Genomic DNA, 139,045 nt, shown 5'->3' with positions numbered 1-139,045 from the left:
GAATTCTGTCCTCTGGCCGCACAGTTGACTCCGTCCCGTGGGAAAAGCCATTCTGGGCCTGTCGGAGATCATTCCAGTATATTCCTTTACTCCACGTAATGTTTTACGGAGCTGAGATTCACATAACATAAAATGGGCCACGCTGCCGTGAACCACCCAGGGGCATCCAGGACATTCACAGCGTGGGGCGACCTCCACCTGGGTCTGGTTCCGGGACACTTGTCACCCCAGGGGAGCCCCGTCCCCATTAGGCAGTCACCCCCCCTGCCCTCCCCCACCCAGTTCTCCACTTCTCCTTCGAAGAGAAGTAACACCTCGTTGGTTCCTCATGAATAATGAGTCAAATAACATTCTTCACATGTCATTTTTTTTACAACGACCTTTTAACAACCGTCCTGCCCTTGGCTGAGCCTCAGTGCCCTCCATGGGGTGCGGGGGCTGAGAATCTGGTCATGGTGGGGGGGAGGGTGTTGGTGAGCTTCCCACGTGGGCTTTCCCCATCTTGTCACCTGGGCGAAACTGAGTCACCGTCCTGGCTGGGGCTCTGCCCCCCCCGGCGAGTGCGCACTGGTTCATCTTCCTGTGACCAGTGGCGTGTAGTGTGTGAGAGGTTCACAGCTGTGGAGAGGGCTCAGTGCCAAGAACAGAAATATATCTGAAAAAAAGAAAGAAATCCCATAGCGTTCGGAGCCCACGGGCGTGCACTGTAGCCATAGGCGGCCGCTGAGCAGGGCAGAACCTCGCCGCAGGACGGTCTTGGCCCCCGTGGTGGTGGCCGGGACGTGGCCTGGCCTGTCCCCAGAAGGCTGCGGGCCGCCTGCACCCCCTGCTCCTGGCAGACTCAACATGAAGTGTGATTTTATTTAAAGCCTCCACTTGGTGAGGGCTGAACCTGTAAGTGGCCCGAGTCACGATTAGTCTGACTCGTGGGCCCTCGCCCTAGCGGGACCGGCAGGTTTTGAACTCTGTCATCCGCGACCCTGGCTTTTCCCGCTCCTGCAGCCGTGTGGGGACGTGGGGACGGGCCTGTCCCAGCTCTGCAAAACCGGCAGCTCCGGGCGGGGGGTGCCGACTTGGAGCAGGAAGAGAAAGCCCCCGGGGAGCCCCACGGGGCAGATTCAGCGTTCCGGGAGATGGAGCCTGGTTCGGAGGACAGACGGCTGGCGTGAGCTTCAGGCACATCCTCCGCTCAGCGCGGGCTGTGGCTGCGTCGTGGGCGGCCGTGGAGGGCGGCGTTGGTCTGCGGCCCTGAGTGACCCGCGTCGCCGTTAGCCAAAGCCCCGGGATCTTAGGACGTGTTCGTTTCTTCAGGTTTCAAAGAGAAAAAGTTTATTTATTTTGAGAGAGAGAGAGAGAGCGGGGGAGGAGCAAAGAGAGAGAGGGAGCGAGAATCCCAAGCAGGCTCCGTGCTGTCAGTTCAGAGCCCGATGCAGGGCTCGAACCCACGAACTATGAGATCATAACCTGAGCCGAAAGCAAGTGTTGGACGCTCAACCACCTGAGCCGCCCAGGCGCCCCGTTCCTTCACTTTTCACACATTCTGTCATCTTGTAAAAACCTGTTTTGTAGGGAAAACAGGGCTCACGTTATGCGGGTGTGCCCCAGAGAAAGGCATCTCCAGGCCGCGTGACTGCTCCTGCTAGCTTAAGGGGAGACCGTGGGTGTCCACTTCCCGGCTTTGCGGGAGACACAAGGACCACAGGGCTCGTGACCCTCCCTCTGGGAGTTAGGAAGGCACCCTGTCGGAGTCATGGAGTGGAGTTCCCCACGCGTCCCGGCGTCTACACCGGCGAGAAGCTGAGTTTCCGGGATTTGCGACACAGCGTGGCCGAGCCGTTTCTAGGCTTGTCCGGACCAAACCGAGTCCGGCCAACTGCTGGGAGAGGCGGGTTGCTGAAACTCACCCCACCCTCTCTTAAATCCAACCCGCTAATCCACGGCTGCTGCAGAAACACACGTCAGCCCCAGGGCCAGCGGGACTCCCGGGTCAGAGGCTGAGGACAAGTGGTTTCTGTGCACAGGCCACTCCCCACGGGAGGAGGCAGATGGGGGCGGGGCAGCTTTTCCAGGTTTGTTTTGACAGCTTTCTTGTGTGGACACGTCTCGTGGAGGCTGGCGGGCGTCCCCGTTGTCCCCTTGGCTACTGGACGAGGTACGGTGGCCCGAAGGACACACACCCACAATTTGGTGGCACTGTGGTCTTTATGTCCCCTTATATACTTAATTTTTGGGGGACGTTGTTAGTTTAAGCTGCCGAGGGTCTACTGGGAAGGGAGTTTCGCTGTGAACACCTGCCCGTGTCCCATCCTCATCCATAGCTAACACAGGCCTCTGGAAGGTCCCGGATGGTCGTTGGCCATGTTCCTTCTAGAAAATGCTTCCCACTGACAGCGGGGAGCCCTGGGTTAGAGGCTCGTGCACATGTGTCTGCCTGAGCGGGAGCCCCAGAAGTTTTCCATCTGTGGGATATTTAAGTCACCCACCACGTCCTCCTCAGAAAGCCTGTCATGTGGACTGCACCACGTTCGGGGAGAGAGCGTTCTGCGGTCCCAGGGATCCTGGCCAGGCCTTCCCTGCCTCCGGGGGCCCAGGGAGCTCAGGAAACCCCCACCGTTGTTACCTTTCACGCTGTACGTAGTCTGCTTGCAAAAGGCAAATTAAAAGGAAATGCTTAAGAAGACTTAAAAGCATATTCTAGAATGTGTGTCGAGGTGGAAAATCAGCTCATTTAAGGGATCGGCTTTTCCAGTTTGGAGCGGTTCGTGAGTTCCTTGCGCGGACGCAGAGCGGTTGTGCTCTTCTGTTCCCTCTGCGGCCCATCCGTGGTGAGGGTCCGGGGGACGCGGCCTGAACCCAGGAGGCCTCTGTGAGTCGCTGACCGCTGGCTGGGGTGTCCTCCCCGTGACAGCAGGGACCGGGCCGTCCGCGAGGCTGGCTTCGAGGCTCGGATGGTCGGGGTCACTCACTCGTGCTTCAGACCTGTGCCCTCTGGCGCTGTGTCGACACCCCCCGGGCGCGGGCGGTCCACGTGTGGCTGGTCAGAGCCGCGGGTGTGGACATGCGCCGCAGGCTGGGAAGACCTGGGCTCAGGAGGGGCTGTTCACTACCCTGTTCGTGGCTGTGAGTTGCTTGTGATTGTCTTCGGATTTGCGTTGGGCTGAGTGAAAGATACTGTAAGAACTAATTTCAGCTGTTTGTTTTTACTCTTTCCACATGACTTCTGGAAACATCTGAAACCGCACACTTGGCTTGAATGTGGCTCACCGGGCGTCTCGGTCGGCAGCACGGATCCAGCAAGGGGGACCCTGTTTCTTTCGGTTTCTGCATCCGCCAGGCCCGGCCCGGGGGGCTGGGAGGCCCTGACTAGAAACAGACACTCAGGCTTTGAGAAAACCGCTAGACCCGCGTTAAGCGCCACCGTTTCCCCATTTCCGTGGACATTTACGGACAGATGGCCGGCCCTTATCAGACAAGTGGGTTCGGCGCTCGTTTGTGTTTCTCCACGCGGGGGACCCAGCACCCTGCTTGGCGAGCGCGCTTGGGCCCCGAAAGGCCCCCCAGGCTCCCTGTTCTCCAAGCCTCCGTATCCCTGTTTTCCGTGGACGCAGAAACGTGCGGCGTGGTGGCCCGACGCCCCCCGCCAGCTGTATCCTGCACGCAGCTGTTGGTGAGCCGAGCCCACGCGGCGGTGACGGAGGGACCGCCGTTTAACCCCGTCCTGCCCCCGGATGTGCGGCTGCATGGGCTTCCCTGGGTCCTGCTGACGGGGGCCACCGTGGGGGCCGCTGTGGGCCCGCGGGAGTCCCGGGAAGAGGCCCGTGGGCGTTCCCACATCTGGCTGGGCTATTTATATCCCACAAAGGCCCGTTTTCCTCTGAAAGCGTGGGCATGTGGCAATGCTGTCATGCACGCGGGCAGAGCCAGTGAAACGAGCCTTTCATTAAGTGACTAGCTGGTGCGTCCAACACGTTCTCATCCACGTGCCCCGGCCTCGGGGCGTCACATCTGCCCTGCTGCGTGCTGCCGGCACGTGTACTGGGCGTGGGCGGAGTGCGGCCCCCGGGGGGCCCCACTCCCAGTGTCCTGTGTCCCGATGGCATGCCCACGCCCCCCCCCGGGGGGAGGACAGGCCCCTGCAGACCCCCTGTCTGCACCGCAGTCCCGTGCAGGGCAGCGAGATGGTCCGGGGTGCACGGGAGGGAAATCCAGTGGGGAGGGGTGCGGAGAGGAAGAGCCTCATTGAGAAGGGCGGCTGAGGAAGGGAAGACAGCACCATGCCTGGGTTGGGGAGGAGCGCTCCAGGCAGAGGGGACAGCAGCTGCAAAGGCCCTGAGGCAGCAGTGCGCCTCCTGCGTTCAGAGGACGTGGGGAGCCTGGGGGCTTCTTGGCGCTGGGGGTCCTGAGATGGGAGCCGTGGAGCCAAGAGTTTGGAAAGGCCCGCAGGCTTCCGGGGAGAAGGGAGCACCTGGGGTGCAGGGTGCCCGCATAGGAGGCCGTAAGGTGGTCTGGAGAGAGGATGGAGACACAGGCGAGGGTGCAGCAGCCGGGCTGGGACGATGGCCCGGTTGCCTCTTGCTGAAAGGTGGAGCCTGGGGTGGGTGGGGGTCAAGGATGCCCTTAGGTCTGGCCGATCGACTAGAGAGTGGAGGCCAGCCCCCCGCTCCCCAGGAGGTGTCGGCGGACCAGCCGGGGCAGAGGGCCAGTCTCCCGGAGGGTGGGCAGCCTGCCTGGGTAAAAGCCTCATTCGTTCGTCCGTCAGCTGAGGTTGGCTGTGCGGGACGCGGGACGGGCCAGCCCCCGGGGAGCCCCCGCCACAACTGGAGAGACGGGTCAGGTGCACGAAGGTACGAAGGTGGGGCGTGGCAGGGTTCCCAGGGGTCTCAGCAGGTGGCTGTGCGCCGGGTGGGGGCGGGGGGAGCGGCAGAGGTCCTAAAGGGCACCCACTGAGCTCTGCGGGGTGCTGGCCGCCGAGGCATCTGGAAGCAGGGCTGGGAGTGTGGGAGAGGCAGAGGCCACCCATGGGGAGCCCTGGCCTGGTTTTCGGAGTCTGTGCAGCCTGTGTGGTTGGGGACAGGAGTGGCTTTAGGAAGGAGGCGCCTCCCTCCTCCAGCGCAGACCTCCTACCCTACCCTCCTCATGCCTGTCCCCCCCAGGAAGGACAAGTCACCACCCAGGGGCATGGACGGCCCCACCTCTGGGTCAAGCGGGGCCCTCATTTCTGCAGGCACATCTGCCTGCTGCCTCACTGTAAACCCGGAGGGGCCAGGTTGTGTTCATCACAGAGGAGAGTTCGTGTGTCTTGTGGTCTCGGCCGTATTTGGGGGAGGGGATGATTACTGACCGGCCCGGGCTCCCTCGTGAACTTGGACCGGGTCCCACTTGGAGCCACCCGCCCAGGCTCCGGGATTGGTGTTGTGGTCCCTTGTAGCATGCTGAAGAGTGGCCCCCAAAGAAGTCACGTCCCAGGCCCTGGAACTTGAGTGCCACCTTGTCTAGAAACAGGCTCTATGCCGATGTGATTCAGTTATGGATGTTGTGGGGAGGTCACCCTCGGTTGCCGGGTGGGCCTGAAATGCCATCACAGTGGCCTTCTGCGAGGAGGTGGCAGGGGCGGGCAGGGAGGCTGAAACACAAGAGAGGGTGACGTGAACACAGGAGCTGAGATTAGAGTGGTTTGGGCACGAAGGCTGGTTTTAGGTGGCAGCTTGACGGGCCGCCGGTGCCCACGTACTTGGTCTGGCAGCCTTCTGGGCATGACTGTGAGGGTGTTTCTGGATGAGATTAGCGCTTGAATCAGAGGGCCCAGGAAAGCAGACTCCTCCTCAGTGGGGGTGGGCCTTGTCCAATCAGGTGAGGGCCTGCATGGAGCAGAGAGGCAGAGTAAGGGAGAACGCCCTCTCTGCTAGGCTGCTTTGGGCTGGGTTGTGGTTCTGTCCCGCGTTCAGGGCTGGCCTGGACACACCATCTGTCCTCCTGGGTCTCCAGCTTCAGCCTGCATGACTGCGTGATCTGATTTATTATACTAAATCTCTTTACGTGTACACGTCCTGTCGATGCTTTTCCCCTGGGGACCCCGACTAACCCAGTGGCCACAGATTAAGGGATGCGGGCAGCCACCAGAAGCTGGCAGGGGCAAGGGAGGGTCCCGTCCGGAGCCTGTGGAGGGGCCGCGGCCCTGCTGACACCATCATCTCAGCCCGGTGAAACCGATTGCAGACTCGTGGCCTCCAGAACAGCAAGAGAATAGATTTCTGTTGTTCTGAGCCACCCGGTTTGCGGTCCTCCGTTCGAGCTGCCGCAGGAAAAGAAGCCAGTGTACACAGCCAGTATAAACAGTGCTCCCCTAAATACCCTGGCCACACGCACAGGCTGTTATTCAGTGCGTGGATTTCAGGGAGCGGGACCACTGGGTCAGGGCGTGTGTCTCTTTGTTTTGTAGGTCTTGCCAGAGGGGTTTGCCAGCGTATCTAACGGCTGGTCTTCTCCCCGTGAGGACGTGCGCCTGCCCTGAGCCCGGCCTGCGTTCTCAGCAGCGGGCGTGCGGGGTCTGTCCGACTGTCAGTGCGCAGGGGACGCGGCCGCGGCTTTGCTACGTGACGCGTGTGTCCCTGCGTGCTGGTGAGGTAGGGTCTCTGCGTTCTTGTTCCTCCCGGGCTGTGTCTGTGTCGCCCATTTGTAGGGCTGTTTGTTACGGAGACTGGTGATCCCTTGCCGCCTTGAATGTGCTTGTTCCTTGCCCTGCTGTTCTCTGCTCACTGTCGTCGGTGTGTCCTTTATCATCAGGATCAAGTCCTTTTACGCTCGACTGTGTCTGTGTGTCTTCTACGACTTCTGGCTCCGGCGTCTGGGAGGCAGATATCACGGCTGTCCCTTGATTGCCTGGCTCGCACCGTATCGTCTTGTGTACTTGGGTCCAGCCCTCGAGCGTGTCTAGGGTGCTTCTGTACAACGTGGAATGAGGTTTTCGAGGGAGGGGAGTCCGCGTTTATGTCCTTCCAGTGTCCCCGCACAAATCGATAATCCACCCTTCCACCTGTGAATCGAGCTTCCGCTCTGCTCTGCGTCACTCCCCCGTCAGCGGGGCCCCTCTGGGGACTGTCCATCCCCCCCCCCCCGCCCCCGAGCCGTGCGCCAGCACCTGACAGGTAGCAGCTGTACCGGGTGTTTCCGTGCTGGTGAAGGAACCCCCTTCCCTGCGCTCCGTGACACGAGGGGGCGTCGCATGAGTGCGCGTGCACGTTGACGCGTTTCTCGTGGCCTCTGGGCGGAGGGCGGTCCGGGTGGACGTACGATAGTGCGGCCAGGGGCAGCAAGGAGGACGGCGGGGTGGTGATGGGAGGGAGAGCCAGGCAGAAAGGGACACGGAAACTGTCGCGTCGTGTACGATTACCCCTCTGTGCACACAGGTGATTGAGCAAGTGAAACAGTATCTGAGGAACGAGGCATCAGACAGGCAGCAGGGTTACCCTGGGGGAGAGACAAGACCGCACATCACACTGGCTCCGCCACTGTATCGGGATGTGCCGTGGCGTGGGTTTCCTCTGGGTGTGGGTGTTCTTACTTTGTACACGGTGAGGTGTGCGTGTGGATGGTGCGGGTGTGGGGGGGGGTCAGTGCACGTGCACCATGAGGGTGTGTGTGCGGGAGCGTGCGTGCATGGTGCGAGGGGAGAGTGCACGTGCACGGTGGAGGAGTGCGCATGCACGTGAGGGTGCGTGTGCAGGAGCGTGCATGAATGGTGGGGGTGCGTATGCGGGAGCCTGCATGCATGGTGCGAGGGGGGGAGTGCGCATGCACATGAGGGTGTGTGTGCGGGAGCATGTGTGCATGGTGTGGGGTGCGTGTGTGGGAGCGTGCATGCATGGTGCGAGGGGGGAGTGCACGCACGGTGGAGGAGTGCGCATGCACGTGAGGGTGCGTGTGCGGGTGCATGGTGGGGGGTGTGGGGGGAGTGCGTGTGCACGGTGAGGGTGGGGGGGGACTGCGCGTGCACCATGGGGGTGTGTGTGCATAGTGGAGGGCTGACGTGCACGGTGGGGCGTGTGCGTGCACGTTGTGTGTGCAGATGTCATACCATGTTGTACACAGGTACCACGTGTGTGACTTTGGCTGCCCTCGCAAACTCATACCCAGGCACTGACTCAGACCCTGTGAACAACGGTTCCTTGCTTCTCCAGATGCCCTCTGTGCCCTGCTGTACTGCCCGAGCTGGGATGGCCCCACCCCTGCTGGGAGCCCGGTGAGGTCAAGGCCGGCACTTACCCGCCCGTGACCCCGGCCCCACCCACAGCACAGGGGCAGGGGTGCCTTGAGCATCATGCCCGGCACCCACAAGGCTGAAAGCTGGCCGGTCCGCAGGAAGACACCGGCCTGAGCAGGTGTGGGGCGGGGTGGGTACGGGTGCCGCAGGCCAGGGCTGTCCAGTCCCGCTCTGCCCCCGCAGGCCCTCCTTTGGTGGCTGCTGGTGGCCCAGCCTGCCCCACAGGTGGCAGGCATGGGTGGGTGGGGACCAGGGTACACATGCCAGGCAGGCTTATTTCTTTCCCAAGTACCCGTGTGACAGAGTCTCCGCAGGAGCAGATTGTGGTACATCTGCTCCAAGGTCAGTGGCAGATGAACTGGGAGCCTCCCTAGGGAGAAAGATGGGGGAGCAGGCCCCGTGGGCAGGAGAGGAGGATGGGGGGCGGACCCCATGGGCAGGAGGGGAGGATGGAGAGCAGGCTTCCCAGGGAGCAGGCCCTCTGGGGAGGATGGAGAGCAGGACCCCGTGGTCAGGAAGGGAGGGTGGAGAGCAGACCCTCTGGGCAGAAGGGGAGGACGAGGAGTAGGCTCTCTGGGAGGAGGAGAGGATGGGGAGGACAGAGAGCAGGCCCTCTGGGGAGGAGGGGAGGACGAGGAGTAGGCTCTCTGGGAGGAGGAGAGGATGGGGAGGACAGAGAGCAGGCCCTCTGGGGAGGAGGGGAGGACGAGGAGTAGGCTCTCTGGGAGGAGGAGAGGATGGGGAGGACAGAGAGCAGGCCCTCTGGGGAGGAGGGGAGAACGAGGAGTAGGCTCTCTGGGAGGAGGAGAGGATGGGGAGGACGTTCTCGGGGGGGGAGGACGTTCTCGGGGGGGGGAGGACGGAGAGCAGGACCCCGTGGTCAGGAAGGGAGGGTGGAGAGCAGACCCTCTGGGCAGAAGGGGAGGACGAGAGGACAGGGCGGAGGCCCTCTGGGGAGGAGGGGAGGACGAGGAGTAGGCTCTCTGGGAGGAGGAGAGGCTGGGGAGGACAGAGAGCAGGCCCTCTGGGGAGGAGGGGAGGACGAGGAGTAGGCTCTCTGGGAGGAGGAGAGGATGGGGAGGACGTTCTCGGGGGGGGAGGACGGAGAGCAGGACCCCGTGGTCAGGAAGGGAGGGTGGAGAGCAGACCCTCTGGGCAGAAGGGGAGGACGAGAGGACAGGGAGGAGGCCCTCTGGGGAGGAGGGGAGGACAAGGAGTAGGCTCTCTGGGAGGAGGAGAGGATGGGGAGGACGTTCTCTGAGGAAGAGGGGAGGACAGGGAGCTAAGGAGGGTTTTGTGCAGGCCCAGGAGGGAAAGCCAGGAGCAGGAATCACTAGACTGGAGTCTGCGATGAGAAGGGCCGTGATCAGTGTCAGGAAGCAGCCGCGAACACAGGGGGTGCCTCGGGAGCCGGCATTCGGGACCCTACGGCCCTGAGGAGGAGCCCCCAGGCCTGAGGGGTTGGTACCATTTCCTCTGTCCTCTGGGTTCCCCTTACCCCCTTCTCCAGCCAGAGAGCTGTCCAGGCTGTGCCCAGAGCCCGGGGTCCCCCTGGAGATCAGTACCCCGGCCACGTGGTCCCCGGCCCTGCTGTGCTGGGCTCTCTCACCTCAGGGCCTCTGGGTTCCGTGCCTGGGAACTCACGTTCTGGCACGTGACTGGACGATGGCCCACCCACCACACAGACCCCCTGGAACATCCCCCGCGATGGCCTCTCCATCGAGGCCTTGGATTTCCTGGGGGGTCAGGGGCACGTCACTCGGAAGGGCCTGGGCTGTGTTTGAAGGGTGTGGAGCATGGCTTGCGTGGCTGATGTGTGGAGGGTGCCCCAGCAGAGGGCAGGGACGAGGGGGAGGGGGGTCCACGTGGCCGAGAACGGCAGTGGCGCTGCATGGGCTTTGTGCAGGGGAGGGGTCTCCGGGAGAGAAGCCTGTGCCCTGGGTGGGCCCCGCGAAGGTCAGGTTCAGAGAGAGGGTGATGGTCCATTGTCTGTCTGAACTGTTCTTGGGGACGCTGAGGCAGGATGTGCTCTGGGGCCGTGACTAAGACCAGAATTATATATGGTGTGTTGATGGGCCAAGTAGGTTGAATTAACGTTTAAAATTGGTACTGAGATGTGGCGAACCCGAACACAAGTCTGTGTTCATTTGGCCAAAATTTGTGCAGTGAGTTCTTTGCTACTTTTTTTTGTAAAGGAAAGTCAGTACAGTACCTGGCCTGCAAATAGGGTTTTAAACAGTAGACACTTATGGGGCGCCTGGGTGGCTCAGTCGGTTGAGCGTCCAACTTTGGCTCAGGGCATGATCTCGCGGGCGGTGGGTTCGAGCCCCGAGTCGGGCTCTGTGCTGACAGCTCGGAGCCTGGAGCCTGTCTTCGGATTCTGCGTCTCCCTCTCTCCCTGCCCCTCCTCCATTCATGCTCTGTTTGTCTCTCAAAACATAAATAAACATTAAAAAAAGTTAATAGTAGACACTTCTCTTGCTTCTTACTGAGCTCCGGGTGAACTCCGGGGCCGGCAGTCGTCCTGAGATGTGCCTGCTGAGCTAGCCTGGAGTCAAGTGCACTTTTTCGATGGAAATGGGATCCAGTTCAAAACATCCTGTTCTTTAATTAGCCAGCGCAGGACTGTAAGTCTGAAAACATCCTCAAATTGCAACGCGTACTGCAGACTTCATAAACGTCTCAAGATAGGTAAATTGTATGCAATTGCAGTCAAAGAACATAATTCTGGAGTTCGTTGTCTCAAAATAGCTTTGAGGCCAGAAACATTCTTGGTCTGTCACAAATGACAGGATAAAGCATGTTCTTAACGCAGGTGTCCCTGGGGCCACTGTCAGCCTGCGATGCGGGGGTTTGCGTCTGGTTTCCTTGCGTCTGGTTTCCAGACCTGCTCAGCGCCCCCGGCTCCCCGGGCACCCGCCGTGGAGTGCGCCTTCTTGGACTTCCCACGCGTGCCGTCATGAGACCGGGGAGGCCCTGAAAGTTGCCCCAAACCCACGGGAGCCCGTGTAAGCTGCACCTGCTGTGGCCACCCTGCCTTTCCTTCTTCTCCTCCCCCTCCCCCTCCCCCTCCTCCTCCTCCTTCTCTTCCTCCTCCTTCTTCCCCTAGTGCTGGGGGTGTGGTCACCCAGGCTCTGGGAGGGCGGTGGAGGAGGGAGAGGTCCCGGGGACAGGGGCCTGGAATCAGGTGGCCTGTTCTGTGCAGGGCCTGCCTCCTTCTTCTCATCACCATCTTACTGCGTCTCCTGCCCCGGCTGCCTCGTGAGTTCCTAGGCGCCCAGTTAGAAGGGGCAAGGGCTGTGCGCTTCCCGGCTGGGAGGGACCTCATCTTCGTGTGCTGGGCGCAGGGATCTTAGACCCGGAGGTGGGGACCCAGCACGTGTCTGTCCTGCCAGGCTGCACCCTGCACCTGTAGCACAGCGTCCGTCCATCGCGCAGACGTGGCCAATCCGTTTCTTGCTCATAACCAAGGCTCGAGCACTCGGCGTGTTGTGACGGTCACCTGTGCCCGCCCAGGTCACATTTCTGCTTCCTTCCGTGCTGGACGCGTCAGCCAGACCTCCGTCCTGGTGACCGCTGTGACGGGAGTCAGCACAGGCTGTAGGGGGCACACGTAGGTCAGTGTCCAATGTCACCGAGCACCGCTGTGTCCCAGGCCCGCGTCCTCCTCTTGTGGAGGGTGGGGTCGCCCGCGGCTTCTGTGGGAGCCTGCCCGCCCACCGCCCATGTCCTTGGGCTTGTTCGAGACCAGGGTGGGTGCCACCGTCTCCTCTGGGTGCCTATCTCCAGGCCTGCAGGGTCACACAGGTGCCAGTGCTGTGGGTGAGGTGCACCCACAGGGGCCAGGAGGCGGCGCTGGTCCCTCGCCAGCACTTAGTTTGGTTCCCCGGGTGAGTCGCTCTCTGCCCAGCTGTGCCGTGGCCCGCAATGTGCAGGTGCTCTGCCTACGTCCCTGCCTCATCTGCCCTGACTGCAAACCCAGGCGCCCCGACCCTCCGCGTTTCCAAGGCCGGATGCTCAGAGGGGCCGAGGGGCTCCCTCAGGGCCCCTCAGAGCCTGCATGCTCGCCTGTCCTCGTCCCGGAGCCCCAAGCCCTCGGTAACCGCGGTGGCCTGGCCTGCAGGACCCTCGGGCACTTACTGTGTGTCCTCACGTGGCTCTAAGTGGCCTTTCTCCTGGGGGAGCACACCCCTTCTCCTTCCTCGGCTGGGCCCTGAATGGGCCCACACACAAGAACAATCGAGCCCACATCGTGCACAGCCCGCCATTGATAGGGACGAGAATGGGGCAAGCGTGTTCCACGGCCCCGAGGGAGGCTCACCGCACCGCCTTGTCCCGCTGCTGAAGGGCGCCTTGTGGTCCCCGAGGCTGGTCCCAGCGGCCCCGCCCAGGCTCGTCCCCGAGACTCCCCCTCCCCCGCGTCAGGACCCACGCCCCTGCAGCAGAGGTTCCCGGAGGCGCCCGAGGGCTGGGCCGGCGGGGTCCTGAGCGCCGTCCTCCCGTGGCCAGTGCGGGAGCGCAGCCCCGGGAGAGGTGAGGCTGGCCGGGCGGGCGGCAGGGGTTTGGCGGGCGGCCAGACGTCCAGTGTGTTTCCTTTTTTCCTGTTTTACAGAGGACATGACTTGTCACGTTCCAGTAGAAAACCCAGAGCTCGCTCAAAGCCCTGGGTACGAGAATGTGTGAAAATCCGAGCTCGATCTTGCTGAGTGTTTGCCGCGTGTGGTGGTGTTTGACCCCTCCCCGAGGAACGGGGGTGCTAGCGGCCAGCCCCGCCTGGCTGGCCGGGGACTGTGCACAGGGCGGCTGGGTCCCTGGCGCACCTGTGTGTGTCATCAGCCCTGCGGACGGACGGACGACGGGCTGTCGTTTTCCCGGCTGTCGTGGCTCAGGGGAGGAGGAGGAGACAGCTGAGTTAAGGAGGCCGGCATCCTTCTGGCCCCCGTGACCGAGGCACGAATGGCCAGCCACCCTTCCCGAGGACCGGAGGAGCCTGTCCGTGAGAAGTCTGTCTGTCTGTCCCACTGGCCAGCAGGCGTGATTCTGGGCGGGCGCTCTGCTGGCCTGGGCGTTGTCCCGTGTCCCCGCCTGGGGGGCTGATTCAGGTCCCCGTGGACGCATCTCGTGCATACTCTTCAAGGAAGCTGGTGAAGGCCGTGGGCGCCGTGGGAGTGGCCGGGGGCAGGGGACACCAGGCCTGGCTGTCCGGGGACGGCGCTGGGGAGGGCCGGTGTGGGTGGGATGTGTAGGCCAGGCTCCCGACGCTGGCAGCTCTGTGCAGGGGAGCGGTGCGGCTGCCGTGCAGGGTCTGGGCTGGGTCGTGGTGGGCACAGCCACGTGCACGCCAGGCGCCCTGTCCCGTCTGGCCTGGAGACCTGGGGCAGGTGCAGTCCCTGGGGGGGCGGGGCTGTGGGACAGGGCCAGAAGCACCAGGAAACCCGCAGCGCCTGCTTGAAGAGGCCGCCGGTGTTTAGGGGCCTCCTGAAAAGATGCTGTGCGGGGAGAGCCCGGGGTCTGGGAGCTGCTGGGGCTTGTTCTGAGCTTGGAATTCAGGCTGGAGGGGCTCTCCACAGGGTGCTTGTTAGCCTTCTAGAATTGGGGTAAAATTTGCATTTGAATGACCCGCTCTGGCCAAGATTGCCTTGGAATGTGTCGGTTTCCTGGTTGTTTTGCATTTCGAGTGAAGAGTCTCTTAGATCTTTATCCTACCAGCAGTTCTTAAAGCTAACAAACCCTACCTGAAGGTTGCCCTTCTGCTGATTTCCCTGCGTGCCCATCTGTGTTGGCACCTCCCACGCAGTGCAGGAACCCCTCCCCACCGTCCTGCAGGGAGCCCCCGGGGGGCTCAGAGCTCTCAGAAGGCAGACCGGTTATGTTCGGACTTCCCGGAGTGAAAAATCACGTGTTGATTACTTCTCAGCATCAAGAAATCAGAAGTCCACCAAAAAAAGTAATTTGTCTTCTAGAAACAGAACCCAGGAGGTGTGCCCGTACGGGGCCACATGACCAAAGAGCAGGAGGGGTCTGTAGGGGCCCATCCATGTCCAAATCCCTGGAACCTGTGACTAGAGTTCACCCTTGAACAACGTGGGGGTTGGGGCACCGACCCCCGCACGGTTGGGAATCTGTGTGGAACGTTCGTCTCTGCAAAGGCTTAACCGCTAATACACTGAGTGTTGACCAGAAACCTGACTGATAACCATCAACAGCCAATTAACACTCATGTTGCGTGTTGCTTGTATCCTGTGCTGTAAAGGAAGCTGGAGAAAAGGAACCGTCATTAAGGGAATGGTAAGGAAGAGAAAAGACATTTGCAGGAGGAGACTGTATCTATCGAAAAAAATGCACGTGTAGGTGGACGGTGCGATTCAAACCCGTGTTGTTGAAGGGTCAACTGTACGTCACCAGTGGAGGGACTTCACAGGTGTGATTAAGTTCAGGCTCTTGAGATGGGGAGATTATCCTGGATTCTCTGGGCGGGGCCTAAATGTAATCACGAGGTTCCTAAATGAGAGAGAGTCAGGAGGGCAGAGAGGAGAGGGGGTGCTGCTGGTGAAGGGAGAGAAAAGCTTTTCCTGTACTCTCTTAGATGCTGTCAGTGGGGCCTGTGAATTAAACTGACAAATGACAGATTAACAGGAAAAAAAGGCACCTACGTTTTAATACCGTCACGTGCGCAGGAGCTTTTCAGAAAAGAAGTAAAAACCCAAGGAAGCAGTTAGACTTGGGGTTTGCGTAGCGTTGTAACCAAGGGCAATAAATTGGTAAGCGACGAGATAAAGGGAAGGCGGTTTGGGCTCCTAGGGGCCGTAAATTGTGGGCAGGTGACTAGGAAACTGGTAAGTAAGGGATGTTTCGCAAGGTCCGGTCTGCAGAGTCATCTTGGTGCCTTCTCAGGGACACTTTTACGAAGGGAAATCTGTGTCCGGCTTTTATGCAGGACGCTATTTTCTCAGTTGCCTTCAGCTGAAAATAATCCTTCTGCCAAAGTGGCCTGCCTGGGCGTGGCCTGTTCTGACCCTCTTCACTGGCTCCTGAAGACAGAGGAAGGGACGAGATGAGCCCAGGGAGGTGGTGGCCTCAGGAAGCTGGAAAGGCAAGGGAATGGATTCCCCCCGGAGCCTCCAGAAGGACCCAGCCGATTCGTGGGTGCTGGCCCAGCAAGCCCCACGTCAGGCTTGTGAGCTCGGAACTGCTGTGTAACAGATTTATGTCGTGTGAAGCCACTGAGTTGGTGGTGATTTTCAGCCGTAGGAAACCAACGAGGCCCCTCGGGGTGCGGTCTTGCGCTCAGAGAAGCTTCGCGTCCATTTACAGGGACACAGCCACGAACGTGGCCACGCAGCGGAGAAGACGTGAAGGCCAGCGTGCAAGTGCATCCTGCGGGCCGGTGGTGCTCAGACCGTAGCGTGTCTCAGGATCACCTGGAGGGCTTGTGCAGACGGGGGCCGTGGGGGGCGACCCACGTGCATGTGCCCCCAGGACCCCGCTCGCTCCTGCTGCTGGTCTGGGACGGAGCTCTGAGCCACTCCCTGTAGGCGTGGGCGCAGCTGGTGCGTAGAGCGGCGGCAGCAGCTCGGGAGGAGCCGACGTCCCGCGGGTGGAGGACTGTACCCCGGGAGGGGACGGCGTGTGTCTTGGGACGTGTGTGGGGCTCGGCTTCTCTGAGAGGGATGGGGCGGGAGGGCGGGCCGTCGCTGGGCCAGGCCGGCCAGACCCCTTCCTGCCCCAGGGACCGGCCAGCGCTGTCGTGCCGTCAGGGTCAGTTGGACGGGCAGGCCCCCGCGTGCACGCGCAGGGGAGGTGTGAGCGGGGCCTGGGAGAGCGCTTCCCCGGGGCCACACGGGCAGCGGCCGATCCGGGCAGACGCAGCCAGCAGCCAGCAGCCCCCGGTGCGCGTGAGGGCGGCTGCGGGTTCCAGATGCAAGAGCCCGCGGCCGACCCTGGGCGCCCCGCTGCTGCCACACTGCCCTGGTCGGATTGTGCCCCGTCACGGGTCCCCGTGTGTCCTCGCCCGTGAGGCCGGCTGGCTTGTACGTCCGTCAGCGCATCCTGACTTTTCAGTTCCACACGCAGCCCCGGTCGGACCCCAGATGTCGGACCCCCTCCTTCCTCGGCCACGGTTCACGACTTGGGGTGCCTGTTTTCCAGCTCCGTGTTTGCGGGGGACACGTGGGGGCTGCCATCCTTGCGGCTGAGGACTAGCTCTGTGTCAGCAAGGCCAGCGGATTTATTTCCTTTATGGTTGCTTCCGGCTTCTTCTGGAACGTCCTGAAAGCCAGATGGTTGGAGCCTTTCTCCAGCACCCGGCCCCCGACCCCCTCCTGCGGGCCCAATCGCAGGACGCGGGACCCCCACTGTCCCCGAACTCGGGTCTGGGGGGAAGTGCCATGCGTAGGGTACGATCTGAACCTCGAGTTTGGGGGAGGTGGCATCATACAGGAGCGAGAAGCGTGACACTTCCTGCCAGTCACTGTTGATGTCCCCACGGGGGCCTTCGGGGGAAGCCCACGTCAGCTGCCTCTCCCAGACCCGTGGAGAACCACGGCTCAGCTGTCCCCCAGCTCTGACCCTGGACTCCCCTTGCTTGTCAGCTCCCGCCCGGTTCCAGAACACGCACACACAGAGGCACAGAGCCATGCCACACACACACCCCACACACCTCCCACACGGCCACCACGCACATGCACACCAAGCACACATATAGTGGCCGACCTCACCTCAGGGCTCTTCTGGACCTCAGCCTGGAGAGTGTGGCCGGGAATCTTGGTGGGAAGAGGGGTTCTTGTTCCAGAAAGCAGCCAGCACCCTCCTGACGGCCTCACTTCCTGGAGTCCGGCCTACACGGGGGCGGAGACCCTGACCCGCCCTCCACTGGGCGTCCCTGGGGGTGGTGGGGTGGTGGGGTGGTGGGAGGGGGCAGCCACGGGGCAGGAACCAGGTGGACGAGGCTGACTGTGACTGACCAGGCGGGCAGCCCGAGCGATTTTTCAGAAGTCTTACTGTGTCTCCCGGCCAGGGTCTGCCAGTCCGGAAACTCAAAAGGCTGGCGACAGGTGTCAGCCCTGGCCCCCGAGGGCAGTGCTGTGTGCGTTCTCCACTCACAGAGTTGGCCCTGGCGGAAGGGCAGAGTCACCGGGGGCGGAAGGTTCTAGAAGGGAGCAGACCCTGCTGGACCCTGCCCCTCGCTCCACGTGCAAGGAGCCGTGTGACCTTCCTGCCACCCCTGTGTCCCCTCGAGACAAGTCATGGAGAGGCCAAGGGCTGAGTGCTGGGCCCTGGGTGCCTGGTGCAGGCTGTGGAGCCCGGTCACCTTGGAGGGCACGGGAGGCACCTCTGACGCGGCTGACGGGGTGCCCGTCCCTGCGGGAGGGGACACGATGCTCCAGTGATCTAGAATCGGCAGAAGACGTGTCAACAGGAGGAAAGCAAGTGGAATTTCGTGAACAGGGGAGCCCCACAGATCTGAGACGCTAAGAAGTGACCGAAGCAGCCTGGACAAAGAAACGGGGGGCTTGGGCTCCGGGAGCGCCGTCCCGCTCTGCAGCCTTCTCGGCCCCGTTCCCGGTCTCCGGCGACGCGGGTGCCTTCCGCCTCCTGGAGGAGGGGCGGGGTCCTTCGCACGGGGAGTGCATTTCCCGCTTCAGAGGACAAGGGGCCAGAGTGTCTTTCTCGCGAGGGCGGTTTCTCAAGCCCCTTGAATTCAACGTGTGCGGACGCCGTCACCTTGTGTTTCTGCCTCCCGGAACGTGGGAGTGCCAGCCCCCGTCTGAGCCCCTGTGTCCGCTTCTTCCGGCGGGCTCTCCACCTGTCTCGACTTGGGCGCCGAACCCCGAATGGGGGCAGGAGCTGCGGGGAGGAAGCACTGACGGCCGCGGTCTCAGGGCTGCACCTGCTGTGGTCGGGCGTGTATTTCTGTCTACACGGCCGGGCTCACCTGTCACGGGGTACGCGGTCAGCCCGGCTGGCTTTTTGTTTGCTCGCGGTGCTGTCATTAGGAAAGGCCCCCACCGCGTGTGCCTTAGTGTTTTGGGCTCTCACTGAGGCGGCTGTGATTGTGCCCCCTGTTAACAGCACCCCCTCAGATCTGGGCCCCCAGGTCCCCCTTAGGGTCCCCTCCTGGCTCTCCTCCGGGTGTGCGAAGCAGCGGCCCAGAGCATCACGGAGAGGCCACCCGGTCTGCTCTGACCACAGTCTGCCGGCCTGACCCCTGATTCGGTCTTGTTTGCAAAGGCCAGTGTGTACCCGGGTCCTCCCGTGACGGCCATTCAGGGCTCCCTCCCCCGACTGCAAGTGTTGGGGGCGGGGGGGTCAAGCCTGCCTCAGGTGGGTAGGCCGGCGTGGGCCTCGGCAGATGTGGGTGGAGGGATGGAGAAACCAAGGCAGGGCAGGAGCTGTGCCTGGCCAGCCTGGGGCAGCCCTGGGCCTGGCTGTTGGGGGTGGCTCTGTGCCAGCCCGCTGGCTGCGTGGGTGCTGGTGACACTTTCTCTCTTCCGAGGCTCACGGTCCAACCACTGACCAATTCCGAGATCCCGTGGCAGCCACGCCTGAGAGTGGGGAGGGCCCTTTGCTTCATATCCCCCGAGAGACTGCCACGTCCCGGGGAGCCGGCCGGCTCGTGCCCGTTACTAGACGTCTCAGGAACGTGCCTTCTGGGGAGTGCAGTGTCCGAGGCAGCCGGCTGTGCTCCCGCAGGCCTCACTTCCCGGGCCCCGGGGCCTGTGCAGGGTGCGCCCACGGGGGACCTCCCTCCTGGCCTCGGCCTCCACTTGGCTTCCTGTGTGACCCTGACCACCCGCCCCACCCCACCCCCGGGTCTTCTCCCTCTTTCTGCCTTAGGGTGTGAATGTCAGGTCCCTGCCCGGGTCAGTATTCACGCCAGCAGCTCCGGCTGTCAGGGCCCCCGAGTGAGCAGGTGCCGCTCTGCCCGGTGACATCCCTTAGGACTGGACTGAGGGTCAGAGGCGGAGACAGGAGCACACAGAAGCGCGATGACGAGGTGGCTTTCCTTGGCACTGAGGGCAAGCTCTCTCCCGCTCTGAGCTCTTTCCTGGGGGGGGAGGGCAGGGAGGTGTACAAAGAGCTCAACCTGAAACCTGGCAGGTGGTCATTTTGCAGCTCTGCTGCGATGGGACCCTCTCCCCAGAGGCTCAGCAGACCCCGTTTTGTGCTGGGTCTGAATCACGTCATCACGGACAGCAGCAGTTCCGTCCTCTGTGCCAAGTGAGGGGTCTTATAAGAACCCGCGCGTGCGTGAGGCCAGCTCTGTCTTACAGCTCAGAACCTGAGGGCCAGAGCACGTAGGTGGCCCGGGTCCCACGGCTCGAACCTGGGCGGCGGCCAGGCCCTGATGCCCTCGCTCCTGTTCATCCCTCTTGGCGGGTAAATGGGTGGCCAGCCCTCGGCGGGCGGGGCAGGGCACACGGACGTGGAGGAGGAGGAGGCTTTGACCACGGAGAGATGAAGCCGTGAATGGCCCCTCCCGGCAGAGGGGGCCACGGGGACAGAGGTGTCCCTGAATGTGGCGGGAGTGCGCTCCTGGGAGCTCAGGCCACCTCCCCATTCACTGCAGGGTAGCCTGAGAGGCTGAGAGACAGAATCTGGGGACACTGCAGTGACATCTGCAGTGATGTTTGCAAACAGCGTGGTGGTTCTGGAGGAGAAACGCTGAAAAGTGCATTTTCGAATATAAGAGAAATCAGGAGATAGAGTCCGAAGAAGGTATCTAGAAATGCCCCTGAGGTCGCTGGCCCACAACTAGGTGCTGCTTGCAGCTGGCACCCATCCCCCCCCCATCCCCGTGACAGGTGGTCACGGCCTGGCGCCGGGCCCGGAGATCGGGTGCACCTGGCCGCGGCGGGCTCACCTGAAAAGCAGGTAGCGCCGCCCCGGCGGGATCGCGGAGTCTGCGTGCGTGGGTGCTGGGTGCTTGGGGCGGGGGCCAGCCCGGGCCGCGCAGGGCGTGAGCCTCCCCGACCGCTTTTGACGTGAGTAAGGGGACGTTCGGTGCTGTTGTATCCTGTCCTCCGTGTGTTTAATGATACATTATGTCCATCCGTCCTCGTCCGTAAGCGTTGACCGGATGGTTTGTGTCGCCTGCATAGCGTGCTATGATGTTACTTACTTAGCCGGGTCCTGACGGCTACGCATTTAGACGATAAGTCTTCGCTGATGAGGCCGCGTGGACGTCAGCGTTCCCGGCTGGCGTCCTTCTGAACTGCTGAGGCCGAGGACACAGGCCTCCGGCGCTTGTCGGAGTCCTCGGGAGAGCCTGGCCGCCGCTCCGCCCTCACCGGGTGGGTTTTGCAGCCTGGAGGCAGGCACCCCCAGACAGGCAGTAACTTGTTTCCCACTCAAGACTGAGGGGCCCTTGGGGCGCCTGGGTGGCTCAGTCGGTTAAGCGTCTGACTGCGGCTCAGGTCACGAACTCCAGGTTTGTGGGTTCGAGCCCCGCTTCGGGCTCTGTGCTGACGGCTCGGAGCCTGGAACCTGCTTCAGATCCTGTCTGTCTCTCTCTCTCTCCCCACCTCTCTCTGCCCCTCCCTTGCTCACGCTCTGTCTCTGTCTCTCTCTCAAACATAAATATTTAAAAAAAAAAAAAAAGATTGAGGGGCCCCAGTTCGCTGACACAGGGTCCATGCAGGTGTGTGTGTGAGGGGCCGCCCAGCGTGCCTCTCCTCTGGCTTTTCAGGGTAGAGGAGATGTGGCCCCAGGGACTGGATTGGGGGAGGGGTGGACAGGGGGGTCGGGCAAGCTCGGGCACGTGCTTCACATTTGTCTGTAAGGTGACAGACTATTGTGGAAAAATCCATCCGGCTCTGAAATTTTGTGACGAGTGCCCTCTCTGTGGCTGGGATTGCCATCCCAAGCCTGGGGCCTTTCCTGGGCAGCAAGGCGTGCCCACCTCCCTCAGGGCCACCCTCTCGGCCGCCCCCCGCCACCACCACCAGGCCGTCAGGGAGGAGCGGCAGCCTTGGAGGTGCTGATACAGCGTTTGTTTTAATGAGGGTTTATTGTCACCTGAGCGTACGTCCCCGTCTTGAGACAGCTTGACATTGAACACACACCTGGGGACCTCGTTCTGAGCACGAGACTTGTTGCCCTTCATTCCCTGTGCGGTCATCTATTGGGGTCAGTTATTTGGTCGTGCGGTGCCTGGTGTTTATTTGGAAAGGCACGCTTCCCAGACTCCCAGGGGGGGCCCCGGTGCGCCGGCCGTGTTCAGGCGGTCCTTTATTTATTTATTTGTCATTATTTTTTTAATCTTTATTTTTGAGAAACAGCATGAGTGGGGGAGGGGCAGAGAGAGCGGGAGACACAGCGTCCGAAGCAGGCTCCAGGTTCTGAGCTGTCAGCACAGAGCCTGACACGGGGCTCGAACTCAAGAACCCTGAGATCATGACCTGAGCTGAAGTCAGGCGCTTGACTGACCGAGCCACCCAGGCGCCCCCTCAGACCTTCCTTTATGACGCACCCGCTGTGCCCCTAATTTGAAGCACGTTTAAGATGTTGGCGAGAAGCTGGATTTAAAAGTGCCCGGTTAGGCCAGGTGTGTTTCCTAACTCGGGTCAGGGTCTCCTGCATAGGAGGGGCGTTTGCTCTCCGGCCCTGGGGAGTCCTAAGGTGGTGCTGGGGACAGTCTGGGGGCAAAGGCCAGGTTTCAGGCTCTGAGTCCACTGTTGGCTGCTGGCATGACCTCCGGAAGTGTCCAGGGCTTGGTTTTCTTATGAAACAGGGATGGCGATGAGGACAGTGGTCCCTGGTTCATCGGTGTGGATGGAAGAGCCCCCAGAAGCAGTCGGCACGTCCCTGGTGTCATTCGGTGACCTGACCGGCTCTTTTTCCCACCCGAGGAGGCTCGTGCTGGGAAGATGGGGAGGTCCGGCCCCCAGCTGTGTCTCCTTGGCATCTCACAGGCTGAGGGTAAAGGCACCGGGAGGGTGGGGGGCGGCTGCCTCCTGCGGAAGCTCGGGGGGCGGGGGTGTGGGGAGGCGAGGACGGGGGCTGCCTCCCCGCCGGGGCCTGGTGGTCAGGGGCCTGGTGGGTGGATGTGCTGTGTGCTCTGCGGGCCTCTCCCCGCCCCTCCCCCACACACAGTGCATCAGCTTCCGGGCCCAGAGCTTCCGGGACTAGAGGGTCCTTGAGGGACCCGGAGGCAGGTGGGGCGGGGCCACGACAGCCCCTGGGGAAGCCGCAGGCTGCTGACCAGGCCCAAAGACCAGAGGAGCCGTCTGCTTTTCCTGGTCGCCCCAGGGCCAGCCCGGCTGGGGTCTGGTTCTCTCTCCAGGGGTGCCCAGCACCCCGTGCCTGGAGGTAGGGCTGGACGCGCTGTGGGGTCCCTGTACAGGTGGAGGGCTGGGCGGGGGGCCGGGGGCTGTGTCTCAGTTTCCCCCCCGTCTGGAGCGAGGTTCGGGGTTCTCCTGCACCTGCTCGCGTTTGAGCCCTGTTGGGAGCCGTGCCTGGTGCCCGGTTGAGGTCCGCCTCCCTCTCTGCTGCCCAGCGGCTCCCCTGGGGCGGCCCTGCCTGCACTCGGCCTTCGGTGGGCAGTTGCAGGCCTGGCCCACGTCCCTTGCTGTGTCCGGCACGCGGCTGCGCAGGTGTCCTCGCAGGGGCGTGACTGGGAGGCACTGAGCGTGAGCCCAGAGGGACTCCCGGGGAGCAGTGGTGGCGCCTTTGTGTCTCGACTGCGTCCGCGTGTATGTGGTCACGGGAAGGGAGAAGTGCCCGGGTGAGGCCTGGCAGCGGGTGCTACAGCCAGGAGGGGCCGTTCACGAAGGGGGACACGGCCGCGTTAGTCTGTGGTCAGCCCCCAGGCGTCCCCAAGTCCACAGGGCCGCAGCCCTCCCCCCAGGGGGCCCTGCACAGGCCGACCTGGTCCCACGGGCCAGGCCCCCGTGCCCTCCACCCTGTACCTGCTGTGAGGACGGCGGGCTGGACGCAGGCTCCCCGGCAGAGCTCTTCCTGGGCGGTGGCCGTCAGGGACCCGCGAGGCCCGAGCCGCAGCGCTCACGGCCCCGCGTGTCCCCGGGGCCCACCCCTGGCCGGTCCGCATGTGTGCTGGGAAATCTGTACCGCGCTCGCAGAGAGGGTGCCCAGGGCCGGGAGTGGGGGGCCCCGTGGGCGGCACGGCCAGCTGGCTAGGCTCCAGGGCCGAGGCCCCCCCAGTCGCCAGGCCCGCAGATGTGCACGCGCGCGCACACACACACCACTTCCTGAGTCCCTGGCAGAAAGCAGGAGAGCAGCGAGGAGGGTCACATTTCCTCAGCCCTCACCAGCCCACGTGTCTCACCAACAAGGGGCCCAAAAGATGGGAAACAGAGGCCTCTCCTCGGGCTGGTGCTGTTCTGGACCCACGTTTGGGGTCCCCTCTGTTGTGTCCCCGAGTCCCTATCCCTGGATGAGGGTGCCCAGCCTGCGTGGCCCTGCTAAGGGGCCACCACAAGCGGGAGGCGACCGGTCCGGGCCAAGACCGTCCTCCAGGGATGCCCCGGCGGGGCCATAGTGGGGGGGAGGGGGCAGCCCCTGGTGTGAGAGTGTTCTAGAGGCTCTTCTAGATTTTTCCGTTGATTTTGGTTCCCGTGGATCATGCCTCCGTGCTGCTGGCTCCTGCCTGCTCCCTGGCACTGGTCCCGGGGGGGAGGGGAAGGCGCCTCCATGGGTCGGTGGGTCAATGAGAGACCATGAGGCCAGGTCACCCCTCAGCTGGGGTTGTCCCACCTGGAGCTGATGCGTGACGGTGACACAGCTTTGGCTACATTTCCCTGTCTCGTGCGTTCTGAAGCACCTGGGAGGTGACACGGGGCTCAGAAAGGGGACGCCCCGCCTGCCGTGGGGGTCCATGCCGTGGGAAGGACTGTGGGGCCAGGCTCCAGGGCACGTGATGGGGGATGGGACCGGGGTCCAGCGAGCCTGACCCGGGATATGAGGGGTAGACAGACCTCCTTCCTGTGCGGAGGCCGCAGAGTGGATTCCTGGAATCTGGGGTCTGGGCTTCACTTGACCTTCAGCAGAGGTCCCTCGCAGGCACCTTCCTGCCATCTGGAGGGACGCGGGCACTCGATGTTTCCAGCATTTCCAGTACTGTTGTCTCAACTGCCCCCCCTGCATCATTTGATGTGGCCCTCTCCTATCCCTGACACTGAAGCTGGGCCTGGAAACATCTGGAAGCTGAGAAGAACCGCAAGGGAGGGTCGACTGGAGGAGCGAAGCGGGCCCAGCATGGGGGCTCCTAGCGCTCCCCTCCAAGGTCACTCCGTGGTCATGCTTACACTGGGGTGTGCGTCTGCTGGTTGCTCGGAAAATAGAAGTATGATGGAGATCCTGGGTGTAGACCGTACGCGGGTGGCCGGATGGTGGGCGTCTGAGCGGCCGTGGAGAGGCCGGGACCATCCCAGGCGCCCACAGTATTCGTGTCCTTCTCCTCAGGCTGGGGGAGTGGCAGTTGGCTCGTCTCGTTCCGTGTGCCAGTCCACCTGCCCACAGTGGCCGCGTGACCCACCGTCGCTGGGGTGTGGGTGGGTGTGGTTTGAATGTGGGTCGGAAGAGGCGGTCATGAGCTTTGCTGCAGGGCGCTCGGTCAGCTGCGTCCAGGGACCCGGCTCGCATTTCCGGGGGTCCCTTTGAGGGGCGTAGAAGATGGTGGGTCGGAGCAAAATGTGTGTGTGTGGAGCGTGTGCCCAAAATAGCGCAGGGAGTTCGGCGCGGCGGCCCCGCGTGATGGCGTGGTGATGTTCCTCGTGTCCTGCCTGGAGGGCGGCCCCGGGGCCTTCCTGGCGTGTTTGCCGGCGCGTGTGCGGTCCCTGACGGGTTTCCCCGAGCGGAGAGCAGAGTCCGCGTCCCGGAGGGCGGCCAGGTGCGCGGACAGGGCCTCGTCCTGGCTCAGCCTCTGTCGACGTGAGCTGGATGGCGGCCTGCGGTCTAGCTGGCCTGGCTCCGCAGCCCCGCTGTGTATTTTTGAGGAGTCGCTAAACACGAAGGCGAAGAGAGTGGCACTTTGTGGTTTTTTAGACCTAAAAAAGAAATCCCCGCCTGGACCTGGGCTTGTCTGGGCTCCAGGGCCCATCCCTCCCACTGTGGTTGGGAAGAGAGACGTCTTGGCGGTTCTGCAGCTGGACTGAGGCCCACACGAGGGGCAGGAGCAGTCTGGTCCCCCGGAGAAACCGTGCGCACTCCCCGTGCGGACACCCTGTGGGGGGCTTGAGCACCTCGCGGACCGGACGCCGCCCCGGGTGGCCCAGGGTGCAGTCCCGAGCCAGCCCCGGATCACGGACGGTGTCGGGCAGATTGTGCGACACCTTCACTCCCTGGCAAGTGGCGAAGAGAAGGAGCCACCGTCTCTGGAGGACCCGCCATGGGGTTGGGAGACCCGTCATCTGTGCCCTGAGCTCCTGGAGACGTGGAGCCGGAATGTGCTTCCGTAGAGTGTGGCTTCCATCCCTGCCTGCTGTCCCCGGGGCGATGGGCAGTTCCAGAGCCTGGGGACCTGCTGACCAGGCCTGCGGACGATTGCAGGACGTGGGAGGGAGGGAGGCAGTCCCAGCTCTGCCGGAGGCTCGAGACTCATACCTGCCTTTGTGAGTCGGTTTCTCCTCCTGGACAAGGGGGCCTAAAACCTGTCCCCTCAGGGCTCTGAGGAACTGGGGGCAGCAGGGGACACACGGCTGGTACCCCTGCGGGTGGTGTGTCAGGGCTGTGGCCTTCTGTTGCTGACTGAGGCCCAGACTGAGGGTTCCTTCAGAGGTCCAGCGTTTATGGTCGGACATGTGTGCACTTCAGGGTAACGCGGGCAGCCTTCTGTCTTACAGCCATAAATGCCTATGGGGGGGCTGGGGGAGCAGCTGGGGGTGGCGGAGGGGCCGATGGAGGGAGTAGCTGGGGTGGTGGAGAAGCTACGGGAGTTGCCCGGGGACTGGAGGGTCAGTGACCTGTTCTAGTCCCCACAGCTGGGAGGTGGCATCCCTGGGCCTGGACGGGCAGGCTGGCCGGAAGCCTGAATCTCCCCCCCCCGCTGCCTCTCCTGTTCGGGGAGAATAATCACCAACGGGATGAGACCTCTGATTGGCTTGAAAGAAGTATAAGATAGATGTCAGCTCTGTTTTATAGCAGAGAACATACACCTTTTCGAAAAGAGCTCAACTCAGGGAAAAGCTTAGCAGAGTGGAGCGAAAGTAAGTTCTGGGGATTATGCGCGATGTTTCCCGTAGAGGGAAGCAGGCCTGTCAGGGCGATGCGTGTGTGCTCTGAGCCTGTTTGCTGCCCCCACTATTAAGGGACACAGCCTTAGGACCATCTTGCGGCTTCCCCTCTGTGGCACCTGGACCTCTAGAGTTAGCCTTTGGGTTCTGGATGGAAGAGCTTCTGGGTTGAGTTTTGCTGGTGGTTAAAATCACTTTTAAAAGGAGGGTTTATTTTTTAATGTTTATCATTTTTATTTTAGTTTCCGAGAGACAGAGACAGACAGAGTGCTAGTTGGGGAGGGGCGGAGAGAGAGGGAGACACAGAATCCGAAGCGGGCTCCAGGCTCTGAGCTGTCAGCACAGATCCCGACACGGGGCTCGAACTCATGGACCGCGAGATCATGACCTGAGCCGAAGTTGGATGCTTAACCGACTGAGCCACCTAGGTGCCCCTAAAAGTGAGTTTTAAGGGGTGCCTGGGTGTGTCAGTCAGTAGAGCATGCAACTCTTGACCTCAGGGTCGTGAATTTGAGCCCCGTGTTGGGCTCAGAGCCAACTCAAAAAAAATGAATTTTAAGTGGGAAATTGGCAAAGATGTGAATATCGAACAATTATCCTGTTTAATTTTGGAACATCGAACAGCCATCAGAGGGTGCTCTGGATGCCCACAGGACACCCCAGAGAGCAAGGCCCAGGTCACTCCGAGGCCCTGCACTCCCCTCTGGCCAGCCCACAGGGAACACCTCTCCCACCCCTGCGCCCTGAGCTGGGATTCACCTGCACCCACGGACACGGCATCGCTTTCCTCTGTGTCGGAGTCCCTTAGGAGCAGGGGGTCCCAACAAATGTCAGATCCACCAGAAGGAACGTAAGGTCGGTCTGCCGCTCTTGAAAACTTGGGTTTTGATGAAATCCGCTTAGTAAACTTCAAAAAGGGAACCACATTTTAATAGCGTATGGCGTCGTGATTCAACACGTGCTCACCATGACGAGTGTCCCCATCTGCTCACCACACCGCGTTGTTATAGTATCACTGGAGATATTCCGTAGGCCATGCTTTTCAGCGCCGAGACCCACTTCTGTTACAACCGGAAGTTTGGACCTCTTCGTCCCCATCACCGGTGCCACCCACCCACCTTCCCTCTGAGGCCCACCGGTTTGTCCTCTGTGTTTAAGAGTCTGGTTTCTTGTTTCTGGTCTGGCGCTCAGGTACCACTTGTAAGTGAAATGTAGCATCTGCCTTTCTCTGGCTTGCTTCGCTCAGCATCGTACTCTCCAGCTCCATAAACGTCTCCAACGGCGACGCACCAGGGTGCCCTTAGCCACTCTATTCTTCTTACCAGCCGCATAGTATCGCGTCCTGCGGATGAGACGATTTACACCCAAGTAGCTCAGGCACACACAGTACACGTGTGCATACTCCGTTTCCAGAGCTTTCCTATTCAGTAGTCTCCTCCTTGGCATCTCGCGTGCGTGGGGTGTATCCACCTGAATGCCCGGGGGGAAGGCTGCTGGCTCAAGAGTCCTTGGCATGTGTTGCCCAGTGCGTGTGGACGCGGCACGTACAGCCAGCCTGTCTCGAGCCGCCCTTCTCAGAAGTGAGGAATAGCCTCTGGCTTTAATGGGCAAACCCACAGTAAGGGGAAGGATAAGGGACTTTCGGAAGGCGGAGTCACATTTGCAGAACACAGGCCACATGCATGCGATACCCCGCTTCGCCTCTGCTCCGTACTCTGGTCGGAGCGCTCGTTGGACAGCGGCCACCAGGGCTTGGGCGTTGGGGCTCCCACACCCACCTGCACCATTGGGAGGGGGTGTCGGTGGGGGGGGGGGCAGAAAAGGCCAAGTTTCTCCCTAGTGAGAGGGAAACATTTCTGCGACTTCTGAGTAATTTCGTTCCTTTCTCTTGCAAAAAAAGGCCTGTTGAATTCTTTTTATGTGCCTCCCCGACGTTAAGCCGTTAAGCGTAGTAGTAGTCGAAGGAGATGCATAGTGAAAACAATACGATGTGTGCTTGCGTGAGGCCGGTCTCTTGCATTCTTCAGGATGGCGGTACCTAATTATAGCTTGTGGGTCCTTCTGTCAAGAAATAAAGAACGGGCGTGGTGAGGAGAACTGGGGCCCAGGCCTGGCCGTTGACTGGGCCGGAAGCGTCTATTTTTACGCAGGAACCGCAGCGTCGAAGCTCCTTGGCGGATGCTGTGTCCTCGAGCGTGTGAGAGGACGTTTAAGAACACGGACATACACACAGGTGCCCAAGCCTGCCGCGGTTGTTCGACGCCGTGAAACTAGGGTGAACACCACGCACGCCTTGTCCACCCGCAGAGTGCGCCCCCTGGGCTTGTATTCATGGAAAGGACGCAGGCTTATTGAATTTCTAGCAGGGAGGAGTTTCTCAGTTTTAAAATTCTTGGCATTCATCTTGTTTATCTAAACTTCCAGCTTACGTGTGATCTGCTTTCTTTGTCCCCGTGAGTGTTTTGGGGCATGTCCAGGTGGCCACTGTGCCCCGCCTGCCTGTGCAAACAGGTGAAGCCAGCACCCTGGGGTCTCATTTGCTCGGGGTTCGCAAGACGTGTCAGCAGCGAGGGGCCCCAGGTGACCCTGGACGTTGTGTGTTATAGGTGGGCATGTGGGAGCCAGGTACAGGCGTGTCTCTGTGCCGTGGGCGGGACTGGTCCCACTGGGGGGGGTGGGGGGCGCGTGGGAGGGACGGGGCATTGGCCGCTTCAAGCGAACGCCTCCCACTTCACCATCTGTCTCCAGAAAAACGGCTGTACCAGCTTTTCAAGCACAAGAAAACCTAAGCTGTTCCAACCACAAGAAGGTGCTAGCATCTGACTGTGAGGTTTACAAACCGTGCTGGGTCTTGCAGTCATAGAGGGGTTCCTGCGTGGATTTCCTCTACACCTTGGCGCATCCTGTGCCGTGACTTGCTGGGCTGCCCTTCTGATTCTCTGTGACAGTTTGTCATGTTCCTGGACTCCGGCTCCCCATCCTGGGGGCTCCACCCGGACTGCTGGGTTTCGGGGAGGGGGAGTTCTAGATACATTTCTGAAGTTAATAGCTGATACTTTTTTGGCTAATGGTTAACCATGACTGTGGGTCATACTCAGTTGCCTTATTCTGCAGGTCAGTGGTTGGGGACCGGCCGGCTTGCACTTCCTTTATGGGCGAGCGGTCGCACGCTTACCCCCTTCCCGTTTGCACAAGTGCAGGAATGCCACGCCCATCCTGGGTCAGAGCCAGCTGCCTAGAGGTTAAAAAGAATTGCAAGAGTTTCTTTCCAGTTCCTCTCCAGAGGTGATGCTGGGCTCACGTGCACAGGGAATTGAAGTGTTTCAATTTTCTCCTTTCCCGTCATTTTCTGAGCCAAGATTTCTGAAGACTCCGTCCTAGAAAGGATTGAGGGACGTTTCCAGAGGCACAAGACACAGGTAAAATCGCTTGGTTTCTACACCTGTATCCCAGCCTAGCAAAGCTGACACCTCGTAGAAGCTTCGGTGGAATCCAGAAGAAGGTGGGTCCCAGTTCCGTGTGCGCTCTCGGGGGCAAAGATCGGGGTACGGCCCGTCTTGCCACATCCCACCCTGACCCCCGCCTGCCCTGTGTTTCTTTTTTGGCTCTCTCTGGGCCGCCAGCCCCTGGAGGCACTGAAAAGCTCCATTTTCTCTTCCGGGGGTGCAGGTGGGTTGTCGGTGAGGTCCAAGGAGAAAGGAAGGTTCTCTATGCCACGCGTCCCTCGCTGGGGACTATTTTGTGATTAATCTTCATTTCAACCATGTGTTTCCAGTTTTAGGGGAAAGAGAAAAACCAGCTTGGTTTAAAAACAGAAGGAAAGCCCCTATCTCCTTTCCTCCTTTTACGTGACTTCTGTTTGGTGGCCGGCCTGGCAAGGCTGTGTCGCTCTGGCCTGGGTCTGCCCCTCGGCACTGTCACAAGGACCTGCTTCACCGGTTTGCTGGGGCAGTTTTGGTGAACACAGCTTTACCTCTAGGAGTACTCAGCACTTTGTGTGTTTATTGCCTGGTCATACACATATGTGTTTTTTTTATTGTTTTTAATGTTTATTCATTTTTGAGAGAGGCAGAGCAAGCCTGAGCAGAGGAGCAGAGAGACAGAGAGAGAGCGAGAGAGACAGAATCCAAAGCAGGCTCCAGGCTGTCAGCATAGGGCCCGACGCAGGGCTCGAACTCATGAACTGTGAGATCATGACCTGAGCCTAAGTCGGATGCTCAACCGACTGAGTCACGCAGGTGCCCCCACATAGGTGTTTTTACTTACACCTGCCCTGTCGGGCTGGGGCGCTGCTCTGCTAGGCTCCTGTGCCCTCGCTGCGCCCCAGGGCTGCCCGAGTCCCTGGGAGGTAGGAGTGCGCTCCGTGGGCAGGAAACCGAGGCTCGCCCTTGTTAACCCCCACCCTGCCCTCACCGGCACCTGCTAGCCCCGAGCCATCTTTTAAATTTCTCTCCGCCTTGTTGCAGTCTGTGGGTATTTTATTTTATTTTTAATTTTTTTAACTTTTATTTAGTTTTGAGAGACAGAGACAGAGCACGAGCATGGGAAGGACAGAGAGGCAGAGAGAGAGACACACACACAGAATCCAGAGCAGACTCCAGGTTCCAAGCTGTCAGCACAGAGCCTGACGTGGGGCTCGAACCCATGAGCCGCGAGATCAGGAGCCGAAGTCGGACACTTAACCGACTGAGCCCCCCACGCGCCCCTGTGGGTATTTTATTTTCCTTTACGTTTCCATACTAGGGAGTTAAGCATGCTGGGGCTCATTCGGAGGTGGGACGGTTTTGTAAGCTGGGAAAGAAGGACACGAGTAGGTTCCAGTTAAGGCAGTGCTGTTCCAGTGTTTTCCCTAACTGCCTGTCACGCCTCCACCCGTGTCCGTGGCACTGCAAATGACCTGCCGGTGTCAGTGCTGTCCTCTGGCGCTCTGGAAGCCCGTCTGGGGGTGACGTCTGGGGCTGAGACCCGTGGCACCGGCAGCCCCGTTGAGACGGCCGGGAGGCACATACTCCGTGGGGCGGGCCAGCCACTTCCCAGGGCGGCCCCACTGTCCCCCACGAGCCAGCGTCCGGCCTGGACGGTCCAGTGGCCGCCCCGGAAGGAGCCGCCGGGAAAAGTCAGGCCAGTGGAGGAGAGCGGTTTATTGTCCCCAGAGCTGAGCCGGGGCCGGGGACGTCTGCAGGAGCCACACACGTCCCAGGAGGAGACGTGTCGTCTACGGCCGCGTGCGGAGGGTCTGGTGACGTCGTGCAGGTGGCGTGGCCTCTTTGCCGGGGCAGTCCCCGCCGCCCCTCTGCAGGCCCCCCGCCCATCTCTGCACCTGCCGGCCCTCCGACGGGTGGGCCGGTTGGTAAGTCCACGGCCCCACTGCCGTCCGTCTGCTCCCGGAGGCCCGTGCCTGGCGCACGCGTGGCCGGGGTCAGGCGAGGGAACGAGGGTCGAGGCGTGTCGGGACGCCCCCGTGGCTTGTCTCTGCGAGGCGGTAGAGGGTGAGCAGGCGTCCGGCCGTCCCGCCAGGTGGGGCCAGCGGGACCCGGCTCCAGGGCTGAGCACACACCTCACGGTGGGGCTGGGTCATCGTCGCAGGGCTTGTTGTAAGTTCTGGGGAAACGGTGAACTGTTCTGCGCGGGACTGAAGAGCTTCTGCGACCCGCCCTGAGTCTTGAGGGGACAGGGCCAGTTTTGCAAGGTGGTAACATGGCCCCACAGCCAGGGGTGGGGCAAGGTTGCTGGGGGGTGGGGGGGGAGCCAGCCTGGGGGCAGGCGAGGAGGGGCGGGGTTGGGGCGTCATTCAGGGAAAAGCACGGCGAGTGTGGGGGGGGCAGCTGTGGAGTGGGAGGTCAGTCTGGGGGCAAGGACAGACACGGGGGTGTGGGCCAGCCTGGGGGAAGGGATGGGGTGGGGGGGTCAGCCTGGGGGTGAAGATACGGGGGGTCAGCCCGGGGGTGGAGATGGGGGGGGTCAGCCTGGGGGCAGACACAGGGGCTGTGGGCCAGCCTGGGGGCAGGGATGGGGTGGGGGGGGGTCAGCCTGGGGGTGAAGATACGGGGGGTCAGCCTGGGGGTGGAGATGGGGGGGGTCAGCCTGGGGGAAGGGATGGGGTGGGGGGGTCAGCCTGGGGGTGAAGATACGGGGGGTCAGCCCGGGGGTGGAGATGGGGGGGGGTCAGCCTGGGGGAAGGGATGGGGTGGGGGGGTCAGCCTGGGGGTGAAGATACGGGGGGTCAGCCCGGGGGTGGAGATGGGGGGGGTCAGCCTGGGGGAAGGGATGGGGTGGGGGGGTCAGCCTGGGGGTGAAGATACGGGGGGTCAGCCCGGGGGTGGAGATGGGGGGGGTCAGCCTGGGGGCAGACACAGGGGCTGTGGGCCAGCCTGGGGGCAGGGATGGGGTGGGGGGGGTCAGCCTGGGGGTGAAGATACGGGGGGTCAGCCTGGGGGTGGAGATGGGGGGGTCAGCCTGGGGGCAGGGATGGGGTGGGGGGGGTCAGCCTGGGGGTGAAGATACGGGGGGTCAGCCTGGGGGTGGAGATGGGGGGGTCAGCCTGGGGGCAGGGATGGGGTGGGGGGGGTCAGCCTGGGGGTGAAGATACGGGGGGTCAGCCTGGGGGTGGAGATGGGGGGGTCAGCCTGGGGGCAGGGATGGGGTGGGGGGGGGTCAGCCTGGGGGTGAAGATACGGGGGGTCAGCCTGGGGGTGGAGATGGGGGGGGTCAGCCTGGGGGAAGGGATGGGGTGGGGGGGTCATCCTGGGGGTGAAGATACGGGGGGTCAGCCCGGGGGTGGAGATGGGGGGGTTCAGCCTGGGGGCAGACACAGGGGCTGTGGGCCAGCCTGGGGGCAGGGATGGGGGTGGGGATGGGAACTGGGACGGAGGGGGTCAGCCTGGGGGCGGGCAAGGGGGTGGAGAAGGGCCCGGGGTCACAGGGTGGGGGGTCAGCGTGGGGGCAGGTGAGAAGGCTGATCCCAGCTGGGAAGGGAAGGTGTGGGCAGGTGCGTGTCCTGTGCTGTCTGGGCTGCGGGGTTTTCAGGGAGAGTGACTTCGCCGGCCCTGCCCGGGCAGACCCGAAACAGGGTCCTGAGACACTATGCACAGCCGTCACCCGGAAGCCCCCTCACAGACCCCCGGCAGTTCAGGCTAGTTCACCCCTGTTGCTGATGGTAGCCCCGCCCTCCGTGGGGGAGGAGCGGTGTCCCCTTTGTGACCCACCCCTGTTGCCAGAGACGGTCGGTCCCCTGGTGTCTGTCTCACGGGTCCCCAGCTCGCGGTCGCCGATCACGTCTGGGAACCCCAGATCGGAATTTTTATGGTGTGGCAGAGTGCACGCACACCTCGCGTGCGTGTACACACACACGTGTACGTACACGTGCACACGAACATATGCACACATGTGGGTATGTGTATACGTGAATGCACACAGGTGCACATACACGTGCGGGTGTGCGCGGGTGCATCGCACACAGGTGTGTGGCTCACACATGCGTGTGCACGCACAAACGTGCGTCATATGCACGTAGATCCGTGCACGCACACACCCACATTGCACGTGTGTGCACACACACGTGCAGACGCGTGCACACTTGCTGGTCCGCGGTTTTCTCTGCTCTGGGCCCCTGACTTGTTTCGGGGCCAGTCAGGAGTGGGACAGGTGCGCGGACGGCCTGAGTGAGGCTCTCAGTTCCATTCTCCTGACATTAGAAGGGGACGTGCGCTCCTCGTGAGCCAGCACAGTTACGTGCAGGTAATGGGAGCGACGTCGCGGAACTCTGTCCCGCTGATGGGCTCCTGCCTCGGTGTCACTCATCCCCACGGGGGACGGGAAATCACAGCCCTGACACCCGGCTCCCAGCGAGACGCCTCTGCTTCTCAGAAGCGCCCAGGAGAGCCACGACGATGGCACTTTATCCAGGTGTTTCCGTCCTGACGCCTAGGCTGTGATTCTTACCGCCTCCCGGGTTCCCACGGCGGCACACGGTGGCGTTGCGTCCGGGTGCGCGTGGTGCGCGCCCTGCTTAACGGTGCTTGAGTCCTGCTGAACAACGCGCGCTTGCTCAGAAGGAAAACGTCGAGCCCTTCCGATGTCATAAAGCAGACCGTGCAGCCCCCGCCCCCCCAGGGAGGGCATCGGGGTGGTGGGGGCCCTCTTACCTTCAGCTGTTGGTGTGGATTTTTTAAAGCCCATTCTGGAAGGAGAGGCAGCGTCCAGCTGAGGCCATCGGGAAGCCCGCTGGCGCTGCAGCACCGGGAGCTCGCTCACGCCCTCCAGCGCGTCGGCGGGGTGGCCCGGGGTGACCGGGAGCAAGCGGCCGCCGGGCCCCTGGATGGCAGTATCTGGGTGGGTCCAAGTTACAGGGCAGTTAAGAAAAATGCTTCCTCTCCTCACACTGACCAGCGTGAGCAGCCCGCGCAAGCAGCGTGCGCTCCTGCCGGCAGGAGTGGCCCTGGGGCCAGTGTCACTGTGGGGGAGGCCCGGCCACCAGGGTCAACGAAAGAATGTTCTGGAAGAAGGGCAGCTTGTGCCCAGGCTGGGGGCACCTGTGGGGTGGAGCACGGGATGGGACATCGGACTGCCGTGGAAGCGAGGGTGGGGTTCTCTGCCTCCCCGCCCCCTCTAGAGTCCCCTGAAGGATTTGCTCCAGCTTCACCTGCACCCTCCGGGCCTCTGGCCCCGCACCCTTAGCACCCGCTCTGCACCACACGGGGTGTCCTGCTCGGAGTCGTTCTTCCTTCTCGGGAAGGGACATGCGAAGCGGCTCCCTTGTTTTGCTGGAGCGCATCCCTCAGTAGCTTTCTGAGGAAGGGCGTCAGGGAGGTAAGAGGCTTGGGAAACGTTTCTGCGTACGCTCAGCTCACGTGTCGATAACTGGGTTCGGGACAGGATTCTGGGTGAGAAGCCTCCTCCTCTGGGATTCTCGAAGCATCCCGCCGCCTCCTGGCCGTCAGGGTGGCTCCCCAGAGGTCATTGTGGAAGCTCCCGGGACCCCCTCTGTCTCCGAGGGTCTCCGATGCCGGCACAGTGCGCCGGGTGCGGTGGCCTCCGTTCATTCATCGTGCTGCTGGGGACTTTTCGTCCTGTAAACACGTGTCTTCCTGTTCTGGACACTCTCTTCTTCTTTGTCGGCTGATCCCTGTGTCTCTGCTTCCCTCTGGAACATCCGCGAGCTAGGCGTGGGCCTCCGGACTCCAGGATCCAGCTCTCTTCTCTTTTCTCCCCCGGTTTTTATCTGGGTCACGTTGTGCACCTTTTAGGAAATCTGAATTTTATCTTCCCGATGTTCCAACTGGACATTTTGTGTCTTTAACCAAAATTTTAAGTTCTAAATTCACTTTCATTTGCTCAGATTCTTGGTGGTCTCCTGCCACGGCTCTCCTTTGTCCACAGAGTCCCTTGAATACCAGCCGCGGTATGCGAGCACTGGCGGTGGGCGCAGACCTCATCAGAACCGCACCACACAGACTTCGATGCACGGTATTGCAAACAAAGAACTTGCCGTTCCGCGGTGCACGTTCCTGTTGCCTGTGCTATTACCCATCAGTGCCATGCTCTTGAAGCCACAAGCCCCCCGTGTCCGTGTGGCGGGAGGGCCGTGTGCTGGTGGCCACCGCGCATCCGTCCTGTCTCTGTGTTCGGTGACTTTGTACTGGGAGCACAGAGGCGCCATTTACGCCCCAGAGATGGGCACGTGCTGCGAAGCCGGCTCCGCACCCCTGCCCCTTGTCCCCAATTGCCGGCACACCGCTGACGATGTTCCCGTGTCCTCTTTCCAGTTCCCAAGCTCTGTTGGATTTTCATGGGCTGACGTGCTGTCCCCATGTTTGCCCTTACGGTTTCTGTCCCTTAGATGCCACTTGATTGGGCTTGAGAGGAGACTGAGATGAAGCTCTGAGCGTGGGTGCCGTGTTGCACAGGGATTCTGCCGTCCCCTGCGTCTGGGTTCTTAGCCTGGCAGCGGTGTGCGTCCTGGGATGTCCCAGGCCAGTGACTTCTCTCGGGGACCTGAGTGGGAAGTCACTGTGTCGTTGGGCCCTTGCAAACATTTCTGCCAACAGAGGGGGGGAGGGGGGTAATGAAACATGCCCCCGGACCTCGAGTCTGCCACCAGAAGGTGCTATGGGCTGTGGACACGCTTGCCCCAAACCTCACACCCGCACCTCTTGTGATCAGGAAGCGCCCCCGCGCTGGTGTGTGTTTTGGCTTTTAATGAACTCTGTTTTTCTGAGCACTTTTAGAGCCCCAACGAAACTGAGCAGAAACTACGCAGAGTTCCCTCACACCCCGTCCTCACACACACACACACGGCCTCCCCGGGTCAGCAAGGATCCTCCAACCCCAGCACTTACCCCTCCTCCCCTCCTGCCTGCCCCGCAGCCCCCGGTCTCACCACCACCCTGGTGTGGAGCATTCCCGGAAACCCTCACCCGCGCGGGAGCTCAGAGTTACGGAGGCTCTGGGAGCCACTGCCGGGGACCGATCAGCCACACGGGGAGAACGTCTTCTCGGGTAAACGAGACCGTGCCGTGGGCTTTACACGCACGATCTCTGGCGCAGACGCATTTGGGGACGTTGTGAATGGTGCTGACAGGTCGCAGACGGGCCCGTTCAGTGTGTCCAGCTGTGGCCTGGACAGAAAGGTGGAGGGAACGTGAGACGCAGAAGCTGTAAGGGAGGTGAACCATAGCTCCCCACTCAGGTTGAATCCGAGAGAGAGAGAGACGTTTTGTGTGGGAAAGTGACATGCTCTGATTTACATTAAAAACCTTACTGTGGCCACTGCTGCTGTTTCATAAACGTACTAGAAGGACGTTTGGAATTAATCGGACTGCTGGTAACAAAAACCTGCAAAACAGTAACTTAGAGATTATTTGCTTACTAACAAGTGAGATAGGCAGAAGAAAGCAGGTGTGAGGTCTCCAGTATGTTGTGAGGTCCCCAGTGGATTTCCACGCGGCTGGTTTTAGAATGAGACCCTTATCTTCATGTTCACAAGGTGGCTGCCAGAGCTCCAGCCATCACATTTGAGCTCCAGGCGCCAAACAGAGGAAAAAACGAAAGAGAAAAACCGCAAACACTAGCTGAGTCAGCCTTCTTCAAGAGCCTTCCCGGAATTCCTACCTAATAGCTTCTGTTCACATGTCTTTGGCCAGAATGCCCCAGGGGAAGCTGGGAGATGAGGCTAGCTGGCCACATTGCCGTCCCGGGTACAGTCAGGCTTCTGTTCGTAAGAGCGAAGGGACGCGGGTGCTGGGACAAGCGGGTGGTTGTCTGCAGCGCGCGGCAAGGACGGAAGCGGGCGAAGGCCTGGGCAGCCGCGCAGAGGTCCGGCTGGGGGTGGGTGTTGCTTAGATCGCATCGTGATAGGGGTGGCCCTGGGGGCGGGGAGCCGGGGGGCGCCCGGAGCTCCTGAGCCGCCGGCAGCATCCGCACAGACCGCTGCTCCCCCGGGCCTTGTGGGACTTCTGCAGGGGTGTTGAGCGCTCACCGGACTCTGAGGTTGCGTCACGAGCGGGTCACGTCGGGGACGCGGCACAGTCGAGTCCCCCCCTGGCCTGGGCTTCCGGAGCCGCCTCGTTCCCCTCCCGAGGGCGGGAGGGCGTGGTCCCCGCCCCCGGTGAGCGCGTGCCGAGCCGGCTCCGTGGGCCACCGCCTCCTTCCCTCCCCGCGTGGGCTTCCTGGCGCATCTTGGGTTGCGCTCAGAGGCGGCCCCGCCGTGCTGCGGATCCCCGGCGCGGGGCTTGGCCTTCAGACCGGCGCCCGTCCCTGTAAGTCGTTTTATTGGCACGCGGCCACCCGCCCCGTTCACGCAGCGGCTGGCGCTGCTTTTGCACCACCGCGTGGACCTGAGAGCCGGGACAGAGACCGCAGGACCCAAGACCCCCAAGATGATGCCCCCCCGGCCCCCGCCCAGGAGGTGCCCGTCCCTGCAGAGAACGGGCCCCTCGCCTTCAGGGGCTGATGGTGGCCTCAGGCCGAGGGCAGACACTGGGTGGATGGGGCCCGCTGGGCGCGCCTTCTGCGGGAACAGGAGGTACGGAGCGGGTCCTCCCCCCCCCCCCCCCAGGGAAGGCGGGCGAGCGGCTGAGGCCTGGCTGTGCCCGGTGCCAGCCCTCTCGCAGAGTCCCCCCAGGGGGCAGGAGCTCAGGACAGGAGCCCTCCCCTCCCCGCCGTCAGTCCTTCCCTTACCAAGTGGGGTGGGGCTGTCGCAGCACCCCATGCACGCGAGTGACAAATAGACGAAGTTAAAATTGAGAAGACCCCCGTCGAGTCCAGAGTGATGCTGAGGACAAGCCGTGCTGGGCTTTAAGGCTCAGACAAGGATTCCAGGGGCAGGATGAGGGAGGAGCCCCGGAGGGCTTCCTGGAGGCAGTGGCTTGCCTAGGTGAAGAGAAAATGAAAACTTCTCGCAAGACTGTCTTGGGAGGTTTGGTTCGGCCTGAGGTGTCAGGAAGCAGCAGGGGCTGGTACAGCAGGTTGCAGGGGCCCCGGGGAGGCTGAGCAGGAGAGGACTGTCGTGGGGGTGCGGAGGTGCGGGCTGGCCCTTGTATGTCCCTGAGGGGTGGTGCCATCAGGGGGCTGAGGGGAGGGCTCCGGAGAGGGGCCCAGGGCTCCGTTGGACTGGGAGACCTGCGGGTGGAAGGAGGAGAAGGAGGCGAGCCGTCCCGCACGGCAAGGTCACGTGTGCGTGTGCATGCGTGTGTGCAAACACGCCCACGGCTCAGCCTCCGTGCGGCTCTCTGGTCTTTGCCCTGGCTGACCTCGACGGGGTTTACGGGAGCTGGGAAGCCAGGGTCTTAGAGGGAGAGCGTTCCCTGGTTCCACAGCTTTCCATCACGTTACCAGCTGGCCGCGCAGGGAGGAAGCTGGGGGGCCAGGCGGGCAGTGGCCCGGTCGGGGTCCCCGCGTCTGTCCCACGCTCTGCAGGCCCGAGGGGCAGGAAGCTCTGACCTCCTGGAGCCCCGGCCGCGCCCCAGGTGTCAGTGTGGTCAGTGCGGGGCTGCCCCCGGGAGCCCCGTGGCATCCTCACCACCCCCGCTCCTGCGCGGACAGAGCAGGGGGCAGGTCTAGGGATGGAAAGCTGGCGTTAGCACACACCTCCTGAGCCGTAACCTTTCTTCTCATTACTTCCAGAATTTCTCCGTGAGGCCGGAAAGAAGCATACCGTGTGAGAACCGGCTGGCCTTCAACGTTCGCGCTGGTGACCTTGCCCGGCGCCCGGGAGATGCGGGTCCTCGGGGCGCGTCCCGCCCAGCGTCTCCGGGCTGTGCTGTGGGTCACAGCTCCTAGGCTCTGAGCAGCGTCTGCCGTGACGCCCACCGCGGCCCCCCCGCCCACGAGCGTTTGCTGCCAGAGCCCCCTCTGCTGCGCCCACCCGTGAGGATGTGTGTCCCCGTCGGGGGGCTGCTGGCCACCCTGGCCACGGCGCTCGGGGTGGTGGTGGCGTTTGCTCCCGCCCCCAGGATCACCTGGGAGCACAGAGGTAAGGGCCCCCCTGCTCTTGGGGTTGACAGGTGGGCGCCCTTGGGTAGGTGGGTGCCCGGCCGCGTGGGGGGAGGTGCCTGGGTCACGGGGAGCACGTGGGGGCTTGCTCAGGGCCTGCTGGCCGGGTTTCTAAATCGGGCCCCTGGAGAGGGCGCGTCTCTCCCTCGCGCCTGACGGCCGAGCACAACCACACTGAATGGCCTGTTTTTAGGACATTTAACCTGTGTGGCTGAGCTTGCGGCCGGTTGCTTTCATTTGCCCACGGTTCGTTTCTGATGTATCTCCCCTCCCGGGGGCTGTGTCTTGAGACCCCTGGCTGCTCGCAGGGGGTGCCGAGTGGTCTCGCGCACAACCCCAGGCAGCGCGTGCCGGGAGGGCCTTCGTCCGCGTGCATCCGTGCCCGGCACGGGGAGGTCAGGAGAGCAGAGAGCGTGAGCCCCAGTGACACGTGGAAACCCAGGTTCAAGGCGCACCCGGGGGCGCCTGGGGGGCTCAGTCGGTTAAGCGTCGGACTCTTGATTTTGGCTCAGCTCACGGTTCGCGCGTTCAAGCCCCACGTCGCGCTCTGCGCGGATGGTGTGCAGCCTGCTTGGGATTCTCTCTCTCTCCTTTCTCTGCCTCCCCTGCACGTGCGCACTGTCGCTCTCTCAAGATAAATAAACTTTTAAAAACCTACATAACGAAAGATAAAAAGATATGCTGCTGCCGGACGGACAGAGCGGAGAAAGCGCTCCTTCAGAAATGACGCCCATGCGTTTATCCTCCTCCTGAGGGGCTGACTGTTGAGTCTCTCGTATTCGGGGTTACGGATGCGGTTAGCTGATAAGTGAGGAATCTCCTTGACAGGTTTCTCTCCTTGTTTCTCTCCTTGGCGGGTTTGTGGTGGTTATGCCTGAAAAATGCTTGGGTTAAGGGACAGGTTTAGCGAAACAGAGTGTGTTTTAAAGGTTTTGAGGTAAATCGTGATTTTTCTGAGCAAGAAGAGCTTAACTGGCTTTATTCTCTACACACCTGTTGCGCGTTACGGTTAAACACACGTAGAGGAGAGTCTGGGAGACACGGCGGTCGGCAGCCTGAGGCGTGAGGACGGCCCGCGGTCTCCTGGGAGGTCACGTGCTTGGAGGTCACGCACTAGGCGGCCATGCTGCCGGGAGACCACACCGAGTGCAGGGCTTGAGGGAGCTCAAGGGACGTCGGGCCACGGTGCCGGTCGAGCGCAGTGGCTCTGGGGCCTCGCGGGGTCCCGCGCTCTGGGTGACCGTCCTAGCGGGTCTGCTCTCGCACAGGCGCCTGAGCTCCGGGGCAGCGAATCCTCCACGGGCCTGGCGACGTGAGTGTGCGTGGAAGCAAGACGGGGACTCGGGAGGCACCCGGGCTCATGTCCTCCCTTCCCCCCCAGAGGTGCGGCTGGAGAAGTTCCACGAGCCGGGCATCTTCAACTACTCCGTCTTGCTGCTGAGCAAGGACAAGAGCACCCTGTACGTGGGGGCCCGGGAGGCCGTGTTCGCCCTGAATGCACTCAACATCTCTGAGAAGCAGCACGAGGTGAGGCGAGGGCGCCCCGCTCTGCCCCCCGGGGCCGCTCACTGCGCTTCTCCGGGCGCGTCAGGCCCCTTCCGGGCTGCGGCCCCTCACCGGTCCCGCACGCCCACGGGCCGGTCACCTGGAGGCTTGCTTCCGGCCTGCGTCCGGGCCGCGTGTCCCAGGTGAGCCGGGCGGCCTCTGCCCTCCCTGGGCCGGCCACTCACCCGGGGCCCCCCTTCTCCTCTTGGAGTTTTGACTTCTCATGCCGGCAAATCTCGGCCACCCGGAGGGCAGAGGAAGCGGTGACCGTGAGGCCTGTCCCCTCTCGGGTCCTGCAGCCAGGTCGCCCTCTTCCGCCCCTGTCTTCGTGCTCTGCTCCCTCTGGAGGCTTTGAGGGTGGTCCCAGGCGCACTCTTCATCATAGGGCTTCCCCAGGTGTCTCCCAAAGGAAAGGACTCTTTTTGTCCACGTAACCGAACCACCATGGTCACGTCCAAAAGTGTCATCAAATAGCTGATGTTCGGGTATCAGAGACTCTCCTAAGGCTGCTTGAATGCCGTTGACGCGGGGCCGTCCGCAAGGCCGTCCGCTCTGCCCGTCACATCTTGACGTCCGGCCACCGTGCTGGCCCCTTCCTGGGAAAGCCACCGCTCTGCGCCCTCAGTGACAGGCCGGCCCCTCCTCCGAGGCGGGGTCCTCGCCCCAGCCCTGGGCCTGTGCAGAGCAGGGCAGGGCCACGGGTGCCTCGAGGATCACAGAGCGGGATTTTCCGGCTCAACGTTCCCTCCTGTGTTGGGAGCGGGAAGCTGTCGGTCTGGGGGGGGGGGTGGGGGGGGTGGGGGTGGGGGAGGGCACACCTATCTGCTGCTCACGTCCCGCGGGGCCAGCTCCTTGGAAGTGGCTGGATCAGCCCTTAGAATCTTGGCTGTTATTTGCCAGTTTCTAACGAGTTCCTTCCCTCCAGAGGGAGAGAGTGGTGTTGGGATATCTGGTTTTTGAGAATGACCTTGGGGCCGTGTTTGAAGGGCCTGGATCCACGGGCAGCCGGAGCCGCCCCGGATGCTCAGACCGTCCCTTCCCCGGCGGGCGGCCTCTCCCCCACCTCTGGCTGCTTAGCCGCGACCCCAGCGGCTGGAATGGGCTGCTTCTCTGGAATCGAGAATCTTGATTCTGTGTTTTGTCTCGGCCCCCCGACCGCGTGCTTATTTCGGCCTGACTCTCGGACGGGGTTCTGTGGTCATCAGCCTTCGAAGATAAGCGCAGTGCTGACCCCGTGGGTGCCCTCAGAGCCTCACTGCTCTGCTGATGCGTCCTTGTCCCCTGGGGGCCTAGGCCCTCGGGGACGTGACAGATACAAAGGGAAGCCCGCGCGAAACCCTAGGAACGTGACCGGGGCCCGTCAGCGTGCGCGTCCCGGGTCCTCGTGCACTTCACGTAGGCAGCAGTGAAACGGTTAGCGCATCAGCCTCCGAAGGAAGTCGCCCGTTGCCGGGACATTCCTTTTGCGTGTTCCGGGTAGGACTTCTGCTAAGACGTCCCGCACTGCGGATGCGGGAGGCGAGTTAGCGCAGGACCGCGTACACGGGGACTCGCCACTCTGCCAGCGGGCAGCTCCGGGCGCGTCCTGACCTCTGAGCACCCGGCGACTGGCTTCGTCTGGGCACCGGCCATGGGACTGTCACACGGGGAGGTGGGACAGCTTGGGGACAGTGAGGCAGGCGTGGGGGAGCCGCCGTCCTCCGGAGGGCGAGGGGCTGAGGCACGTGCCGGCCCCCATGACGCGTCCCCTGGCTCAGGTGCTGGGAAGGGGGGAGGGGGGGAGCGGGCGGTCGCCCCCTCACGGCCACGGTTGCGGAGCTGAGGGAAGCCGGTCCTGCCGTCCACCGACGGCCAAAGGAAACGCAACCCGTGTCCTTTTCTTCCCGCCCTCCGTTGGCTTTGGGGCGAAGGAGCCCGCGCTGCTGTGGCTTGGCTCGCTGTGACGGACTGAAAACCCGACTGTCAGCCCTTTGAGCTTTCCTGCTGCTTTGCGGCGACGGACGGGATGCTGGGCGGCCAGGGGGGCTCTGATGGCTCCGGACCCCGGCGTCTGCCGGCCCAGCCTCGCTTTACAAAGCCTCGCTTGTGCGCTCTTTGTAAACTGTGCATTTTTACGCCGTATCCCCTTCCCCCTTGAACGGGAGCACGTGCTGAAACGGATTCTCCTCTCTCCCCACAGGCATATTGGAAGGTCTCAGAAGATAAAAAGGCAAAATGTGCAGAAAAGGGGAAATCGAGACAGGTAATTTCTGGTCTCGGAACCCCAGCAGCCTGGTGACGTGGTCGCGCCCCATCCTGCCAGGCGCCCTGTGCCCAAGCGATGAGGCAGGGTCGCTCTGAGCAGGTGCCAAATGTGGCGGGCATCTGAGAGATGTTTTTAAAGTTTGGCTTCGTTGGATGCATTCAAGTGGCCCCAAAACTTGGTACCTTCTGGTACCTTCTTCTGGTGCCTGCTGGCCGACGGCGTAAAGGGCAGAGTTCAGACCCCCGCTGCCTCCCAGAAGCCCGAAGGGGCGCCGTGGGATTTCTGGAGTTTGGGCAGCAGCCACCCCTTGAGAATCTGCTCCTTCCCCCGGGAGATGCCAGGCCGAGCGTCTGCCTCCCCCCGGGGCTCTGGGCACCCCCCGCCCCCAACCGGCACCGGGCCCATGTCAGAGTCTCCCAGCATCGGAGCCCATCTTCTGTGGCAGTGGGGGGCAGGATAGCTGAGTTAAGGTAAATTTCAACAGTTGGCTAATTGCAGAATAATCAAAAATGAGAAAAGAGAAAGTTTTGGCTGAAGTTTTTTTAGCAGAACATCAGACGCTTGTACTGAAGTCAGTAGATCCAAAGTTGCCTTAGGAAACGGGGAGAAGGCAGGCTTTGTGATGTAATGACTGGGGCTGCAGGGAGGGTCTGAGAGCTGTCAGACCGAGGGCTCACCCGGCCCAGCGCAGAGGCCGCACGGGGACGCGGGCCCCTCCCGGCTCCCGTGGGCAGGACGAATTATTGCCAGCCAGTTGAAAACCGTCCTAGCGAAAAGAAACCCACGAAGCCTCGCCGAGCAGAGATAATTTCGGGCGAGAGCGCATGCCTCCCGGTCCACACCAGCCCTGGAGAGTGTGCTCCTGTGACATCTGGTTTTCCTGCGGGCCCTTTCTCTGGCGGAGCCGGCTCGGCCCCTCCCTCCCAGCCTGTCCCCTGCACTGGGGCCGGCAGGGTGGGGTCTCCTGGGGGGAGGAAGGCTGGCGGGATCCCACCTACTTTCCCCTCTGCGGCTCTGGCCGCACGTGTGAGGCACGGGCTGTGTGTTGGGTGCGACTAACGCGGATTTTCGGTGGCGGGTGTCCGGGAAGACTTGAGTCCGTGTGCCTTTGCTGAGTGTCGATCGGCGGCTGAGGTGAAATCCCGTGGCCCCTGGCGGCCGGCGGGGGGGACGCCGCAGAGAGCAGAGTGCTGGGTCCAGCGGGCAGACGCAGGTCTGTCGGGGGGACTGGGGCTCCGAGGCTGTGCCCGCCGCCCAGGCAGGGCCGAGCCAGCACGAGAAGACGGGGGTGTCCGAGGTGGCAGGTGAGGGGCGGCCGGGAGGCAGGGCCGTGAGGAGCCCGCGTCAGGCATGGGCGGGCGTCCCCGGGGGCCGGATGACGGCTCACGGGCGCGTTTCTCTCCCGCAGACCGAATGTCTCAACTACATCCGCGTGCTGCAGCCGCTTGGCCCCGGTGCCCTGTACGTGTGCGGGACCAACGCCTTCCAGCCAGCCTGTGACCACCTGGTGAGGCTGTGCCCCGCCCCCTGCCCCCCCCCCCCCCCCGCCACCTCGTCCCGGGTCGGTACTGCAGCTGGTGGGGCCCAGGCGGCGTCGGGGGCTCCCCGCTCTGCACAACAGCGGGCGTGAGGGTGTGGCCGCTCACCAGGGCGGGACCCGTGGGGCCAGCGGAGCTGGCAGTGGGGGACCCGCTGGGAAGTGTGCTGGCGACACAGAGAAGCCCCGGGGTGCCACGGTCCGGCCTCCTGTGTCCTCTTTGCCACGTTTTGTGCTCTGCGGGGAGACCTGCTGCGGCCTGCGTCCCGGTCAAAGGGGGGAGTCAGGACTCTGCCCCCAGACTACGTGTTCTCGGTTCACCTGTGTTACGGCCCGAACGTGTCCCCCACATCCACACGTTGTAGCCCGAATCCCGCCACGTGTTGGCATTTGGAGGTGGGGCCTCTGAGGAACTATCACGGTTACATGTGGTCACAGAGGCGAGGCCCTGATCCCGCAGGATCGACAGCCTTCTGGGAAAAGCCGCCGGAGCCCCCTCTCCACCACACGAGGACAGAGAGAAGGGGGCCCTCGCCAGGCACCGGCCTTCCGGATCCCTGACCTCAGCCTGCAGCCTCCCGAGCCGGAGGGAATGGGCGTGTGTGCGGAAGCCGCCTGTCCGTGCCCGCTGGGACGGCCCGGCCCGGCTGCTGTCCGCTCCTGGGGCCTCACCATGCGGGTCCGCCGTGGACACGGAGCCGCCGACCTCGGCCCCGGAGCGCACCCCCTCCCGGGGGCAACAGCACCGCACGACGGTGCGAGCACCTCCCTCGCCGACCTGCACGGGTCCTGCTGAGCCGGGCCCGCCTGCTGCTGCACTGGGGCCTCTGCAGAGGGGCCCCCGCGGCGTCCTCCCAAGGCCCTCGCTCCCGGGGCACGTTGGGCAGCATCTTGCTGGGAGAAATTCCTTTTACTCGGGCACCTGATGAGCCATTTGTAACAACCACCGGGAGAAGAGAAGACGCGTTTTTGGTTTTTTTTTTTTTTTTTCAACGTTTTATTTATTTTTGGGACAGAGAGAGACAGAGCATGAACGGGGGAGGGGCAGAGAGAGAGGGAGACACAGAATCGGAAACAGGCTCCAGGCTCTGAGCCATCAGCCCAGAGCCCGATGCGGGGCTCGAACTCACGGACCGCGAGATCGTGACCTGGCTGAAGTCGGACGCTTAACCGACTGCACCACCCAGGCGCCCCTGAAGACGCATTTTAAATGCACATGGGGATTCAGAGTGAGGCACGTGGTCTAGTGACCGTCCCCGACTTGGGACAGAGAGCACGCCTCAACCAAGAGCCTCGTTTGCTGGAACCCTGAATTAACTAGAATTTAAAGAAGATTCTCCAACCTTGCGTCAGAGATAAACGACAGCCTAAAGTACGGGCAGACGGAGTTTGCGCACAGACCCCCGGGGTGGGCGCACCCCCCGCGTGGCCGGCTGGCGGTCTGAGCCCGCAGACGCTGGCTCTGTGGGGTGCGGTGCTCTGAGCTCTGAGTCTGGGTCCTCAGGACAGACATCGCCTGGTTCTGCATAAGGGAAGAGCGTGCCGGGTCGTGTGAGAAACGCCCACACGTCACAGGGTTTGCTGGCTGGAGTCTAGCCCCTCCGAAGCTGAAAACGGATGGAGACTCCAATCCCGTAGTTGTAAGGGGGTCAGATGTTTCCTTTAAATCCGGGCCTGTTGTTCGGCCCCGTATTTTCAATAAGGACGTTCACGCCGACGGGAAAGTGGATCCCGCCTGTGTATCTGGCACCTAGATTGCGTGGGAAGGGACATACGTGGGCGTGCGGCACCCTGACCCGCGACCCCTAAACGCCTACCTGACCAACGCCAAGCCTGTCGTCGCCCATGAAGATTTACAGTCATTGCCAACGCCCTCTCGTGTCCGCTCTGCCCCCCTCATTTAGGCGGCCTCCAAACCTCCCCTAGACGGGCCATCCGTTCATGCCCCAATTTGTGCTTTGAGACCTGAGAGGGGGGTCTGCCTGGAGAGGTGGGCCCAAGATCCCCCCGGGCCTGTGAGCCCTCCCTCCGACAGGCGACGGGCCCGCACCCACTCCCCACCGCTGTCCGTGTTCCTCAGCTTCTCCGCACTGGAAGGCGGGAGGTGGTGCCCACCTTCATTCACGCAGGCCCGTCCCGTGTTTCTGGCAGCAGGCGCGTAACTTCCCACTCTGCCTCCAGCGGTGGGTTTCTTCTCTGACCCTCCAGCCTCCCTGCACTGTGCGGGCACGTTCCCAGCCGCTCACCTGTCCCCGGGCTCGGGGCCCCGTGTCTCTGTGCACAGAGCTCGCTCGTTCCTCACGTATCGGGGCTGCTCACTCCTTCCTCGGCTGGTTTTGGGCTCTCGGGTCAGGCCAGGAGGGTCCCCAACACTGAGGCCGTCCCCCGTGCTTTCTGTTAGTACAGGATGGGGTGGCAGAAGGGGGGGACGCCGCTGCTTCTGCCCATGGGTCTGGTCCGCCACGGCCGTGGGTGCCGTCCTTGTTGGACGTAGTTGGCGCACGGCCTTCCGAAGGCTCCCTGGGTGCCTCCCGCCTCCGGTCTGCCCTGGCCGCTCTGGGGCCCTAGAGCCGCCAGCATCTTACAGAGGAGTAAACCGAGGCTCCGAGGTCCTGCGCGGCTCTCGTGGCGCCGGCGTCCAGACCTGGGACTCACGTGGCCGCCCACGCGTGCTCTCCCCTCCGTGCCCCCGGGTGGCGAGTCTGTGAACGTAAATGGCAGAGCAGGAGGGTGCTGGGAGACTAGGAATTCAGACACCGCGTGATGCCCTTTCTTCTCGTTCGCTCGCAGAACTTAACGTCCTTTCAGTTTCTGGGGAGAAGCGAGGATGGCAAGGGCAGGTGCCCCTTTGACCCTGCACAGAGCTACACGTCCGTCATGGTCGGTGAGTCCCGCCCCAGGTCAGCACGGGCTGGGCTGCCTCCCCCTGTCCCGGCGGAGGAGACGCAGCCCCTCCGTAGACCCCTGTACGAGCGCTCGGATTCACTGCAGAAGGGTGACCGGCCACCCACCCCCCATGGCCAGAGGTCACATGTGTGGGAAGGGGTCATTTTGTGTCCGTCCTCTGTGCGCGTCCCGTGGCCCCTCTTACACCCGAACGTGTTACTTCCCGGGTGCGGGTCCCCTGGGGTTCCCGCCCCAGCTGCTCGTGAAGCAGCTCTCGCGTGGAGCGCACAGTCGTCCACGCGAGGGACCGAGACGGAAGGCTCGCGACGCAGCATCCGTGGCCTCCCTGCTTCCCTGGGCCGGGGGCTCGCGTCTGGCTGCCGACCGCCCCTCCTCTCCTCTTTCTTCCGGGGCCGCTTAAGATGGGGAGCTGTATTCCGGGACGTCCTATAACTTCCTGGGAAGCGAGCCCATCATCTCCCGAAACTCGTCCCACAGTCCTCTGAGGACGGAGTACGCGATACCGTGGCTTAACGGTAAGAGGCAGGTGCCCCTGGGTCTGTCTGTCTGTCTGTGGCTCTGAGTCCCAGCGAGGGGCCGCAGACACCTCCGGCCTGGGACGGCCCCATGTGGGGTGCTTCTGGAGCTGCCGGGGCTCCGGACTGGGGCCTTCCTCTCCCTGAGCACGGAGGGGGTGGTTCTTTGTGACACGAGAGCCTGGTGGTCCCTGCACCCAGGCTGACCGGCTCGCTCACCTTCGGACAACGTGTGCGTGGTGGATTCACGCAGCTGCTCACACGGGGCTCTAGTTGGCGCTGGCCGGCGGGCCGTGACCTCCTGGAGGCGGGTGGTCTGGGGGAGGAAGGACCCCTGGCTTCCCCTCACTGCGGGGCGGGTCTGCTGGTCGGGGGTTGTCCGCTTGAGGCACGTGCTGTTTGCACCAGCAGGTGTGTGTGTTCTGGCGGGTCTCTGGGATCTGGGTCCCCAGGGTCCCCAGGGTCCCCAGGGTCCCCAGGGTCCCCAGGCTGCCTGCCATCGGGAGGCGCAGCCTGGGTTCTCGGGACCGGCCCAGACCGTGTGTGTTACAACCGCGATCTCCGGCACCTCCTTATGCCGAGGAGGACGGATGGGCACCGTGCCCGCCCCGGGCCCTGGGGTTTGTCTGGGGCATGGTGCATGCACTAGCTTGTGCCTTGGCCGGGAGGTGCCCGGGCCCCGCGCTGTGGCGGGGGGATAACCGGGTGTCTCTTGCCTGCAGAGCCAAACTTCGTCTTTGCGGACGTGATCCGAGAGAGCCCGGACGGCACGGACAGCGGGGACGACAGGGTGTACTTCTTTTTCACCGAGGTGTCCGTGGAGTACGAGTTTGTCTTCAAGCTGATGATCCCCCGGGTGGCGAGGGTGTGCAAGGTGAGCCCACTCCCCGATTCCCCTCTGGTCCCGGCTGGGAGGACCGGTCTCGTGGCCCGGGCTCCAGGCCTCCTCCTCCGAGATGTCCGTTCACCTACCTCGTCGTTCTCCCGAGCCACGGACGGGTGTGCACGGCCTGCCCCCGGGCAGTCCGGGAGTCTCCCTGCGGGCCCCGGAGCATCGGTGCCGAGTGTGGCCAGAGGCCCAGCCTCAGCAGGCCTGCTCTGGACACACCGTCCTCGGACCTCCCAGGCCATATAGGAAGTTGGCTTGTGTTCACCGCATGAGCTAAATTCTGCTAGAATTGGGATTTCAGCGTTCCTGCATCAAGGCGGCGAGGGGGGTGTGCGTTCACTGCCCCCAAGTGAGGATGCTCTGATTCCAGAGTCTTTGGCATCCAGATCTCTGCGTTTCGGGGCTCCCTCCAGAGCAGGTCACGTCAGGCGTGTCTGTGATTGTCCCGGGGGTGGGGGGGCAGCCCACAAAACCTGTCTGGGGGGGACCTGGCCGAGGCCCTTTGAAACGACTGCCTCCCTCTGGGACGAGGAACGTGTTTGGGGGGACCCCCGACGTGTTGGCCTGAAGCAGACGGGAGCCCCCGCTCCGTGGCCCTGCCTCCAAGGCTGGCTCGCAGGGGTGGGGAGCACGGGGAAGGGGCGCGAGGCTGGCGGAGGTTCTGCCGCTGTGACGCTGTGCGCGGCCCGCCGGGCCCTCCGGCCGCCTCCGGGTGATCCGCGAACAGGCCTTTCTTGGTTCTGTGTTTTAATCTGAGACCCCAGCCGGCGCAGACCGGCTGCCGTGGCCACGTGGCCATCCACGGCCCTTCTTTTCCCACCGTGGCCTCCGTCCACCGAGACGGGGAGGCTCGGGGCCGCGTACGTGACTGACTCCCAGCTGCCTACGGGGAGTCAGCCCTCCCCCCACTACGCACGTCTTTGGGGTTGCAGGGGGACCAGGGCGGTCTGCGGACCCTACAGAAGAAGTGGACGTCCTTCCTGAAGGCCAGGCTCATCTGTTCCAGGCCGGACAGCAACCTCGTCTTCAACGTGCTGCAGGCCGTCTTTGTCCTCAGGGCGCCGGACCTGAAGGAGCCCGTGTTCTACGGGGTCTTCACCCCACAGCTGTAGGTGCCCCGGCGGGCCGGCGGGCGGGTGGGCTGCGTGTCTGCGCTCCCCCCACCCAGGACGGTCACCCTGCCCCCTCGTCCCCAGGAACAACGTGGGGCTGTCAGCCGTGTGCGCCTACAACCTGTCCACGGCCGAGGCGGTCTTCTCCCGTGGGAAGTACATGCAGAGCGCCACGGTGGAACAGTCCCACACCAAGTGGGTGCGCTACAACGGGGCCGTGCCCACGCCGCGGCCCGGGGCGGTGAGTGGGGGCGGGGCGGGAAGGGTGGGCCCGCTCCCCTTCCCGCGTTCCCCTCACCGCGTGCCATGGCGCGGCTGTCCCTGACCGGGCCCGCGCCAAGAGGCTCTTCCGGCCAGCAGGGGTGTTTTGTGGAATCAACGTTGCGATAAAAATAGGTCTGTCTTCACGTGCTGCTTCCCCCCAAAAGCACGGTTTCTCAGCAGTGGGCCGTACCCCCCACCCGTTAATGTGAGTCACGTTTGTGTCTTCCCGAAAGTAGTGACTCTTGTGTGGAAACCGGCATCTGCCCGTCATGTGGCTGGTGTGTGGGGCCGTGGCCCGGGCGAGTGGCCTGGGGCTCCTCCCTGGGGGTCCACGCCTGCCAGCAGCCGTCAGTTCCCTCCACGGGTGTCATGAAGTAAATCGTGGTCACGTGATTACAAATTTCGGTTGACCTTTGTGCTGTTTGGAACCAGACCGTTTTTAGTGATTTTAGCAGAGATGTCGAGGAAGAGCTATCAAGCGATAAGCCGTTATTTTTCAGTTTCAAAAGCTCGATACGGTTTTCTCATTTACAAATAGACGCCAGCAAGTTCGCTGTGTGTCGTGAAGCGGGATTAGATCTCGTGGACACACGCACGGCTGCCCTTCCCGACCGGCTTTCGGGCCACGTCTTCGGATTCCTGGGGAAAGGTCGCCGCTCACCTTCCCCGTTGGCAACAGCGCTCCGCATGGCGTTGTCACGGTCTGCGCCCCGCGGGGGGCCTGCGTGCGGGGCTCGTGCGGGCCGTGCGTCCGTGAGCACGCGCGTTCACGGCCGGTCTGCCCCCCGCAGTGCATCAACCGCGAAGCGCGGGCGGCAAACTTCTCCAGCTCCCTGGGTCTGCCGGACAAGACCCTGCAGTTCGTCAAGGACCACCCCCTGATGGACGGCTCCGTGACCCCAACAGACAACAGGCCCAGGCTGGTCACAGGCAACGTGAACTACACGCAGATCGTGGTGGACAGGACCCGGGCCCTGGACGGGACCGTCTACGACGTCATGTTCATCGGCACAGGTGGGTCCGGCCCCCCCTGAGGACGCCGGCAAAGGCAGCTCCTTCTTGCCGCGAGGCCAGCGTCTCCCCGGGCGCCCGGAGGGGTCTCCGGCAGGGTCTCCGAGAAGCCGCCACCCCTGGCTGGCCTCCGCCGTCTGACCGTCAGACCGCTGGGGCGCTGACTGAATGGCCGAGTCCCGGCCCCCGTGTGGGGATCCAGGCCCGGTGGGTCGGGGCTGGTACGCCGGGAGTGGTGCCCGCGCGGGCCGGTTGAGAGCAGGTGGCAGAGAAGTCCCACGTCCCCACCTGGAACTCTCACGCAAGCGTCTCTGGAAGTCGGGGGTGGGGGGGGCTGGGGGGGTTGGGGCCGGAGCAGCAGCGGCCGGAGGGCGCCGGGGTCGTTCCTGGGGGCTCCAGCGTGCCCTGAGCCCTCCCCTCCCCGGGGCCTTCACCACACGGCGCCCCGGAGGGCCGCTGGAGCCCGAGAGCCACCTCTCCTGTGATGTGGTAGCACCGGGTCGTGGCCCTGACTTCCGCGGGAGTCAGCAGTGGGAGGTCCGTTTCTCTTCCAGGAAACAGCGGAGTGACCGGTGCTGCTCGCGCTGTCAGCCCGCGCCGCCAGTGGCTTCTCCTTCCCATGTCCAAAGTGCGGACGGCTTCGGCTCCTCAGCGTCTCATTGAGGGGAGGAGCCTAGAGGAAGAACGGGGGCTGTCGGCCGCCGTGACCGTCCAGGCGCGTCCCTGACCTGTAGCTTTGCCCTTGCAGACCAGGGCGCCCTCCACAAAGCTGTCAACCTCGAGAATGACGCCCACATCATCGAGGAGACCCAGCTTTTCCGGGACTTCGAGCCGGTCCAGACGCTGCTGCTGAATTCCGAGAAGGTAGAGAGGACAGGCGGGCGGCCTCCCACGTCCCTGGTCACCAGGCAGACAGGTGGCCTCACGCGTCCCTGGTCACCGGCCGGGCAGCCTCCCACGTCCCTGGTCACTAGGCAGACAGGTGGCCTCACGCGTCCCTGGTCACCGGCCAGGCAGGCGGGCAGCTTCACACGTCCCTGGTCACCAGGCAGGAGGGCGGCCTCACACATCCCTGGTCACCGGCCGGGCAGGCCGATCATCTGTGTGGTCCAGATGAGCTGACCTCCGGGTTCTTACAGAGGGCCCCGTGAGCCCTGGGGTTTGGGACGGAGGGAAGGCTAACTGGGGAGATGGAACAGTCGCCTCAAGTTGACCGAGCGTCCCGAGCTGCTGGGGTTGACGCCCATCCACAGGTGCATCTGTGGGCGCAGAAGAGCCCGCCCCAAGGGACGATGGTTACGTCTGTGAGCCTGCTCCCCCAACGAGGCACCTTCTCCCCCATCAGGGTCGGGATGGCGGCACCTTTGCCATAAATGCCGGGAGTGAGCGTTTGGGGCTCGGGGGCCGTAGGTCCCTGCCGTTGTGCACAGGCAGCCGTGGGACGTCCGCACACGGGTGGGCCTGGCTGCCTTCCAGCAAAATCTTTTTTATGGAAACAGAGCTCAGGAGGTCATGTAATTTTTGAATGTCGTGGAATATTATTCTTTTGATTGTTTTCCAGCCATTTGTATAAGACATGTTATTAGTTGGTGGGTAGCATAGAAACAACCAGGGTCCTGGGTCCGCTCTGGAGGCCGTCCCCTGCCATCTCCCCACGTGGCCTCGGGACACGTGCCTCCTCATTTACAGCCAGGGTGGAGCAGGCCGGGGCCCCACGATTCGTGGCTGCATGAGCCTGGCAGGCCGGTCCTGCCTTAGACTCCTCCTCTGCATCTAGGGGTCAGCAGACCCGGGGTGGCCCGGCCCTGTCCTTTGACTGTGGCTGACAACCTCACTTCCTGTAGAGCACCCACAGGGCCTCGTGGGTGTCCCCACGCTGCGAGCCCTGAGCCGACGGGCTCCGGGGACTTGGCAGAGCCAGGGTCAGGGCCAGAAACGGGAAGCCCGGCTGCGAGCCTTTTCCCTGAGCTGCAGTCTGACCGTCACCTGCACCCCGCCTGTAAAGCCTCGCTCTGGACACCAGGCCCAGCTGCCCCGCCTCGCGGGGCGTTTCCCTGATGCCGAGGGTCTCCTGTCTGACCCAGCACAGTCCCCAGCCTCCCTCACACCTGGAGGGGGTCGGCCCGCAGCCCCTCAGGGCGGCCTCCCGGCCTGGTTCCTGATGGGGGCAGCGGGCAGCAGGAGGGGGCGCCCGGAGCCAGGAGAGAGAGAAAGGCAGAAGTCGACTTGTTGGCCAGAGCCACCCGTGGGTCCCGCCATCGTGAGTGTCAGAACTTGGATCTGGTTTTCAAACTTCCAGGGTCACCCAACAGGGCCGTCTCCGCTGCCGGAAGGGAAGGAGACCACAGAGCCTAGGCGGGCCCTGAGCCGGCAGAGACACGGCATCGGAGCCTCGCGGGCCCGTTAGGCCGCCCTCCCCCGCCCCTGCTCCCCGGCTTTGCTGTGGGAACAAGGAAGTCCTCCCGGCCGCGGCCCCGCTGCTCGGGTGCTCGGCCGGGCTGGGGCGCATGCCCTTGGGGCCCCCAGATTGTCACGTGTGCACAGAACAGAGGCTGGGCCCCCGGTGCAGACACTCGAGACCACAGCCCCGCTCGCCAGTGTCATCTGGGGACGCGGGCTTCTGGGCGTGTGGGCGCCGGTCCTGTGGGACGGGTGAGGTTGAGGAGGATCTGGGTCAGCCCTGTGCTCACCCGTCCGCCCGCTGGCCATGCGGGGAGCCACTGGCCCGTCCTCCCAGGAGCCCTGCACTGGGGCAGCCTCGGCTGTCTGGCCCTAGCGGGAAGGTGTCGTGCGGGCCGCGGCCCCTGCCCTCTCTTCGGGCTGGTGGGCCTGGGTAGGCTTGGGATGGCGTGTGCGCCCCCGCAGTGGCAGGAAGCGGCTGTTCGGCGTGGAAAAGACGCCCGCCGGCAGGTTCCTCTGGGCCAGGACGCTGGCCATCGCTGTAGAGGCCGGCCAGCAGCCGCCGCTGGTCTGGGCCGGTTCCCCATCTGTCCTCATCTTGGTGGCCTGCTTAGTTGTACGGAGTTTTGTGGAATGATCCCGGTTTCCTCGTGCACAGATGGGGCTGAGGGTGTGGGGACGTGACCGTGGAGAGCACGGAACCCACCATGCGGGGCCAGGCTGCGTGTGCTGAGTTGTGGACGTGTGTTCAGACCCTGAGGGGCTAATGCTTGTTTGTGGAGGGACCGCAAGGCTGCCCCCGTCAGTCCGTCCTGTCTGCTGACTTGTGCGCCCACCAGTGGTCACGGCCACCCCTTTCCAGGGCGTTTTCCTGTCCGCTCCCCTCCACATCTGTTACTTGGTGGCCGTGTATCACGGGAGCCCAGCCCTGGGGTGGGGGTAGGGCAGGGATATGGAGCCCGCCCTCCCCACGGCCACGCCATGCACACAGGTCAGCGTCGGGCGGGGCTTCCCCGGCAGAGTTGGCGTCCTCTCCCGGGTCCCTTGACCTCTGTGAACCAGACTGTGATCTGGGATGGCGTCCCTGGTCCTGACAGCCTGGCAGGCACGTGATGTCACGTACCTGGGTCCCTGCTGACCGCTGTCTCTCTCTGCCACTTGTCACGTGAGAATCTGTTACAGAAGGGACTTCCTTCCTCTCGGCTGCACTCGCGCACAGTGGGTCACGGGGCGGGCGGCCCCAGGGCCTCAGAGCGGAGCCGGACTCGAAAGTTAACTCACAGCCTGTCCTCCAGGGGAAGGGCTGCGTGTCGTCTGGGTCGAAACCACCAAGTTCTGTGGAGCTTGGGAATGGCCAAGGTGTGTGCAGACGTCGGGGTGAGGTGTCGTGGGCAGAGGACGACACACACGCAAGTTCCGGAATTGCCCCCCCCCCCCCCCCCCCCGCGGCCAGGGCTACACGGCAGGCGGCGTCCCGTGGGGGATCCTCCGTCCCAACTGAGCCCGGGAAAGCAGCCGCCCGGGTGGGGGGTCTCGCACGTGCTGGGAGCCCGAGGGAGCCCGCCTGGCCCTGTGCCCGGAGCACCGCTGTGGGTCTCCCCGTGCCCGTGTTCCTCCCCGCACAGCTAGACGCGTGCTGGAATCCACGCTCCGCCCACGCTCGGTGGCCCCTCCTTTCCTGGATTCGGACCCTGACTCGGGCTTCTGTGTGGCTCCCGTCGGGTGGGCAAGAAATGGGGCTCTGACCGTGCCCTTCGGCCTCTGGCCTGTGGCCCCCTCCACACGGAGCGGCTGACCCCGAGCCCCAAGGAGGGCAAGGTCTCGGACGGAGGCCCCGAGTGCTCAGCGCGTGGGCGGCCGTGACGCTGCCGCGAGGGTTTGTCTGAGACCCCACCCCGCCAGTCTCCGGTTCTGGAGGCTCCTGGATGAGGAGACGTGGGCACGCGGGCCCGAGAGGCGCACGCCGGCTGCCCCCCACGCACCTGTGCCCTCTGTTTCACACCTGCAGGGCGGAAGGCTTGTGTATGCGGGCTCCAGCTCGGGTGTGGTGCAGGCCCCCGTGGCCTTCTGCGGGAAGCACGGCACCTGTGAGGACTGCGTGCTCGCCCGCGACCCCTACTGCGCCTGGAGCCGGGCGGCCGCGGCCTGCGTGGCCCTGCCCCCGCACCAGACGGACGGCCCCAGCAGGTACCGAGGGCGGGGGACCCGCACCGCGCACACCCGTCAGGGGGAGGGGGCGCGTGCCTGACCCGGGCCCGGTTATCTTGCAGGACTCTGATTCAGGAGATGAGTGGCGACGCGTCCGCCTGCCCGGGTAAGTCGGCCGTCCTCGCCGAGCTCCCTTGGGGGGCGGCCGGTCCTCGTACCCATCTCATGATGCTTCGGTGTCGTGGCGTTGCGTCCATCCGGGTTCTCTTTCTCTGCTCCGAACAGAGGTCAGGTATCCGTGAGGATACGGAGGCCGACCCCCCGTGATCCCGTTTTATCGCAGAAAAGGGCGTCTGAGGTCGTGGGGTGTGTGTGTTTGTTGCACAAAAAGCACTCGGCGTCCACCCTGGGACACCCGCTCTTGAGATGCTCCTCTCTTTGCTGAGCTCGGGCTGGTTAAACAGACCCTGAGGGTCCCACGGTGGGCGGGCGGCGCGGCGGGAGGGGCGTCCTCACCCCTTCGTCCCCTCCCAGGCAGCCGTGCCCTGGGCTCTCGCGTTCCCGTCCCTGACCCGACAGCTGTCGCCAGCTGGGGCAACTTCGGGGTGGACCCCTCGCGCCCAGAGAGGCCGCGAGGCGGGAGCCACGAGCAGAAGCACGTGGCGCGTGGCTCCCGTGTTGCCGCTCGGCCCCCGGGGAACCGGGACGCCAGACGGGGTCCCTGCCGCTTGACTGTCTCCGACTGTCTTGTCTCCGACTTCCTTGTCCTGCTGGGCCGCCATCCGGGGCTCATCTTTGCTTTTCTGTCACGCATGTCTTTATCTCCTTAGTTGTTCTGGAAGATTCCGTGTGGCTCCAGTGGGTGGAACTCTCGTGTCCTCTTGTGCGTGTTGACCTATTTTTAGAAGGAGCCGAGTAGCGAGCCGCGTTGTTGATGCTGTGCACGTTTATTTTGATGTTCCAGATAAAAGTAAAGAAAGTTTCCGGCAGCATTTTTTCAAGCACGGCGGCACAGCGGAACTCAAATGCTCCCAAAAGTCCAACCTGGCCCGGGTGGTGTGGAAGTTCCGGGACGGCGTGCTCGACGCCGACGGCCCCAAGTACAGCCTGGTGGGCAGGAAGCACCTGCTCATCTTCAACCTGTCGGAGGGGGACAGCGGCGTGTACCAGTGCCTGTCGGAGGAGCGGGTCCGCAACGGGACGGTCCTGCGGGTGCTGGCCAAGCACGTGCTGGAGGTGAAGGCGGCCCCGAGGGCCACAGAGGCCCCCGCCTCGCCGGGCGCCCGGACGGAAGGCGGGAGGACCACCGCCCGGGCGGTGACGGAGCCCGCCCGCGGCCCCCCCCCCGCAGACCTCCGCCGCGCGGGTCCCCGTGCCCGGGGCCGTCGCCCCGCCGCCCAGCCCCGCGCCCACGGGCACATCCTGCGAACCGAAGATCGTCATCAACACGGTCCCCCAGGTGCACTCGGAGAAGACGATGTATCTGCAGTCCAGCGACAACCGTCTGCTCATGTTCCTCTTCCTCCTCTTCTTCCTGCTGTGCCTCTGCCTCGTGTCCTACAACTGCTACAAGGGCTACCTGCCCGGGCAGTGCCTGAAGTTCCGCTCCGCCGTGCTGCTGGGGAAGAAGCAGCCCGTGGCGGACTTCTCCGAGTTCGAGCAGAGCGCCAAGGAGACGCTGGTGGAGCCGGGCAGCTTCTCCCAGCAGAACGGGGGGCAGCCGCGGCCGGCCCTGGACACGGGCTACGAGACGGAGCAGGACACCATGGCCAGCAGGGTGCCCACCGACAGGGAGGACTCGCAGAGGCTGGACGACCTCCCGGCCAGGGACGGGCCCTTCGACGTCAAGTGTGAGCTGAAGTACGCCGACTCGGACGCGGACGGGGACTGAGTCACCGCCGGGAGCCCGCGTCAGCACGCCTGTCCCGTGTCTTGTCTCTTGCGTCGAGCTTGTGATTTGGTCTTCGTCCTTTCGGAAAACGGCGAGCATCGCACCCCGGTCCCCCGCCGGGCCGCGGCGTGAGACGCCCCCGCGGGCGGCGCGTGGGGCCGGGCTGTCCCCGGCCCGCGGACGCTCGCTCGCGCCTGGAGCGTCCCCTCCTCAGAGCAGCCACTGAAAGATCCTTGAATTCCAGATTGGAAATGACGTTTTTGTTTATCAGATTGGTAACTTATCGCCTGTTGTCCAGATTGGCACGAACCTTTGCTTCCCAGGAATTATTTTTTATGGTTTTGCTTTTCTCGTGTTAGGTCGTTTCTGTTTTAAATCACCGAAGCAGACGTTCCAATATTGCGAAGATGTGCATCTTCCAGGTTTTGTTGTACGTTAGGGGAAAGATACAGCTTACGTTGCTTACGATTCTCAGGGATAAACTTACTTTGGGTAAATGTGTTCTCTACCTTTTAGACACGTAGACGAAACCATCTCTTGAGCACACGTTTTTTTTTTTTTTTTAAATTTTATTCCTTGAGGGAAGCATCCTTTTCAGAGAGATTTTCTTTCTGTGGTTTTTTCTTCCCCCCTCTTGTTTTAACTCTTTCAAAGAACAGAAGACGGTGGAAGGCTGGCCCGTGAACCAGGCGGGGCCTTGAGCGCGGGTCGGCGGAGCCGGCTGGCCCCGAGCGGAGGGAGCGTGCGTTTTGCCATCGGATGCCCACGGCCACGGCTTGAAACCTCCCGTGCAGATGGACGGACGGACGTTCACCGGGCATCCGCAGTCACGTCTGGCTTCTGTCTCCCGTCCACCGCCCACCCGGACGACCCGCTCGGCCGAGCCGAGCTGTCCACGCCTTCCGGCAAGCAGGACCGCGGTGGCCGGACTGGCCTGTGTCCCCACGAGGCCTGGCGGCTCGTGACCCCACGCCCCACGGCCCCGCGTGGCCCGGCGCTATCCTCGAAGGTGCGAGTGGGCGAGACGGTTCAATCTCCACCTGTTGCTTCCCGTGCGCCGAGAAGGCTCTCTTTCCCGTGGCGAGGAGCAGTGACCTCTGGATCTGTGTGCCTGCGTGGACAGTGTTGTCTTAAGCATGATAGGACTCGACCGTTGTGGTGTACACATTTGTGTTTTATAAGATTTCCTTTGTTTTTATTTTTCTACTTTGAATTGTATACATTTGAAAAGTAACCGAATAAACGAGCAGCTTATATCCTCGGCGCGGGCACGTGGTTCGCTGCGGCGGGGACGGTGTGCTGACCGGCGGGCGGGTCTCGGGGCGGCCTCGGTCCCCTCTCTTTTCCTGTCTCTGCTTCCCTTCTCTGGCGTGCAGGCCCCGAGCCTCGTGACGTCTGCCTCAGCGGCCTCTCTCTTTTCTGTCCTCTGTCTCGCAGCCTCGTCTCTGCCCTTCCCTCCTCCGGGGTCCTCCTCCTTGTCCTGTCGGGGCCCCGGCTCATCTTCCTCTCCCCGAAGCCCCTGGCCGGCCTCGGCCTCGGGGCCTGAGCGCAGCCCGCGGGTCGCCTTGCTGCCGCCCTTCCTGAGCGACCAGGCCCAGCACGTGCACGCCCTGGGGACCTTCCACCTCTTCTGCCAGGCCACAGGTGAGCAGGGCGCCTGTCGGGGCGGCGGGTGGGGGGCAGGGCCCCTGACAGAACACCCTTCCTGCGGCTTCTCCCACGAGGAGCCAGATGTTCACCGTCGCAGGCCCGGCAGCCCACGGTCGGTCGGTCTGTCGCGGATCTCGGCCTCCGCAGCCCCAGGGCCCCACGGTGGGCCGGGCTTGGCCCCGAGACCTCGGTTTGCCAGTCGCCCGTGTGCAGGGCTCCTCGAGCGTCTGCCGACAACTCGGGGGTCCGCCTATGTGTCATTTGGAGGTTGCAGATGTCGCTCCGGAGCCTCCAGAAGGGGCGTCCCCATGGCTCGCGTGGCGATGCGGACGTGCACGGCGGGCTGGGAGGGACCCGGAGGCGTCTCCGCTGTGCCACGGCCGTGCCGCTGCTCAGTAGCTGCGGGGAGAAAACGGGCGGTGTGTGGTTGCCCCGAGGGGACAAGTAGGGCCACTGAGAGAAAAAGAGCAAACTTGTTTCTTCTTGAGACTTTCGGCGGCGAGAAGCCGCTCCGGGTATGAGCCGGTCCCACGAACTCCCGCGTGCCGGGGGGAGCGCTGTGGAGACAGACCTTCAGGGCGGGTCCATGTGGCCCCGGGTCGCCAGCCCCGGGCCGGGGCCCAGCCTGTGCTGGGTCCCCCACAGGGCTGTTGGGCCGGGCGATTTCCCGTGGGGCCTCCCAGGCCCTCCGTGCAGGGGCCGCCGTCCTCCACGGGCACACTCGGGGGCCTCCCCGTCGCTGGGAGAGCAGGGGTCGCACGACCAGGTGAGGGGCCCGGAGCCAAAGCTTTGAAACGTGGCTTCTCTAGGAGGTGCCCGTTAGCGGGCGCGTGCGCACTCGTGAGCCGTCCTTGTGACTCGGGGGCTGAGAGCGGTGTCTGGGCCAGAGCGGGGACCACGGGGACCCCGTGCAGGGCCGTGGTTACGGGGCTGGCGGCAGCCGGGGAGCAGAGGGGCGCGGTTCCCAGGCAGCCAGGGCAGGGGGCACCGCTGGCCGGGGGGCGGGTCACCTGGAGCCACTCCGCCCTCCCTGCCCTTCTGCTGCTGAAGTCAGAGAGCCGGAGGGGCGTTTCTTCCTCCCGACTTCCCGGCTCTTGCCAGGCTCCCAGGTGAGGCCCCGGGGGCCGGGGATGGGGCCACGGTTGGCGGCTCACAGCCCGAGGGGACGAGAGAGGTGGGCAGCGTGGGGTGAGAGGGCAGTGACGGGGTGGACTGAGCGGAGGGACCGCAGCCCCCGCCCCCTCCCCCCAGCCCCCGTGCTCCTTGCTTTCTCTCCCACCTGGACCTCCCGTTCCACGAGGCTCCCCCTGAGGCTGCGAGGCAGCCTGGGAAGGACCGGCTATTCCCAGGGGTCCCGATGTGCCCTGTCCCACCCAGAGGGAGGGCCGCGCATCCTCGTGAGGCCTGCTAGGCAGCGGTGACAGAGGCGGGTGCTAGAGACCCTGCAGCGGCCACCCCAGTCTCCCGAGCGTTCGTTTCTTTCCGCTTGGCCCGCCAAGCTCACTGGCATTGGGTCCCCCGGTGACACCTGCACATCCAGACTCCTGTTCCCCTAAACCCAGCCCACAGGCCAGCGCTAGCTGGTTGTGCGAGGGGCGGTCCAAGCACGTGGTGTCCAAAATGATGGCGTCTCTGGCCCTCTCTTCCCTCGGGTCAAGGAAGGTGCCGGAACTCGGGACCAAGTTTCAGGCCGCTCTGGCTGAAGGCACCTCCCTCTCAAGGGTACCGTCCAGGCGGTCCCCAAGTGGTCTGCAAGCGGTCTCCCTCCCGCCTGGGGGTCACTGGTGTCACAGTGGCAGGGGCTGCGGCCCGAGCAACGCCAGGTGGGCTGTTGGGACGGGCACGGCCTCGGAGCCGTGACTCAGCGGGCTTCTCTGCTCACCGTGTCCCCGGTCCTCTCTGGACTGTCCCAGCAGAGCGCGTGTGCGCGTGCCGCGGCGGGCTGCGGGCTGTGCTTTGTGGCCACGCCTGTGTTCGTAGGGCCCCGGCCTGAGCGTGGGGAGGAGCAACCCGGGGTCCGGAGCGGGTGTCCCAGCCGCCCGCTCCCTCGGGGGAGCCGTGCGCGCGCGTCGGGAGGTGGCAAAACACGGGCAAGGGGAGGAGGGGGTCTCGAGCCGCAGAGACTCGGGCGGGCTTGTGGTCGTGTTTGGCGTTCCAGAAGTCACGAACGCGTGTTCCCCGTGGCGGAGTTGGTTCAGATAAGCACAGAAGTCACCCGCACTGCAGGCGAGCAGGCTTAGCGGCACTCGGAGACACGGGTGTGAGTCGCGTGTGAGGACGGAGCCCGTGATTCTCACACAAGCGGAATCTGTCGTGTCTGCCCGCGGGCCCTGCTGCATCCGTGACGTGACCGAGCTTCCAAGTCAGACGCGTGACTCTTTTAAAGCTGAGGACGATCCCCTGTACTTCAGGGGACGCACGGCTGTCCGGGGGGGTTTGGGTGGCTTTTTGTTTTAACTACGGTGGTAGAAACGAGGGCCCTTTCGGGCCCTGGGGGCTGCAGGGGTACCAGCGGGTGCCCGGCCCAAATCCCTGATCTCCCACGGTGGCCGTGGGTGCTAGTGTTTTGGGGCACGGCTGGGCCCTGGGGGTCGTTGACGCGAGCCGGTCATCTTCCAGAAGGGTCAGAAGCCCGTCCGTGGGTGGGCGAGGCAGATCTGTGACCTTGCCGGGGTCTCCGTCCTCAGCATGGAGGGCGTGGTTTTGCTAGAAGCTGTGTGTCTTCCGTGGTGACGACGCACGTGCCTGTACGCAGCCGTCCTCGTGTGTGGGACGGCCACCGTGGCTGGCACCTAAGAGGCTGGGCGCCTGGGCTGCTGCCCCCTGCCCCCCACAGGTTTGTAAAGCGCCTTTTGCCACATGCAGTTCCAGAGGTCAGGACCTGGATATTCTGGGGGTCACTCTTCAGCTGGCCCCAGGGTGTGGATAGCCTTGTGACAGCAAAGCACGGGGCACTCTGAGGAAGAAGGTGGGACTCTGACAGAACTGCGGTGCCGGAGGCCCAGGAAGCTCCCCCTCCCCCCCACTCCCACGTTTGGATCCTGATTTCTGTGCAGGTGTGGACCCGGCCCGCAAGACAGCGCCCGCAGAGGGTCCCCTCCAGTGGGAAGTAGCTGGCAGGAGGCCCCTGGGTGACATGCGTGGGGACAGCTGGAGGAAGGATCACCCCTGGGGCCCCTACCGGGGATGTGGCCCAAGGACAGGGGCTGCACCCATCCCACACACCCCCTCAACTTGGGGCTCTCCCAGCCCCGAGGGGCTCTGGTTTTGTCGCGGAGCAGGGTCAGCTCTGCGCTGGCGGCCCCCTCAGCTGGCGTGGGGTGGGCTGGGGGCAGGGTGGAGCCAGGGGCCCCGCTGTGTCCCTCGTCCCTCGTGGCTGCAGACCCGGGGGCAGAGGGATCGCCCTGCCCGGGGGCACGTGCTGGCTCTGCCGCCTGGTTGTAACTGTCGCTTTCCCTCCTTGCCCTCGTCTGCGTTCAGGAGCTGGATAGCTTTAAAAAGCAGTAAGTGCAACGTAAGTACTACTTAAACATTTTTAGTGCTTTACTGTGCTGAACACACGCTGAAAGGGTATTTACCAATGCTGAGTTTAAGGGTTTCAGGATACAAGGGCACGTGGTGTTTCCCCTACGGGCCATTCTCCAAGGCACCTTGGGTCATCTGGGGATTTTGCTCCTGAAGGGTCCTGGCCATATGGCTTGGGGTGACAATTCGGCCCTGGCTCAAGCCACCCCAGCTCTTTGTCCTAAGGATGCAGGAGAACCTTCCAGAAGCTCCTGTGACCCATGCTGGTGGCTCCAGTCCTGGGCGGGTCTCCGTGAAGGTCACCATTGGACAGTGGGGATGAGGGGGAGTCCGGGCCTCTCTGGAACCGACTTCGGTGTCTATTCACAGAAAACTTCACGTTCTCGATCACAGTGCCTCACGAGAACCCCTCTTTTAAACTTGACCCCACCGAGGGGCTGTCCAGGAACGTGGTGGCGGGCGGTACGCCCAGCAGTGAAGGAGGCTGTGTGCGCCAACTGATGGGCAGGTGCACGACACACGTGTGTGTATGCAAGTCTGTGCACGCACCTGTAAGTGCCCTCAGGTGTGTGTGCATATGTGTGATACACAACATGGAACTATTCACAGGTAGGGCAGAACACTTGGGGAAAAACAAATGGTGCAGATGGAAGAAAAACCCAGAAATCCTGCCCAGGACACAGTCCACGAGGGCCTGTCCACGAGGCCGGGGGGCCAGCACACTGCTGCGTGAGACCCTTTTGAACGCCTTCTGGAATTTGTTTTAGAGCCTGCGGCACATTCTTTCCAACAGCGTGTTTTACGTCGGCTGTAAAGATGCGTCCTACCGCATCCGGAAGCTCCAGGAAGTGGTTTAAGCACCTCAAATTGTCTGAGGGCAGCACCACCAGCACGACGGCCACGTAGGCCTTCTTGGCGGGCCCCCGTGGGAACGTGCATGCGCTCCTGCATGCACAGCCATACGCCAAGTAGGCTCCCGCACACGGGCTCCCCCCACTCCCCTGCACACGGGCTCCTGTGCACACGCTCCCGCGTGCACACCCATACATGCAAGGACTCCCACACACACACAGGCACACCCCCCCGACACTCCCCTGCACATGCACTCCCGTGCACACGTGCTCCTGCACACCCAGTGCTATTGCTTCGTGTACTGGGTTTTAGCCCTTGGCCCCACGGATTCCTCCTTGCTCCACATACAGACCTAGTCCTTCCTCTGCTGACCGTCCTCCACGACACTGCAGTTCAGGTCATCCCTGGGTGGTTGGCAACTACATACAATATATATATATATATTTTTTTTAAGTTTATTTTTGAGACAGAGATTGAGAGTGTGTGTGTGCATGAGCAGGGGAGGAGCAGAGAGAATCCCAAGCAGATTCCACACTGTCAGCACAGAGCCCAATGTGGGGCTCGATCCCACAAACTGTGGGATCGTGACCTGAGCTGAAATTGAGTTGATGGTGAACTGAGCTACCGGGTGCCCCAGAATCTTGATTTTAGAAACAGGGCTCTCAGGGAGATCATGATTAGGAGGGGCTGGCTTTGGTCTAGGTCGGCTCACAGCCCACCCCCTGGTGCCGTGCCGCCTGGCACAGGCAGAGAGGAGGGGGCAGTGGGGACGGAGGGGTCTTCGGCCCTTCTCAGTGCCCTGCCCCCAACTTAGGTTCTGGGGAGGCAGGGGCGGCCCCCACGGAAGCAGAGGTTCTGGTCACAGATGGGAGCAGGGCTGGGAGGTGGAGTTCCCAGGCACAGACCCTCCGTGCAGAATGGACACCTGGCCCAGGGCACGGTCACCGGGCACTCCATGGGGGAGGTGCCCCCTGACGGCCTCAGCGTGTGCTGCACGGCACCGAGTTTTGGTTTGAAAGAACATCTGAGGTGAAGGAGCAGGGAGCCCGGGGGAGGGCAGTGAGGGCCCGCCTCTTCTCCCGGGGTCACGGGGGCACACGCCTCCTCTGGGGACACAAGGACTGGCATGAAAGCTGTCCTGCCCCTCACCGTGGGTCCAGCTGGGACAACAGAGGCCCCTGGCGTGGGTGCCTCCACACCGCCTGTCCCCACCCCGGTTCCCATGGGTCCTCGGTGGGAGTCCGGGGGCCACCGGGTAGAGATGGTCTGTGTGTCCCCAGGGCCCGCAGACGTCCACTTTGTCTGGGAGAAGAACGGCCGAGAACTGGAGATGTGCGTCCCCATGCAGACCCACGCGCTGCCCGACGGCAGGGCCCACGTGCTCAGCTGGCTGCGAGACGCCATCCGAGAAAGCGCCGAGTACCGCTGCTCCGTCCTGTCCTCTGCGGGCAACGGGACCTCCAAAGTGCGGGTGACCGTCGTGAGACACGGTGAGTGGCCCCCGCCCCTACCGCGCTCCCAGCTCCGACGGCGGGCGTGCTGGTGCCCTGGCGGCCGGCAGGAGGGAGGAGCGTGTGGCCCGTGCCCGGCCAGCCTCCCCGGCGCTGGCGGCGCTTCCGCACCCACCTCCTGCCACCCGTTCACTCCTTGGCGCGTCTGGGACACCGGTCCTGAGAGCCCGCGTCTCCCTTCTCTGTCCCCAAGTCCCCTCCCCTGCCACGTGGAGGCCTGCCTCACGTCACGTCCGCATGCTTTGCGCACGGCCGCCCAGGCCTGCTGGGGGTTTCCCGCCCGGCCGGCCCGGGGGCCGCTGGAAGCCTGCTCTTCCTCGGGGAGGTGTGGACACTTGTTTCCTCCGCTCCACTCTACTTCCTGTGCTCTTTCTGGACCCGTTTTCCGAGCCGCTGGCCTCCTGTGAGGCAGCGCGTGTGCAAAGGGCCCGGCCCCCCACCCGAGCGTCTGGCCTCCCCGTTGCTGGCCTGGGGTCCCGCTTTCTCAGGTCTGCTCAGTTTCCACGGGTGCCTCTGCTTTTCAGATTCCAGGTTTTTGGGGTTTCCTCTTCTGTCCGCTTGCGAGAGTTTACGTTTAGGGCCCTGCTGAAAAGGTCCCTGTCCTTCCAGGACAGGACTGGGGAGAGAAAGAAGTAATTGCAAAGCTCTCCCGGCGGGAATCCCTGTTCTTCCCCTTTCTGGAAAGTGTCCTGCCTGCCTGCGTCACGTAAACCGAATCTTCACGTAAACACGGGGGCAGCACTGTCCGCAAAGAGCTGAGTGGAAACACAGAAACCACCATGCTCACCTGTCACCCCGGCTGCCTGGGAGGCAGGCTCTGGTCCTCGGTTCACAGACGGTGACCCGACCTTGATCTCGGGTGGCGGGCTAGGACGTGAGCACAGTCGGGACATCTCGGGACGTGCCTGCCTGCCCACCCAGCCTGTCGTGTCTACTGACGGGGGTGCCAGGGCAGGGGTGTTAGGAACGCAGGGACTCTCTCAGGACGGGAGTCCCTGCAGGGTCCCTTGGGGTTAAGGACCCCTGAAGGTGCCTCTGGAGCCCAGGCCCCGGCCCAGTCCTGCTCAAGGAGTAAGTTCCGCTTTACGTCTCGTGGGCTCAGGTCCCTGGCACTCACTTCTGAAACGAGCAACACGGGCCACGGGCAGAGCAGGGACATGGTGTGTTTCTGTTTCCAAACAACCACAGCTGTCTGGCCTGCGCCACCCTCACAGCCCCACAGATCAAGCTCCCGCGGCCTCCTGGGGGAGGTCCCTGCATCACCCCAAAATGCGGAGGGAGAGCGCCTTTCCTGCCCGGACAGGACTCATGCAGGATGAGGACGGGGCCGGCGTGACCCTGGGGCTGGTGGCCTGGGGAAGGGCAGGAGGGGGCTGCTGACCGTGGAAGTCCCCACAGCCAGAAGGCAAGGCCAGAGGAGTGGGCGCCTCACCCGCTACCGAACCAGAGACCCGGCTCTCAGAATGGCCTCGGCGGCCCGCACGCACCCGCCGTGCCTCAAAGGCCGGCAAGGCTGACAGCCGGCGCCCCACTTGTCTTGCAGAGGCGACCCACCAGGAGCAGTGGACCAGAGAGCTGGCCGCCTGGAAGGCTGTGGCTGGGGAGCACGACCGCATGATGCACAGCTGGAGGAAGGCGTGGGTGTGTGGCCGGGCCCAGGGTGGGCAGGGGCTGGCCGGGTGGGTCCTGCTGGGACCCCACGTGTGTGCTCTTGGCCCAGTCACTGTGCTTTCTGTAACCTGCAGCCTCTGGGCTCCAGGCAGATCCCTGGGAAGGGTCAGCATGGCTGGGGGGAGGGGGGGGGAACAGATGCAGGGGAGGGCCCGCTGGCTGCACCCCCTCTTGGTGGGGGGACTGCTGTCCCAGCAGTGAGGAGATAGGACAGGTGTCCCCAGCTCCCGGGTCGCTAACGCAGCCGGGAGGGCAGCTACAAGGCCAGAGATTTACCGGAGGAGACACCCTGTGGCTCGAACACAGGCCTTCAGACGTGAGCTCTCTCCTTGCTGCCAACACAGGCTGAGTGTTTGTGAGTCCTGCAAACTTAGCCCGCATGGGCCCCCTTCCTCGAAGGCCCTCCTAGACCCAAAGGAGGTGCACGTGGGCCGCGACGCTTGAGGCCTCCTCCCGTGTGTACGACAGTGGGGGGAGCGGGAAGGGCACGTGTTCTGCCAGGAACTCACAGTTCTGCACTGTTCTTTCAGGAAAGCTGTGACAAGGGCGCCCTTTAGGCCCCAGGACATGGTGCCGACTCCCAGCCGAGCCCGCGGCCACTGGAGAGACCCCAGGACAGTGGCTGCCACATTGCCTACTGAGATGTGACCATACCCCAGCTTCTGTGACAGAATCCAGAACCTGTGTTAAAAAGTTAGTGCTTATGTGGGACAGAAGGGTCTGTCTGGCAGAAACAGGAAGCCAGGACAGGTCCTGAGCTACAGACAGACCTGGAATAGGTAGACGGTGGTGTGCGTGACGGGTCCTCTTCCAGAAACACTGCTGTTGCGCTCCGCGGCCACTCCGCGTCACCGGGGCGACTTCCTGGTTCGGCACGGGCCGGAGCCCCGCGTTAGCCCGGCTGCTGCTTGCCACCTTCCCGCAGGGCTGCCGAACTGCCACGTGGCAGGGACAGGGCGTCCAGGCCAGTGGCAGGAACTGGCCTCCAACCTCGGGTGACCACGAGGTCCGACCCAGGGACCACAGGGACTGAAGGCCTCGTGGGCTTCCTCCCCGGCTCCCTCATGGTCTCAGGGCGCCGGGCCGCTTTAGAAAGTTCTGCGGGACCCGAGCTTGCAGGAGGCGCAGCAGCCGGCAGGTCGGTCCAGGTTCCTCCGGGTGGCGCCACCCGGCGGATGCGTCCACATGGAGCCTAACGCCACACAGCCTGACCTCACGGACACCTCCCGCTTACGGAACGACGGCTTTTAACGGAATGCACGTACCAGAAAACCAAAGCCTCTGTTCAAAGCAGAGCCGTGGCTCCCCACGACCCAGCACACGGACACCGTCTCCGCTCGCGACCTCAGCCTGCGGCCAGAGCCCTCGTTACGAAGCCACACACGTGTCCCGCCGGCTACGTGCGGGATCCGCCGCGAACGCGACTTCCTGAGGACGGCCGGCTGGGGCCAGATCCGCCCCGCTCACGCCATCACCCGTGGCGACGGCATTTGCCGTGGAAGGCCGCGGGCGCGCAGCGTGGGTTCCCGAGCAGGCGCGGCTCCGGCCGCCCGGGGAGGCCACGAGGGCTCTGAGCCCGGGACCTCCGGGTGCCGCTCGCCGTGTCTGCGAGGCTCGCCCACGTGCGCTGCAGCCCGAGCGCTCTCGTGCCCAACAGAAAGCGGGACGGGGAAACAGAAAGCTCTGCTGGGAAACGTGGTTAGGAGGCATGTGCTTCTCTGCGCTGGTGAGAAAAATAAAACTAAACGGGATGAGGTGTGTGCGCTTCCTGCGGCGCCGTCGGCACCGCGCGGGCCGCCGTGTCACCTGTGGCAGGAGCCTCTGCTGGGGAGGTGATGCGACCAGGCCAGCCCCAGCACTGAGTCACACGAGGAGCACCAGACCCCCTCCCCTGAGATCCACGCTCCACGGGCCCAGGGCTGGGGCTCTGAACACAGGGCCAGCATCCCCCGCCGAAATTCTTCAGTTTAACCTTCTCCCTATAGGTTACCTCTGGAAACGTCTCTCTCCATAATCTGAGTTCCATACCCATGACGGCAAACTTGGGACATGCTGACCGGGGACAGCAGGAAAAGCCCTGCCCACGCCACTCCTCCTGGCCCCCAAGGGAGAACCCTGGGGACAGGACTGAGGGCCTGGGCGGCCTCACTGCACGTCTCCCCACTTAATTTTTTTTAATTAGTTATCTACTTAAAGTTTATATATTTTGAGAGAATAAGACTGTGCAGAGGGAGGGGCAGAGAGAGAACATCCCAAGCAGGCTCCGTGCTGTCAGCACAGAGCCCGACACAGGGCTCAATCCCATGAACCAGGAGATGGTGACCTGAGCCCTGAGCCGAAATCAAGAGTGGTCGCTAAGCCGACCAAGCCCCCCGTTTAAACAGCTCAGGACGCAAACAGAGAAGCAGACACACACTAGGAGCAGCCAGTGTCCAGAAGACAGGACAGCCTGGTGTCTGACACGTCCACACCACAGGCCACTTCTGTCGTCACTCACTCTGGCTCGCCACAAGCCACTCGCCTCTCGGGTACAGCACGTGACGTGACCGATCTCACCTAAAAGTGTTTGCAAAGCCAACGCGAGCCGTTGCTGAGCTGAGCACCAGTGAAGCCCCGCCTGTGCCGCTTGCTGTGTGACAGGAGAGGAGCAGGCCGGGCAGGGTCCGGGCACACAAACCCCGCCCCGCTCGGGCCCCTGCCATTCAAGCCACAGCGCCGAGGGGCGCGGGCCAGGCCGCGGGGGCCCCACGAGCCTGAGCCGGCCAGAGGTGCAGGGCTCTCAAATCATCACTCTTTATTCCAGATAAATACGCCCTCCTACAGGAGAGCACGCGGGCAACATCCTGCTGGCCTCCCAGACAGAAACCACGGTCACAATATGTTCGTTTACGAGAGAAAGAAAGGATTTGTAGATTATCAAAACTGAAATTTAGGAACTTCAATATACATCGCTTCTTTGAAAAATAAAGACAAAAAGGAATAATCCATATCAAGAGGTCAAAGATTAAAGAACCAATTTTCCCTCTGAGGCTCATTTTAGCAAATCCTCCAAGTATCCCCACATCTTCCAGCCAGAAAGCCAGGTCCCCAGCAAGTCCCCTGCCTCAAAAGCGGCCCCGCCCCGCCTGGCTACTGCTTTGCGGCCCTGCTGGGTCCGCGGCCAAGAGCAGTGGCCAGGAGCAGCGGCCCGGCCGTGACCCCGTGGCTCCTTCCACAAACGAACGTGGCTCAGCTCTGCCACATCGGAGGCGGTTCCTTCACGGCAAAGAACTCCGAGCAGCACACACATTCCAGTCCTTTCCAGACTCCGCGTGCTCACAGACCCAAAGCCACGACTTCGGAATTTTTGGAAAGGTTCCCGCCAGCACACCCGAACGCCCGTCCCCGGGATGCACATCTCGGATTCGCCTCCCAATCGAACAGCCACACAGAATACACGAGGCCAAGAAGAACTGTGAAGAAGGCCCCAGAGTCTTCCACACCCCCCTTCCTCACCCCAAATACACAACACACCCCGAGGAGTCTTCCTATAAGTTCAGGTTCATCATCTGCGAGGTTGAAGCCTCCAGAGAGTCCTCCAGCTCCAGGGCACCCCGACTGTAGGCTTCTAGGTGTTCTCTCCAGATTTCCACTAGAAGGGAGACAGCAGCACAGCTAAGGGACAGGCTCCTCCGGGAGGCGTGCCGCCCGGGGCTCGGTCCCCACTCGGGCCTGGCACGGACTCCCCCAGCCGGCCATCAGCACACACTGGCCTCGGGACAGCGCTGTCCTCACGGCCACACTCCACTCAGGTGCCGTCTGCCCCGAGGTCCGCGTGGGACCAGCTCTCGGGACACCAGGCGGGACCCGAGCCGGCCTTCAGCAGCGGGCCCTGCCGCGGGGTGGCCGTGCTGCTGTCCTGGGCGCTCCGCCCATTCCCACCTCCCCCGCCACGTCCCCGCACATCTCCGCCCCCGGCCCCCCCGCACTCACTGTAGCGTGGCTCATCTCTCCCGGCGGCAGGAGCAGGGGGGCCCTGTGGGGGCGGGCTGCCCGGGGCGGGGGGCCCAGGCTCCCCCGCCAGCTCCTGGCGTGCGTTCTCCAGCATGGTCTTGTACGCCTGCCGGGCGGCCATCGTCAGCTCCACCATCCTGTGGAACTGGTCCTGGGACGGAAGCGAGGGCACAGGTGACGCCCCCTCCCCACGGGGGGGACTAAGGGTCTCTGCCCGTCGGGGACGGCACCCTCCCTGGGGAAGCAGGGGGACGGCTGGCGGGGACGCTGGCCACGTGAGGCGTCTCCGAGCAGCGGCGAGCTCAGAGCCGATTCAGAATCGCCGCACGTGCCCTGTGGGCCCCGGGCTCGGGGCTGCCCTGCCGGGGACGCCCGGCTCACCTGGGCCCCGTCGTAGCTGAAGATGCCCACCACGCTGACAGGGACGGCCTTGTTCAAACTGCGCCCCAGAGCCTTGCGGTTGAGAGCGAACACGAAAGGGATGTTCTGCTCGCAGGCATAACCGATGATGGTGTGCAGGGTATCGTCCAGCCCGCCTGGTCAGGGACAACAACCGACGGGAAACGCGTCACATGCAGCGTAGCAGTGACCCTGGTCGCAAAGGGCTTTTTTCTACAGACAGCAACACGGCCCAGCCACTCTCTAGTCAAGCGAGGCCCGTGCCGCACGTCACCGGGACGAGCCGGTCACTGCCAGGGCGTGGCCACCCTCGAGGCAGAGCGCAACTCTCCAAAAGAGGCACTCCCTCAACGTACTAAAACACGTCTGCGTCGTCATCCTAAGGGACAGTGAAGTCTCAGTCTTCTAGAAGTGTCTCTGGACCCAGTTCCCACATGGGCGGGGGCCACGCCACCAAGCAATTCTGAGACAACACTGGCTGTGCAAGAATTCCGCCCCTCCCGACACTCTTGCCTGGAGAGCGTGTCAGACCGCACAGGGTGGGTCTGTCCCAGGAGACCCCCCCGACCCCCAGGCCCCACCTCTGGTGCCCGCACACGTCCCTGCGTTCCCCAAGCTCTGGACCAAGGGGCGACACGCTGCGGGGCCCCACACTCTCTCCTTCCATTCTTCTAAGTTGCTAGAGGCTCACAGCGCTCACCCCAGAAAAGCCTTGCTCACGTTTGCCCAGTTTATTAAAGGATGTGACAAAGATCTCGAGTCGCCAGCGCGGGAAGAGACGCACGGGGAGGCCATGCCCACTCCGGGTGCGCCACTACCCCGGCGTCTCCTGTGCACCGACCGGGAAGCTCCCCTACCCCAGTCCGGGCGGGACTGTGTGGAGGCTTCCAGACTAGTCATAGGACCCACTAAGTCACGGGCTCCACCCCCAGCCCCTCCCTGGGGGCCAGGGGTAGGGGCCGACTGGGACCCAGGTTCCAACCCTCTCATTTCTCGGCTGGCTCTCTTGGCAACCAGCCCCAGCTTGGGCGGGGTCCAAAAATCACCTCATTAACGTAACAAAACACCTTTCTTGTGGTCCTGGGAAACTCCAAGGATGTGGGGAACTGTGAGCCAGAAACCATGGACAAAGGCCAAACAGGAAGGAGAAATCTATTCTGGTCACATGAATGAGCCAACTGCGCTTAGTGTTCACTCAACACTCGCTGTGTCTCAGGCCACTGGTCACCTGTCCCCTGTGTATCAGCTCCCGTGTGCAAGGGACGGGCTGCACCCCACATACAGAGGTCACTGAGGGTCCTACACCAACGGGCGGGCCGCGGGCTCACCACCCACCCTGCCTCCGAGCGAGGCGCCAAGGACTCTGTGTGCAGGTGACGCGCCCGCCACCCCAAAACCTTTACTACAAGACAGCTGCACGTGGGTGTCTGTGCACAAGTCACACACACCTAACGAGTCCTCACGAAGGCCAGCAGTACCAGCAAGGGTGGGTGTGGACAGCCACCAAAGACCACAGCAGGTAGGACCAGGTTTATCAAGATCTACAGAGCAGCTTCAAGGTGCTCCGGGAACAAAGATCACAAAGGGGCCTGTGCTCTGGGACACAGTGGTCCCGGGACCACACACCACTTCTGTGTTCACCTGAAACTTCTGAAATACTCTCACTACAGTTAGGATTTTTTTTTTTTTTTTTTTTTTTTGAGGAAAAATAACACGACAGAAATATGCAAGTGAGAAGAAGCCCTTTGAAAAAGGGAACTACCGTCAGGCTAGCCTCACCAGGTAGGAGAGCTTGCTGTAATAAGGTGGGTTCCAGAAGCGACCCTACTGTGTGGGACTGAGCGCTGTCGGGGGGAGCACTGTGAAGCAGAGGAAAGAGGACAACTGGGTCGGCCTCTGGAAAGACCCATCTGAAATGAAATATAGTCTACCTAAACACAAAAATGAAAACGTGGAAGAACTAAGAAAAACGATATAAAAAAACCTTTAATAACCTTGGAGTGCTGTGGTTGAGAAATGGCATAAAACCTAGAGCCAATTAAAAAAACAAGAATAAAAAACACCAACATGATAACACCACCCAGGATCCTCGCGTGGCCAAAACGATGTTTTGAAAACAGGCAAATGACAAACCAGGAAAGTACAACTCTTACCCAAGGAGCTTTCCTATTATATAAAAAGGCACACGTCAGTATTAAAAAGATCAACATCGGGGCGCCTGGGTGGCGCAGTCGGTTAAGCGTCCGACTTCAGCCAGGTCACGATCTCGCGGTCCGTGAGTTCGAGCCCCGCGTCAGGCTCTGGGCTGATGGCTCAGAGCCTGGAGCCTGTTTCCGATTCTGTGTCTCCTTCTCTCTCTCTGCCCCTCCCCCGTTCATGCTCTGTCTCTCTCTGTCCCAAAAATAAATAAATGTTGAAAAAAAAAGAAATTAAAAAAATAAAATAAAATAAAATAAAAAAATTTAAAAAAAAAATTAAAAAAAAAAATAAAAAGATCAACATCCCCAAACACGAGTGGGCGAAGAACATGAGCCAACAGTTCCCAGGAAAGTGCAAAGCTGCCCCCCACCTACACAGAAGGTTCTGGGTGCAGGTGCGTGACCCACACGACCCCCAAATGCACCAGCCCTTTCGTCCTCGAGATGTCCCCACCAGAAAGGACAGCATGCACAGCACATCCCTGTGCAGCACTAGAGACGTCCAGAAACCACCAGAACATCCCTAAGTCCCGTCCGAGCAACACAAGTGTGTGCAGAGTTACGAGCTGGCTCCCCAGACAGACCATCAAGCTAAAAACCAAGGTGCCAACAGGGCCAGGACCAAATCTCTCTCTCTCTTTCTCTCTCTCTCTCTCACACACACACACACACACACACACACACGCGCGCGCGCGCGCGCAGACACCATCAAGGACACGTCAAATGTGGGAATGGTGGCTCCTCTGGGGGTCGGGAGGAATCTGGAGGGCTTACTCCTCAAAAGAAAGGAGCGCCAGCACCGGGCTTGCTGCGGGGTCCTGGCCCAGCTCCTCTGTGCACAGACAGACCCCCGTGTGGAGCACCTAATATCTGCCTGGGGAGAAAACGTTGCCCATGTCCCCCAGCGCCTAGTTACGTAGAACTATTTGATTTTCTTCCGAGAGAAACTTCTTGAAAGCATACGCTGCTGCGCTGGGAACCGGGTCAATCTGCAACCAGTCTGATTAACATTTAAGCTCCACATCCCTCCATTCTGCCCAGACCCTGGCCCAGATGCATGTGGGGACCAGGGAAGCATGCTCTGGGGGCAGAAACATCCAAGGACTAGCACTTCTGGGCTGACAGGAGGTGAGCGCACAGGAGGGGAGGCGGGCGTGCTCCTTAGCCACAACCACAGCGAGCTATTCCCCACTTACTGCTAGAAACTGCGGGAGCCCCCTCTGGCCCGTGTCCCCCCACCCCCAGAGCTGACCACAAATGCCAGGGCCCCTCTGGTCCATGTCCCCCACCCCCAGGGCTGACCACAAATGCCAGGGCCCCCCTCTGCCCTGTGTCCCCCACCCCCAGAGCTGACCACAAATGCCGGAGCCCCGCTCTGGCCTGTGTCCCCCACCCCCAGAGCTGACCACAAATGCCAGGGCCCCTCTGGTCCATGTCCCCCACCCCCAGGGCTGACCACGAATGCCAGGGCCCCCCTTTGCCCTGTGTCCCCCACCCCCAGAGCTGACCACAAATGCCGGGGCCCCCCTCTGGCCTGTGTCCCCCACCCCCAGAGCTGACCACAAATGCCGGGGCCCCCCTCTGGCCTGTGTCCCCCACCCCCAGAGCTGACCACAAATGCCGGGGCCCCTCTGGTCCATGTCCCCCACCCCCAGAGCTGACCACAAATGCAGGGACCCTCTGGTCCATGTCCCTGTCCCCCACACCTGGCGTTGACCACAAATGCTATGTGAGCAGTGACACCATGGCCACTGTCCCTTCAAAGGGCTGCTTCTCAGGGGACCCATGGCCAGAGCCACAACTTGGGTTTCCGGAGGGCTCCCCACACACCGCTGTGAGAGGGGCTATGGGGCGGCCACGAGGGGGCTCATGCTGAACACCACCTCCCTCTGTGAGTCAGGCTGGGCACAGGGTGTCCACAACCAGCCGCCCATAAATCCCCTGGGAGGGACACCCCTGGGTGCGGATGGTGAATGGGCTCCCCGGGTGGACGACACCCCACGCGTGTGTTCCATGTGACTCCCCGGGAGAGACTCTGGGACGGTCCGCTGCTCCCAGCCCTCAGTGTCTGCGAGAGCGGAGAGCCCCCCCCCAGGTGTGACCTCCCAGTGCTCAGACGAGACAACCGAGACGAACAGAACGCTCAGACAGCTGCCACTTAAAACTCAAGTTCAGAATCGGCAGACGAAAGGCCCCTTGAGCAGACGCGGCACTCGCACACGGTCCCAGGCCGCCTTACCAAGCCGTCCCTGTAAAACGACCGCAAGCCGCCGGCTCCCTTTTCCTCGGACACACTGACGCGACGTAGTAAGTTTCTTTGGCCTCAAAGCAAAGAGGCCGCAGCCTCGGCGGGAACACAGAGCGGGGCCCCGGGTGGGCAGGTGGCCCCCTGGAGACGGCCCCCGATCACAGGCGGGGAGAAGCCGCCCCGGCTGCGGCCGTGCAGGGACGCCACGGCCCAGCTGGTTACCTTTCGACTGAATCTTCTCACAGTTGGGGGAGATGATGATGCACTTCAGCTTCCTGAGCTTCAGGTGCTTGAGCACCTCCCTCAGCCCCAGCACCAGCCGGCGCTTGGTCTTGGCCTTGACCGGATCCTTCTGGTACATCCGGTCTTGGAAGCGCACCAGCTCTCTGAGCAGGTCCGTGACGCAGGCGTCCACCTCCTTGCTCAGCATCTGGCTGCAGTAACTGAAAGAAGGGGGCCGAGGCAGCTGCGGCAACCGCACAGCCCTCCGGGGGCCAAAGACCCGGGGCTCCCGGCCCACGGGGTTTCGTGTCCTCCCTGAGCCCCGACCACAAGGGACAGAGCCACTGTGCCCGGCTCCCCCAGCGGCCCGCCACTGAGCCCCACGGCCGCTGCTGCTCACAAAACCCACACCCCGAGTGTGGACTGTGCCCTGGAAGGAGGCGAGCTCCCCAGAGAGCAGAGCACGAGACGGAGCCGGCCGCTCCCCGCTCATCCCCCCGCAACGCCAACCTCGACTGCAGAGCGCCTCTGCCTTCGCACCAGCAGGACAAACGCCCCGCAGATCAGGTGGCCGGACGTGGGGTCAGGACGAGGACGGAAACCGGGCCTGGCCCCACGGCCGGGCACGTCACGACAGGAGGGCCCGGCGCTCAACGCCAGAGCAAGCACCGCCCGCCCCGGACCGTCACTCACTCCCGGAACCTCCGGCTGTGGATCCTGGGGCAGCCAGCGCCGTCGGGGACCGGGCAGAGGCCGTCCGCCTCCTTCTGGGGCTCGGTTCTCGGCGGCTCTTCTGACTTGCATTGCCCCGTGGGAGTGGGGGCCGCCGACTCCTCCGTCCCCTCTGCGACGCCACAGAGAAAGAGGCCGTGGCACGCACCTGCGGGCTGGGGCCTCCAGAGCAGCCCCGTCACAATGCCACCGCTGGACGCCACACCGGGCGGGCTGGTGACGGGACGCATGCCGACGGCTTGGCAGAAACAGAAGGACCACCTCCCGCTCTGCTCCCTCCCCAACCCGACTTAGCCACTGACGATCGCTGGAGGGACACTCCTACAATTTACCATTTTAGCCATCCCGAAACGGGCAGTTCAGTGGCCAGATTTAATTTTGAAATTTAACCTGAAGTTCGTATCACCCAGTTTTAAATTACACAGTTCTTGACTCTTCATACATAACGGTTCAGACCGCTTCTTCAGCAAATGACCCTTTGGTGAGATCCAAACTCAAACATCCCAACTACGAGCTTCAAGCTCATGGTCCCCCCGTGACTTCTGGAGACTTCCAAGTACACGGGAGGGGACACGTCACCAGAGAAGTCTGCCCACCAGGACAGCATATGTGACGGACGACGTCTGGGGGGCGGACCCGGAAAAGCCCCAGGAAGTCCGCCTGGCAGAAGGCATCTAAGGGTGGATGGCAGTGGACCCCCAAGCCCAGAGCCCCTCCAGGCACATGCCGACAGCAGGGGGTGCCCACGTCCTACACACACACACACACACACACACACGCACACGCACACACGCACACACATTGCCGGTGCCCCTGCTTCTGGTGGCTCCAGAGCGGAAACTCCCTGGACGCCCACCTGCCACGTGGCCTGTGAACACACCCCAGTGCCACGCGGCAGGGGACTACCGCCACAGGCCACAGACACGCCGCGGGCTGGAGGGGCACAGGTGGCAGGATTCCCCTGGAACGAAGTCTGGGCAAGGCCCCGGGCCGAGGGCACGGGGGCTGCTGTGCTTCTGAGCCGGGCGCCGTGCTCGCTCTGTGAGAAGTCCGCGAACCACAGGCTCACGCTCCGTGTCCTGCTCTGAGCGCGTAGCTCAGTAGAAGCTCCCGAGCGTGCTCTCCGCACGGCACCACGACCCACGCTGCTGGGAGAACTGCCCTGCACTTACTGGCGGTCACCGTCACGGCCACTTCAGGTCGCGGGAACCGTTCGAGGACTCACGGATTGCCCTGGGGGCCTCGCCCCGCTGTCCCCGGAGCTGGAGCGCAGGCGCCGGGAGATGTGTCCGCCCACGGGGGCTCCGACAACGACCCACCTTCACGACCAGGCTCCCGATGGCCCCGCACACGGCCGCCCCCGCTGGAGCCCGCGGGGCAGCAAACGCGCTCCGTACCTGAGGGCTCGGCTTGTTCCGGGGCCTCGTCGCCACCGCTCTCTCCGTCCAGCGCGGCGTCACTGGCAGGAGCCGGGCTCACGGCGTTTTCTTGGAGACGCTGCTGCTTTCTCTCCTGCCGTTCTTTCAAAATAATCTTTAAAATTAAAGAAGCGATTAAAACACCTACACGCTTGTCCTCTCAAACGAAAAGCTCTCCTGCAAAACACGCCACCCGAGGTCAGCTCGCGGACACCGCGCCTCCCCGGGGCCTGCAGAGCCGGGCACGCTGGACCCGGGCCACCCTCTGCCGGCCGCGACAGCCCCAACGGGACCCGTATCCATGGAATCTGAACGGCAGGCAGATGACCCCGCGTGGGGTGAGAAGGAGAACGTCACGGCCGAGCACTCCCCGCCTGCAGCAGCAGGGGCGCCCTGCCGCGTCCCCTCTGCCCTGTCACCCAGGGGGGGACCGCTCTTCAGAGAACCACACACGCCTCTTCACAGGGCTCATGCAAGGGGAGTCCACATCCACACGTAAAACGCTAGGGGCCGGAAGACGTAACGCACACACAGGAGAGTCCCGGGTTTTCCCGCGCCCGGTTTCAAATGGCCACCCTGTACCTTCTTCAACGACGTCGGCTTCTTGGCCTTGGGGACCTCCCTCTGCTTCCCCTTCTTCATCAGCGGGGCGCTGGAGTCCAAGGGGTTGTGTGGGGTCTTCACCTGGCTGAAGTGGCCCTTCTTCCCCGACGCGGGGTCTCTGGAGAGAACCGGCACCGCCCCAACTGCCACACGGAGGGGACGCACTCATCAGGCCGCCGCCACACTGCCCGTCCGCCCGTGACCTCCCTCGTCCTCATCAAACGGATGCTCACACAACCCTGTCACGGGCAATGGCTCTCAGGGGAGTTTAGTGTCTTCTGGGGGAGATCCAAAAGAGCCATCGACTGATCTGGGGAGAAGCGTCGTCCTATCCCTGTGATGGCACCTGCACGCTGCCCGGGAGAGGGCAGACTGGGGGTGGGGTGGGCCCCCACCCTCCTGACACTAGGTATTTCCAGACAGCGCGTACTCAACGACGGCTCTTCCAAGGAGTGCCTCCCCATTTCCAGCTGACCCTGCCTCTGCAGAAGGGGCCATGGGTTTCCACACATCCCTCCTCCCTCCCTAGCTTATAAGATTCTAGGAATTCTTCTAGCGGATTCTCGAGTTTTCCAGACATAAATACACTCTCCTCGATCAGCTCCTGTGCAGCTGGTGACATCAGCCCACCATCCACACAAGATCACAGTTGTGCCTTGCCGTTTCCGCTGTGCTTTCCCATCCTGCTCCCCTTCCCAGCTCGTTCTGGCTGCGAGGAAACCCTCTCTTCCCTTTCTCTGGGACCATTTCCACACACACACCCCAGAAAAGAGAACGGGACAACACCCCCACGTCCCCACCATCCAGCGTCAAGGACCCCACTATCTCCCTGCCCTCCTCGGGTCTGGAATACAGAGGTTACTGGCGTCTTCCCTGGCGGCACACCGGGTGCCCTGCTTCGGCACACAACGGGTCTGCACTCCGGCTCCAAGCCACCGCCAGCCCCGTGCAGCTGCTGGGGTCTCCAAAGCTGTGCTCCCACGGTCGGTTTGAGACGTACAAGCGACGAGCCGTTCTTGAACCCCCCCCCCCCCCCCCGCCGCTGACCCTGCTCACATCCGCTCGCTCTGTCCCTAATGCCACCTCCCGAGGCAGGACCTCCGCCGGGCTCCTGTGACTCCCGCCACCTGGGCCCCTCCCGTCTGCCCTCCGCCAGGCGACTCTCCACACACGGCGTGAGCGGGTCGCCTGGGATCCCTCCCACACGCACAGTGAAGACGCCAACCCCCAGCCCCAAGAGCAGCCACCAAGCGGGACACAACTGTCATGACCGATCACGTCAGCCCCCTCGGACGCGACCAAAGGCTGACAGCAAACGACACAGCTCTACCGGTGCTCCATCGAAGTCCGGGGTGCTCCCATTCTCTCCCTGCCGACAGCTGGCTGCACCAGGGCGGAGGAGCACCCGTGAAAACCTGCAGCTTCACGGTCTCTGCCGGAAGGGGCTGCTGGATTCAGAGCGTGAGCGTTCAGAGAGGTGACCAGGCAGCAGGCAGGGCAGGCAGCCTCGGCGGTGGTCGTCTGCGGGCAAGCGGCAGGGCGAGAGCCAGGCCGCCCACATCCCTGCCGGCGACAGAGCCCTCGTGCGTGTGCAGGCATCACACGAGTCCCAGGGCCCCGAGCCACGGCCGGCCTGAGCACGGCCCGCAAGCGAACACACACCTGTGACCACACGGGTGGAGGCGCCGGTGCGATCTCCACGCGTTTGAGCACAACCTCCGGTGCGTGTGCCGTGCAGATGCAGGAGTGACCCCTGGAGCGCCACAGACAGTAGGAACAGGGAAAAGCCACCGAGCTGAGACACCAGCGAGCTCTCAGATTCAGACCTGCGCAGTTACTAAAAAACCCCCAACGAAACCACTGCCATCACTGCTCTCGGGGGTGGGGGTGGGGGTGGCAGGATTCAGAATCCTGAGCTGTGACAACATGCTAACTAAAATGTTCACTATTCTCAAGAAATTCTGAGACTTTCAGAAAAGGATGAGAAGAGAAGCCGGGTGAGCGCTGCTAGCTGCGAGACGTGGCCGACGAGGGACTCGAGGCAAACGTGTGAGCACATCTGAAGCCAGGGATTCGATGAATAGAAACCGTGGAGAGGGCCCCGCAGTAGACCTGACACGGCAGAAACGCCAGTGAGGACGAAGAGGAATCAATACAAGCGATTCAGTTCCAAGAAAACACTCAAAGGGATTAAGAAACGCGAACCAACCTGAGGACAGTGGGGCGACGGACCGCAGACTGATGCACGCATAACGTGGGGTGAGGGAGACGAGAGAAACAGGCCTGAAAGTTCCCGAGTCTGAGGAGAGCATCGGTGCCCAGAGCAAAGGCACAGCCAAGGCAGGGCGCACGGAGATAGATGCACACCACACGCGCCCGGGCCCAGTGCCGAAGGTCGACCACAGAGAGCAGGGGGACAGCAGTTCACCACAACAGGAGCGGGAGCAGGGGCACCTGCCGTCTCGCAGACGACAGTGGAGGCCAGAGCGCGACGGCACCCGGAGCACAGGCACGTGTGTTGGCCAGTCTCCCGGCGCCATTTTTCCAGTCAGATTTGCACCCCGTGTCTCTCTGCAGCAATTCGCACAAGATCTTAATCTTTTTCATCATTATTACTGCTTGTGGTGACCTGTGACCAGTGATCTTGGGACTTCCCACCACAACTGTTCGGGGCCCCACGAACCACGCGCGTGTAAGACGCGGAACCTAATCGGTAAGTGTTATGCGCTGACTGCTCTACTGACCGGCCGTTCCCCGGTCTCTGTCCCCTTCCTTGGGCCCCCCCAGGCCCTAAGACACAGCGGCACTGAAATCAAGCCAGCTGACAATCCCGCCAATGGCCTCTACATGCTCAGCCGCAAGAAGGCCCGGTGAAAGCCGAGACCAGCCAAAGGCCTAGAGCTCTTGTGACCGCCACGGTGGTTCCTGAAGGGCGCTAACTGCCACTCCATGAACGCACAGACAGTAAGAAAGTAGAAGCGGGAGAGCCTGGGTGGCTAGGCCGGTTAAGCGTCCGACTCTTGATTTCGGTTCACGTCACCATCTCACAGTCACGAGATCAAGCCCTGCATCAGGCTCTGTGCTGGGACCTGCTCAAGATTCTCTCTCCCCCCTGCCCCTCCACCACTTGCATGCCCTTTCTAAATTTTTTTTACTGTTTATTTTTGAGAGCGCACACGCCCTAGCAGGCTGGCTGAAAACAGGCCTAGGGTATTCGGAAAGGGGGAGGGGCAGAGAGGGAGGGAGACACCGAATCCAAAGCAGCCTCCAGGCTCTGAGCTGTCAGCACAGAGCCCGACGTGGGGCTCAAACCCACGAACCGAGAGATCGTGACCTGAGCCGAAGTCGGACACTTAACTGACAGAGCCACCCAGGTGCCCCTCTATTTCTTAACAGAAAAAAAAAAAAAGGGAAAACAGCCTTACTGCTGATGCGGAGAACGTTTTAGTGGTCTGGACAGAAGATGAAACCGGCCGCAGCCTTCCCTTCCGAGAAGCCTAACCCAGAGCGAGGCCCTGACTCTTCAGTCCCGGGAAGGCTGAGAGGGGTGAGGAGCCTGCAGAGGACGAGTCTGAAGCGAGCGGAGGTGGTTTCCGGAGGTCTGAGGAAGGAGGCCGTCACCCCGACGTGGAAGTGCTAGAAGGGGCAGCTGCGGCAAGTTCCCTAGAGCATCCGGCTGAGGGAATCACGACGGCGGCCGCACTCACCGGCAGGTGTTCGGGGCCGAGGCCAGAGCCTCCCATAGGAAGAAGATGCCACCTAGGACTTTCCGTGGCTGGAGAGGAGAAGTCGGCGCCTGGCTTCAAAGCTTCCAAAGACGGGCCGGCCGTCTCATCGGGGCTAATGTGGCTGGTGACTTTAAGTTGAAGCCAATGCTCATTGACCATTTTGAAAATCCTAGGGTCTTTTAAGGCTAAATCTCACTTCTGGGGAAGACAGCAGAGTAGGCGGGTCCTAGGCTCAGCCCATCCCATGGTTACACCTAGATGACAGCCACGTGAGTGTAAATAACCCGGAAAAGGACCTGAAGACAGGCAGAACAGACTCTCCACAGCTATATGTATGGAAGAGGCCACATCAAAGATGGTGGGAAGGATGGAGACACGGCCTGGAGCCAAATGGACCCGTAGGACCGTACACAGGAGGGAGAAATGTACCAGGTGCAGAGTGGAGAAGAGGAGACCCCACCCCAGACACCCAGAACCCACAGTGGTAAGATGAATCACCACACTTGGCTTTGAAAACCGGACAGGTCAAACACTGTGGGTTCTTAGTCAAGCAGGGCACAGCACCTGAAACATTAAGAATCAATAACTCTGCGCCGGGAGAACTGGAGGGCTACGGGAGACGGGGACCCACCCTCACAGAGACGGCACGGTAGCCTTGCGGAGATACAGCCTACAAGCAGCAGGCTGAAAACAGGCCTGGGGTACGCGGGAGGAAGATACGTTTACTGATCTCAGAGCATGCGCCGGAGGGGCAGGGATCCTCGGAAGACTTCCCCCAGAACAAAAGAGCTGGCAGGTGCCATTTCCCTCCCCCACCCCCCAGCCGAGACACCCAGGAACCTGTGGGAACCAGCACAGAGTGAACACTCTCCACCTTGCTTGGTAACACTGTGTCCTGCCCACACCCCAGCCCTGCCCTCTCCTGAGGACCTGCCCCCCGACCCTGGCCTCGGCAGCTTTCTGGGGCAGAGCTGCAGGCCCCCTCCCACAGTGGACTGGACCTTGCCAGCACTGTGCCCCTCACTCCCATGCTCTTCTGCAGACCTACCCCCTGCATCCAGGCCCGCCTCCGGGAGTTTTCCTTGTGCACCGCAGGTCCCCAGTGGCAGCGGACCAGCAGGGACCTTGCTGGTATCAGGAGCTCCGCCCCAGAGCTCTCCTGTCAATCTCCCCCTCCAACGTGCCCTGGGCCCAAGCCCACCCAAACCAGTGCCACAAGCCAGGCAGTGAGCAAGCAACTCCACAAGAGCCCAGCACCACTCCCAAGTGACTCCTGCCCCAGGATAGGGGACAATCACCACACACACCGGTCCGACTGTGGCCCCAGCAGTGGGCAGGGGTCGGACATCTGGTCTGATTGCAGGACCCACCCACCAACACAAGCTTCTCAGGAGACAACACAGGGAAAGCTCCCTGCAGTTCGGTCGGTGCTACCACATTGCTGGCAAACATCCGGTCTGACTCAAGCCTACAGCAGCCCCTGACTGGTGAGCTCGCAACACTCACAACACTGTTTGGGACCAAACACTGCCCAAAACAGGCACAGAGAGCCATTGCAGACTGAAGGAAAAAGTGCCTAGGCCACAACAGTAGGGCACATGCAACACGTGCAGGTGACGTCCCTGAAACGCCAGGCCCTAGGGAACAGGGGACACTGCACCACAGGGCACTGCAGAACCTCTTCCTCATAAGGCCACGACTTCCAAGAGCAGGAGACACAGCTGACTTTCCTAACACACAGAAACAGAATTAGACAAAACGAGGAGACAGAAGAGTATGTCCCAAACAAAGAACACGGCAAAATCGGAGCAAGAGAGCTAAGTGAAATGGAGTTAAATGATATTCTTGACAGAGATTTAAAGTAATGGTCATAAAAAAAACTCAGTGGACTTGAGAAAAGAGTGGAGGACCTCAGTGACACCCTTGACAAAAGAGAGAGAAGATGTAAATAAAGAACCAATCAGAGACAAAGAACTTAATAACTGGATTAAAGCGCACGAGATGGAATAAACTGTAGACTAAAGGAAGCAGAAGAACCGATCAGTGACCTGGGGAACGTAACAATGGGAAACGAAAACCATCAAGTAGAAAAGGAGAGAGAAAAAGAATAAAAAATGAAAAAAGACTAAGGAAAGGAACTTAGCAGCACCATCAACTGTCATAACATTCATATTACAGGAGTCCCAGAAGAGAAAGGAGGGCAGAAAGCTAATTTAAAGAAATAATAGATGAAAACTTCCCAAATCTGGGGAAAGAAACAAAAATCCAGACACAGGAGGCACAGAGCTCCCCTGCCATACACACAAAATAAACGCAAGGAGGTCCACCCCAAAATACTTAGTAACTAAAATGGCAGAGGGGCACTGTGTGGCTCAGTCGGTTGAGCGTCTGACTTCGGCTCAGGTCATGATCTCACAGTTTGTGGGTTCGAGCCCCGTGTCGGGCTCTGTGCTGACAGCTCGGAGCCTGGAGCCTCCTTCGGATTCTGTGTTTCCCCCTCTCTCTGCCCCTCCCCTGCTCACACTCTGTCTCTCGCTGTCTCTCAAAAATAAATAAATGTATAAAAAACAAAAAACTTAAAATGGCAGAAATTACTGATAAAGGGACAATTTTAAAACCAGTGAGGGAGAAAACAGTTACATACCAGGGAAACCCCATAAGGTCATCAGCTGATTTTTCAGCAGAAGCTCTGCAAGCCAGAAGGGAGTGTGGCACGATCTAGTCAAGATGTTGAAAGGAAAAAAACTTGCAGCTGACAACACTCTAGCCTAGCCAGCAAGGCTGTCATTCAGAACAGAATGAGAGATGAAGAGTTTCCCAAACAAGCAAAAGTTAAAGGAATTCATCACCACTAACCGAGCCCTACAAGAAATTTTAAAGGGGCCTCTGTAAGTGGAAAGGAAAAACCACATAAGCAAGAGTAAGAAAGGCAGGGAGCACAAAAGCAGTAAAATTAAGCATTATCTATAAAACTCAGTCAAAGAATTCACAAAATAAAAGGATGTAAACTATGACACCATATACCCAAAACACAGTGGGAAAGGAGTAAAAATTTAGTGCTTTTAGAAAGGATTCAAACTTAAGTGACCAACAACTCAATACAAACTATGTATAAGATATGATATGGAAACCTAATGACAACCACAAATCAAACACTGGTAACACATATGCAAAAATAAAAAAAAAAGAACTCTACGTATATCACTAAAGAAAGCCAGCAAACCATGAGAGAAGAGAGCAAGAGAAGGAACAGAGACGATCTACAAAAAGAATCATAGAACAAGTAACAAAATGACAACGAACATGTTTCTATAAATAGTTACTTTGGATGTAAACGACTAAACGCTCCAGTCAAAAGACATAAGACAGAATGAACTAAAACAAAACAAAACACTTAAATGTTGCCTACAAAAGCCTCATTTCAGACCTAAAGCCACATGCAGATTGAAAGGGAAGGGATGGAAGAGTGTTTATCCTGCAAAGAGAAATGAAAAGATAGCCAGGGTAGCAATGCTTTTATCAGACAAAATAAACTTTACAACAAAGACTAAAACAAGAAACAAAGAAGGACACCCTATACTCATAAAGGGGACAATGCAACAAGACAATAACTGTAAACATGTACGCACCCAACGTGAAGGTGCCCAAACACAAAGCAGCTACTAAAAAACATAAAGGGAGTAATCAATAGTAACACGTTAACAGTAGGGGACTTTAACGCTCCACTTATGGCAATGGGCAGATAATCCAAGCAGGAAATCAGCAAGGAAACAACGGCTTTGAATGACACGTTTGACCAGATGGATCCAACAGATATATTTAGAACATTTCATCATAAAACAGAGTATACACACTTTTCAAAGCGCACATGGAACATTCTCTGGAAGAGATCACAGATTAGGTCACATAACCAGTCTCATCGAATTCAAAAAGACAGAAGTCATTCCATTCATCTTTTCTAACCACAGCACTATGAAACCAAGAATCACAAAGAAAAATTTGGAAAGACCAAAAATAATTGGAGGTTAAACAACATACTACTAAACAATGAATGGGTCAACTAAGAAATCAAAAAGCACACGGAAACAAATGAAAATGAAAACATGACAGTCCAAAACCTTTGGGATGCAGCAAAAGTGGTTTTAAAAGCAAAGTTGACAGCAATACAGGCCTACCTTAAGAAACAAGAAAAGTCTAAAATAACCTAACCTTACACCTAAAGGAGGTGGAAAAAGAACCAACCAACCCCCCAAACCAGTAGAAGGAAAGAAATCATAAAGATTATAGGAGAAATAAATGATATGGGAACTAAACAAAAAACAAAACAAAACAATAGAACAGATCAACGAAACCAAGAGCTGATGCTTTGCAAAGATCAACAGAAGCGATAAACTTTTAGCCGGACTCATGGAAAAAAAACAGAGGACTGAAATCAACAAAATCAGAAATGAACGAGGAAAAATAACTAACACCACAGAAACACAGAGGATTACACGAGAATATTATTGAAAATTATATGCCAACAAACTGTACAACCTGGAAGAAAGGATAGATTTCTACTAACATATAACCTCCACTAAACTGAATCAGGAAAAAATACAAAATTTGAACAGACCAATTACCAGCAAGGAAACTGCATCAGTCATCAAAAACCTCCCAACAAACTCAAGTCCAGGACCAGAGGGCCTCATAGGTGGATTCTACCAAGCATTTAAAGAAGAGTTAACACCTATTCTTCTCAAACTATTTCAAAATATAAAAGAGGAAGGAAAGCTTCCAAATTCATTCCATGAGGCCAGCATTATCCTGACACCAAAACCAGATAAAGACACTACAATGAAAGAGAACTGCAGGCCTCCATCACTGATGAACACAGAGGCAAAAACCCTCAAGAAAATATGAGCAAACTAAATTCAACAACACATTAAAAAAATCATTCACCACGATCAAGTGGGGCTTATTCCTGGGATGTAAGTGTGGGGCTCAATATTTGCAAATCAATGAATGTGATACATCACATCAACAAGAGAAAGGATAAGAACCATATGATCATTTCAACGAATGCAGAAAAAACATTTGACAAACTACAACCACCATTCATGTTAAAAAGCCTTAACAAAGTAGATCTACAGGAAACACACTTCAGCATAATAAAGGCCACATATGAAAAATCCACAGCTAACATCATCCTCAATGGTGAAAAACTGCGGGCTTTCCCCTAAGGTCAGGAACAAGACAAGGATGTCCGCTCTCACCACTTTTATTCCACAAAGTACTGGAAGTCCCAGACACGTTAATCAGACAACAAAAAGAAAGAAAAGGCTTCCAAACTGTAAGGAAAAAGTCAAAATTTCACTATTTTTAGATATGATACTACATACAGAAAACTCTAAAGACTCCACCAAAAACTACTAGAACTGATAAATGAATTCAGTAAAGTCACAAGATACAAAATCAATGTACAGAAATTTGCTCTATTTCTACGCACTAAGAATGAAATAGACTAAAGAGAAATTAAGAACAGTCCCATTTACAACTGCGGCAAAGATAATAAAATACCTAGGAATAAAGTTAACCAAGGAGGTGAAAGACACGTACTCTGAAAACTATACAACCCCAGTAGAAGAAACTGAACATAACACACACAAATGGAAAGATATTCCATGCTCATGGGTGGGGAGAACAAATATCGTTAAGACGTGCATACTACCCAAAGCAATCTACAGATTTAATGCAACCCCTATCAAAACATCGAAGCATTTTTCACAGAACTAGAATAACCCTAAAATCTGTATGGAACAACAGAAGACCCCAAATAGCCAAAGCAATCTTAAGGAGAATCAAACTGGAGGTATCATAATCCCAGACTTCAAGCTCTACCACAAAACTGTAGTAATCGAACCAGCACAAAAACGGACACACAGATCAATGGAACAGAATAAAGAAGCTAGAAATAAACCCACAATTGTATGGCTCACGGACCTTCAACAGTGGAGACAAGAATATATAATGGGAAAAAGTCTCTTCAACAAATGGTGCTGGGAAAACTGGTTACACGCAAAGTAATGAAACAATTGCTTTCTTACACCATACACAGAAACAAGTTGAAAATTGATTAAAGACCTAAATTCGAGACCTGAAACCATAAAAATCCCAGAAGAGAGCATAGGCACTAATTTCTCTGACACTGGCTGTAGCAGAATTTTTCTCGGTATGTCTCCTGAGATAAGGGAAATACAAACAAAACTACTGAGACTTTATCAAAATAAAAAGCTTCTGCCCAGTGAAGGAAGCAATCAAACTTAAAGACAACCTTCTGAATGGGAGAAGTTACATGCAAATGACATAGGCAATAAAGGATTAGTATCCAAAATACATAAATAACTTACACAACACCAAAAAAGAAAAAAAAAAAAAAACCCAAAACAAAAAAAACCCAAAAGGAGTGCCTGGATGGCTCAGTTGGTTGAATGTCCAACTTCGGCTCAGGTCATGATCTCAGTCTGTGGGTTTGAGCACCATGTTGGGCTCTGTGCTAATAGCTCAAAGCCTGGAGCCTGCTTTGGATTCTGTGCCTTCCTCTCTCTGTCTACCCCTCCCCTGCTCGTGCTCTGTCTCTAAAATAAATAAAAACATTAAAAAAATTTTTAATAAAAAAAAAGACAAAAGACACGAACAGACACTTCTCCAAAGACGACATTCAGATGGCCAACAGGTGCATGAAAAGATGCTCAACATCACTAATCATCAGGCCTCTAAAAGCCCTCCCTTTGCTCCTGCCCTGTGCCTGCCGTCTACCCTGTTGCCAGCCAAGGCCACACCTCCTGTCTCTAAGAACCTGGGAGTACAATAAAACTGTGTTCTCCTGAGCCTCTCCTCTGTCTCCTCCTGTGGCCACACCTGACTCACCATCCCATTAAAAAATACAGAACAAGGGGCGCCTGGGTGGCTCAGTCGGTTAAGCGTCCGACTTCAGCCAGGTCACGATCTCGCGGTCCGTGAGTTCGAGCCCCGCGTCGGGCTCTGGGCTGACGGCTCAGAGCCTGGAGCCTGTTTCCGATTCTGTGTCTCCCTCTCTCTCTGCCCCTCCCCCGTTCATGCTCTGTCTCTCTCTGTCCCAAAAATAAATAAATAAACGTTGAAAAAAAAAAAAAAGAATGCAACTACCAGCATCACTGAGACAGTCCAGGAAATTGAAATAGGGGCTGGACGTTCGATGCTAATAAGAAACAAGCCCTCACACCGCTGGAGGATGGCAGAGTGGTGCGGTGAAACACACAGCCACCATCAGCCAGGGCCGCCACCGAGGTCCTCCGGCGTGCAATGACATAAAGCCTACCGGTTGCTTTAAAACACCTCAGGAAAATAAAAGGTAGGGTCAGAGATGCAACAAGACCGACACAGCGCTGACAAGTGCCGGAGCTGGGTAAGGGGCACGTGGCGGGAGGGTGCACCGCCTTCTCTCCCTTCCGTTACCCTCCACGATAAAAAGTGAAAAACAAGAACCAAACAAAAAATCCTACCAAGTGCTCCTTAAAAACAACCCCCCCCCCCCAACAGTGATTCTGGTGCCCCTGACGCTCAGCCTGAGCCGTGCCCGGAGTCCGTGCCTCCTGCGCACTCCCCACTGGTGGTGCCACGGCAGGCGGTCCTAGGGACGCGGCACGAGGGAGGGACACCGGATGGGGGACATGCTGCCTACTGGTGCCTCGACCCCTGTACTTCGGCTGAATTAACCGCATTCAGATATTTCAGGGCTGTACGCTGGGCGTTTAGTAAACATCACCATGAAAGTAGCACACAACCGTCCTCCTGCCGTAGCCACAAGAATGCGGTTCAGAAATGCTCGGTACGTACCACTCAGCGGCCCGTACAAAAACGATCCACAGGAGAGACAGCATTTCCAATTTTCAGCTTCAAAAATACGCCACCTGCACCCCCCACCGCCCCAAGAATGGCTGGAATGAAGACCGACGTGACCAAACGTCGGTGAGAACCAGAACTTTCACACGTCACCGGTGAGCGTAAAACACACACGAGCAGTACGGAAAACGGTCGGGGATGTTCACCGACGGAAGTATATCCCTGCCACGTGGCCCAGCAATTCCACTCCCAAGAGAATCAGAACCAGATACTCAAGTACTGGTTCGTGAACATTCACAAGAGTATCATTCACACAGCCAAAAGGGGAAACCACTGGCATGTCCGTCGATGGTAAGTGGCTACACCTGTGGCCGCTGGACTACAAGTCAGCCACGAAAGCCAGTCAAATGCCCACAGGAACACGGACGAACCCCAAACGTGTTTTGCTCCGTGAAAGCCGACCGACACGCAAGGTCACACAATCGCACCATTCTGTCTATCGAGCACGTCGGAACAGGCAAACGCACAGAGAAAATGCGAGCTGGTGGCTGCCAGGGGCTGGGGAAATGCAGGGCTGACTGGGTGGGGTCTCCCTCTGGCACGATGGAAACGTGGAACCAGAGAGACGAGGACCACACAACGCTGTGGATGAACTCCACGCCACCGAACTGTGTCCTTTAAAATGCGTACTTTTGTGGTACCTGAACATCACCTGAATGAAAAACAAATAGGAACGACAGACACACATATACGACGTGAGTAAATCTCAAAAACGCACGAAAGAAGCCTTACACGAAAGAGCATGTACCACCAAGTCCCTTCACGCGAAGCTCTCGGACAGGAAAAACGATTCTGTGGCAGACCTAGAATCCACACGGGGCTGCCTGGGGCAGCGGCAGGGACGGGCTGGGAGGGGCCGGAGGGAGCTCCCGAGGATGCTGACGGGAGTCTGGGTCCCACAGGTCTGCGTGTGCCAAAACCCTGCAGAGGGCCTACCCAGGATGTGCGCACCGCACCATACGCGTGCTTCGCCTCCAAAGAGAAACGACCCATAAGCGGAGGCTGAGCTCTAGGCGATGACGTGCACGCCCCCACAGGCGGGGGCAACGTCGGCAATGTGCAACTTGGAAATACAGCAAAAAAACAAAACAAAAACAACACAAAAAAAATGACGGGCGGACGGGCCAGGGTCCGCTGGGGTCCCTTTCTTAAAGGGCCAGAGTAGACATTTCAGGCCCCTGAGCATCCGAGTGTTGCAATACTTAACCGTCACTTCTAAAGTCATCACGTTTAAGTAACTTGTAAAAATGTAGTCTCTTAACCATTCCGAAACGCACAACCCGGGGCATCAATCACGCGCAGTGTTGAGCGACCATCATCGCTCCCCATTCCCCAAGGATGTTCGTGCCCCCACGGAAAGTCTGTCCCCGCTCAACAGGAAGTCCACGTACCCTCAACCCCCACGACCCTCTAATCCACTCTCTGCGTCTTTGTCTACTCCGGATACTTCCCGTACCACGTGCCCTTCGGAGGCTGGCTCGTCTCGTCAGCACACCGTTGTCACGTCCACCCACGTGGGCGCGGGTGGCAGGGCCGCCTTCCTTGCCAAGGCTGAGGAGCGGCCACCGGACGCCTGGACCCCGCTCAGTAGCCGTCTGCGCGGGTACACACCCGGGGCGTGGGGGCTTCCGCCTTTAACTGTGGTGATAAAGCCGCTACGAACACCGGCTTGCACGCGTCCGAGTCCCTGTTTTCAACTCTTCCGGGGGCACAGAGGAATGGAACTGCCGGGCACGTGACAACCTGCACTTAGCGTTCTGAGGAGCTGCCAGCCGGCTTCCAAGTCAGTCTCGGCATCTCACGTCCCCGGGAGCCCCCCATCTCTCGACCTCCCCGCCAACGCCTGCTACTTCCCGTGTCTGACTGCGGCGACCACAGCAGGTGTGAGGACCCAGCTCGCTGAGGCGCTCGCTTGCATTTGTGCGGTGACTGATCCTTGGAGCATCTTTTCACGGGTTCCTGGTCCCGTGTGGATCTTCTTGCGGAGCGAGTCAACGCCTCTGCCTGGTTTTCAGCAGGTGTTTATCGCTGAGTTGTAGGAAGAGTTCGTAGATCTCTGGACATCAAACGCTCATCAGATATGTGACTTGCAAACATGGTCTCACATCCTGCAAGTAAATTATCTTTCCACTTTCTTGAAAATATCCTCTGGTACACAGAAGTCCTCGGTTGGTTTTTATTTACGTGGTCCTGTTCACTGTCTAATTACGAGTCACGAAACTGACTTTTCTTTTCTTCCAGCATTTTTACGGGTTTAGTTCGCACACTTAGGTCACTGCCCCATTTTGAGGAAAATGATGTATATGGCATGAGGCAGAAGCCCAGTTTTCTGTGGTGTGTAGAAATCCAGCTGTCCCAGCACCATCTTTAAAAGTGTTCCCTGTTCTTTTAATGAACATATTTGGCTAAAGATTCACCACCCATACATATGTGGGTTTATCTCTGGACTCCCGATCCATCCTGCTGGTTATCTTTCTCCTTATCCCACTACCATGCACTCTGGATTCTACAGAAATACCTCTGATTACAAGATACAACAGTCACAGGGCAGTCGGGATGCAAAAACCCTTACCCGAGAACACCACCGGCTTGGAGGACGCTCTTGCGCTCTGGGCGTGCTGCTTCTTTTCCAAGGCTGCCAGCATCCCCCCCAAATCCAGCTGTACTGGAACCTGGCTCTTCTTTCCACTGTTTTTAAAATTATTCTAAGGAATTAAAAAATCAGAAGTTTATTTAGAATACTACTTCTCACAACCCTTTACTTTGTGACAATCCTCTACAAGATAAAATGAAACAGATTCATAGAGACCGTAAAAATCTTCTAAAAATTAAAGAAATCCCAGACGATGCCACATTATCTTTTTTTTTTTAATGTTTATTTTTTGAGAAAGAGACAGGGTATGAGCTGAGGGGAGCAGAGAGAGAGGGAGGCAGAAGATCCCAAGCAGGCTCCAGGCTCTGAGCTGTCAGCACAGAGCCCGACACGGGGCTTGAACTCACAAACCGTGAGATTATGACCTGAGTCGAAGTCGGATGCTTAACCGACTGAGCCACCCAGGGGCCCCCCACGTTATCTTTCAGTATTACTGCCATGGTTGTTTATTTCCTCCTCCTCTCAGAGCCCTGGGTTTATAATTAAACCAGCAACATTTCAGTCTACGGCTACGCTGTGAATAAGAGTGCATACTTATGGATAAAAAACCAAGACCTGTAGGAAGTCTGGCAACAAAAGTTTGTGTGAGGCTAAGTGACTGGTGTCACTGACTCACCCATCCAGTCTGCAACTGCCCAGGTGAGTCAACTGAATGCCGTGAAGTCATGGGGAGAGGATTCAAAATACACACAGCAGGTAAGTATTAAATTTAGGCACAGAGTGGGATATACTCAGCAAGTGTAAGCTCTGTCTGGAAGACTGCTGCATGCATGCACTCCAGCACCCCCACTGCTGCCCTCCTGCCTGGACGAGGGCCCATGTCCGGGGCGAACACAAAGGGCCCCATAGACCTGCTACAGAGACCTCCGCAGGCAGGGATGGAAGGTGACCCAGTTATGACACGGGAATCCTGTTAATTTGCACACGGGCTGAGAATTTTACTTCTCGCAAATGTGAAATTATTCCACCTCAAAAGGCGAAAGGACAACGAAGATGCTGGAGACGAGAGAAGACACCGGCCACGTGCAACCTCTCCATCTAGGAGGCGAATCCCAAGTTCAGCCCTGAATCCACCGGGGGGGGGGGGGGGGGGGGGGGCGGGGGTTCAAGGGGACCCAGCTCTTCACTTTGTATGAATCTTAGAGGCTCTCTTATTTTGGTTCCGTTAGACACAGCTGCCTCACAAAGGAATTCTTGTCCCCCCGTACCAGCAGCCTGTGCCCCTCCTTTCTGACACAGCAGTGGCAGTCAGTGACCAAGTCTCGGTACAAATATGACAAAACATTTGAGCTTAGAGCACGTTTATGTCAACATGCTGGATGTGATTCTCCAATGAAGGAATGAATCACAACAAACCACCTGTCTTGGTACATAAAGAAATCTGGAAAATAAGGTTTAGCCGAGCAGGAAAAGTTCAGCCTGGAGTGGTGACGGGTTCGACCGGAACATTACCTGTGGCTGCTGTCTGGATTGAAGTCGCGGAGATGCCCCTCGGTCCCTGCGCTCAGACGCGGCAGCCAGGCTGGGAAAGTCCTCGGCATCCTGAGCAAACCACACACCCTTTAGCCATCCGCGGAACACGAGGAGCAAGTGTGCCTAGGTGCAAGCCCTTCCTTGCTCACGTCCTTCTGTCTGCAACGAGCCCCACACAAGTCCTCAAGGGCACCCACACCAGCCCCACACTGTCTGACTCTTAGATTTACGGAGCAATGTTGTAATCCCCCCCCGCCCCGCCCCAGAGGGCAGCGAGCAGGGTCCTGAGGACATGGGGGCCCCTGACCCCCTGGGCATAGGCTGCAAGCGTGTTGGTCAGTCTAGACTCAGGAGACAGAACCTCCCTGTCTCGTGTGCTGACCCCAAGCTAGAAAATAGGGCAGGGGGCCTCTAACGACGACGTTCCCGCCATTTAAAAGCATCTTGCGTGCTTCTGTTAACATCTCAGCTGAGTTGCAGAAGTTATGTGGGAAACGAGGGCACAAACACACGAGCTCCTCGTTGGCACAAACCAATGCTCTGTAGGGTCGTAGGTCTTCAAACGTGCGACCCCAAAGTCCTCGGGGGGGATGTTCCAGGAGCCCCAGGAGCCTCTAAGTACGCAGGAAAGTGTCAGGTCTGGCCCTATGCTGGACGCTGAGACACGCTTCTGCCAGCGCCAGGAGCCAGGCCCCTGAGTCCGGAACTGAGTCAGAAGCCAGCACGACTCCGTGCAGGACACGGGCTTTCTTGGGGCGCCACAGGAAAAGAATTTACAGAGCAACGCTGGAAGTTGGATGTAACTCCCTCGGCCAGGGCCCCCGATGGAGTTAGGGCACTCTAACTTTCTCTCCAGAGTAAAGCACACGAGAGTAACACTGCTGGATAGAAAAGCAGGCCCCACAAAAGCCAGCAGGTCAAGGCAAGGGAAGACCAGGTGAACGAGATACTGAGGGTAAACGTGAGCCCCACGGTACACACGCTACCAGACCCCAGGCGGCAGTCCGTGTCTAGACCGCTCGCGCACTGTCGCGCTCGCTGGGCGCCCGTGCCAACTCGGGGACCACGCCGGGCCACCACAGTGAAGGAGAAGGGGGACAACTGTTTTCTGTAGCACTGGGCAAAGACTATTAAAGAAAATAATGGAGACTTTCCCTTCGGAAGCCAGCACGAACCCACGTTTCTATCACAACAGACCCACTGTTACGTCATACGAGGTGAGTCATAAATATAAATGTACTTCAATCCTTGGCGGCTCTTGAATGGTCAAAACTTCGTATTTCGATTTAGACTTTTCTTTCTTTTTCTTATGCTTTCTTGAGGCTTCATTTTGCTCAGGATCGCCACCTTGTGACGCTTTGGACTAGAACAAAAAACAGCAAAAATCATGGGTTTTTAAGACATTCACTAGCGTGCTTACTCCCGTGAGTCAGCAAACTTGAGATATCAGGTTGTACGACCACAGGGCAGCTCTGCTCCGAGTTTGGCTCCTCCTCCCTATTTTCCAGAGAGCCAGCGTTCAGCAGAGTAATCGAGGAAAAGAAGTCTGCTGAAATAGTTGTCACAGCTGGTTATTTTTAAACTGGTAGACGTGGACAAACCTACTTTTGAGCCAAAGAAGATGAATGTCTCTAATACCGACTCAAAGTCTTTTCAAACACTCGCGTGCCCCTTCCGGCACCAGGGCCTGGTGGTCCCTAAACTACACATCGGAACCCCCTGGGGAGCCTCCGGATGGGACAACTGCCTAGGCCCATCCCACACCGGCTGATGTGACGCCACTGTTCCCACGCCCCCTCAGTCCCTTGGCCTTTCTTCAATCAGGTCAAATGCACCTTGCCTCAGGGCCTTTGCACGCGCGCCCACACTTGGATGTAGGCTAGGACTGCACCATCACTCCAGCTCAAGAGCAATGGCATCTCCTCGGAGCCTCTCCTTCTTCTTCCCCTCCGAGGCACTAACAGTACCTGTCTGCACAGCGCCGGACTGTCAGGACAGAAGCGCTAAACAGAGCAGGGGCTCCAACAGAGCATCTGGGGTCCTGCTTCATCCCCAGCGGGGACTTGGCCTCCAGTGGTACTGACAAGAAGGTTTACCTACTGACCCACGGGACCTGTCCATGGAATCTTGTTAGTGAACAAGGCAACTGTGAAGGATGATGTGTACAGAATGACCCCATTTTTGTCTAAAAGAAAAAAACCTCAAAGAGCAAAACAAAAAAATCTCGATTTGTTGATGCTCTGGGGACCGTGAGGTAGCTCACATACCAGGCTGTTGACACAGGCTTCCCTGGGAGGGAACAACAAAGGAAGAAGATGACCTTGTTCACAAGCAGGTCTTTGTGGTATTACGTTCTGATGTAACATTATCTTGGTAATAAAAATTCACAGCACAAGGCTTCAGAGGGAAAAACCACTGTGACCCCGTTATCTCCGTTACACACGAGACCACGCCCTCTGGGTTATCAGACCACAGGCGATCGCAATTTTCTCGTCTCTGGCTTAGAACGCTTCTAAACTTTCCTTGTGCCTATAATCAAAATAGAATTTTAAAAGAGATTCTGGGAAAACAAAACCTCTCCACTCTAAGAATTTAACTGAGTGCCAGGAAAACTGGTTCGGATGGCGAGACGGCAGCAGAGGGGAAGCAGCAGCCAGAGGCCCACGCGCCCCATCCTGCGGCCTGTGCCCACGCGCCCCGAGCTGGCGGCACCGAGTGCAGAGGGGACTCGGCCGCTCCGCTGGAGTCCTGCACACGGTTCACAGAGCCGTGAGGGCAGGCGCACGGGTGTGACCTCACCGTACCTGTCGCCAGCACACCTTCTCTCCCTCAAACTGACCGTCAACACACAGCTCCCGTTTGCGGGGGACAGTCTGTGACACTAGGGGTATGAGAGAGTATCCTCGCCCTCCAAAAGACGGGACATCATTGCACTAAATAAATACGGCCACGTTACAACCTGAAATAACGTACCAGTACACAATGAGATTCGAGAACAAAATCTAGACCCATAAAAAAGGCTCTTTAAGAAATGAAACGAAGGGACCAAAAAGATGACCGCTTCAAATTATTTGAGAGGAGAGAGAAACGTGGATTCTGAAATGCTATCTCACAACAAGAAAGCTGCAGTTAGCCAAGCGTCACTGACACGCAGCTGATCCCACAGCGTGGAACTCAACTGTTTTACTGTTGAGTAAACAGGGAGAGCAGCTGGAATTCAACAGACGAAGGACGAGGGGCGAAAGAGCAAGCCTTTACACGCCAGAGCATTAAGCTTCTGCCGGCGTCTCTCCCTCAGAGACTTCACGATGGCTCACGGCCACGGACACCATGGGTCTGAAACGGACAGGGCCCCTCCCTCTAAAAGCTCCCGCTCGTGTTCCCGGACTGGGGTTCGACTTTCTCTCAAGGCTCAAGTGGGACCAAGTCAGATCGGGACTACGGTATAGAATGGGACACTCCCCTAGGAGCTGAGAAGAGATGACGAGACTACCCGGTCAGTGGCAGAGAAGACCAACATAACCCAAGTGGGACACATACCTTTTTAGTAGGGTGGACGTGTTTCTCTTTGCAGGAAGGGTCCGCAGAGAAAACTTCAGAGGGTGACATACTAGCGCTTTTGGGGTCTGCTGATGAAGCAACCGTCTTTAGGTTTATCATGGAAGTAACGTTTTTAGGGGCCGGTGGCCGTTCTGTAGATAATGTCTGCCGAACAACATAACCCATTGGTGTCCAAGATAACTCTGCTCAAAGATAACCAAAATCGTTGAACAATCTCAACAGTAAAATAAAAAGACTCAGAAACTGCAAACACGTCATCATGTGAGGCGACTACTCAGGCATAATTACACTCAGACTAGAGCTCTAAACCTTCTCCCGGAGACGACCGTATTCACTAAGCTCTCCTTCTGGAGCGGGCTGAATTCACTTGTGAGCCTAGGTGCTCTGCCCGGAAACCGGATTTCCAACTTGGGGGTGCAGGTGGGGACACAAACTGTAGTTCTGATTAAAAACTACTCCACGGTTAAGTCCATACGGTAAACACACGAGATCAACGAGGCAAAGAGGAAATCTTGGCCCTGACCTCGAAATGGACCTTTAACACCACAGATCAAAGATCACGGATCTGAGCCACCACGGTAACTGGGATTTCTTGCTTTTTAGGTCTCAGGCCTAAGTACGGCAATGCCGCTCCTCAGGCGCCGACCAGACTCTGTGCGGGCACAACAGGCCCGAGGCAGGCCGTGGCCACCCCCCCCCGCCCCGCCCCCGCCCCAAGGACGCCAGACTGAGCCGCACACCATCTGAGTCACCTCTTAGTGAAAGCCATTACTGAACCACACACGTCCCAGACGTGAGAAACGTAAAAACGTCTTCGGTCAGGACAAGCTCTTTAGACAAACCGAAGGCAGAATTACTGAACTCTTCGTGAATGTCACTTCTGGGACAGGCCGACAGCTCTCAGTGGGGTCTGAGGCTCCCAACATCCCGGCAGGGCCCGCGGGGTCAGAACCGACGCCCCGACACACACAGCGGCCCCGTGCCTCCCCGCGCGCTCTCCTCCGGGCCACGGCTGGGCTTCCGGACAGCCGGGAGCTGGCTCGGCCCGCCCGACGGCCCGACGTGGAGGCCGAGCCGCGGGGAGCCGGTGGTCGGTGGAGAGCTGCGCAAGTGCAGAACGAGACTGCTCTCCTCATCGTGGGGTTTTCATCTTGAAAATGTTATTTTTCACAAAAACACACTGTTAACAGGTACCGGGGGACCGGGGTTACTTGTAAGGGAATGACTATTTTGAACCGAGAATACTGCCAATCCGGACAGCGGGCACACACACAGCAGCTCCCCGGGGCTGGAGGGGTCGTAAGGGGTCCTGGAGCCAGAACCTCGGAGAACCACCAGGGCAGGTGATCGTTCAGGAAGCAGGTGTTCCTGAGTCCATATAACATCTCACTTCATCAGACACGCTGGAGGCATCTCTCTAGAATTCTCTGCTCCCGCTTCACAGCCCCGCGCGCAGACGCGGGGGGCTTGGGGCTGGCGTCCGCCTCCCGCCCCCACGAGGTCTCCCGGACGGCATCCGAAGGGGCCCCGGCAGCCGAGGCCCAGCACCCGACGGAGGCCGCGGCCGCTCTTACCTCTGGCACACGAGGAGGGCCCGGCCGCGGCGCCGGCGGCCACGGACTCGGCCGCGCTCGGGCTTCTCGCCGCTCCTTCACCCTAAAAGGCAAACCGGCATTTTCCTGCTGTTGCAAAGTGAAAGCAATCGCTTCATTTCTAAATACGGCGTCCCTTGCCGTTCTTAAAATCTGCAAGATACGCGCGAATGAAAAATTCCAGATAAGTGAGGCGCCTGGGTGGCTCGGTTAGGCATCCGACTCTTGGTTTTCGGCTCAGGCCACGATCTTACGGTTTGTGAGTTCGAGCCCTGCATCCGGCTCCGCGCTGACAGTGCTGAGCCTGCTCAGGATTCTCTCTTCCTCTCTCTCTCTGCCCCTTCCGCACTCTCACGCTCAGTCTCTCTCAAAATGAATAAACTTAAAATGTTTTTTTTTTTTTTTTACAAATCCAAATAAATACTAAGTGCGAAATGCCAAACCTCACTCCTGTCAGGAGAAGCCGCCCGCCGAGCTCAGCTGAGCCCCCAGAGCTCCCTTCGCTGCCAGGCGACAAACACCTGTGCGTTGCTTTTACGTGCACCCAGTAAGGGGATCGCAGCACACGTACCACACCCCTTGTAAAAGATCAGTGTGACACGACTTCCGCGCCAGCACACAAGTGCTCACACCGCCTGCGGCCGGGGGCCTCCGAGAGAAGGCGGGAGCCACGGTTCCCCACACCCAAAGTCCACCCGAAGGTCCAGAGACAACCCATGTACGTCTTGTAACCCACACACCCTTCTGTAAAGCCAAAAAGGGCCACACACAGAGCACGAGGCGGCAGACGACACGGGGGCAGGTGGGCACACGAAGACTGCCAGGTGACAGGCAGTGCTCAAGGCAAAAGGTAAGTGACACATTCAAATCTGAATGGATTTAAAATAAATTCTAAAGCTCATATCCTTCAAGAATTTTCCCACTTTGCCATTTCATTAAATCTGAGCCCAGTAATAAAAAATAAAAGTACTTAAACACAACCTGTTCTTCTAATAAATATAACTTACACTCTCACCGAGGCCAATGAAACACCAGAAACAGCTTTCAAGAACAATCACGTAAATTACACATATCAATAAAGATTCAGCACCATCGGTTTTCACAAAATACTTACGACAAGGAAAAATGCCCAAAGTTTTAAAAACTCAAACATGGGTGCCTGGGTGGCTCACTTAAGCATCTGACTCGTGATTTTGGCTCAGGTCATGATCTGTTTGTGAGTTCAAGCCCCGAGTTGGGCTCTGAGCGGAGTCTGCTTGGGATTCTCTCTCTCTGCCCTTCCCCTGCTCTTTCAAATTGAGGGGAACCCCCTTAGTTCCCACAACGTTCCATTAAAAAAAGATTTAAATGCTTAACACAGTTTTCTCTTGTACAACTTCAGACAAATACAGATGTTGAGCAACCTGATAGTTGGGGTGCTCACCCCTGGAGTTCAGTTAAAAATCCACATGTTAACTCTGGACTCCCCCCAAAACTTAATTAGTAATAGCCTACTATTGACCGGAAGCATTATTATCGACCACATGAAGGGTTAACACGCACATCCCACATTAGGCTGTATTCTTATGACGAAAAGAGCTGGAGACAAGAGAACATTTTAGAGAATTACAACGAAAGGAAAATGTTTACAGTACTGTACTGATTTTATCAGGAAAGACAAAAAAAAAGAAAACTCCACAACTAAGTGGAGTTCAAACCTGTGTTGTTCAAGGTCAGCTGTTTTTTTCTTGTGTTTAAAGATCTACTACTAAGGAAAATCTTCCTTCTAGAAGGAAAAATTTTAAACTCCACATGTAATTTGAGTGTGAACACGTCACAAGGCCATGAGTCTGTAAATGTCCTGACACAGCACGTGTGCCTCACTTCGTCCAGATCCGCAGTGCTCAAGCAGGAGCAGGTGACCACGGCAGAACGTGTCAGACCCTACCCGCTGCGGCCCTCCTCGGAGTCCTGTCCCACTTCCCTAGAGTGCTCACGGGCTCGGATACGCACAGAGCAGCGGTGATGCAGACGGGGGCCCCTGGACGCTTGGCTACCACACACACCCAGCCGGGGCCACACCAAGCAGAGAGCCTTGTATATGAGGTGGCCAGCTGGCCCTCCCTGTCACGGCTGAGCCACCGGAAAGCGCCGCGGTGCGACAGGGACAGGGGCCACGTGGGGGGACAGTGGCTCTTCTGCCCGCCTCGGCACCCAAGAGCGTATGAGGAGGCAGAATGCCTGCTCCGCTCAAGGGGAAAGTGGACGGGGGAGCCGCCCCCTTCCTGGTGTCCGTTCTCCTGGCCTTCCCGCCCTCCCACAACAGATATTTGTCACAAGCCATCTTAGGGACTACTGACCTGATCATGTTTTTCCTGGAACCTGGATGAACTCAAACCGTGAGACCGAATGTGGAACACGGCATATTTTAAAGTCACTAAGCGGCAAACAAAACACACTTCCAGCCATCATTCTGCAGAGTCTGCGGACTCATCAGCGAGAGGTACGGGTCAAAGGCCAGAAAAAATTGGAAGCTACTCCCTGCAGTCCGAGATACTACTGTTTGACTACAACGACTTCTGTCGGTACCGCTAAGCGAGCTGCCCAATGCCACACTGGCGCAGATGCTCTCGAGGAGCCGTGTGGGCAGCAGGACGCTCACCAGAACCGAGCGCAGCTGCAGCAGCAGGCAGCAAACACAGAGTGGCTAATTAGGGGATTCTTCTAGAACAGCAGCTGCACTCAGGGCCGCAGCCCACACAGAAGGTCCTCTGGCGACCCGCACACCAAGACCCACCGCCCATGACAGCCACACGGGGGCGACGGGGGAAGAGGAATGGAACGGAGAGGAGGCCCCGCACTCACCTCTGCTGTCCCCGCGGCGGGTTCCCCCACCTCTCCCAGGAGAGAGAGGTCAGCTGAGGCGGAGCGCAGAGGCCCCCACCGGGGCTGCTTCCGTGTCTCTGCGATCTCCCTGTTCTCTGAACCCTGCAGTTCAGGAAAATCCATCCTGGTAAATTCAAACTCTGGTTTGGAGGCAGATGCACTTTTCTCGATGATTCTGGATTTCCTGTCCGTTCGTCTGTGATAACCATCTGTGTTTGCAGAATGAAAAGCGGGGTAAAGATGGAGGGGCCGTGCGCTGACCCACACTCACGCTTCAACTGCACAGCAGGAAGTCTACTGCGGCTGACACAGCGACGCGGCACCGTCCAAATGCCCTCGCTTTTGCTAGTGTTGCCAACCTGCGAGACGGTGGAAAACGGAAGGGACCGCAGGGGCCAGCTGCTCTGGCCGGGCCAACGGGCAGAAACAAGCAAAGCACACCGCCAACGTCGGGCACAGTTCTAAAGCCAATGAACGAGTTCCCTCAATCTAATTATGCTGCATCTATAGAGTTCTGAAAATTTACAGGGAGGCCAACGATTTTCTTTTCAGTGTCAAATCTTCCACACTAGAGAGGAATTTTGAAACACAGCAAGTAAAATTAAACTTGGAACCTCTTTCCCATTTTTCTCCTTCCAAAACCGATGAATCCTAATGTGGGCTGCGACACGACGAAGCCCCTGCATTTAATCATGAGACCAGAGTCATTACGGTTGACTGTTCAACTTCCCTTTCACGTTCCCATGTGCCAAATGGTTTTGGAGTAAAGTCAACACAAAGAGAAAAGTCTGTATACCAAGTAATGTAAATTACACATGTAAAGAAGTTGACCGTTCCCAGAAAATAAAGCTACTACAAAGGCTTTAACTCTTGGGATGCCCAGGTGGCTCCGTCAGTGGAGCATTCCAACTCTTGGTTTCAGCTCAGGTCATGATCTCACAGTTTGGGGAGTTCAAGCCCCGCATCGGACTCTGCGCTGGCAGCGTGGAGCCTGCTTGGGATTCTCTCTCTGTTCCTCCCTTCTTCCCTCCCTCTCTCTCTCTCAGCCCTTCCCCTACTCATGCTCTTTCTCAAAATAAACTTAAAAAAAAAAAAGACTCTGACTCTATATAAATAAGCCATTAAACTGCACTAGTACATGATTTACAGGAAAAAGCACCACGCAGAATCGCTAACTTTCGGCCACAGCCTGGAACAGCAGTTTCCAAGGCCAGAGTAGACATGTCCCCTGGGTAACTACACCGCCCAGGTCTGCTACTGCTCACGATGGGATGTAAACAGGAAACTCTCCCACCTACTAAAAAGCGTCCCACATGAACAGTAGGGAAGCGACTTCAAGAACGAACATGGTCAAACACAGTAGAGGATGTGGCTGCGATCTGCTTAAGGACATGTTCCGAGGCCTGTGGTGTCACCTACTCGCCAAGTGGGTTCTTGAACAGGAAAGGGCACATCATGGAGCCTCCCCAACAACAGGTCCTTCCCCGGGGGGAGAGGCCTCCAGGATCCCACAGGAGCCCACTGGCCTCTGCTCTTCTCAGCGAGCATGCTCGCAGGGACCGGTGTACAAAGGACAGTGGCGTTTCTGGGGCGAACGGGGTAGGACGATATAACATCAGAGAGTCTGTCACCGTCACCTGATTTCAAATTAGCATCCGCGAGAATGTAAGTAGGATGTGAGCCTCTACCTGATTTTACATCAGATGGCAGAGATCCGTCAGCCTTCTTGCTATCAAACTTTTGTTCATCATACGTTTTTTTCTGCAGGAAAAATCAAAAAGTTAACATGAATTAAGGAAACCTACCCTCATATAAAAGGCTTCAAAAAAGCTTAAACAAAAATCAATTCTTAAAGACACAAAAGTGATAAGCGACACTTAAGTATCACGTGAGAATCGACCAACTCTGCGTCTTAAACGCTCAAGCAGCCGACACACCACGGCACCTGCGAACCTTAAACGCAGCTCTCGTGCCTTGAGGGAGAGCGCACACCTGCTCGCTCCGTGGCTTCAGGGTCTGAAATGCTCGGTAACAGCCGGGGTGGCCGTAAGCATACGGGGCGCCGGGCACCGGGCACACGCGCGGTGTAGACTCCACGGGGTAAGGAGAGTAGCTGCACGGATGGACAGCGAGCTCAGAGGACAGATACTGAGGTGGAAAAGCTGAAGCTCCAAAGGCCACATCTTCAGTGTAGAGTTTCTGCCTAGATAAAAAGGGCAAATTTAGTGACAGATTTCGTACCACAAACCAAGGAGCGCTTCTGGACTAGACACGTTTCAACTTCTCACTACTGTTGAGGTCATTTGTTCTAGCACTGAAAGATCTGTAATAGCCAAATAAAACCTCCCAGCATTTCTTTCCTGCTCTGCAAGGACAGATGCAGACCCAGTCCCACGTGCTCCCAGCAGCACTGAGGCATCCGTGACCGGACTGTGTCACACGTGCGGCAAAGCCCAGGGACGCCCCAGCTCCTCACTCCCACGGGGTCAAATGCTGGGGCAAATGCAAGACTCCCACAAGACCACTCTCCCTGCAGAGGGGGCTCTAACAGGCCCTGGCGCCCAAACCCATCTGCCAGCCCCACCCAGAACCTGCAGGCAAATGGTGGCCCAGGAGCTGCAACCCTGCCAACGACACGGGCACCAGACGCCCCATCTGCTCGGGCTGCCGAAACGTGACTTAACGCTGACTCTGTCAGCAAACATGGTTTTCAGCCAGGGGTTTCAACCACCTTGCAGTGAAAGCCGAACAACGGCGAAATGCTACGCAGAAGAGTTAAGACACAAAACAGGACCTTCTGAATCCCACAAGTAAGCACCAGATGTGTCTGTGACTTCCCAGAGCTGCAACTTTTCTGGTGGAAAATCAGTGAAATCCCAGAGTGTGCGGGGCCACTGAAAGGCAGAAAAATCAGAGCTGACGAGCACACACCTGCATCACCTTCTCGCTGTTCAACGGCCAGAAGGTTCAGGCACGGGTTCTGCTCTGCTGCAAGGAGGAGCCTGCGCTGCAGGAGAAGGGAGTCACCGCCCAGGTGACAAGGCTAGACCTGCTACACACTTACCAGAATGTTCACTACATTCACGCCCACACGGTACCTAACTGTGGACAGCCTGCTATCACGGTCTATAAACCCACGACATTTTATAGTAAGCTCAGACCTTGTAAGATCGTCCACTAATTCTAGCAATTAACTACTCCTCGTGTACCTGCCTCTGTGCACCTAGTCTAGTGCTGTTCTCTGCAAAGAAAAAGATTCAAAGCTTCATCCCACTATGCTAACTCTAGATGCAAATCCGTTTTATTTTATCTGAAGCTCAGAAAATCTAATAGGGAGCAGATAAAAGTGAAGAATCTGTTCTTCAGAAGAGAACACGGGCGAAGAAGACGGGTTGACAGCAAAAAAAAAAAAAAAAATAGTAAAAAAGATGACGGCCCACGTCCCAAAACAGGATAAATGAAAAGAGTGATGAAACAGGTTAGGAAGAAAAAGGGACGCAGGATCCAGTGGTTTTGAAGGCTGTGGTCATCCAGAAAGTGTCCATCCAGGAGTCCAGAGACCTTGATCTGGGTCCCGCCTCTGCTCACAATCTAGTCCCACTTTGCACACGTCACCATTGGTCTTTCTTCCCACCGGAAAGTTGGTATTTTTCCTTCCAATCCAAGCCCAGTACAATTACGCGCAGAGAGCACCACACAATCAGATGTCACAGAGACATCCCACGGCATCTGTTGGGGCTTCAAATGGCTTGTCTGTAAAACTCCAGTTGCCACAAACTGCCCAGATGACCCTAAACCACAGAACACACCTCCCTCACACCCATCGTCTCATCCCACCCCCCGCCTTTACACTGGCAGTGCTTCTACAGCTGGTCTGCCCCCCCCAGTCCCCATGCTCACACGACCCCCACTGAGCTCCCTGCCCACTTCTCCCTGCCCCGTCCCTACCAACAGTCCCGAGTCTCCAGGACATCCTTCCTGCAAGCCCGGTCACCTCCTCGCCATGCCATCTTCGGGGTCTGGCCCTCTGTCACATCACTTGAACAGCTCCACTGGTCCCATCCCACCTTCCAAAAGCTTGTCCATGGAGGGTGCTCCCCTGCACTTTCCCTCCTCTCCAATCAGACTCAGGAGCCCACACCTGTCCTCCTTCCCCCCAAGACCTCACCCGCACCTGCAGGCCCTTACCCTCGCCAACTCCGGGCCCTGCTCTCCCACCTACAGGCTGTCCCACCGAATGGCTCACTCTTCCCCAAGTGGCACTGGAGCACCAAGCTGTACAGCTAGTCCCCAAGCAGCCCCTCTTCCCACCCACACTCCCAGGAGAGACCCCACCACTGTGCATGCATTCAGCCAGAAATCACCACAGCCTCTCTCCCACCAACACCCACACGGACCACTGAAGACTGTACTCCTTGCAGCAGGGCTCCCCGTATTTTCTTCTCTAGCTTCGGTGCCTGCAACCCAGTCAAAGCCTTCAAGCCCCTCTCCCTCTGAGTAGAACAAGAATCCAGGAGTGAGCATAACAACACCATTTAAAACACAACCAACAGTTCCCTACCTCCTGCCTAAACCATGCAGGCTTCTCCCAAGCCCTACACCTGCTCCTTTGTCCTTGATGGTCGTGCAAAGTCTTGCCCCCAGTCCCTGCAGCCGGGCCAGGATGTGTCGGGCTCCAGCCACCGCTCCAGCCACCCAACAGACCTGAGCCACACTCTGTCCAGGACTACAGGTTCTCACTGCTGAGAGATTTTAACTTAAAAGCACCCACATATGGGGCACCTGGGTGCTTCAGCCGGGTAAGCATCCGACCCCTGATCTCATCTCAGGTCTTGATCTCAGGATCATGAGTTTGAGCCCCACAATGGACTCCACACAGGGCGTGGAGCCTACTTAAAAAAAAAAAAAAGGAAAAAGCACCCACATCTCACAGCACACTGCAACACACTGAAAGGCTCAACACTTGCCAACATCACAGCAGCTTTGGGGACTATGCATGAACACAGGTCAGGACAGACTCTAACTCTGGTTTGGGCGCTACCTACCTGAATAACTTTAAACACATGTTTCTAGCCTCGGTTTCTCAGGTGTAGAAAGAACGTTACACTTCCCCGCCACCCCATGGGTTGGGACAAGAGCATGGAAACAAGTTCCTTATGGAAAATGCTATCCTTATTTTCATCAGAGGAGATCCCCATTTACACAAAATCTGGCTCATGCAAAGACTTCTTAGCCTCCATGAGAACAGACTAGATAATCAGTTCTCAGATATGTGTATCCCCATTTTGTCCCCTTCAAAGGCCCCTGTCTTTCCTGACCCCGCCCCTCTGCTTTCGTGCCTTTGTCCTTGTTTTTTTCTCAGGAAGGAGTACTGTCAGCCAATTATTTTCCTTGCTTATAAAGAACTTAAAAAAAAAAAAAATCAAAGCTAAAAAAGGACAAGAGATAAAGAAACTTCATTTTTAAACTTAGCAATCCTATAAGCCTCAATTTCATCTCCATTCATGCCACTGCCAGAACATTACTTTAGCTGCAGGAATGTTTTCCACCTTTATTTTGGGTAACTGGAATCCCACCCAGTACATGGCTTCGAATCCTCGCCACTGAGTGAAATATATCTCCTACTTTATCTTGTGAACCACCTAAGGTACGAAACAGCTCAAACGTGATCCACGCCAACCTTCCTTTTACAAAGGATGAAATTACAATGGAAAACCTGGGTATTCCTACCCTAGCACATATAGGTAGAACCTCCAACGCTGTCAAAAAAAAATACAACCTAGGGGCGCCTGGGTGGCTCAGTTGGTTGAGAGTCCGACTTCGGCTCAGGTCATGATCTTGCAGCCTGTGAGTTCGAGCCCCGCGTCGGGCTCTGTGCTGACACCTCAGAGCCTGGAGCCTGCTTCGGATTCTGTGTCTCCCTCTCTCTGCCCCTCCCCCACTCATACTGTCTGTCAAAAACAAACATTAAAAAAAAAATTTTTTTAATTAAAAAAAAATACAACCTAAGTACATCAGACAACTTGATAATTTTATTATTTATTCCAATTTTCATCTTTGAGAATACCACTGTAGAATTTATATGAAGTTTAAACTAGTTTCAATCATACTATGCAGACATGGAAAAGAAACAAGTATGACCCACATTAAAGGAGTGTAAAGACAATTCTCACATGAAGGGGATGCATACCTTACAAGTAAAATCTACAAGTACTCTACAAGTACTCTACAGAACAACACAAAACGTTTAATACATGTTTTTCTTAACTCAGCTAATAACAGAAACCATTTTCTAAATACCTAAAGAATGAAATCTCAAGAAGGAAAAGGAACACTTAAAAAAACAACATAAGCCTCCTTTCAACTCAAACGTAGAAGGATTTTATCACCCAGACTTGAAGAATCCTTCTCCCCAGGACGCTTATAAAGAAAAATGGTTAAAGCAAAACTCAACAATTTCCAAAGTACTATCCACACAAAGCAGGAGCCATATTTGAGAGTCCCCACTCCTCTCCAAGCATGATTTTAAAATGTTAAACCCTAAACCCAAAGAGCAGGTTTCTTTGTCTGGGCTTCTGTCTGCCGCCCATTCCCTGTCCCATCAGATACCTGATATAGTTTCAAACCCTATGCACAAATGATCCCTGAAATTAAGTTTCCTACTAACGAATGCAACGCAATCCCCATACTTTCCTTGCCCCAAATGATGGCATGAGTGTGGAGAAAGGAAGGGAGAGTTGAGGTTTCCGTCTTGATGCAGGGCACAGTTAGGTGGTGCCACTGGCTCAGACCCTTCTCGGCTGAGGAGCATCCTCCAGTCTTTCGAGAACTTTAAACAGGTTAGGTGCGGTATATATCGAAGTCTAACCTCCCTCCATCGGATCCCCAGGTACGACAAGACATTGAGAAGGGTACGTACTCAGGCCCCGGCAGCTCCTGAGCACACGGATAATACGGGGCTGCACAGCTAGGGAACACACGAGCTTCCGAAGACTCTGACCACACCACATTGAGCCCAGCAAATTTGGGGACAAACGGTTTGACATCTGCTGACAACTTGATGCCCTGAGGGAAAAAAAAGGGGGAGAGGTGGTTAGCTACAGACATCTGAGGCAAGCCAAATGTGAACCAAAGAAACCCAAGAAAGCGGCTCGGTTCTAGCAGCCCCAGAAACGCTAATCCCAGTACTGTCCGTTGTTCAAATACCTCGCGCTCATAAAAATAATAATTTGTTCGCTAACAACTTCTCCCCCGACGCCTTTTATATTAAAAAAAAAAAGTATTCTACCAAATATTACACAGGGCAGGGAGGGCAGGCAGTGAGAGCGGAAATAAAATCCCATCCAGAACACGTAGTGAGGACAACTGACAGCGCCCCCTTCGCTCCCACCCGCAGTGCGGGGATTCCGACCTCTCTCCGCCTGAGTCCGGGAGAACCCACAACCGCCCGCCAGCGGCCAACGGAAACACAAACGCACCGCGCAAGTTTACCTCCACCGAATTTCTCAAAAGTTACATAAAACCGTTGCTTTTCGCTCGGCGAACCATTAAGAGCTGTCTTGTGGGGACGCAGAGGCAGGCTTTGCTAGAAATCGTCCTAGCGCCCCACACCCTTGGGACTTGGACGTAAAACCCGCTCTTTCGGTTTCTTGAAGCGCACTAACATTGACTTCCGCGGACGCGCTTACAAAGCACACTCTTCCCTTCGCGGCGGGCCGGCGGCGGCCACCGCTCCAGCGCACTTTCGCACCGCCACTGGAAGCCGGCCGCTCCCCTCCACGAGCGCGGCGAGGCGGCGCGGGGTCGCCTCCCCCGGGCACCCGGACGGCCTCCCTCCAGGGGCCGCGTCCTCCCCCGCTTAGGAGGCCGCCCCGCCGCCCCAGTGCGGGGCGCCGTCCTCACCTCGCCCGCGGGCTCCCGCGGCCCCTCCGACGCCATGGCGCACGGCTCGGGGGAGACCCTGCCCTCGAGGCCAAAACCGCCCCGTCGGCAGGTGGCACGGACGCGCTGCGCTCCTCCTCCCCGCTTTTCCGCCTTCGGAGAGGACGCCGGGAAGCGCGTCACAGAAACGCGCCCGGCCCCGCCCCGCTCCCGGCCGGAAGTGCGCAGGGCGGCGGCCGCGCAGGGCCCGCGTGGGGCGGGGCGGGGCGGGGCGGGGGACACCGGAGGTGGAGGAAGGGGCCGCGTACCGCGTGGCGTGTGGTGTGTGGAGCCGAGGAAAGCACGGACTTCCAGCACCCGGGAAGTGAGCACGGAAAATCAGTTCACGGCTGCCGCGTTCCTTCCGGCGGACAGCCAATGACCGCGAGGAAAGGAGTCAGGGAAAGTGGCGTGGTGTGGCCGTGGCGGGCGCGGGCGGCCTGGGGGTTGGGTTGGGCACCCCCCCCCCCCCCCCGCCGCGGGCTGTCTGGCCTGTAGGGGTTAATTAGGAGCCCAGCCGCAGGTTTGCTGCCCCCAGTATGGACGCTTGGGTTCGCGGACCAGCAGGAATTTAAGACGGGAAATGGGGACGGCTAGGTTCACCAGGTTTGGGCCTAGCAACTGGCAGCCCCCACTGCTGGAGGCGGAGGTCGGTGTCCCCTCTCACTCTGTACCGTTTGGTTTACCCACAGGGCAACAAGTCTCACACAGCAATTCTGTCGTCTTGCTTGCTAACCCTGGGCCCCCAGGGGCAGAAAGGAGTTCTAGGCTGCTGCTCAGCACCACTGGTAGGATTTGCAGTCCTCATCCATGTATGAAGACAGAGGAGCAGAGGAGGGACCACCAGACTGTCATCTGAAAGTAGTCCCCAGCACAGCAAAGATAGTCTGTGTTTGCATTCACCCTAGAGTACCGTAGCAGCTAAAGACAGACACAACATGTATCTGGAATAAAAGGTGTTTCACAGTGCCTTTCAACTTTAAAACTGCGGTGATATTTTCTGGGGAGCATTACGCCTACTTGGTAAATGGAGCCGAACAGGATTCAGTGGTTTCCCTTAAGGCCACCAGATGGGACAGTTCTTAGACACATTGGACCGTTCTCTAGGAACTAAACAGCAGAGCAGTGAAATCTAATGTCTCTATGAAACTTAGTCCTGCTTTTTAAGTGAACTCATGGTACCCTCATCAAACCAAGCCTTTTTAAACCCATTTAATATTTCTTTACATTTATCTCCTCCAGACCAGCATTGTAAAACTGAAATCATCTAACCACCTCAGTAGACACAAATTAACCTTAAGAAAAACCCCTTGGGGCACCTGGGTGGCTCAGTTAAGCCTGACTGACTCTTGATCTCTACTCAAGTCATGATTCAAGGTTCATGAGATCAAGCCTCCCTCCCCCACCCCCTCCCCCGACAGCCAGGAGCCTGCTTGGGATTCTCTCCGTCCCTCCCCCATTGGCACTCTCTCTCAAAATGACCGAATAAACATTAAAAAATTGTTTTAAATAAACAAACCCCAGTAAATAAATGCAACATATAAACTTTATTTAACAAAAATAACAGGCAAAGTCAAACAGGCACTTATATTAAGAGAAAAACTGACTAGAAGAAATTTATCTTGAATACCTTACAGTAACCTACTTGCAGTTGCATTTAACTGAGCTCTGTTGCTGTGAAGAATACAGCTTATGCACAGGTATGGATGAACGATTTGTACATTTTTCAAGTATTCACTGAATACTACCTTATATACACATATACATTAAATTTGAAAAAGATTTAATTGACGATCCCCAGATATACTTCATTTTTGTTGTTCTTTTGGAAGAGGTCGTCTAAAGAGAAGAATATGTGGTTCTGTGGAAACAAAATATTTTATGTAATTTTAATACAATACAGTTAATTTTCATTCACTAAATCCAAAATTCAAATTCTGAATTGAACCAAAATAAAATCAATCCACGATCAACTGTTACTTATTGAAGTATCCGAAATACATTTTGCTTCAAGTCACTGTCAACTGTAAACAGAAAACAAGCTGATAATGACAATATTTCCCTCTATGTTTTTTTAATTTTACCTACCCTGGAGAAAGAGATGCTAACTAAGTAGAGAAATCACTTTGGGGAAAATGGTTTCTACCTTTAGAATCTCCATTCCGGTGGAAAAGAGAAAGGTTACCTCTCTCCATGGGAAAAAGACACCGAATACCATAATCAAAACCCACCGGCCTGTAGAAAGTACAGATCCCTGGGGCCCACTCCCAAAGGTTGTTTCTTTGTAAGTGGGGGCCCCGGGTTCCATAGTTCCCCAGTTGCTCTGGTATTAACTGGAGAAAGAGCTTTTGAACTGGGATACGATTAGATGCCCCAATCCTTTAATTCAGTTTCTGATGCTGCTACTGCTGATTTCCTTCGACAAACAGAAAACAAGACTGCTCTAGTTTCACCTAATTCAGCTGCTATAGTATGCCTTCAAATTTTGTCGAAAGCATTAGAAGTTGTTTAAGTTAGATTTATTAGTAACACAAAGGTAGAATTTAGCCCCACAAGTTTTACTTTACCATCTCATATCTGGAAAACCCCACACATCAACACAAACACTCATAATGCACCACACACATAGCACGGTTCACTATGTTATCTAATTTCATCTGAATGTGGTAGATAATAATTATCCCTTACTAGAAGGCTAAACAAAAAGACAAATCAAAATCACTTCAAATTGCATTAACTTCTATGCACAGAACTTGAGGACACTTTAAAGTATCTTAAAATAAGTTCCTGGTTTTCAAAGGCAGGGGTGGGAGGGAACACCAGAATTACAAATATACTCCTGGCAAAATTAGATACTATTAATAACAACACATTAAAAAAAAAGACATTTTAAAATAAAACAGAATTGCCTATTTGTTTCTACTCCTTATCTTTTTGCAGGTAGAATAACGTGTTGCTTTCACTCATGTATTATGTACTTTATAAAATGGAAATTCTTTCTAGGGAGGAAAGCAATCGGCCATTCAAACTTACTGGTTACTTTGGGATTATCACTCAGTATCAAATATTACTCAACAATTTTCCACAAGTGCAACCCTACTATTTTATCTCAGTTGATGCCTTCCTAAATGGCAGAACTTACCCGGCTCATGGATCATGTAGTGGACCCAGCCTAGACTCTGCTGGACACCGAGCCTCCTCCACTCCTCTTCAGACATCAGATGGGTTTTTGGTACTTGTTTGGAAAGTTCTCTGGGTAGCATGACATGCCTGTTAAGATACAGCCAAGAATTAGTGAATACACCTTTCCTACAATTATGAGCACTTTAGAAATACATTTTCAGGATACTCAAAATCTGAGTTCAAAATAAAGATTTTTCAAGCAACTCTTGTTATGTTACTGTCGGCATCAATCTTCAGAACCATCTAATATCTCTAATTCTGATTTTTGATGGCCTATGTTCAAAATAGGGAGAGAAGAATATATGGTCGAAAAGCAGAAGACATTTTTTTAGGACTCCTCTTTTCTTCTCCAAGAGACTGCTTGCTACTTGTCCCCATGTTCTTCAGGAACAGAAGCCCCATACCTGAAATCAGGCTCATGGTTCTCCAAAACATCCCAACCAGCCCTACAGCTACCTCTGATGACTTAAATCCTGGCCAATAGGGTGTAAGGAGAAAATACGCCACTGATGGAAACTGTCTTCAAAAGGGAAGAACGTGCCCAACTCTCTTCCTTGTTCTTTCCTGTTGGTTATGAAGCCGACTGATGTGATCAGGGAGCCAGAGAAGCCATCTAAGACCACAGAAGCCTTGTAAATTGGAGATGGTTTCTGACTGTAGAACGGTCGTCCCAGACCCATGCAGCCTTTTACAGAAGAGGGAAAAAAACTAATTTGTTAATTTGGGTTTCCCACTACTCAACGTTATAGATTTGCAGTACACACAAGTCCTTATGTACCCTAGAAGTTTTTTCCAAATCCAAATCAAAAACAAACCCAAGTCCCACATATACATGTACCTGACAACCTTACACAATGACATTCAGTTTTCCATAAGTTACAGACCTCTATCCAGATGACCTATATCCAAAACCTATTAAGTTTTTTCAGGAAGGCTTGCAATACTCTCCAATGTCAAACCATCAAGAACATAATTGTAACTTCATACAACTTAAGAACAAATGTGCACCCTGCTTAATTACAGTAAAAAAAAACTTTATAAATCACCATTCCCAGTAGCAGTAAAGTTGCACAGTCATCCATAACCACGTTTCTTGACCTGGGTAAAATATCTACCACCTGAGTCCTTGGCCAGGTGGGGTGAGAAAGGTGCAATCTGGTCAGTGACCCTTCTCCGCACGGGAGAAAACGGAACCCCTAGCCCATTAGCACTCAGTCATCAACTTAAGTCTGTGACTGGTGAATTAAATACCGGTTTGGTATTATTTACAAAAAAGAAATGAGCCTCAAAACAACTATGTTGCCAGCCCTGCCATGAGGCTGCGGAATCCAATTATGCTCTTTTTACCAGTGCCAGTGAACTACAGTTGACCCCTGAACAACACGGGGTCAGGGGCCCCGACCCCCTGAGCGGTTGAAAACCCACATGTAACGTGAGGCCCCCATCCTTACTGATAGCCAACCTCTGACCCGAAGCCTTCCTGCTAGTACAGCCAGCCAATAAACGTGTATTTTGTGTTACCTCGAAAAGCTGCTTTACCAGACACGTTCAAGGCTCTACAAATGTCGTCTCCGCCTTCCACAGCAACGGCTGTTACATTTCTCCCAGAGAAGCGCAATGTAGCCACGCTACGCACAACCACGGAATCGTGTCCCCGCTGACCGGGCCCGAGTCACAACCGCGGGAACAGGCTGTTTCCGGCCAGGTTAACACCGGGCGGTGGAAGCAGCTTCACCGAGAGAACTGCGGCTGACTGCACAGGGACGCTTCCCAACTCCGTGTGAGAAAATACTGCCGAAAGCCAACGTTCCCTTCCCGACCGCGGGCGCGGGGGCAGAGGCCAAGGCCAGGTACGCGGGAGGCTCTGAGCAACAAGACACGGCCGAGGAGGGCGGACGGCCGACTGCCGACAGGACCTGGTCTGCAAGCCCAGGCGCAGAGGAGCCGCAGCATAAGGAAACTAGGAAAAGCCACGTCTGTACCTACAGCACAAACCAAACACCCAACAGACCCAATTTGCCGCTGCCCTCTCCCACCACGAACCGCTCGGCTAACTGGGCTACGAGCCTGGGGGGCGGGGGGGGGTCTACCTTGCGCGGTGCTCCTCACTAACCGCGCCGGGGTCCGGAAACCAAGGGCGGAAGTACCGCCCCGAGTCCCGGAAAGTACCTTCCCCACTTGGGGCCCCCCGGTGCAGGACGCCCCGTCCCAGCCCCGATTGCCCGCCGTCGGACGCCCGCAGCGCGTCACTGCACGTTAGGCCCACGCACCACGGGAGAACCGTGTCTGTGCTCTTCCTCTACAAAACTGGGCGGGCAGACTTCAAATCGAAGTGTGGCAAGAAAACCGCATTTTCTAGCCGGGGCAGGAATGACTAATCGGTAGAGCTGCCCGGAAACACGCCCCGTTTTTCCCCAGAAACCACATTTCTAAGACCCAGGAGAGCGGAGAAACACCGACTGGAGGCCAGCCGCCGCGGGGCCCCCTCGAGCCCCGCCCCCGAGCCCCGCCCCCGAGCGTGCCGGCCCCCCGCACGGCCACGGCCGGAAGTGCCGAGCGCCTCCCAGCCGCCGCGTCCTCGCTGCTTGTCCCACCGCCGGGGGGAGTCCGGGCGCGTCTCACGGCGACTAGGGAGCCGAAGGCCCCCCTGGCCGGCACACCGAGGCCGCGGGACACGGCCTTGGCTAGAGGGAGGGGTAGGCGCCCCGCCGCCTGCCCCGGTCCGCCGAACCCCGACACCCCAGCCAGGCAGCTCGCCCCCTGGCCCGCTTGGCCTCCTCGCCTCCGCGAACAAAGGGCGGAGGCCGGCGAGCCGCACGCGCCCGCCCGGGCGGGGGCGACCCGGCCTCGACCCCGGCCCCCCGTCCTTCAACCCCGGCCCGACCCGACCTCCGACCTCGGGCCCCGACCCGAACCCCGGCCGCCGCGCTGCGACCCCGACTTCGGTTCCGCCCAGAGCCCGGCCGGCTGGCCCCTCACCGGTACTCGTAATGCTCGTCGAAGTACTTGTCCGAGTAGTAGATCTGCTTGTGAGCCATCCTGCGGGCGGGCGGGAGCGACGGGGCTCGAAGAGCGGGCGCAGCAGGACCACACGTCCACGTCGGGCCAAGCCAACGACTCGACTGCGACCAACCGACCGCAGGCCGAACGCTCCCGGTTTGAATCCGACAGCCCACCGCTGATTGGACGGAGGCGTCGGCCAATCACGCTTCGCGCAAACTGCCGGGAGGCGAGACCGGCTCACAGCCTATCGTCACCCCCCATCCTAGGCGTTGGCTCCCATGATGAGCCAATCAGAGACCTGTTGCGAGGTCGCTCCAGGGCAGAAGTGGATGATTGGCAAGACGTGGGGACGAAAAGCTCCCCGAAGGAAAGGGGCGTGGCCGAGGAGGGCGGAGCCGGGATGTTAAAGGCCGCAGGGCGCGTGCGCAGAAGTTTAGAACGTTCCAGGTCCGCCGAGCCGTTGGGGTGGGCGGGTCGGCGCGAGGGGTGAGGTATCGCGGGGCTTGGCGAAGCGCGGTGGGGTTGCGCGCCTAGCGTCCGCCTTCGCGCAGGCGCAGTCTGGGCGGCCCGAGAAGGGCTTCGGAAGCGTGGGAGGTGAGGCAGTCCGGGCGTGGGGAGGGAGGGGAGCCAGCTCCCCGGCCGCCGCGGGCCTGGCCTCGGGACCGGGAGGTAACGGCGCCCGCGGCGGGCGGCCGTGGCCAGGCCCTGGGCGGCGCGGTCCGGAGCCCACGTCGGGCAGACTGAGGTCGCCGGAGGAAGTACGCGGACCCGTGAACCCGCTGTCTGTAGGTGGCAGAGCGACCTCGTGGTGACTGACGCCTCGCGTTCCGCACCGGGCACACGCCCTGCGCTTCGGGACCGGTGTGGATCGCCGCTGGAGCAGGAGCATCGGCGGGCGCAGGGCGGGGATCCCACCCGGTCCCGCACCTCCTGGTGCCCCCGCCGCCCACCTGCGCGCCGCACCTGCTGGGTCCCGCCTCTGCGGGCCACCTGTGCCCAGCACCGGGCGAGCATCCGGAGGCCTGAATAATTGGGGGTAATGAGGTGCGGTGATGGTAAAGATGCGATAAACCGTCACGGGAGGTGGACAGGGGGACCTCTGACTTTCTGGCAGAGCCTAGGAATGAGTAGCTTTCTAGGAGATTTATTTTTACAGAGCCGTATTGAGGAAAATTTTAGGTGGAAAAGTGGAATAGTATAATCACGTCCGGGGTACCAGTCACTGAGCTTAGCGGTTAATGTTCTGGCCATCTTGTTTCATGTACTCCCCTCTTCCTTTTTTCCCTGCACGTCTTTAAGGAGAGTCCCAGGTATAATGTCATTTCGCTTTGAAAGGGTACTTTTGAGTATATCGCTGTATTTATGGGGTAGGTCTTAAGAAAAACTTTAAGAATATTGAGCACCATGCCACTATTACACTTATATAGTTCTTATGAGCCTCTGAGGGCTGGTTTAGAGTCACATTTCCCTGACTGTCTCCCTTTTGACCTCCACATCCAGACCTGGGCCCCAACATGCAATTTGGTTGGATCCATCCCTCCCCCCCCACCCCCACACACAGGTGACCCACCATCCTTTATAATAGAGATTTCAATGAGAAAGCAGGCCATTGGTGCCTGCGGAACAGCAAGCAGTCTGGATTTGGGTAACTGCTTCCTTGTGGTGTCCTTTACCTTTTTCCCTTATAATCGTATTTAGATCCAGGTGAAAACAACACCAATAACTACTTGTCCAAATCCGTTTAGCAAGTAAGTGGCAGACCCTGATTTGAACCCCAACAGTCAGACTCCAGAGTTTGGCCTCTTAACCACTACTGTGCACTGTCAGGGACCTGCAGGTGGAAACCCGGTATGTGCTGGGAATGTAGAATGCAGAGGTCAAGGGAAGGAAGGCCATGGGACGTGAATCTGGGAGGATCGATGTCATAGACAAAAACAGCCCCAGAGGTGTCCATATCCCGATCCCCGGAACCTGTGGATATGTTACCTTGTCTGAGATGGTGCGATGACCCTGCGTTATCGTGGCTGGTCCAGGGGTATCACGAGGGTCCTAACAAGGGAGGCAAGAGGGCCAGAGGAGGAGCTGTCCCAGAAGGAGAAGTCAGAGTGGCACGAACGCAGGTGGCCCCTTGAGCCTGGAAAAGGAATGGGTGGCTTCTCCCCGAAAGTCCCAGAAAGAACACAGCTCTACAGACTCCTTGATCTGAGCCCAGTAAAACCTATTTCAGACTTCTGATCTCTGTAACTGTCAGATAATAAATTTGTGCTGTTTTAAGACACTAAGTTTGTTTTAATTTGTAAAAACAGCAATAGAAAACTAACTGAATTGGGCCAGACTGGGAAGGGATTCTTGGACTCCTTGCTGATAAGTTTGGGCATTTTGATGACTGTGGGGTGGCTGATGTTCTCAGCAAGATCAGGTCAGATGAGATGTGATAAAGGTAACTGGGAGGAATGGGGGGTTGGGGCGGAAGGAACCACCTCACCAGGGGCTCCCCGTTAGAAAGAGACTTCGCTTGATAGGAAGAGGGAAGCTACTGTACCCTGCTCATGGACTGAACGCAGTGACAAAGAGGTCAAGGGCAAAACTAGCCCGTCGGTCCATATTCAGTCATTCAGACCAGGCAGTGTGCTAAGAGAGCCTTCCTCCTGGGAAATGCATTCTTTCTTTCGACTGCTCCAGTTATTAACTGCCTGTCTAGAAGGCACCGTACAGTTGGCATAAACATTTTTTTCTTTGTCCCTTCTGGGCCTCCGCATCAATCATATGAAGGACAGCAGTGCAAGTACAAAGCCTGCCTTGACCCAATTTCCCGTTCTAAACAAGCTGAAATTTTAAATGTACATATTATATGAAAAGCAGTTATTCACCACATCAGTGGAAGACGCTTCCGATGATCAAGTCTGTGTGTAAGTAGGACTGAGTATATTATTTAAAATACGAGTTTCTCTCTGTTCCACTAATACAAGCACAAGGTCATGACCTCATTCAGGACCGACCGCACATAGAACAAAGCTCAAGTTTGAGCTCTGAATGCTTACTCTCCATCATCCTCTTGACTTTTCTGTGAATAATTATACACGAGAAAGCATCAGATTGCATATGCCAGCTTCAGCGACCGCACCCACTGCTGTTCAGTGTTAGTGTACTTTTGAATGTAATTCTCAATTCCCACCAAACTCCTAGCGCTCTTCCTAGGAAGTTTTATCCATTTATCTTTGACAATTAAAGAAGTAAAAAATATTTATTAAAAGAAGTAAGGTGTCTGTTCGTTCCTTTCTCAAGAATCCTGTATCACAGATTTAACCACTGATTTAAACACTATGGATTATCCACATAGACTTTTTTGTACACTTAATACAGACGTATCAGTGTCAGAATTAGGGACTCCTCTGTACATCCTTAGTTTGTAATATTCTTTATAAATATAATAAATTCTTTATAAATACAATACTACTTTATAAAATATTCAACAGTTTGGTTTTTTTTCACCCTCCTGGGACTCCGGTAACATGAATGATCACTTCTGGGATCTTGTTGAGGCCTTCAGTGTTTCGTTGAAAGGGTGTTCAAGACTCTCCTTCCATCAATGCTGGCCCTTCCTGGTCTCTGTTGACTCTTCGGCCTGAGGGAGCTCCGCAGGGCTCAGTCCTCGGCTCCCTGTGGTTCTGCCGAGTTTTGCCGCGTGGATTTTGCGACTCTGTTAATTGGGTGCACTTAAGACAGCTCTGTCTCCATGGCAAGTAGACCATCTTATTAGGTGACGTCCCTCCTTGTCTTGGTAATTCTCTTTACTCTGAAGTCTGCTCCGTCTGATACGAATATAACCTCTTCAGCCTTCCTTTCAACAGGGTTTGTATCCTACAGCTTTTTCCATTCTTCTACATTTAACCTACCTATATCTTTCTATTTGAAGTGAATTTCTTGTAGGCGCCATATAGTTAGGTAAACTATTTTTACCTATTTTCCATCTCTTAATTGGTATTTAAGGCCTTTCACACTTCATGTAATGACTGACTTTCGGCTTTAAGTCTGCCATTTTATTATATTTTCTACTTGGTGTCTGTCTTTCCTTCTTTACTTTCTGCTTCCCCTTTACTTTCTTCTTGTACTGGCTCAAGAAACAAAGACAGACCGAAGTTTTCTATATTCATTACACGGAAGCAGTGACTAAAAGTGTTCTAAAGAAAACACTGGACCCACAGGACTTTGCAGAAGACTTTCACCAAGAGCAGAAGAGTCTGTTCTATCAGGCAAGAAAATGTTGATTGAAAAACCAAACGTGGACGATATGAGAAAGGAAAGTAATGCCCCTCTCACACAAACAGATACATACATGTTAACACCCAAAGTAAAATGCTGGTCAACTGCACCCAACTGCATTTTTAAAGACAGCCTGCCATCCTACAAATGTAAAGGTAGCGTAATATTAGAAATGTTAGAAAATTAGCAGCACAAAGGAGAAAAAAGATGCTCCTCTCCAACATGCAGAAAAAAAAAATTGACAAATTCATCATGCTTTTAGAATATAAACTTAGTAAACTCACCACTCACTGGTGATACCTCTCTTAGTGATACAAGTAGGAGGAAGCTTTGTTAACCTCATAGAGACCGCTATAAAAAACATTTAACAGGGGCGTGCGGGTGGCGCAGTCGGTTAAGCGTCCGACTTCAGCCAGGTCACGATCTCGCAGTCCGGGAGTTCGAGCCCCGCGTCAGGCTCTGGGCTGATGGCTCGGAGCCTGGAGCCTGTTTCCGATTCTGTGTCTCCCTCTCTCTCTGCCCCTCCCCCGTTCATGCTCTGTCTCTCTCTGTCCCAAAAATAAATAAAAACGTTGGGGAAAAAAAAATTAAAAAAAAAAAAACATTTAACAGAATTCTTACGAAGAAATATCAGAAGTATTCTCTTTAAAATTTCCCATTACCTCCAATTCTATTGAGCAATGTGCTGGAAGTCAGGGCCAGCACAATAAAGGAGAAATTGAAGTTACAGTAATTGGAAAGGAAGATCTAAAACTTTGCAACTGATACACTTATCTTTATATCTGGATGTAAGATCAATGCGTAAGTCAATTGTATTCCTACATACCAGAGCAAATAACTAGAAGACATGCAAAAAGAAATATGATTACATTAGCATCAAATGTCACATACTGGGGATAAGCCTAAGGGGGAAAAAAAAACAACATAAAACACAAAGTCCTGATAAGCAAAATTGTGAACCTTTAAGAGAGAAAAAGACACGTGACTGGAGAGATACAGTGTGTTCATGCTTGGGAAACCATAATGTGGTTAAAACACAAATTCTCTCCAAACTGATCATAATGTCAGTCTAATTGCAATAAAAACACCACATTCAGAGAATAAGTTCCTTGGATGAGAAAAGGGCCAAGAATAGCAAAGACACTTCACTGGACTCTGTTGATGCAAACTGACCAGAAAGCACTCTAATAAAAGAAGAAAACACTTTTATTTGAGCCCAGATTAGGACATCTGTCTGGGAAATGTGATCTTCACAGGGAGGGCACTGCCCTGGTGAAGGAACAGTTTTTTACATGGCTATATGCTTTTTTGCATAAAGATCCATAAATCAATATGTCAGAAGCACATTCTTGCAAAGGTTCAAAAAAAGACTATAGATTAATGCGTAGGCAGGAATCATGAATTTTATTTAACGTCATGGAAAGTAGGGAGTAAGAGCACTGTTTGTTTTGGGGGGGTTGTTTTAGTAGAGAGGGAGAGGGAGTGTGCAGGGGAGGGGCAGAAGGAGAGAAAGCCAAGTAGGCTCCCTAAAGAAGGCTCAATCCTACGACCTTGGGATCATGACCTGAGCTTAAATCAAGTCCAACTTCAGCTCAGGTCATGATCTCACCATTCATGAGTTCAAGACACGTGTCGGGCTCTGTGCTGACAGCTCGGAGCCTGGAGCCTGCTTCGGATTCTGTGTCTCCCTCTCTCTCTGCCCCTCCCCTGCTTGTGCTCTGTCTCTCTCTCTTTCAAAAAAAAAAAAAAGAGTTGGACACCTAACCGACTGAGCCACCCAGGTGCCCCGCATTGATCAATTTCTTTTATGCTTTATTTAAAAAAAAATTTCTTTTTAAATGTTTATTTATTTCTGAGAGAGAGAAAGAGCACAAGCAGGGGAAGGGCAGAGAGAGAGGGAGACAGAATCCGAAGCAGGCTCCAGGTTGTGAGCTGTCAGCACAGAGCCCGATACTGGGCTCGAACTCACAAACCATGAGATCATGACCTGAACCCAAGTCGGCCCCTTAACCGATGGAGCCACCCAGGCGCCCTGATCAATTTCTTAAGGACAAGATGTCCCTCAGGCTAGTCGTTCACACAAAGCGGATGGACAATGCACGCCTGAGGAGCCCTGGATCAGTCATTTGGTTTAAACAAAGTTTATGTACAGTCATGCTGACTTAGAAACCTAAAATGACTTCCCTTGTCTTTCAGGCCTTTAGAGAGTTTTTCTGTCCTCAACTCTGACAGAGATCGTGATCTATGAAGAAACTGTGATCATGAAGACTGTGGCAGTAGCTTATAGAAACTGCAACACCATGGTACAAAGTAGACCAGCTGCCTTGGGGATGAGCCAGGCAGCCCAGGGTGATGTTTCCCGCACCCGCACTGTCATGGATAGCCTTCACCATTCTGGGGGTGTGCTATTTCACTCCGGTTGGCTAAATTTTACTCATAAACACAGTATTTAATCAGACTTCAACCTTTCTTTTTTTTGTACCTATGACTGACATTTTTACAATTATGAATATAAGTGGTAAATACCGTAAAAGAGATGAAAAGGTATTAGTAACTGCAGCCTTAAGGATGAGTCAAATAAAAAAAAAAAAATGCAACAAACTGAAAGCACCATGGACACTAAAGAACAAATCAGCGAGCTAGAATATCGGGTTGGGTAGCAGTCCAGGGAAACATCAGGAAAAGACAAAGAGATGATAGATATGAGGTAATTGCCATCAGAAGAGGAGTCCCAAGGGGGGAGAAAAGATAAACAGAGAGCAGCAAATTCTAGTACAAATAATGTGAACCCCCCCAGATTTAAAGAAGATAAAAGACTTCAGGCTGGAAGGGCTTGTAGATTGCAGAACAGTGTCGATAAGAAAATATAACCACAAAGGGGCGCCTGGGTGGCTCGGTCGGTTGAGCGTCCGGCTTCGGCTCAGGTCATGATCTTGCTGTTAGTGAGTGCGAGCCCCGCGTCGGGCTCTGTGCTGACAGCTCGGAGCCTGGAACCTGCTTCCGATTCTGTGTCCCTCCTCTCTCTCTGCCCCTTCCCCACTCATGCTCTGTCTCTCTCTGTCTCCGAAATAAATAAACATTAAAAAAATTTTAAGAAAATATAACCACAGAGAAACTATAGTGCATTCAGGAATACCAAAGACAAAATAAAGTTCTAGGAGCTTCCAGAGAGAAACCAGATCGCTCCTACAAAGCAACGAAGGATGCACAATGCCAGTCTCAAAATCGGCACTGCATTCAGGAAGAAAATGGGTTGCTGTTTACAGAGTGTTGAATGAAGGACTAGAAACAAATTCTGGACAAAGTTCACTATATATCGGAACTGACTGAGGATTTGAAATAACGCTTATTAACAACTTGGCAACCAGCGTGCCCAGAAGAGGGAGGACGGGAGGGAAGTGAGGACACACTTCCTTGCAGCTGTTGAAAAATTTCAGAAGGTGGCAGAGACTGAGAACCCATCACTAGAACGGTCTGCTCCAATCGCTTTCTTCTTGCCACCAACTGCCGTAGCAAAATTAGATGCTTCAGTACCACGTCGGAAAGCTTAACTTACGGACCCAACTACCTCCCATCTCAGGATGCATGCCCTTGGTTCACAGTATGACTTTCTCTTTAGACCCCCATCAACAGGTGGAGTCATCTTCTCCACCCTTGGTCTGGTCTTGTGACTTGCTTTGCCGAGCAAAACATGGTGGAAGGGACATCATGGGACTTCTCAGGCTAGTTCTTATGAAGGATGGCAGATTTTGCCTTCTCCCTCTTGGAATGCTGCCCTGGGATGCGCTTCATCATGTGAACAGGTCAGGAGAGAACTAAGTGGCCCAGCCGTCCACTGGCACCAGCCACCAAACCTGTGCCTTAGGCGCTGAATGCAGCCTCCGAGTGAGACAAGAAAAATGAGGACGGAACTGCCCAACCCCCACCCCGGGGAATCCTGGGAAAAAAATCAATCATTGTTGTCAGTCACTAATTTGGGGGAGGAGGTAGTTTACTAGGCAGCGGTAGTCACCTGACAGTCTCCCCTTTTATCTTTGTTTTAGATTCAAGTCTCACACGAGTCAATCTGATTAGAGAAAACGAAATTACATACAGCATCACAGGTGCAATGAAATCCATGAAGTGCTTTCAGTTGTCCAAGCCCGGTTGCATTGGAAGGATGTGGTCGCAAACATCAACGAGACTCTGAACCACACACTAACTTGAAAACCTAAGTAAGATAGACCTTGAGGCACATCGGTCCAGATACCAGAAAAGGGGGGAAATGATCAAACTCATTTTACAAAGCAAACGTAACCTTCACACCAGAATCGGAGAAGAGTAATAAGAGAACAAGGAAAGCACAATGAGAGTCGTTCCATTTTGAATGTGGACGTGAATTTGGCTGAGCGCATCTCACGTTTTACAAAAAACTGCATTAAGTAGAGTTTGACTCAAAAACAAAACAGCTCTGAGTTTACTGACAGTGAGCCAATCTATGAATGTAATTCACACACAGTGGACAAAAGGAAAGAAAGCACCCTGTTAATCCACACAGAAAAATCATCTGATGAAGTTGAGCCCTGATTTATAAAACAAATTATCAGCACAGAAGACTTCCTTACGTGATAGAAGCTACATACCAAAATCATACAACAAACACATATTTAAAGGAGACACTTTGGACACGTCCCCTTGAAGATTGGAAATAGTACAAGGATGCCTGGATCACCACTTGTGGATCATTTCCTAGGGGTGCCATGACGTGAACATTTGAAAACGCTGCTACAAAATATCTAAGACAACCTAGCAACGAAAGCACAAGATCGTTATGAAGACAACAGAAGACCTATACCAATGGAAAGTACCACAATTACGGTTATTGCCAACGTAACACTGCGAGACGTTAGCACTCCCCGAGTACATTTGTACACTCATTGCCATCCCAATAAAAATTCCAGAGGTTTTGGGGAAGCTGCAAAATGTTTTCTACAATTTTCATGGAGAAGGGGGCGCCTGGGTGGCTCAGCCAGTTGTGTATCCAACTCTTGATTTCGGCTCAAGTCATAATCCTGGGGTCCTGGGATCGGTCCCCACAGGGGGCTCCATGCTGTGTAGAGCCTGCTGAAGGTTCTCCTTCCCCCTGCCACTCCCCTGCTTGCTTGCACTCTCTCTCTCTCTCTCAAAATAAATAAATAAACAAATAAAATTTATATGGAGGAATAAAGATCCACAAATAGCTAAATCAATTTTGGAAATGATGGGGAACCTGGGAAAAACAAAACAGTGGAGCAGATTAAGGAATGTGGAAATAGAGCCACGTACAGTGGGAGTGGAAACATAGTGCCATACAGCAGCAGGGAAAGCATACAGTTGACAAAACCGTTTCACTGTGTGGAGAAAATGTGAAAAAAAAAAAAAAAGTAAACTATGAGGCTAAAGATAAAAATGTTGGAGGAGGTCTTTATGACCTTGGGGTCACAAGAGGCAGAATATTTACGCAACAGTAACCATAAGCAAGCAATTGATGGTTTTGACTACAAGAAGAGTGAATAATTCTGTTCAGTAGGGACACCTAGATTGGACAATATCAGACGGGAGACAAAATACATTGACATCAACTTCATCAGGTGTTTGCACAAGATATTTGCAATACAATTCCAACACGAAACTCATATCAAGATTCTACTAAGAACGTCAATAGAACAATAAAAAAAAAAACAGAAATTCAACAGAAAGTTGGCCAAAAATATATCAAGATATGACCACACTCCTCTATAATCAGAGAAATACAACTTAGAAAAACCACAGCTGCCTCCTTAAACCCATCGTATGGGCGAAAATCATAAAGCCCAAGTGTTAGTAAGGATGTTAGGGTGTGGGAACACTCCTGGTCCATTGGTGGAGTATAAGCTGATACGTCCCTTCTGGAAGCAGCCTGACAGTATTTAGTGAAATTCGGGCTGTGTGTTCCCTATGACACAGCAAACCCACTGTAGGTTCGACATTCCAGAGCACAGCTCGCCCGGATTCATAAGGTTCACACCTGTATAGATCTCTGTATCTACCTGTCTCTCTACTTGCCAACATAATTACATCCAGAAAGAGTTAAGCAGAAAAAAGTTAAAAAAAAATAGAATTAAATGTACAACTCGAAATCACTTTTGTAAATGAAAACCATAATTTTTTTCCATACTGAAAATATATGGAAAGTAACATTATGTATTTTACAAACGTGATTTATATTCATATCCCCAGGTTCGATCTAGAACACGTGCTCGTGGGTACCTACAGGGAAGAATGAAGTGGGAGCAGAGAGGGTGGGTGATGGGGACCACAATAACGGGGATTCCCACGGGCCAGTGGTAACACAGTTCCACCACCTGAGAAGTGTGAGCAGTTCAGTTCTCCACCCATCGGGTCCACACACTTCCCCCCCCCCCCCAAACTGAAGGTCTGGCTACCTGATCAAATTGTTACTGTTGTTGTAACATTTTCTGTTAATTTTTCACAGGCGAAAAAGATTTTTATTAATTACTTATCCGACTACGGAATCTTTCTTATAAAAGGTGTTCTAAGATGTGAACAGAAGTTGCTAGGAAAGAGCGCCCATCGGTCGTTCTGCGGTTCCCCGGGCTCCCTGCCAGACCGCTTCCATTTGGGGTGGGTCCATGAACAAATGAATTCTGCGCCACCAGTAGGACTTCTCCACTGCAGCTTGTTTTTTGTCCCTATTAATTGTATGGCCGATGAGAACCAAACACAGACCGTGACTAATGAAAACAACAGGTGGACCACGGGCAGGTCTGCAGTTGTCCGAGAAAGTAAGAAGAGATTTGTCTTTGTTCCTGGTCACCGGTCCCAGCGTGCAGGGAGGGGTGCCCGCCCACCACCGAGTCGTTCTCAGACGCCAGCTGGGTGTCTGTCCTATAGCCCAACTCGGGTCCGACACCATCCACCCAGCGACGGCACAGAGTCAGATCCCAAGAGACCACTGCCCCCACCCCTCCCGCCCTCACTTCACCTGCAGGTCACAAACCCAGGTTGTCCCCCTGTGCTTCTGACCAACCGGCTACGGGATAGAGGCTCCAGCAGCCTCCTCCAACTCAGGATGAAAATCACAAGCCACGCGGTCACCCGCGCTCCTGGCCGGTGGGCTACAGATCCCAGGTTCCCACAACCCCTCCTAGGGTTCCATCTGTTTGCTAGAGCGGCTCCCAGAGCTCAGGGAAACAGGTTACTTACTAGGTCACCAGTTTATCGTAGAAGGACAGAAGTCAGGAACAGCCAGAAGGAGAGCCAGCGACGGGGAAGGACGCCCAGCTTCCCTGCCCTCTCTGGGCGCACGGCTCCCTCCAAACCTCCAAACGTTCACCACCCCTGAAGCCCTCCACACCCAGTTCTTGTGGGTTTACGGAGGCTTCCTTACTCAGGCCCTAAGGATTAAATCATTGACCCAGAGGTCAGGGGGTGGGACTGAAGGTTCCGACTCTCCAATCACGTGGTTGGTCCTCCGGGCAACCAGCCCCCGCCCTCAGGTGACCCAGGGGCGTTCCAAAAAGTGCCTCATTAACATAACAAGAGACACCTTCTCCATTCCCTGCACTTTGGAAATTCCCAGAATTTTTGGAGCTCTGTGCTGGGACTAGGTTAGACCAAGCATGTATTTTTTTTTTTATTGTAAATCACAATATCACAATTTGAACAATCAATAAGCCCAAAGGTGATGGTAAGTCATGCCAGCCTCCAAAGAGCCCACCCTTACTACTCTACCATATGTGGGTTGATGGTCAATGACTGGTTTCAGCAAAGCAACATTGCCCATCACATTAAATTTAAGCCAATTTAGTTTGTATTTAAATTTTTTAATGTTTATTTATTTTTGAGAGAGAGAGAGAGAGAGAGAGAGAGAGAGCATTAGCAGGGGAGGGGCAGAGAAAGAGGGAGACACAGAATCCAAAGCAGGCTCCAGGCTCTGAGCTGTCAGCACAGAGCCCCACGCGGGGCTCGAACCCGCGGACTGCGAAATCATGACCTAAGTCGAAGTCACCTAACTGACTGAGCTGCCCAGGCACCCCCAACTTAGTTTGTATTTAAACTGAAAGTTGGGGCACCTGGGTGGCGCAGTCGGTTAAGCGCGTCCGACTTCAGCCAGGTCACGATCTCGCGGTCCGGGAGTTCGAGCCCCGCATCAGGCTCTGGGCTGATGGCTCGGAGCCTGGAGCCTGTTTCCGATTCTGTGTCTCCCTCTCTCTCTGCCCCTCCCCCGTTCATGCTCTGTCTCTCTCTGTCCCAAAAATAAATAAAAACGTTGGGAAAAAAAAAAAGAATTAAACTGAAAGTTAGCTTGTGTCTAATTAATATTTTTTATTGTTTTTAATTGTTTAAAAGAGATAAACCTTATTCCGTTATTATAAGTGACATTATGATAAAAATGCGGGGATTGGATATAAAATCAGAACTGAACTGATCTGAGAGACGTACTTCCCTTTAAGTGATCTGTACACGTCTGTTCGGAACTCTCTGGACTGGCGGGTGCAGCCCGGGCAGCCACGGGGCATCCTTAGGTCCAGGTGGGCAGTGCCCCCTGGAGGGGTGCAGAGGCCCAGCTGCCTCCACCACACGTCACACAATCCTTCCCCTGAAGGGGACAAATTTCACCCAGAGGCCTAACATTCAGAGGTTTATTTGGTGAAAAGTAAAGTTTTAGGAGAACGCAGATGCTGGAAGCTTGAGGAACTGACTCCATTTAATCATTTTGCTACGGGCTCACCGCTAAAATGCACCACACCATGGACAGAGGCTCAGATTTTTAGGGGGAGAGAGGGAGTACATCAATTTCACTGGAGGAGAGAGAGGCCTACCTGAAGAAGATTCCATGGAGGAAGTGTCTGCATGTCTGGAGATTCTCGAGGAAAGGGAGGGAATCTGCCAAACAGGATGAAAATTCTCAATCAGCATACAGCCTCAAAAACACAAGACTTAATCCTGGGGCCACGAGCGACGGACGTCTGTCGTATAACCTCATGTAACCGTGGAGTGCCATGATGTCCCCAGTCCTGATCCTGTTAAATATTTTGGGAGGTAGTTTTTGTATGCCTAATCACTTGCAGAGAATGTCTTCACCTTCTTCTGATAGTTCGGTAGGATGTATGACAATTTCCTGGACAGATAAATTAATGGATCACAAAAGGGAAAAATCGTAAAGAGGAAAACTGGACGACACCTTAACCAAGTGATCAAAATTCACGTGGCCCCTGTGGGGCAGACGACAGTCCTGTGCCTTCAGATGTGACCCTGAGAAGCCATACCACCACTTAAGCCGCGAATGTGTAACGTCAATCTCACAGCAAGGCAACATCGGAGAAGAGGGGTAGTCTATTAACAGGAAAGACAAGAGGCTGAGACAACTCCCCCTTGAAGGAAGCCACAGGGACCTAACTAAATGCAGTTACACAGAATCCGAAGCACCCAGAAGACGACATTTATAAAGGACACGGAAGACATTTTTTGAGACATCCAGGGGACGGTGGATTGGATGAAATGTCAGTGTGAAATTTCCTGAATTTGCTAAGCGCACCGCGGCTGGGTGAGAGCGTCCGCATTCTTACCAAGTACCAACTCGGGTGTGAAGGGTGAAGGAACAGCGTGTATGTGTCCGTGGTTCTCACAGGCGCTGAGTCATCACATATTAAAAATCGCTACGTGCACGCGCGCGCACACACACACACACACACACACACACACACAGCATGTCCTCGGACGAGGCCGTTCTTCTACACGTGCCTGTGAGTGTACAGAGAAAGAAAGAGGCAGGGAGAAAACGATAAAGTGAATGGTGCAGGATGTAAAATATTGGTCAATCAGCGATGAAGGTTGTGAGAGGGTTCTCTGAATCATTATGGCGACTTTTCCCATAAATTTGAAATCATTTGGAAGTAAGACATTAAAAAAAAAACTCAGTACGATTTATAAACTTAAGCGTGGCTTTATAAAATAAAAGTTGCTGGGGTGCCTGGGTAGCTCAGTTGGTTGAGTGTACCATTTCAGCATCAGGTCATGATCTCGCGGTTTGTGGGTTCGAGCCCCGTGTCAGGCTCTGGGCTGACAGCTCGGAGCCCGGAGCCCGCTTCGGATTCTGTGTCTCCCTCTCTCTCTGCCCCTCCCCTGCTCATGCTCTGTCTCTCTCTGTGTCTCAATAATAATAAATATTGAAAAAAATTTTTAATAAAAGTTTCTGTATGTGCCACTAGAAATTCCTCCGTTAACGCTGGTGTAGATTCGGGGGATTTAACACGCAAGCACCAGGAGAGGTCCCGGTGGGCAGGCCCTAGCCCCAATGTCAGTGGGAACCGAAAAGTTCTGGTGCGTCTCCCTGGTTTTGTGCTTGAAGGTAGGCTCCTCAGGATGCCTTAAATCTCATCAGAAATGAGGAAGCCCTCTTTGCTGTGTCCGGGTGGACCCCTCGGACCGCCAGAGCCCCAGGCTGGGTTGCCCGCACTTTGGTGGGTGCCCGGGGGGCTCCGGGAAGCGCTGGGGCCCTGGCCCAGGCTGGGAGAGCCAGCACTGACCGCAAGCGTGTCCAGTACTTGTCATGGGTCCACAACCTGTACCCACCCACGGGGACGTGCAGACGTGGGGAATGTGCCCCGCCGTCACTGGTTCTGAGCACGCTGTCCTCTCTCCCACACACCCCATGAGGGACTGAAAGCCTGAAGCCCAGTGGTCTGGTGACCCCAGAGCAGCCTGGGTGTCCTTCCCAGAGACCCCTGGCTGACCCGTCCTGCTCTCTGACCTGTGAGCCACTCGGGGGCAATCTCCTTTCTGGGATCCAGCCTCCAAACAACTTACTTCTTTTAAAAAAAAAAAAAAAAAAAAAAAAAAAAGCTTTCCCTGGGCGTGACTGCAGGCCTGCGGGACCCCAGGAGCCTGGGGGTGCGGGAAGTGCCTGTCTTCGGGGGTGGAGGGTGGGGTGGGCCAAGATCCCAGGGTGCTGGGAAAGCCGCGGGTGCACAGGGTGGGGGGCCACGGCTGCAGGTCCCCCAGAGGAGCTGGAGCCCCGCACCTGGAGGTGGGACGTCCCCACCTCAGGTTCCTCGGGAGGGGCTGATTGAACAGGGGAAAAGAGCGCTGTGCACCTGAGGGCCCCCGCCAGGCAGGACGTAAATCGAAGGTTGCTCGTTGCGTCCGTGGCCCTGACACCTCTGGAAAGCCCACCCTCAGATATGGATTTTGCGGGACTTGACATGGGGGGGGCCACGAGGGCCCGGTCAGAGGGCTCGGGGACCCCAAGTCCCCAGACGCTCTCCCGCGCCCTTCCCCCATGCTTCTCTGGCTCCTGGAGGTTCCTCCCGCTCCACCTGTCCCGCCCCCAGCCGGGACTCACGTGTAACCCGCCTGGGGTGTGCGTGTGGGGTTTGTGTGTGCGGTGTGTATCATGTCTATGTGTAGCGTGGGGGGTGTGCATGTGGTGTGTGCATGGGGTAGGAGGACAGCGGCCGGCACGGAGCAGGGCCCGCCGGGCCCCGGGAGCACCAGGCAGCCCTGTGTTGGGCTGACAGGCACCCAGTGACCCTGACCGGAGAAGGCTGGGCGCTCTCACAGGACGGGGATGTGGGGTGCACGTCCTTGGAGCTCTGGCGAGTGCAGCTGTTTCTAGTTTAACCAGAACTGGAGGGGGGTGGCTGTTGCTAGGTTCATGCGCTCTGGGGTCTTTGGGACAATCCTGATACCTGCTACTGGACAGGGAGGTGGGGCGCACGGCGACAGGAAGGGGGAAAGGTGGAAGCCGAGAGTGCAGTGGGGACCCGCCCTGTCTACGCGCGTCCTTCACACGGGTCCTGTCCGTGGTCGCTGTTCTGAAGGCAGCCAGCCTTGAGCAGGGACCCGGGACTACGTCACTGGTGGGAAGAGACACAGGACAGAGAATGTAAGTGCCCGGTGGATGCTGACCCCAGCCCCTCACTGGGGGTGGACGGATAATCACCAGAATCTGTTTCTGCTCTCCGGGGCTCACACCACGCGGCCCATTTGCCCCAGCCATGTGTCCTGTGTGCCACAACCAATCCCGCGTGTGGCCCGGGCTGGCCCAGGTCTGGCTCTGGACGCACCCGCCAGGCGTCGGCTGGTGAGCGCCCGGCCGGTGAGCGAGCTTGCGATACTCACAAGGTGTTCGTCGAGGCCCCTTGGACACGCAGCGGAAAGACAGTTCTGTGCGCGTGCTGGAAGGCGCACTTCCGCCCTGACTCCGCGCGGTTCCTGGGACTCTGTCCCCCAACCACAGGCCTCGACGGCACAAGTTAGAACCAACACATCTTTTCTTGCTGGAAAGTGAATCTTGAACGGAGACACCCAGACACAGGAGGTAGTTGGACTGACAGCGACCTTAGGTGACGGTGTAGGAATCTGGTCACGGAGACCTTTGGGTTGCTGTGGTTTCTGTGCCTTGTGATGCCTGATCGCCTCGATTGACCAATAGTTTCGTGCATCACCCAATACCAATGCGGCCAGTGGACTTCGACACCTGTACCAAACAACCACAGCTGGCACGGTGTTTTCATTACCTTAAAGTTAGTCATTTGTATGTTAGTCTAAACATACAGACTGTGTACGATGTGGAGCGAGGGTCTGACTCATTTTTGTCTCCCCAGGGCCAGCACCTTGCCTGGTGTGTTGTGGGTGCTGAGTCGCTCCTGTTCCTGGCTTGCTTGATCACGGGCAGGGTCATTTGTCATTTAAGTGGTCGCCTCTGTCCCCATCTATGCTCGTGGTCAGTAAGAGTCGCAGAAAACCAAGCAAGAAGAGTCCGCGTGCTCTGAGGACGGTGGGAGAAACTCTCACGAGGTTAAGTGCAAGAATTCCGTGCTATTTATTATCACTGTCCTGATACCTTTACTCTTTCTACCAGCATGCTGGTTGCTTGGGATTTGGGATTTGCACTTCCGGAACCTTCCAGAAAGGTGGAGTATTGCCAGGGCCTCCCTGCGGCGTTGTAGCGAGCAGCCTGGGGGACGGGGTGCGCGTGTGGAGGACGGCCAGTCTCCCCGGAGCAACACCCATTTTGCAGGCAGCGCCCCGGCGGGAGATCAGTCGTCCGAGGGGGCGTGTGGGCAGGTGGGCGGCCTTGGATTTCGGCCCAGGACCGATTTCCGCCCCAGGTAATGTCCATTGTTGTACGGTTAACGCCCTCTGTGCTTTTCAGGCAGCTGTAGCATTCAGAGATCATCGGAGATGACTGGTGGCCAGGAAAAAGACAAACGCAAACTATCCATGATGACAATACCTTAACTCCTGTTTGCAATCATTATCAAGTATTTTCAATTACATGTGTTGTAAAATGTATTTGCAGTTGGCTGGCGCTTTTGTCTGCATGAACGTTTGCGTTTTCACACCCACTGCTCGAGAGAACATTCCATCGTATGTGGCCTCATTCGGTGCCGTCATTACGTGTATAAATTACTTATTGCTAACTCACTTAGGCTTTCACGGCTTGCTCCTTCCGAGCGTCCGGTGAAGCTTTGCTTCTAAAACCACGTACCAGGACACGGTCGAAGCGGAAAGTGCTGGCGAGGGTCTCCGAGCGCCATGCTTCAAGTCTCTGGTTGGCTGGGGGGGACCTCGTGCAAGAGAGACCTCGCACCTGCCAAGCGGCCCGTCATCTGTCTGCCAGCGAAACCAGGCTCAAGGACAGACTCACGTGAGGTCTGCCTCCGCCCGGGCGCCGGAAAGGCAGTCCCGCGGAGAGGACTGGCGTGTGGGTTTCGTGTGCGATGTCTCCGGGCAGACGGGCTGCCCTGTGCTTCCAGGAGACCGGGCCAGGGAGGCACCCGGTGTGTGTGCGCTTAACTCTTTGTCCTCGGGACCCCGGGGGGCGTTTTTCCATAGAGAAGAAGGTCGGAGGGCCTCCTCCTGGGCACGGTGAGGATGGCGGTTTGCCCAGAAAGATGTCTTTGGGGGGAATTAGTCACGCTCTGAGGCTCGCCCCCGGGGCACGGCGGTTCCTGGGGCCCGCCCAGGCCGCCCCCCACGGGAGGATTCAAACAACTGTCCGGAAGCTTTGCTGGCCCCTCACAGGCTTTGAGCAACACGAGAGGAGCCACAAGCCTCATGGCACCCGGTGGGTGGTCTCAGAGTGCTCGCATTGTATCCACTAAATAGAGATGTGAGATTGACCTTCTGAAGTGTTTGGTGCCATCAGTGAGTCATTTGGTGCCACACAGTGAGTGTGCATTTATACACCTATAAATGTAAGCAGCGGCCATCGAATCCCTTCCCCTGCGGCTGCCGGGCTGCGGACGCTGGCGGAGACCTTCCCTGACAGTAACTCCTCTCCCCTCCGACGTCAAGGAGAAACAGAAATGCTGGAGAATATTTCTTTTCAAAATAAAACACGAAAAACTCAATATTTTGAGTTCTTATCCCAGGAAGATGTAATGTAAAAAGAAGCCCATGAATAAACTTATTTTAGGAATCAAAACGACTTCCAGTGGGAAGTTGCAAGCCCTGGCAGCAATGAGTCACGCACGCGGTGTTTGTAACACTTTATTTCTGCGGTGACATTTGAAATTAAAAAGCACTACCTGTGAAATGCAATGTGATCCCGTTTTTTCACACGGTGTTGCGTGTGTATTTTAAGGGGCAAGTCGGATACGGACGGACAGGCTGAGATAGGTTGATTCTGCTAATTCAACTACCTTTCCTTTTTGAGTGTTAGGGATCATCTGCAAGTTTACTTCTGTTCTCCAGAGGAAGCTAATACATATATATTTGAGCATCATTTATTTTCACCATCATTCCAGACAACAATGTAACCAAGCTGATGGGTCTCCCAGGATGGCGACATTAGGTGCTAGAATAAGGGCCAGCCCCGGGCGAGCTGGGCGAGTAGGTCACCCTACACCGGGTTGGGGGGGCTGGTGGGTGCTGGGCTCACGATTCTCTCGTCTGTGGACGCCTGTGGCCTTCCGATGACTCACACCAGGGGCCTGCCATGGGGGCAATGTTGTGAGCAAGACAAACACGGGCCTTATTTCCATGGAGTTTCCAGCTTCTGTTCTACTGGGCGGTCAGACGGCAAAGACGGAGACAGGGTGATTCCAGGTAGAGGTAGGTGTCAGCAGAAAACCAGGCCGGTGGTGGGACCGATGGATGGGTGGGTGGGTGTTGGTTCAGAGCAGGTCCCCAGAAAAGGCCCACTGAGGAGCAGCTGTGGAGTTTACCGCTGCCCAGAAAGGGGACAGCCAGGACAGCATGGGAGCCACAGGACCTAGGTCTCCAGGGACACCGGGCTGGGTGACGAGTCTGGGTTCTATTGTAGATACGGTGGAGAACCATGGGGGGGGATGAGAGGGAGGGGTGGCCTGATGGGGCAGCAATGACTGGTCTGCACTCCTCACACGGGTTCATGGGACTGCTAGGGGACACAGAATTTCGGGGCACATCGCCTTGCCTCTGGCACACCCACAATAACCCACGGAAAATGCAAGCGCGTAAAAAAAATAAAGAAATCGGGTATTCCTTCTATACGAGAACAAAGCATGCCTACTCTTCTGAAGAAGGCACTTCTGGGGCGCCTGGGGGGCTCTGTCGGTTAAGTGACTCGATTCCAGCTCAGGTCATGATCTCACGGTTCGTGGGTTCGAGCCCCGGGTTGGACTCTGTGCCGACAGAGCAGAGGCTGCTTGAGCTTCTCTCTCTCTCCCTCTCTCTGCCCCTCCCTTGCTCTCTTTCTCTCTCAAAAAACAAATACACTAAAAAAAACCAAAAAATGGCCATCCAGCTGTTGAAAGAGAGATGTGTAAGTGACATCCTCCTGCGGCGGGAGGCAAGTCGCCTCGGAACCCAGCTGTCCACACGGGGGTGTTGGGTCCTGTAACCCGCCTCCGCTGCAGTTCCGGCGACGGCCACGGGGCGGCCCGCGGCTCGTATTGCCCGCAGTTGATTTGGAGCCGCGGGTCCCTCCCGCTCTGGGGCTGTGAGCAGCGGAGGGAGGCCGGAGAGAGAAGACCGCCGCTCCCAGGGACAGAGAGCTCTGCCGCGGGGCCGTGGCTGGGAAGGGTTATCCCGAAATGTGGGCCTTTCTCATCAGTACCTCTTAAGCTAGCAAATAAAAGGAAAAAAAAAAAAAAGAGCAGGTAGCAGGAAAGCAGAAAATAAGAGAACGCGTTTCCTGGATCCCGGATTAAAGATACTAAGAAATGAGAGTGGTCGGTAGGAGTAGGGACGCTGAAAACCTGGATCGTGGCACCGAATATCCACGTGCAGGGAAATAAACACTGATTTCACTTGTCATAACTAGGCTTATTCCCGACTCTGTGTTACCGGTTCAGTACAGAGCTGAATCCACGGAAGAGGTTCACAGAATGTCTGTTCAATTTTGGTAGATTTCATATATTTCTTCATTAAAAAATTTTTAATGTTTATTTGTTTTTGAGAGAGAGAGAGTGAGGGAGGGAGAGAGGGGCAGAGAGAGAGGGAGACACAGAGTCCGAAGCAGGCTCCGGGCTCCGAGCTGTCAGCACAGAGCCTGATGCGGGACTCGAACTCACGGACCGCGAGATCATGACCTGAGCCGAAGTCGGACGCTCAACCGACTGAGCCACCCAGGTGCCCCTCATATATTTTTTATTGCGGTCCAAACACAACATCTCCAGTACCTTGGAAGAAAAGGAAAATCCTGTAATTGTTGGATTTCCCAGGGATCTGAGCCTGTTAACTGGGTCGTGTACAACTCAAAGTCAGAACAAAAATGAAATTAAAGGGAAGACATCGGAGGGAAAGGAAAATGAAGTGAGTGAATTTTGTCGTTCACAAAAATACGCTGCGTTTGCACGTAGAAGCCACCTGCCCAGGTGACCCAGATGTCGCAAGGCACGAGTCCCCGCGGGGGGCCCCAGAGCAGAGGCAGCAGCCCCTGGGGGCTTGCTGGAAATGCAGATTCTCAGGCCCACCAAGACCCGCTGGTTTAGCAACGCCAGGGCTCGTGTGTTTCAACAAGCCCTCCTGGAGAGTCTGACAGTGGCCGGGTCTCCGGAGTCGGTTTTCCTCTGGCCACTTGTACTTTCCCTACTCGAGACTGGCCCAAGACCCAGGCCTTATGTGGACTTCTTCTACCTGTTTCTCTTTTTTTAGAGAGAAAGAATCTTTAGCAGGCTCCATGCTCATCGTGGAGCCCAACTTGGGGCTCGATCCCACGAACCGTGAGGTCATAACCTGAGCTGAAACCAAGGGTCAGATGCTTAACTGACTGAGCCACCCAGGAGCCCCTATTTGTTTTTTAACATAAAATTTCATTATGAGATAAATCTTAGATGCAAAACACAATATCTAATCAGTGTGTAAAATTAAAACAAGAATAATAAGACCAACACTCAATTTAGGAGCTAGAATATCTCTAGCATGTAAGACTTCTTGCATCCCAGAGGACTTGTTCTCAGAGATAGAGGCCAGGGGACAGCAAGGCACTGGTGGTTTTT

The 139,045-nt window shown here is 57.6% G+C and overlaps 4 protein-coding genes, 1 long non-coding RNA gene and 1 other non-coding gene across 8 annotated transcripts; 4 read left to right on the top strand and 2 right to left on the bottom strand.

Moving 5' to 3' along the window:
• The first annotated feature begins 20,634 nt into the window (after window positions 1-20,634).
• On the top strand, window positions 20,635-20,719 carry TRNAR-GCG (transfer RNA arginine (anticodon GCG)). Its single transcript has one exon. It is a non-coding gene; the product is annotated as a tRNA-Arg (tRNA).
• A 9,000-nt stretch (window positions 20,720-29,719) lies between these two features.
• Window positions 29,720-59,667, top strand: LOC124527698 (semaphorin-4D-like). The gene is given in 16 exon segments (XM_047100865.1): window positions 29,720-29,953; window positions 39,574-39,922; window positions 41,324-41,469; window positions 43,667-43,729; window positions 45,141-45,239; window positions 48,060-48,153; window positions 48,578-48,691; window positions 49,414-49,565; window positions 50,513-50,688; window positions 50,777-50,933; window positions 51,748-51,970; window positions 52,716-52,831; window positions 56,376-56,554; window positions 56,638-56,681; window positions 57,480-57,853; window positions 57,855-59,667. Coding segments are annotated over 15 exon segments (2,589 nt in total). The 5' UTR covers window positions 29,720-29,953; window positions 39,574-39,822; the 3' UTR covers window positions 58,407-59,667.
• Window positions 59,668-64,964: 5,297 nt separating this feature from the next.
• On the top strand, window positions 64,965-66,479 carry LOC124527704 (uncharacterized). The gene has a single exon (XM_047100878.1). It carries the CDS (start codon window positions 65,560-65,562, stop codon window positions 66,349-66,351), a length of 792 nt encoding a protein of 263 aa, XP_046956834.1. The 5' UTR covers window positions 64,965-65,559; the 3' UTR covers window positions 66,352-66,479.
• Window positions 66,480-70,394: 3,915 nt separating this feature from the next.
• Window positions 70,395-111,247, bottom strand: SECISBP2 (SECIS binding protein 2). 3 transcript variants are annotated; one of them, XM_047100835.1, is made up of 17 exons: window positions 111,126-111,247; window positions 110,143-110,288; window positions 105,177-105,426; window positions 104,912-104,984; window positions 103,203-103,432; window positions 100,341-100,511; window positions 98,746-98,910; window positions 96,446-96,568; window positions 95,185-95,274; window positions 93,652-93,784; window positions 79,408-79,571; window positions 78,805-78,940; window positions 77,369-77,519; window positions 76,676-76,896; window positions 71,990-72,144; window positions 71,588-71,759; window positions 70,395-71,246 (listed from the first exon to the last, which is right to left on the bottom strand). In XM_047100835.1, the coding sequence occupies exons 1-17, from the start codon at window positions 111,159-111,161 to the stop codon at window positions 71,143-71,145; spliced, it is 2,520 nt and encodes an 839-aa protein (XP_046956791.1). In that variant the 5' UTR covers window positions 111,162-111,247; the 3' UTR covers window positions 70,395-71,142. The 3 variants fall into 3 exon arrangements, with proteins under 3 accessions (XP_046956791.1, XP_046956809.1, XP_046956799.1); XM_047100853.1 differs by having other exon boundaries at window positions 98,746-98,948; window positions 100,341-100,422; XM_047100843.1 differs by having other exon boundaries at window positions 105,216-105,426.
• Window positions 111,248-111,380: 133 nt separating this feature from the next.
• On the top strand, window positions 111,381-112,128 carry LOC124524864 (uncharacterized). The gene is made up of 2 exons (XR_006965330.1): window positions 111,381-111,468; window positions 111,836-112,128. It is a non-coding gene; the product is annotated as an uncharacterized LOC124524864 (long non-coding RNA).
• A 543-nt stretch (window positions 112,129-112,671) lies between these two features.
• On the bottom strand, window positions 112,672-117,458 carry CKS2 (CDC28 protein kinase regulatory subunit 2). The gene is made up of 3 exons (XM_047100821.1): window positions 117,306-117,458; window positions 114,286-114,413; window positions 112,672-113,004 (listed from the first exon to the last, which is right to left on the bottom strand). Exons 1-3 carry the CDS (start codon window positions 117,362-117,364, stop codon window positions 112,952-112,954), a joined length of 240 nt encoding a protein of 79 aa, XP_046956777.1. The 5' UTR covers window positions 117,365-117,458; the 3' UTR covers window positions 112,672-112,951.
• Window positions 117,459-139,045: the final 21,587 nt, after the last annotated feature.

This window comes from Lynx rufus, unplaced genomic scaffold (genome assembly GCF_022079265.1).
Source record: "Lynx rufus isolate CCGP_SWC_20201006 ecotype Redwood Valley unplaced genomic scaffold, mLynRuf1.p SCAF_10, whole genome shotgun sequence".
Lineage (NCBI taxonomy): Eukaryota > Metazoa > Chordata > Mammalia > Carnivora > Felidae > Lynx > Lynx rufus.
This window is presented reverse-complemented; position numbering and strand designations above follow the sequence as displayed.

What these genes read in the sequence shown, in the direction of transcription:
- CKS2 (XM_047100821.1), bottom strand. Translation starts at nt 117,364, where the DNA reads ATGGCTCACAAGCAGATCTACTACTCGGACAAGTACTTCGACGAGCAT. An exon ending in GACGAGCATTACGAGTACCG is followed by an intron (nt 114,414 to 117,305) that starts GTGAGGGGCCAG and finishes GTATCTTAACAG; the next exon opens with GCATGTCATGCTACCCAGAG. An exon ending in CTACATGATCCATGAGCCGG is followed by an intron (nt 113,005 to 114,285) that starts GTAAGTTCTGCC and finishes TTGTTTCCACAG; the next exon opens with AACCACATATTCTTCTCTTT.
- LOC124527704 (XM_047100878.1), top strand. Translation starts at nt 65,560, where the DNA reads ATGAAAGCTGTCCTGCCCCTCACCGTGGGTCCAGCTGGGACAACAGAG.
- SECISBP2 (XM_047100835.1), bottom strand. Translation starts at nt 111,161, where the DNA reads ATGGCGTCGGAGGGGCCGCGGGAGCCCGCGGGCGAG. An exon ending in TCAGCTACGACGGGGCCCAG is followed by an intron (nt 71,760 to 71,989) that starts GTGAGCCGGGCG and finishes CTTCCGTCCCAG; the next exon opens with GACCAGTTCCACAGGATGGT. An exon ending in GAGAGATGAGCCACGCTACA is followed by an intron (nt 71,247 to 71,587) that starts GTGAGTGCGGGG and finishes TCTCCCTTCTAG; the next exon opens with TGGAAATCTGGAGAGAACAC.